The sequence below is a fragment of the Brachyistius frenatus genome, unplaced genomic scaffold (assembly GCF_029030835.1).
Source record: "Brachyistius frenatus isolate BFR_SWC_R1_liver_20210118 unplaced genomic scaffold, ASM2903083v1 Contig_265, whole genome shotgun sequence".
Taxonomy (NCBI): domain Eukaryota; kingdom Metazoa; phylum Chordata; class Actinopteri; family Embiotocidae; genus Brachyistius; species Brachyistius frenatus.
This window is the reverse complement of record NW_027210864.1, coordinates 339,505-477,439: the sequence shown is the minus strand read 5'-3', so window position 1 is coordinate 477,439 and position 137,935 is coordinate 339,505. Positions and strand designations below refer to the sequence as shown.

At 41.1% G+C, this 137,935-nt stretch overlaps 5 protein-coding genes across 9 annotated transcripts; 3 read left to right on the top strand and 2 right to left on the bottom strand.

Annotated features, from left to right (window-relative positions):
• Positions 1-985: 985 nt before the first annotated feature.
• LOC138634506 (alpha-2-macroglobulin-like) lies at positions 986-1,777 on the bottom strand. The gene is made up of 3 exons (XM_069721484.1): positions 1,692-1,777; positions 1,384-1,564; positions 986-1,215 (listed from the first exon to the last, which is right to left on the bottom strand). The coding sequence occupies exons 1-3, from the start codon at positions 1,775-1,777 to the stop codon at positions 991-993; spliced, it is 492 nt and encodes a 163-aa protein (XP_069577585.1). The 3' UTR covers positions 986-990.
• Positions 1,778-10,299: 8,522 nt separating this feature from the next.
• Positions 10,300-41,330, bottom strand: LOC138634493 (alpha-2-macroglobulin-like). Its single transcript, XM_069721459.1, has 35 exons — positions 41,251-41,330; positions 40,418-40,598; positions 40,118-40,274; positions 39,127-39,179; positions 38,597-38,617; positions 37,462-37,627; positions 37,295-37,379; positions 37,084-37,201; positions 33,996-34,056; positions 33,791-33,900; positions 33,552-33,719; positions 33,067-33,270; positions 32,006-32,069; positions 31,587-31,732; positions 29,608-29,757; positions 27,919-27,993; positions 27,720-27,759; positions 27,436-27,541; positions 24,844-25,069; positions 22,852-22,978; positions 22,590-22,711; positions 22,388-22,439; positions 21,889-21,972; positions 21,473-21,649; positions 21,021-21,096; positions 20,443-20,671; positions 20,164-20,326; positions 19,901-20,088; positions 18,939-19,151; positions 17,649-17,773; positions 17,477-17,567; positions 17,302-17,370; positions 17,109-17,214; positions 13,778-13,819; positions 10,300-10,310 (listed from the first exon to the last, which is right to left on the bottom strand). Exons 1-35 carry the CDS (start codon positions 41,328-41,330, stop codon positions 10,300-10,302), a joined length of 4,086 nt encoding a protein of 1,361 aa, XP_069577560.1.
• An 18,837-nt stretch (positions 41,331-60,167) lies between these two features.
• usf1 (upstream transcription factor 1) lies at positions 60,168-67,534 on the top strand. 4 transcript variants are annotated; one of them, XR_011311986.1, is made up of 12 exons: positions 60,168-60,205; positions 60,879-60,940; positions 61,038-61,087; positions 61,308-61,420; positions 62,237-62,350; positions 63,762-63,915; positions 64,049-64,136; positions 64,271-64,329; positions 64,420-64,514; positions 64,698-64,826; positions 66,074-66,181; positions 66,707-66,797. XR_011311986.1 is itself a non-coding variant. In XM_069721480.1 (11 exons), exons 2-11 carry the CDS (start codon positions 60,933-60,935, stop codon positions 66,794-66,796), a joined length of 891 nt encoding a protein of 296 aa, XP_069577581.1. In that variant the 5' UTR covers positions 60,168-60,205; positions 60,879-60,932; the 3' UTR covers positions 66,797-67,534. The 4 variants fall into 4 exon arrangements, 3 of the variants coding, with proteins under 3 accessions (XP_069577581.1, XP_069577578.1, XP_069577579.1); XM_069721480.1 differs by lacking the exon at positions 66,074-66,181 and having other exon boundaries at positions 64,049-64,127; positions 66,707-67,534; XM_069721477.1 differs by lacking the exon at positions 66,074-66,181 and having other exon boundaries at positions 66,707-67,534.
• A 132-nt stretch (positions 67,535-67,666) lies between these two features.
• On the top strand, positions 67,667-87,463 carry gkup (glucuronokinase with putative uridyl pyrophosphorylase). Its single transcript, XM_069721481.1, has 23 exons — positions 67,667-67,790; positions 72,943-73,049; positions 73,145-73,189; positions 73,306-73,459; positions 73,538-73,609; positions 76,768-76,856; positions 76,992-77,148; positions 77,723-77,800; positions 78,951-79,042; positions 79,361-79,466; positions 79,617-79,696; positions 79,778-79,846; positions 81,724-81,784; positions 81,888-81,904; positions 82,003-82,060; positions 82,155-82,247; positions 82,350-82,410; positions 83,273-83,386; positions 84,156-84,213; positions 85,058-85,126; positions 85,204-85,267; positions 85,417-85,488; positions 86,901-87,463. The coding sequence occupies exons 1-23, from the start codon at positions 67,734-67,736 to the stop codon at positions 86,994-86,996; spliced, it is 1,869 nt and encodes a 622-aa protein (XP_069577582.1). The 5' UTR covers positions 67,667-67,733; the 3' UTR covers positions 86,997-87,463.
• A 636-nt stretch (positions 87,464-88,099) lies between these two features.
• Positions 88,100-137,076, top strand: LOC138634496 (ubiquitin-associated and SH3 domain-containing protein B-like). Of its 2 annotated transcripts, none has more exons than XM_069721463.1 (14): positions 88,100-88,358; positions 123,405-123,458; positions 124,902-125,088; positions 126,034-126,232; positions 126,827-126,996; positions 127,405-127,613; positions 129,080-129,224; positions 129,381-129,504; positions 129,641-129,760; positions 130,168-130,260; positions 130,358-130,502; positions 131,533-131,639; positions 131,761-131,870; positions 133,556-137,076. In XM_069721463.1, exons 1-14 carry the CDS (start codon positions 88,231-88,233, stop codon positions 133,691-133,693), a joined length of 1,929 nt encoding a protein of 642 aa, XP_069577564.1. In that variant the 5' UTR covers positions 88,100-88,230; the 3' UTR covers positions 133,694-137,076. The 2 variants fall into 2 exon arrangements, with proteins under 2 accessions (XP_069577564.1, XP_069577563.1); XM_069721462.1 differs by having other exon boundaries at positions 129,378-129,504.
• The last annotated feature ends 859 nt before the right edge of the window (positions 137,077-137,935 follow it).

The following is a 137,935-nucleotide window of genomic DNA, read 5'->3' as shown; positions in this document are numbered from 1 at the left end:
GAGAGGACTTGATTTTACATCTCATCTAATCCATCAGGCTGCTAATGCTAACGTTTTCTGTCTGCTCAGAAATGACATCATTATTATCAAACTTACAAGTTAAAATCATCTCCAGCATTCTCATCAACCTGAGACAGAGCGACACATTCAAACTCAGTCGGTCTCTAGAAGTCTGTATTTATGTGTTCATTACTGTACTCATGTTTTTTTTTAATTTGTTTTTTTACATTCAGCTTTATCAAATTGCCATCGTCTTTACATCCTTTACAATCTGAAATAAACTTCTTTAGGTTCAGTTTATGATGGCCCACCTGCAGACAGCAGCCCTTTAACAAGCACAACAGTTTTACTTTTGCTACACGTCAACACTTTTTTGTTTTATGAAAGCTTTTTCATGTAAATGTTCAATGTCAATATTTTCTATATACACTGAAGGTACTTTATTCATATTTTCCAATGTAACTTTTTCATTTATGCAATTTCTTTTCATTGTATTTGTTGTATATGGCTACATTTTTTCCCATCGATGCTACTTTTACTTTTTTGTATATTCTAATGTTTCTTTTTTCATGTTGTTACTTTTGCCATCTAAAATAGTTTTACTCTTCTTACATAGGCCAGCAATATTTTTTCCATCAAGGCAAATTCAATCAAGGCATACACACTTATTGTACTTTGTTTACAAAAAAGAAATGTTACTTTTTCACGTTAGTGTTACTTGAAGTAATTTGTTCTATCTGCAAATGTCTTCTTTGGTGTTTCTGTTTATGTTCAACCACACACACAATTCATCTCTCACTGCCTGTATTGCAGACTTCAGCACAGCAAAGTTTTCAGAACAAAGGATGAATGCTGCTTGCAAATGAATATACAGCTTAACAGGCTCCTTCTTCCAAGCACAGTGCTTTGTTTTTGAAAACTGATTAATTCGTTATATAAGACATAGTACTGCGAGAATAAATATTCTACACCTTTGCTATGCCACCATCCTTAACTGTTTGCAGAAGGAGAAATACTACACATCAATATCATTCTGTAGATCGTCAGCTCATAGTTACCGGTTTGTCCGGGGAGGTAGATCGGTTTATCTGTCTGGACGAATGTCATCGGTCGATACACTCGGATCATGACTTTTCTGACTTCTTTTGAGTAAAACGTGTCGCCTCGTACCTCCACCTCAAACTTCTGCACCTCCTCATTCTGCACTAAAGGAACCTGTGACGCAAAGATATTCCAATTAGCCAAAAGTCAAGAGACATGAACTCCAAATCAAAAATGTAATCAACCATAGGATGTGTATAAAAGCATTTTATGTGTTATAAAATCCCAGCTGAAAGAAAAGTGTATTTGGATGTTAAATGGAAACCCATCTCGGGAGCTGACCTTAAACTCGGCGCAGGTACGAAACTCTTCACTGGATGAATGTATGAGAAGAGTCGTGTTCTTCTCTTTGGACATCAGAGTGACAGTCATGACCAGAGTCTCGTTGGGCTGCCGGAGACTGGCGCAGAATTTGGTGTCAGCTCCAGCTTCAAGAACGGCAGGAACAGCCACCATGTACTGCCTACAGACGCAGACAGAGTCACACACACAGCAGTCACCTCAGCGGCTCTGACATGGGAGAAAACACTGCATACGTAAACACACCAAACTACTTCTATTATTTCCTCCGACAGTGCAGATGAACTTACGGTCCCGCCACCGCTTGACTCCCACACATCCAACTCAAGAAGACACACAGTGTCCATGTCCACATCTGAATCCCCAGCTGACCCATGACGGACTGCGATGATCCTCAGAGTCAGCATCTGTTAAATAGCTGCTGATACAGAAACCCTTCACCCACACCAGCACACTCCCACTCATCATACAAACCTCCTCCGTTTGATTTCCCGGTATCTCAAGTCAATCATTTACACAAGCTATTTGAGTCCTGTTTAAAGGACAGGGATTGTTTTGTGTCTTTTGGTCCAGCATGTCTAGTTCAGATAACTATGGTTGGACTATAGTCCCATATAAGCGCTGAGTAAGTGCATTGAACAAATTAATGATTTGGTTCAACGAAGCTGAAAGTCTATGTGTTGTCATGGACCTGAATTTTAAAAGGCACAATAAAACAATTACAAAGTGGGCCTACTAATCCCTTAAAGAACATATTGGGGATTTAATGGAACTCTCAGACAGATTTGGGAAACTTGTCCATGTGTCAATTGCTGTAATGATGTGTTTAATGATCTTTCTAAAAAAAATCGATCAGACAGCTGAGGCTGATTCAGTCCTCACAATGATTAAGAAAGTGGATCTTATCACTCCAGTTCTCAGATCTTTAGACTGGTTTCGTGGCTGTCAACAAGAATTGATTTCAAAATACTGCACCACTTTCTGAAGTCTTAGATGGTTTCGGGCTAGAACACATTTCTGATATGCGGCTGGTATTAACCATCCAGACTCCTTAGGTGGTCTGGGACGCGTCTGTTTTCTTTGTCTATGTTTAAAAACTAAACATGGAGAAGCAGCGTTCAGCTTTTAGGTTCCACATATCTGGAACAAGGTCCCACAGACCTGCTGGTCTACTGCAACTCTCAAGTGTTATAAACCAACACAGAAGACTTCTGTCTGCTGCCTTTTATTAAATCAAATAATAACTCATTGTTTATGGCACTGTAACTTTTACTCTTGTTTTTTCTTTTTTTATTACATTTTATTTCACAACACAAATTATTTCAAGGTCCTCAACATAGTAAAGTCCTGACAACAGAACTTTTCAACATTATACAAAGGAAGCCAGCAATCCCTACATGAGCGACGGCTGGGAGGACAAACCCTTCTTTAACAGGAAGAAACCTCAGACAGAGTCAGGCTCAGTGGTGAGTGGCCAGCTGCCTCAACTGGTTTTTTATCATTTTATTTTCTCTGAATGACCTTGTTGAAATGTGCTTATAGTGCATCCGGAAAGTATTCACAGCGCTTCACTTTTTACACATTTTGTTATGTTACAGCTTTATTCCAAAATGGATTAAATTCATTTTTTTCCTCAAAATTCTACACGCAATACCCCATAATGACAATGTGAAAATACTTTGTTTAAATTTTTTTCAAATCTATTAAAAATAATGAACGAAAATATAACGCGTACATAAGTATTCACAGCCTTTGCTCAATACTTTGTTGAAGCACCTTTGGCAGAAATTACAGCCTCAAGTCTTTTTGAGTATGATGCTATAAGCTTGGCACCTATTTTTGGGCAGTTTCTCCCATTCTTCTTTGCAGGACCTCTCAAGCTCCATCAGGTTGGATGGGGAGCGTCGGTGCACAGCCATTTTCAGATCTCTCCAGAGAGGTTCAATCAGGTTCAAGTCTGGGCTCTGCCTGGGCCTCTCAAAGACATTCACAGAGTTGTCCCGAAGCCATTCCTTTGTTATCTTGGCTGTGTGCTTCGGGTCGTTGTCCTGTTGGAAGATGAACCTTCGCCCCAGTCTGAGGTCCAGAGCGCTCTGGAGAAGGTTTTCATCAAAGATGTCTCTGTACATTGCTGCATTCATCTTTCCCTCCATCCTGACTCGTCTCCCAGTTCCTGCCGCTGAAAAACATCCCCACAGCATGATGCTGCCACCACCATGCTTCACCGTAGAGATGGTATTGGCCAGGTGATGAGCGCTGCCTGGTTTCCTCCAGACATGACGCTTGGCATTCAGGCCAAAGAGTTCAATCTTTGTTTCATCAGACCAGAGAATTTTGTTTCTCATGGTCTGACAGTCCTTCAGGTGCCTTTTGGTAAACTCCAGGTGGGCTGTCATGAGCCTTTTACTGAGGAGTGTCTTCCGTCTGGCCACTCTACCATACAGGCCTGCTTGGTGGAGTGCTGCAGAGATGGTTGTCCTTCTGGAAGGTTCTCCTCTCTTCACAGAGCAACGTTGGAGCTCTGTCAGAGTGACCATCGGGTTCTTGGTCACCTCCCTGACTAAGGCCCTTCTCCCCTGATCGCTCAGTTTGGCCGGGCGGCCAACTCCAGGAAGAGTCCTGGTGGTTCCAAACTTCTTCCATTTACAGATGATGGAGGCCACTGTGCTCATTGCGACCTTCAATGCTGCAGACATTTTTCTGTACCCTTCCCCAGATCTGAGCCTAGATACAATCCTGTCTCGGAGGTCTACAGACAATTCCTTGGACTTCATGGCTTGGTTTGTGCTCTGACATGCACTGTCAACTGTGGGACCTTATATAGACGGTGTGTGTCTTTCCAAATCATGTCCAATCAACTGAATTTACCACAGGTGGACTCCAATCAAGTTGTAGAAACATCTCAAGTATGATCAGTGGAAACAGGATCCACCTGAACTAAATTTTGAGTGTAATGGCAAAGGCTGTGAATACTTATGTACATGTGATTTTTTTGTTTTTGATTTTTAATAGATTTGCAAAAATTAAAAACAAATTATTTCACATTGTCATTATGGAGTATTGTGTGTAGAATTTTGAGGGGAAAAATGAATTTAATCCATTTTGGAATAAGGCTGTAATATAACAAAATGTGGAAAAAGTGAAGCGCTGGGAATACTTTCCGGATGCACTGTATACAGATAAACTTGCTTTGCCTCTCTAACAGGAATGCTTCCCACTGATTTAGAAAAATAGCAGTAGTTATAGACTACACCTCTTATTTAAATCCTGCCATTCTCACCATGATGGGAAAGTGCAGAGTATAATCAGTGGAATATCCTTAATGATGTTACAGCATCTCTGACAATGAGATACTGTATAACGTAGAACTGTTTGTGATATAAACCAAATACTTTTACACTTTGTTATAATCTTCTAATGTTCCATTAGAGTTATGACAGTGTTGGAGAGATGCTCACATACTGTATGTGTGTTTTCCGCTGTTAGTAAATGCATCACATGCATTAGTATAGAATAAGCTGAATGAAACCCTGTGTGGAATAAATCCACATCATAAATGATTTACTCACAGCCAGTTTTAGACACTACATTTAACAACAGGAAATGTGTAAGAGAGATACATACAATACCTCCTGTCAAAAAGTGATGGATGGTGACTTTTGACCTGACCTGACAAGTGATTTGTGACCCATAAGCCCCGCCCCTTTGTATTGCCCTGGAAGGAAGTGAGGAATTTAAGGTTGATGACCTTTGACGTGTCAAGGTATTTATGATCCCTTTTAAGGTCCAGCAAATCTCCTGTTGTAGCAGTTCCACTGGAAGGATTTCAATGTGCCCGGGTCTTACCAGGCCTTTAACCTGCCAGGTCGGCAGGTACCATTTTATGCCACAGACACATACTGTAACTGTTGTCCTGCCATGTCACTGTTGGGTTGGAGCATCTTAAGCACCAGGGAGAGCAGTTATCCTTCCAGCACTCAGCCATAAGGGGAAACAGCAGCGTTATTGTTTTACCCCAATGAACTACTGTGAAAATGGGGGCTGCTGCAAGACCAGGCATCCCCTGATGCAAAGTCTAGATGATGAACTAATATTCCTTCAGGGAAAACTGTATGCACAGTGTGTAGTAATGCAGTTATTATCCATATATTAGCATAATTATGGCGACAATACATGTTCCACTGGGAAAAAGCATTTCGACTACTAACGGCTTACTATTATTTTTTTTTTAAAGTAATGAAATGTAATCTTCAAGCCTTTTGTGCAGATCCCTATGAGAGAGGAACGCCCCTCAGCTTGATCAATATGTTCAGGCTGAGAAAGTTTCTTCATAAAATTGATTTCATGTTAAAGAAAATCCAGGCTCTGTGCTTAGCACGGTCACCTCAGAGCAGAAAGCTTCTCTGTGTGGACGTTGTACGGTCTCACGTTGTCTGCTTGGCTTTCTCCAACTGCTGTTTTCCTGCCACAGTTCAGATACTTGCAGGTCAGGTTAACTGGTAAATCTGCCTCGCTGTGAATGTGTTGGCCAGTTAACAGTTTGTCCCGGCTGTATTCTGCATCTCTGCAAAGTTTATAAATTAATGCGTGGTAATTGTAAAAGTCAGATAAAGTACATTGTGGTGTAGTCGCATGCTGCATAAGCTGACATTTATGAACATGTTCAAAGGTATTCTTGAATGAGAATTAATGGGTTGTTTAACTCAAATTTTACCCAAAATCAAACAAACAGATTCTGGCATTTACATCTAGTGGTGTGCAGATATAGTTTGTACTGTTGACCTTGGAAAGAGATTATTTACCCCCAAAACAAAACCCAAGTTAGCTAAAGGTTCGCTTACTTGTTTTTCTATAAGCTTCCATATGCATGTCATGGTCTTTGTCAGCAAACTGTAATGTATAAGCAAACCAAGTCATTCAAGGAGTTTTCCTTAAATTTTGCCTTTTTCCTACACTGTAGAAGACATTTAAAACTAATGTATATTTCCTTTGAAATCTTTTTTTCAGCTGTATGGCTACACACTTATAGAAATAAGTAATGCTCACCAAAAACACATTTAAAAATCCCTTCTACTGGTACTTTTAATACTTTGATACAGCCCGGCCACGCACCATGTGTTTACTTTCCATGTTAGCGGTGACAGAGTTCTGCGCCTGTTACCTGTTTTTCTGCTCTTTTCACTTTCTGCTAAAGAGGTTTACTTCTTTGTGACCGTTGTATACATAGTGGAAGGATGAACAGCTGAATATCAGCAATATTTAAAGATACACTGATACAAAACATAGTGTTCTTCTTCTGGAGTGACAACAAAGTGATAAAAAAAAGGCTTTTTTTTAAAAAAAAAGGAATTTTTTGTTAGTGACATAGAAATTGCTGGATTTGATACTATTTTCTCAGAGCTAATCAACAAGGTCATATGTTATTGTGACATTGCCAAACTGAGCGATCGGGGGAGAAGGGCCTCAGTCAGGGAGGTGACCAAGAACCCGATGGTCACTCTGACAGAGCTCCAACGTTGCTCTGTGAAGAGAGGAGAACCTTCCAGAAGGACAGCCATCTCTGCAGCACTCCACCAAGCAGACCTGTATGGTAGAGTGGCCAGACGGAAGCCACTCCTCAGTAAAAGGCTCATGACAGCCCACCTGGAGTTTACCAAAAGGAACCTGAAGGACTCTCAGACCAAGAGAAACTAAATTCTCTGGTCTGATGAAACAAAGATTGAACTCTTTGGCCTGAATGCCAAGCGTCATGTCTGGAGGAAACCAGGCAGCGCTCATCACCTGGCCAATACCATCTCTACGGTGAAGCATGGTGGTGGCAGCATCATGCTGTGGGGATGTTTTTCAGCGGCAGGAACTGGGAGACGAGTCAGGATGGAGGGAAAGATGAATGCAGCAATGTACAGAGACATCTTTGATGAAAACCTTCTCCAGAGCGCTCTGGACCTCAGACTGGGGCGAAGGTTCATCTTCCAACAGGACAACGACCCGAAGCACACAGCCAAGATAACAAAGGAATGTCTTCGGGACAACTCTGTGAATGTCTTTGAGAGGCCCAGGCAGAGCCCAGACTTGAACCTGATTGAACCTCTCTGGAGAGATCTGAAAATGGCTGTGCACCGACGCTCCCCATCCAACCTGATGGAGCTTGAGAGGTCCTGCAAAGAAGAATGGGAGAAACTGCCCAAAAATAGGTGCCAAGCTTATAGCATCATACTCAAAAAGACTTGAGGCTGTAATTTCTGCCAAAGGTGCTTCAACAAAGTATTGAGCAAAGGCTGTGAATACTTATGTACGCGTTATATTTTCGTTCATTATTTTTAATAGATTTGAAAAAAATTTAAACAAAGTATTTTCACATTGTCATTATGGGGTATTGCGTGTAGAATTTTGAGGAAAAAAATGAATTTAATCCATTTTGGAATAAAGCTGTAACATAACAAAATGTGTAAAAAGTGAAGCGCTGTGAATACTTTCCGGATGCACTATAAGCACATTTCAACAAGGTCATTCAGAGAAAATAAAATGATAAAAAACCAGTTGAGGCAGCTGGCCACTCACCACTGAGCCTGACTCTGTCTGAGGTTTCTTCCTGTTAAAGAAGGGTTTGTCCTCCCAGCCGTCGCTCATGTAGGGATTGCTGGCTTCCTTTGTATAATGTTGAAAAGTTCTGTTGTCAGGACTTTACTATGTTGAGGACCTTGAAATAATTTGTGTTGTGAAATAAAATGTAATAAAAAAAGAAAAAACAAGAGTAAAAGTTACAGTGCCATAAACAATGAGTTATTATTTGATTTAATAAAAGGCAGCAGACAGAAGTCTTCTGTGTTGGTTTATAACACTTGAGAGTTGCAGTAGACCAGCAGGTCTGTGGGACCTTGTTCCAGATATGTGGAACCTAAAAGCTGAACGCTGCTTCTCCATGTTTAGTTTTTAAACATAGACAAAGAAAACAGACGCGTCCCAGACCACCTAAGGAGTCTGGATGGTTAATACCAGCCGCATATCAGAAATGTGTTCTAGCCCGAAACCATCTAAGACTTCAGAAAGTGGTGCAGTATTTTGAAATCAATTCTTGTTGACAGCCACGAAACCAGTCTAAAGATCTGAGAACTGGAGTGATAAGATCCACTTTCTTAATCATTGTGAGGACTGAATCAGCCTCAGCTGTCTGATCGATTTTTTTTAGAAAGATCATTAAACACATCATTACAGCAATTGACACATGGACAAGTTTCCCAAATCTGTCTGAGAGTTCCATTAAATCCCCAATATGTTCTTTAAGGGATTAGTAGGCCCACTTTGTAATTGTTTTATTGTGCCTTTTAAAATTCAGGTCCATGACAACACATAGACTTTTAGCTTCGTTGAATCTTTAACCGCTTATTTCTCCAAAAACAATTACTTCAGTTTTATCTCTGATTGACTGAAGAAATTCTGGTGCATCCAATCATTAATTTGTTCAATGCACTTACTCAGCGCTTATATGGGATTATAGTCCAACCATTATCTGAACTAGACACAAAACAATCCCTGTCCTTTAAGTAGGACTCAAATAGGTTTAGTACTTTACCAGAAAGTCCCACCTGCTTTTTCAGTCAGTCGAGTAATATGTTGTGGTTGACTGTATGAAATGCAACACTGAAATACAGGAATACTGAAATTCGGCTCTCTGTGTGTGTTTCAGCAGATTTCACTGAAGACCTTAACTTCATCATCAGTGCAGTAGTGTGGTAGATGTCCTGTCTGGATGACATCCAAACAGTTGTTGTTGTTTTCAGATGGTGTATAACGTCCTTCCATGTTTCTGTGGTTGATATGATATGATGAAACTGTGTCGCACTATGATTCGATTTTTGAGTGCAACGAGGACAACACATCTTGTTCTGGATATGAAGGTGCTGACCGCTTAATCTCAATTTTGTCAGTGAAGGTCACGCTGTGCTTTTATCAGGCTGGAAAAACTGATTCTGATGATGCCTCGGTGGGTGGTGCAGGCGGAGTTCGCTGGGTGTCATGACTGTGAGGATCTAGTTCAGACTTGTGGTGGCTGTGGGAATTAGGGGGAGAGAAAATGGGAATAGTTGGATGGTAGGTTGGTTCCCAGCAGTGACCAGCTTTTTCAGGGGTCAGTGAACTCCACGAGGATGAAGGAGGGGCAAAGGGTACCTGCTGAGGAAGGTGAATCCCCAAAGGCGGTTGAAGAAGGGGGAGTAGAATCATTTTCTTCTTCGCTGTGATGTCTCACGATCAGTTCTCACTTCAGGCTCTCCTTCAGCGCTTCGTCCTCGTCGTGTGACGTCTTCCTCCCATTTGATTCCTCTTGTCTCTTGTCCTTGGCAGGAGGAACAGATGGGTGACAAAGGAAGAAAACTAAAGTTAAAGGTGAAAAGTTTTCCTCCCAACTTGCTTTTTTTATTTGCTTTAAAAAAGTGTTTGTGATCCCAGAAAAGGTTGAAATTGTCAATAAAGTGCACTGAATGAACATGTGTTCAGTGAATCTCTCAGGTCCTCCTCTGCCCGGTGGCAGAGGGCCACTGATGAACACCTCGACGTTCAGAGAGCCAACTGTGTTCTACAGATCAATTAAGTCTTGTTTCAACATTTCAAACTACTGCTTCACAACATTAATTGTCCCAGTGTTCAACACGATGTGTTTTAAAAGTTGGATTTGCAGCTACAACGCAGGATTCCTCTTGTCATATCAGAGGCAGCGTCTTTGGGTTAAACAGAGCACGTTTTACTGTACACATTTCTCACATCTTTTACATCAGTGTCATCCAGAATTCGAGGCCCACGCGTTTGCTGTCAGCGCAGTTCTGCAACAGTGCCCTTTACTTCGTGTGGGCTGTTCGATTTTGTCATGCAAACAGCTCCTAACCTCACAAGGGCCAAGGGTCAGTGGGAGACTGCAAGACATGCAGGAGGGACAACAAGGAAAAGAGACGTTATTGAATGAGCCGTAATGGAAAGAATAGAGAAGAGAGTCCAGACCAGAGGGAATAAACCTGCTTCAGTCACATTGTTGAACCTCCAAATATAAAAACTTGTGATAAAACCTGCTGTTAAAAGTTTCAACACTTCCCCTTTTTTTTTTTTTTTTTTTAGCTTTTGTCTTGATGATCTGGGAAAAAAAGCTGTGTTGTTCCCTTTTTTGGGGAACACAACAAACTGCACAGACGTAGTCACTACGAAAGAACACCAAGCCAAAAAACTGTTTGTTTGATCAGATCTTAGACTGTAATTGCAACGCGTAGGTGGGGATTAAACAAGACTCTCGTCTTGTTTGATGCTGCATGAACAGGACTCTCCTGTCGGGAGACTTTGTCTGGGAAGCTTTCACTGTTCACCTTCAAGTTAACATCACATTTACCCAGGTGGAGATTTTGGGTCCGTCTTGACCCTGTTTGAAGGCTTTTATGTGGAACTGGTACAATCCAACCACCATTCAGGAAGGCTTTTTGTCTCCAGGGCCTGTTGGCTGCAGGGTTAGCATCACCAATAGGAGTCCGGACGTTGTGATGAAGGAAATCTGGGAATTTTCAGGACTTCCCCCCCCACACACACAGAACATAGATATGATTACATCACTCCTTACAGTATAGAAGAGTTTTGGTACTGTGGATATAATGTTGGCTTTAACCCTCTCCCTTAACTAGGCTACATCAAAATCTAAATCTAAAATACATTTAAATCTAAATCAATGTAATAACTCAGTTACATGTAATGTAATTTAATGTAAGTACTATAAAAAAAAATGTGTGTTGATTTTAGCGTAATTTAAAGGTAGTTGTACTTGACCAACTTTATATTTTTTGCACTCCACTACATTTATCTGACAGCTGAGTTGCTATTTTCCTTAGAGATTAAGATTGTAGATACGAAACAAGAAGTTCAAGCAAGCTTAATTTTCAACCAACTTTGCTGTAGTTGGTTTTTACTTGCTTTGGGATATTTTTCAGTGCTATTTTATGAATCTGAATTCTCCCTCTCAGCTAGCTATCAGCGCACTCCCCTGCTTCCACTGATGTAAAGTACCACTTTACAATAGGGTGCAAAAAATATGAGGAAGGAGGGAAGAACAATAAATCATTCATAAATTCCTGAGTTTCAATCTCAGTCTCAATCAGAAATGATAAACTAGATGAGGAGTTGGCAGAGAGCAGACGGTGGAATATATTAGTGAATCATGACTCAATGATTAGTCCATGAATATATGTCACTGAGTCGGGGGGGGGGGGGTGCACTGTCTCCGTGAAACCATTCATCGCTTTTTAATCAATATTCTTCTTGTGCACTCTCAAGTAAAGTGCTCTACACAGAGTGGTTTCCTAAGTTGCCCCTAATCATCATACTGCATCTGTTCACAGTAAACACCGCAGATTACATGAAACACTGTAACGTGACCGACTGTAGCCTCACTGTGACAGAAGAGATGCATCTGTGGCTATTTTTTGAAATTGTATGGAAAAGCACTGCACAGAGGTGGGTGGACTCATCACTGCACGTCTGATCACTGCTGAACTTTTTCTTGTCCGTCTTTTCCGGAGGGGTGGCAGGTTGTTTGATTTCGGCCATCTTTGTTGAATTTGTAAGCAGGAAATCAGCTTTAAATCGCAGGTCCTGCATTATTATTATTGTCTTTTCAGATGACTTTAAAGACTGGCTTCGAAAATACTTATACTTTATGATATTTTGAAAATAGTTTGATGAGTTGGCCATGATTGAGATGTGTGAAACTGCCTGAAGGAAGAGGTGAATTTTTGTTAATGCAACAAGCCCACTGCAGCAGCAATAAGTGTGTGTGTGTGTACAGACGAGAAACAATAATAGCTCTGGTGTTCAGGGACCTGTCCAGGAAGTGTCCTTCAATTTTCAGGCGCCTCCTCCTCGGAGAGCAGCTCTTCAGGGGGCCACTGGGAGACCGGACCGGACCCTCTGGACCGAACCCCTCAGACCTCACACCTTAGATAACAAGTCCTGAGGCGAGTCCCACTTTATTACATGATATAGCTTTTACTGTGTGACTAATGTTGTGTGATTTTTACTTTTATTATGTAAAAATCACATTTTTGATCATTTTCTCCTGTAAAGCATCTTTGAGTATCCTGAAAAAAAAAAGTGTATTATTATTATTATTATTATTATTATTATTATTATTATCATTATAATAAGGTTTTGTGTTTAAAGAGGACCTATCATGTTCTCCCAAATTATTATGTCATAAAGTTACAATACTCTTTGAATGTGGCCAAAGTTTTAAAGTCCTCTGAACACTGAGATTTCTTTATGTAGTGATCTGCTGCAGGTGCAGCAACACGCACATTCATCTGTCAGTGTTGCTGCGTTGTTTATAATCATCATCATCAAGTTCACTCACACACAGTCACGTTTGTTCATTATTCAACCAGATTATTCCGAGTTGTGTAATGTAATTGTAGAGAGATGGACATATCTGAATGCTACAATGATAATTGTGGTTTTGGTTCGGTCTCACCTGGGTCATTTGCACAACTTTGGTTTGGAATGTGAATGAAATTGATAATAATAAATGAAAGCAAATTGTATTTGATGAATAAACAGTCATGACAAATAATGGATGCTGGTTTTGTAAATTATTGTAATGCAGAAATAAGAGGCAATAAGAACAGAACATGATATTCATTCTGCGTGAACGTTAGCTGTCAGGGCATAAAGGTGAGGCTATGCACACGTACATGTGAACGTTTCAGAGAAAAGTGAATTTAGGGCAGAAGCATTGAGGATCTTCAGTGTTGACCACTCTTCACTCTTCAAGCTGCAAATAAAAGTAAAGAAATACAGTTTATTCCCATCACTTCAAATCTTAAACTATTGTTTAATTTGTTTAAGTTTTGAAATGGAAATAAATATTATAAATAACTCATTATTGGTTCTTTTAATCTCACTGGTAACTGGTTTTATTTATACAGCATATTATCCTGAACACAATTATCAATAGCGTGTTCTTTAAAAGTTTTACCGTTCATGTATTCAATTTGACTTATTGTTTATTTCTGGTTAATTTGTTGTATTTAGTGTGTTTGTGTGTTGATTACTTTCTGTATTGTCATACACGTTTTATCCAACTGCATTAATAGTCTCTCTGCAGATGACAGTGCTTCTCATTCATTTGTAGACAGAGCTGTCGTTTTTCTTTTTGCCCCAGATTTGATGTTTGTTCTTATTGTTTTCATTTTCCGAAAACTCAATAAAATATGAATCGTAAAAAAGGTTATACCGGTCATGACTAGTTTCTTGGAGCAGACTAGCACACGCTATACACTATACATCATCTGTTCTACATCTCACGTTGTTTAAAGGGACAATGTTGCTGTGTTTGAGTCCAGACTGTTACCTGCAGCACACGTGTAGATGTATTCTGTCTCAGCATGGTCGCCTGCCACGAAGGAAAAACAGGTTCAAAGAGTTCAAAGAGAGACACAACGAACAACAGTGAAACCTCGTTCTAACACAGCAATTATATTCGTAGTTATTATAGGTCATCACAAATGGTTGGCTGTTTTACCTGACTCACACACGTGAAATCTTTGGTACTAAATATTTGGCAGTTTGGTGTGTTTATATTAGTAATTGTTAGCATTTGCTCCCATTGAAGAAGCTGAAGATGATTTGATATTCAAGAGTGCATCGATTGTGAAGCAGAGTGACGACACACGTGGACAAAATTGTTGGTACCCTTCTGTTAAAGAAAGAAAAACCCACAATGGTCACTGAAATAACTTGAAACTGACAAAAGTAATAATAAATTAAAAAATGACTGAAATTGAATTAATGAAAATCAGACATTGCTTTTGAATTGTGGTTCAACAGAATCATTTAAAAAAAAAAACTAATGGAAATGGCCTGGACAAAAACGATGGTACCCTTCACTTCATATTTTGTTGCACAACCTTTTGAGGCAATCACTGCAATCAAGCGATTTCTGTAACTCTCAATGAGACTTCTGCACCTGTCAGCAGGTATTTTGGCCCACTCCTCATGAGCAAACTGCTCCAGCTGTCTCAGGTTTGAAGGATGCCTTCTCCAGACTGCATGTTTCAGCTCCTTCCACAGATGTTCAATAGGATTTAGATCAGGGCTCATAGAAGGCCACTTCAGAATAGTCCAACGTTTTGCTCTTAGCCATTCTTGGGTGTTTTTAGCTGTGTGTTTTGGGTCATTATCCTGTTGGAGGACCGATGACCTGCGACTGAGACCAAGCTTTCTGACACTGGGCAGCACATTTCGCTCCAGAATGCCTTGATAGTCTTGAGATTTCATTGTACCCTGCACAGATTCAAGACACCCTGTGCAAGATGCAGCAAAGCAGCCCCAGAACATAACCGAGCCTCCTCCATGTTTCACAGTAGGAACAGTGTTCTTTTCTTTGTGCTTCATTTTTGCATCTGTGAACATAGAGCTGATGTGACTTGCCAAAAAGCTCCAGTTTTGTCTCATCTGTCCAAAGGACATTCTCCCAGAAGCTTTGTGGCTTGTCAATATGCATTTTGGCAAATTCCAGTCTCACTTTTTTATTAATTTGCTTTCAACAGTGGTGTCCTCCTCGGTCGTCTTCCGTGAAGTCCACTTTGGCTCAAACAGCGACGGATGGTGCGATCTGAAGCTGATGTACCTTGCTGGAGTTCACCTCTAATCTCTTTGGAAGTTGTTCTGGGCTCTTTGGTTACCATTCGTATTATCCGTCTCTTCAATTTGTCATCAATTTTCCTCTTGCGCCCACATCCAGGGAGGTTGCTCAGTTGTTCACCTCTTTGAAAGAAATACTAACTTCTGCCAACTACAAGCAAATAAAGAAAACAGTATTCATTTGGTGAGCCTGTCAAATCAAAGTGGGGCCCCATCTGGCATCACATTTGTGACATCTGCTTTCATTGCAGGGCTCTCTCTATAAAATTTAAATATAATTTTTAAACAATCTATAATATAAAAAAAATCATGATAAATAACAGCAGGAGCGAAGAAGTTTTTACATTTCTTTACAACCATAAAATCAGCTTTAACTGATCCCCAAAGTGAGGAGCACCAAAAGGACACGTTTGCATAACCGAGCAGCACATTCCTATTGTTCATTGACTGAAATCAACTGAGCCTGGTTGCTTGGAAGCTTATTTGAATAATAGTTTGAGCCCACATATGATGACATCAAGCCACACCTATTTTTAGCGTGCAGTGGGCAGCAGCAGGATGTCAGATCTCATTTAATGCAGTCCACACAACCAGACTACAAACAGAAAAACTGCATGTCTCTACCAATAAATATAGAGATTACATACAATGTTCAGAAAATTCAACTGTAGACATCAAGCTGCTTGGAGATGGTCTTATAGCCTTTACCTTTAACATGCTTGTCTACCATTTTCTTTCTAATCTCCTGAGACAACTCTCTCCTTAGCTTTCTGTGGTCCATGTTCAGTGTGGTACACACCATGATACCAAACAGCACAGTGACTACGTTTCACCCTTTAAATAGGCAGACCGACTGATTACAAGTTTGAAGACACCTGTGATGATAATTAGAGGACACACCTTAGTTTAACATGTCCCTATGGTCAAATTATTTTCAATCTTTTTTAGGGGTACCATCATTTTTGTCCAGGCCATTTTCATTAGTTTGTTTTTTTAAATGATTCTGTTGAACCACAATTCAAAAGCAATGTCAGATTTTCATTAGTTTAATTTTCAGTAAATGTTTATTTATTATTACTTTTGTCAGTTTCAAGTTATTTCAGTGACCATTGTGTTTTTTTTTTTTTCTTTAACGGAAGGGTACCAACAATTTTGTCCACGAGTGTATATGTTCATGACTCATTTTGATTTTTTTGATTTGATTTTATACACTTTATTAATCCCCGAGGGAAATGTCTTCACTACAGCAGGGGGGCTCTCAGGGGGGAGCTGCTGCAGCAGGCTGCCACTAGCGCGGCGCCAGGTAACCTGACCTGAGGTGCATGTTTTTGGATGATGGGAGGAAGCCGGAGAACCCGGAGAGAACCCAGGCAAGCACAGGGAGAACATGCAAACTCCGCACAGAAAGGCCCAGGACCGGATTCGAACCCAGAACCTTTTTTGCTGTGAGGTGACAGTGCTAACCACTGCACCACCGTGCCACCCAATGATAAAGAGATTTACCTGGTCATGTTTACTCATCTTAATAAACATGCAGATATACACGTATCTTCATAAGAAGGCTGTGAGCATTTAATAAATGGTTTATAACCAACTATAAATGTGACTGTAATATTTTAAGAACATTTCCATTGTTTATGAAAGTACAGTAATCTGTAAACGGTTTCAGCTTCTAATTAGACACATTCCTACACTGTTGTCATTCACGACCTGTTTACACATCAGCCTCAACTTATGGCTGTACACAGGAGAGGTTATAGTTGATTGTATTTGCATTAATAAACATGTGTACCTGCTAATAAGTGCAATACAATGTGTTTATAAAAATATCATAAAGCTGTCTCTAACTCTGTATTTTCCCTTAAACTTCATTTAATGTAGCTTAATTCATTAAATTTGAGTCAAAGTAGGTGTAGTATGTGTAGGATGAAGGTTTTGAAGTTGTCTCATTGAAAGATTAAATACAAATTGAACTTTTGTAACTGTTCTGTTTGTTGTACCGAGGAACAACGTGTGTGCTGTGTGATTGAGGGTGTTACTTGGCTGGTAGTAGTCGTAGATCTTGACCACGGCTGGCTTCAGGTTCTGCACCGGGAGCTCCTGTACGAGCACTAAGCGGTGGGGGATGACGAGGCCCTGCGGTAACTGAACACAACAGCAAAACAGACAACAGAGTCAGTAACACAATCAAAAAGCATCATGTAGCGTTTCTCCACTGTGAATCCCTCTCACCTCCCGTAAGTACACCAGGACGTGATCTTCCTTTTGTTCAACACGATCCACCTGCGGGGCACCTTTGAGCTGCGAGGAGACGATATTCAGGTGGATTATCATCACTGTCACCATGACGACACCAATAACTGACACAAACTTCCCTACTGTGGTTAATATCAGTGTTGTAAGTTACCGTCTTCAAAGACTCTGAGTCTGGGACAAACCCAGAGAGGACTTTGATGTCCAGGATCACCATGTTCGTGCTGTTCTCCTCTCCACTGTACCTGATAGCGCAGACACACTGTCAGTCCTTCGTATTATTTCGTATTGTTTCTGTGACAGAGGACGGCTTGTTGATCACTTACAGGGACCTCAGATTCAGGGTGAGTCTGGGTCTCTCAGAGGTGAAGGAGCAGTTGACCACTGGATCCACCTCCACGCTGAGAGTGGTGACGTCAGCAGGAGTTGGGATGTTGTAGTGGAAAGAAATCTGGAAAACAGGAAACCAGTAAAGGTTTAGTATTCATTAAAAAACAAAACATTATTTTATTCCCCCCCCCCAGGCTGGATTTTGTAAACATTGCTTTATGAATGTGCTGATTGGGATTTAATTTCCACATTAGCCACATTTCTACTGAGACAGATCTCTGTTCCAATCAGCGTTGTCTTACAGGACCACAGAGAGCTTCTTTCAGATTCTCTACCAGTTGTGATGATGATGTATTTGATGATGCACATACAGTAGATTTGTACAGCACAATTGGGACGTCTGAAAGTTAACAGCAGAAAAGAGTGGATTATATTTTATGCAGCAACTGACAAGTGCAGTCGGGTTCGGTCGTCGGGAGAATCAGCTGCACTAGAGAAGTGGGCGTGGCTACAGCTACAAGAGCATGGCCAGCTCTCCACTTACACCTCCACAATGGTAACCACAGCTCTAGTTTAGGTTTGGTTGTATACACTTATACTCATCCAACATGCTTTACACAACTGATGCCTAACACTTTCACACTCCACATTAATTTTAGAGTATTTTAAAATAAACTAATTTGGCATTAAACTTTGTTTCTGTGTGTAGACTCCTTCTTTATCACAACCCTGAGCCAAGTTATTCCTTTCAAAAGTAACTGAATTAGTAATTGATGAACCTCTCATCACCCCTGTTTCCATCTGCAGACGTTGCCGAGGTTGCAGCCCCAACACTTGCAAAAACATCCCTCTAATCGGGGTCTTGGTCCCGACCTCCTCCACCTAACCGACTGTACTGCTCTGAGAGTTTACGGGCTTCACGTCAGCGAGCATTGAGGTGCGGGGTCCCTGCCCGGTGACACCCGGTCCTGGTCCACCACTCAGAAGCTGAACCTCGGCGCGGTGCGGCGGCTTCACCTTGATCGCTCTCCGTGTGTTACCAGGTACCAAAACTCTCCTTTGTCCTCCAGAGCAGGGCAGGCACGACATTAGGCGGAATAATCAACATTTATCCACCATAGTCTGCACCTTCCCATTAATATTTATACATGACAAAGGTAACGGCCCACTTATATTTTAGTAAACGCATAGTGATATCTAAATTGAAAGAGATATTAGTTACATTAGTAGTAACTACCAAATATAGTGGAATTACGGTGTTACTCCCGACACTGATGTTCACTGACCTGCACTGAAGCACACATGGTGCCCGTCACCTCCAGACCGTACTTTCCTGTCACGGCCGGCAGCATCGTCTCTTGGTAGAGCAGCTTGTTGTCCTGATTCACCTCAAACGTCAGCTGTCCACTGGGGGACTGGACCTTCACGGTGCTGGAGCCCGTTGGACTGAACACCAGAGTGGAGTAGAGGGACAGAGCCTGCAGGGCCACCACCGTGTCCTGCAACACCCAGTAGGAAGATCACTGGAATGACATCTTACTGCTGCGTTTTCTGTCCTTTGGTTGTATGAGCGTGTTCCAGATTGGGAAAACCGATGATATTGTAGTGTATAATCCTCTGTCAGTGATCTGTTTAAAGGCGTGATCAAACTTTAAAGATGCAAAATATGATCGAAAATTAAAAAATGTCCCCTTGGGGATTAATAAAGTAACTACCTAACCTAACCTAACCAAAGATCAAAGATAAACTACTTATTCTTTCATCTTAGGCCTCTGAGTACTAAAGAAACTGGTAGATTATTCTCAGCTCTTATGTCTCTGTTATGTCTCTAAGTCTTAAACATAACATTAGATTCAAAATGCCTGTTGTGATCTTATTTTCCATATTGAGTAAAATGTTGGTCAATTAAAGTGTCTAAAAATAAGTTATATGCATTGACATCAATTATCTGAGAGACATCAGCACATGAAGAGCTAGTGTGACAGCAGGTTCAAGAGCAGGTCACGCGTCCCACACGGTATGGAAACCCCATAAAAATGATATATTAAATGAAATGTGGTTATACAATGAAAGACACCCCAAAGCATGGGCATCAGTTGATATCCAATGGGCTGATCTTTTGACATACCATCAGGTGTGGTTAATTGTCAGTGGGCACCTGTGTGGACACAACCAGGAAACAGAAAAGCTGCATCTCTCTACCAATAAATATAGACCAGCAGCATGCAGCTTTAAGGCCGGTCGGTACCTGTGTGGAGGAGAAGCCTCCGTATGAGTTCTGCTGCCCCGTCAGCCACCTGACGATGCCGGTGGTGTAGCCCAGGTCTTCAGCTGTAGGCGAGGCACTGAGTTTGGCCATCAGCACATAAGAGCTGATCTCCACAGACAGAGAGGCTGATGTTTCTTTTGCTGTCTGAGACCAGTGGAGGAAACTCCCTGAAAACAGACACAACACAGGTTACATTCACAGGAATGATGCCTGAGATGATTTCCTTCAGCAGGATGACTCACCTTGTCTGATTGCAATGGTGTCGAGGTGCTGCAGGAGTTGAGCCCGGGTCTCCATGTCTCCTGCCAGGGTGAAGACGTACGCCAGCAGAGCCGTAGTGTAGGTGTTGCTGAAGTTTCCAATGGACTCCTTCAGGCACGACAGGCTTTTGTTCACCACAGGATTCTACAAAATTAAAATGTTACAACAAATAATCTCACCAGTGATCTCAAATTATTTTACTCCACTCTCCTACATAGTCCTTGTTTAATACACAGCTTTTATACATTAAACATCACTACTGCGGTGACTGTTGCTGTTTCTACTGGAGGTGTACACACAGTACTCAGCCCCATCAGGCGCTTCGCTCCTACCTTCATTCTGTTGTGGAAGAGTTTTCCTGACAGCTGAAAACAGCCATTTTGTTGTTGTTTGCCAATCAGCCAAGTCTTTGACTGTTCAATCTTTGTTGGGTCAATATAGACGAAAGACTGCGCTTTGACAAAGGATCTCAGCACAAAAGCAGTTAGCCTGAGGAAACACAAAACAAGATTAGTCATTTCTAACCAGATTTGATTTATTTTTTCTTTAAAGAGCTGCAAATAGAAGCGGTTTGTATTAGGTGAGATCAAAACGTTCTGAGACTGTTTCTGTGATGTGCTGCTCTCTTTCATTCTCTCTCTGTAGCTCTCCTCTGTGTCAGTGTGTTGGAAGAAAAAAAAAAAGAAAAAAAAAATTACACTGAGCCACAGTAAGTGAGCATTCCCAGTACTGTTAACGTTATTACTTCCACATGTGTGTTTCCTTCTTTAACAAGTCAAAAGGTGAAAACATCCCACATACACATCATGTTGTGATTGAGTTTCAGGACCGTCCTCACCAAGTGTTCCCGGGTCCTGATCCGAATGTGCTGTAACCACCGTCACCGTCCTTGTAGTTCAGCTGTCTCTGGTAGCCTGCGTGATCAGGAAACATGCTTTTCATGAAACGAGGTGCATTGTGGAAGGCACACAGAGGATTTCTTTACATTCTCAGTTTTATACTCTAATGTAATCGTTTATGCTGCTTTAATTTTTCTTATGTTTGTGTGCTTTTAGTTCTTCTCGCCTAAACTCTCAGGGCTACTTCTCATCTTTGTTTCCTTTGCATTTGTATACACGGTGTAGAAAAAGTTAATTTAAGAGTAGAAACAAACCTGCACACTGAAAAAAACCTCTTAGGTTAAGTTCCTGGAATCAGAAAGCGACTTTTGTCCCATATTCCGAAGTCTAAATATCTATATAATGTACAAGATTCTTTTTCACTCCAATAATAAAGCAAACAAAGACTTGCCACTGGTCAGGAAGCTGTAAGCCCTTTCCTTGATGGCTGAGGTGAGCTGCTGTGTGTTGTCCAGGAACTGGAGGATGTAGATGTTGGGGGCCAGAAGGGCTATATTCTGCTCCCCACATCCATATGGCATCCTCAAAAGTCCGTCAAAGTTCTTCAGGGCCCGGCCGAGGATTTCGCCTGCATGAGAACATCACGTGACTAAACTGACCAAAAAAAGCCTTCTTTAAGAGACTTCCCTTGTTTTAAGGAAACTTGGAGTGGGTCAGAAACTATGAAAGCTGTCGCCTACAGAATGTCCCCCACAAAAACTCAAGAATTTCTACTCCACGTCTTCCTCCATCAAACACAAGGCAAAGTGCTACAAAAACACTAAGCAGAAAAGAGAACTCTGATGTCAGATCAGTCTATCAGTTTACCCAGCACTGATACTGAAGCTCGGGCAGATCCATTGATCACGTTCTCAGGGAGTTGAAGCTCTGCTTCTTCTGTCAACGCAGCTCCTGAAAACAGAGAAAAACAAAACAGTGTGACAAGTGGGTTTGTCTCTTTGATTGTGGTCCATGATGTGATCAAAAAGCTTTTAAAGTGAAGTCAAAGAAATGAATGTTAGGAGTTCACACTTCTGGCAGTGGAAAAAGACCTAGAACTGGAGCTGGTCCCCTGGTGCCACCTGTGTGTGGCTGCTTCCTGTGTGTGTGTGTGTGTGTGTGTGTGTGTGTGTGTGTGTGTGTGTGTGTGTGTGTGTGTGTGTGTGTGTGTGTGTGTGTGTGTGTGTGTGTGTGTGTGTGTGTGTGTGTGTGTGTGTGTGTGTGTGTGTGTGTGTGTGTGTGTGTGTGCGCACATAGGACGGTTCAAAGTAAAAACAACAAATTTCCCCACGGGGATCTAAAGAGTTCCTCAAAAATAAACAATGACCTTTCGGGCAGAGCAGCCAGTTGTACGTCTTTGTCATCTCGGTTCCCTCGGCCTGCCAGGAGAAGATGCGGGAACTAAACTTTATTACGAGTTACAGTTTCAGCTCTATCAGGGAAAATATATTTTAAAATCCTTTTTAAAAGCCAAACAAAGGTAAAGTAAACTTTGTCTTTGTCATCGTTTTTTTTTTTGTGGCACCAACCTTTACTATGAGAGGTTTTGTGACCACGTCGATGCGACCTCTGTCTGGCACGCTCACGATCTCATTGTCACAGGAAGCGTGTGATGTCACGGCCTCCGCAGTCACAGTGACATTTGGAACCCCTAAAACAGATTTAAGATCCTGTTTTCATCATCAAAACATTTTGCCCCTTAGATGGATCTCACTGATTTTATGAAGGTGTGTTAGGCGGAGAGACAGCGGTTCCTTTTAAGTTTTACACCAGTGTGGATGAAAACCTCACCCAAGGCTGTGGGGGTCATGGTCCAGCTGAGGGTCTTGCGCTCGTTGCCACACAGACAGGATGTGTACTGGTCACCAGAGAGGGGGGTGAGGGTGTAATCTGAGGAGGGGGCTGGAGTCACAGTGACCTGTTCAAGAGACACAACCCTTACTCATTATTTCGATGATGATAGGCCCACGACACCTCCAGAGGGCTCATCGGTGACACCTGACGTCCCTCTCGATATAAGCCTAACCCAGTCTAGTCTTTTCCTAAGCTACTGATACTGCGGGCTTGAAACAGCCTGCTCAGCACTTCTGGACAAGTTGACACGACAACTATCAGGTGATACGCCTCGCCTGAGCGGGGCAGCGAAGAGCACTTACAGTTCGCCTGCAGACCAACCATCTTGAGCTGGTCTCGGCTGCCATGGCTATCTCCCTAGTGGCTTTCTTCAGTTGTTTGGCTTCCAAACCGACCTTCTGTAAGAAATAACGCACTGATGTTGATGGGAAACCACGGTAGCCGAGTTCAATAGTGAATAAGGTTGCGTTGCCATCCTTTGACAAGAGCCTCAACACCAGATCCTGGTACTTGACTTTCTTCAGTTGGTGAGAGATGGCCAGCATGTCCTCTCAGGGCAACTGTGAGTTTGGCTACTAAGATGTGTTTGTGCCCCTGGATAGGAGAACCATGTCTGGTCGGAGTGAGGTTGCTGCCACCTCCTCTGGAAAGACAAGCTTCCTCTTTAGGTCCACTTGCATCTCCCAGTTGGAAGCTCGCTGCAAAATGGAAGGCACGTTCTTGGAAGTTGTTCTTGCCCCTGCAGTCTTATCTCCTTCCAAATTTGGGTGGTGGTGCCTGGTGTCTGTTGGCTTTGACCCTCCGCTGGTCCACCCAATTGGCAATCTCCATAAGGACTTTGTCGTGCCTCCACCTGTATCAGCCTTCCCCCAGTACTTTGGGACATCCGGTCAAGATGTGATACAGCATGGAGTGCAGTTCTCATGCAAGGATGGGGAGCAAAGGTATTAACAGGGCAAGGAGATGATAGATTGTTGTTCACTACTCAGCGGAGCTTTTTGAAGTGATGCTTGTGAACCTAAATGCATTTGTTTGAAACTGTTGCTATTATTGTACCTGAGACCCCGGCTCTTGTGTCACAATAATTTACCTGACACTAGCCGTCCTTGACAGACCACCCCGACGATCTCCTTATGTTTCCAGTGCGCTTCTGCTTCCATCACTGCTTCCTGGGGGCTTCCACTTCCTGCCGCACTTGATGGTCTTTGTTGGTGCGTCGGACGTTCTCATCATCGGACGGATGCAGCGTGCTAACGGTTCTTGCCTTGGTGGCTTTCAACTCTTCCTTCCACCGATGAAACTGGTAAGCGGAGCATGGAGGTCTTTCTGTAAAGGTTGACCGAGCTGAACCGAGCTGGGGGACAGCCAGCCATTTTCGTGCAGTCTCTCCACTGCTTCCACTTGAGTCGTGGGGAAAGTCGTACAGCAGGGATGGCTGTTGCGGTCTGGCTATGATGCTGTACTGGAGGCACCACACCTTAAACCTTCCAAGCAGCTCGCTGATGTGAATTGCCTTGAGCCAGATGTTTAGTTGAGCCGTGATGTCTTTAGGGTTGCCGCTGTCCTTCAGGGTGCTGTCATCATGCTTTCCAGGGCATCGGATCCCTTGTTCTTGAATCGTTGCAATCTCAGAACCTTGAATGCTGAAGATGGTTTGTGTCAGAACACAAACACAGATTTTTGTGGTTGTGTTTATTGTTTTTTTTTCCTCCTTTGTTGTGCTGTATTAGAAGTTATTACAACTGGCCTTGTTTTAGTTGGTAAAAAAAACATTCATCCTAATAATCATTTCATGACTATTTCACATACAGTGCCTGTTGGCATTTCTTCCCCTACTTGGAAGACTTCTTTGAATATTTAGTGAAAAAGAAATCATGTATTTTTTCAACACCTAAATATGTGAGTAGTATTGCGAGTGTAAACTGATACCATGATGCAGCTGGTCAGGTAGTTGAAGGTGGTCGCCTTCAGCTCAAACTGTTCCCCCCGGATGATGGAGTAGGGCAGGGTGAGCTCGAGGAAGAACGGCTGGAAGACGGTGATTTCTTTACGAGGAGCCAAACCGAAACCCTGAGGGGACAAACAGAAAATCTCCGTCTCCCAGGTGGTGATGGTGTCCGGGACGGTGAGGGACACGTCCTTCGTTCCAGACGCTCTGAAACAGCACACACACACACACACACACACACACACACACGTGAGTTAGGAAAATGTTCTGTTATATGATCCAGATCAAATTATTGAATGTGCTTAGAATCTGTGTGAATGCAAAAGTCAGAAGATTGCGGCAATACTTTGAATTCTTAAGTGTTTTCTGTTATAATCTTTGTTTTACAGAACACACTTTATAGAAAGTTAGAAAAATGTTTTCTAACTTTAAGTCGGATCATTGAAGTGAGGCTCCAGTGAGCGAGGATGCATTGTTAATTGCAGGGATCTTGAACTCCTCTCCAGCACTTCTGGATGCGCCAGATTCATGCATGTGATTCATGTGCCTATTTTTATTTATTTATTTATTTATTTATTTTTTTATACACTTTATTAATCCCCGAGGGGAAATGTCTTCACTACAGCAGGGGGGCTCTCAGGGGGGAGATGCTGCAGCAGGCTGCCACGACCGCGGCGCCAGGTAACCTGACCTGAGGTGCATGTTTTTGGATGATGGGAGGAAGCCGGAGAACCCGGAGAGAACCCACGCAAGCACAGGGAGAACATGCAAACTCCGCACAGAAAGGCCCAGGACTGGATTCGAACCCGGAACCTTTTTTGCTGTGAGGTGACGGTGCTAACCACTGCACCACCATGCCGCGTGAATTGTATATTCACGTGATGTAGGCTATGTGTTAATTTTCATAAAGAACAGGGAAGTGAGATCCGATTGGTCGCTGGAGATAATGCAGGTGTGAACTGCTGTGACGGATGTTAACACCAGGTGTGTCCAGACTTGGGGCGCACTGTCTACCTGCCGTGTGCGTTAATTGTGTGTGTATCAACACCTGCTGCTTGTCAGCAGCCTGTCAGCTGCGGTGCTGCAGCTGCAGGTCCTACCATTGACTGGATGAGGTTCTCTTTGATAATGGCCATTAGAATGGCATTTTTGAGGTCTGACAAGAGATGAGTTGTAAACAGACACATGGTTTTTGTTTATCTTCGTACGGAGCGAGACACACAGACACTCACAGACACTCACAGACACACACAGACACACACAGACACACACTCGCAGAGACACACAGACACACAGAGACTCACAGAGACTCACAGCGACTCACAGACATACAGACACACACACACACACACACACACACACACACACACACACACACACACACACACACACACACACACACACACACACACACACACACACACACACACACACACACACACACTTACAGACTCACAGACACTCACAGACACTTACAGACACTCACAGAGACACTCAGTTACTCACAGACACTCAGAGACACAGACACTCACAGACACACACAGGCACTCACAGAGACTCACAGAGACTCACAGACACTTACAGACACACAGACACTCACAGAGACTCAGAGACTCACAGAGACTCACAGACACTTACAGACACTCACAGAGACACTCAGTTACTCACAGACACTCACAGAGACACTCAGTTACTCACAGACACTCACAGACACTCACAGAGACACACAGACACTCACAGACACTTACAGACACTTACAGACACTTACAGACACAGACACTCACACTGTGACAGAAGAGAGATACAGAGAGGGAGAGAGAACAGCGTAGACAACCCCGACCTTCACCTGGTAAAGTGTCTACATGGCATAATCAGAGTCTACACTGTTTTTTTTCTATGATTATACCATAACAATGTGATCAAAGATTGTTTCTCTGTATATTTTAGGTGGAAACTGTTCGCAGCACCGTCCAATCTAAGCATGAGCTGCAGCTGAGACACACGTGTCAGTAGGCAGTGTGGGTGCTCTGATCTGTTAATGTAGATGCCAAAATGAAATGACGCCATGCAGGCAGTGTGTTCCAGGCCGAGTCCTGCTGCAGGTTTGACAGTTTCCAGAGTTCAACTCGTCAGACACACAGTGCACAAACATTTACTCTAAATTTATCTTAAGTGTTGGAAAAAGAGTAATCAACTTTGACTGTAAATAGCTCAAATAAAAGTGGAAATTTGACCACTCATCATTTCGTCTTTGCATTATTGAAGCCAAAGGTATTTCATATTTGAAAGCCAGCCCTGCAATAAAAATAATTTGTTAAATACTTCAAACTTAAATCATTCTAATAATAAAATCAGGCTATGAAGTCAAATTCGTGTATGAAATCAGGCCGCTAAAAAAACATCCCAGGGGGCTTTTTGTTGCCAGTGTGTCCACAAATGTTTGTGGAATTGCTGAACCTGATGCAGGTCTGTCATGGTAGAAAGAAGCACACTCTGTTGATATTAAATGCCTTTTAGAATGAGTGTGTGAGCCTATAAATAACATCATATGAAAGCTTGAGAGAGAAGCTCACCCCGTTTCTACCAGGTCCCAAATCCAAGTCTCAGGGAAAAAAGAGCGGATTGTCTCTATCGGCTTCTCTATTGTGTTCGTCGTCAAGGATTTCGTCATAAGAAAAGCTGGAAAAACACAATGCACTTTAGCTCAAATTATCCTGATTAACAATGGACATGGTTCACTGGACTCAAAAAGTCTCACATTTCCGGGGGTGACTGGACTTTTTTTTCCAGCCATCGGTAGACATTTTTGTCCAGTCATCGATAGACATTTTTCTCCAGTCATCGGTAAACTTTTTACGCGGTAACAACCAATTTGTTGCCATCTTCAGCCCAAAGTTCTATATAAACGAGAAAAATATAAATTGTGACTGCAAAAGAAGGTGGACAGTAACATCAGTGATGCAGTTGATCATGCAGCAAAAGAATTTTGAAAACTGGTGCACGATAAACATGTTTTTAAATGAAAAAATAAATAAGTGGCTCTTTTCTTATCTCACATTAAAGAGAGTTTCAGGATCCTGAACTTCTCTTGGAACACCGGATAATTTCTTGACGGGCAGCACGTCAAATATCTGAAATGACAGATTCCAACATGCATTAATTATGAGTCTTAAGACATAAACTTAATTAAACATGCACATCAGAATGTCCTTTAAACAGTTCCATTATATGAACAATGAACGATGAAAATACAAAGTCTGCTAAAGAGATTAACTTTCTTTGGTGTGTGTGCTGCTGTCTGCAGGTGTGTTTATTGATAATACCAGTAGGATTCACCACAATTAGCACCAGGACAGTAAAACGATCTACAGTTTGATTCATGTTGTTTTCCATCTCTCTCTCTCTACGTTTTCTGTCAGTTCTGATCTTGAAGGCAAGGTGGCGCCGTGCTAGTGGCAGCCTGTTGCACTAGCTCCCGGTGTGTGCTTTCATTTTCAGACCTTTTCCCTTTTTTCTTTTTTTTCCTGTGTTGTATTTTTCTATATTGTATCTTTTTACCTGTATTTTTATTCTGGGATATTTATTGCTTTTACCCTGTATCTTTGCATGCTGCTGTAGCAGAAAAATGTGCCCCTTGTGTGATCAATAAAGTCTGTCTGTCTGTCTGTCTGTCTGTCTGTCTATCTAAAGGTATTATTGATTTACCTTATTATTGTTATAATTATTATTAGGTATTAAAACAAACACCTACACAAATAAAACAATATCTATGTACACAGGCCTTTATGTAGTGTCTCATAAGGTTGAGGCTCCACCTAGTGGTACGCAAAAACCTTCCTGAAGGGCCGAACACTTGCAATCCATACAAATGTCTTTTCATTCCTTTTTAAAACAGATAACTGCTTTTACATACACACATCACAATAACGTGACATAAAAGTAAATTGTTAATCATGGAAATACTTTAGAAAATAAACATAGGACAAATATTTGCCTGTAGGAGGGAGATTCACAAAGTTCAGAGAGTGTTCCTGTTGTGCAGCACAGTGATGTGCACAGAGCAGGGAGAAGATCTAAATATTGGAAGTAAGTATTCCATGTCACGTCACTTGATCAACATCAGCAACTAAGTGACATTCACTTTCGTGACTGCTGGTATGTGCGCTTGTCACCATGGAGTCGAGCAGAGGCCGCACTTGAAATTTCAAGTCAAACTCCTGGAATTGGAAACAAAGATCTACAACAATGAATCAATGAGCCTGGCGAGGTGTTTTGGGAGGTTTTCGCATTTCGAAAGGGGCAGAACATCTCTGTGTAAGAACGAAGAGGATGCGTCAGGTCAGGAGAGCAACCACGTGGGTTTCCTTTGACATTCGTAAGGTTGTGCACCATGAATCCATCCCCCAGCGTCAGACTGTCAACGCTGAGTATTACTGTGATGTTTGGAGGCGCCTGAGGGAAAAGATTCCCTGCAGATTATCTCAGCTGTGGCACGGGGATTAATAAAGTGTATAAAATCAAATAAAAAAAAATAAAAAAAATCAATGGCACCTCATGGGTTAAAATAAACATCAGAAAAAGATCATAGAAAAACACAAGTGTGTTTTCTGATTTGACTTTTAGAATATGACTTTGGACCTGACCTAACCTGACTTGGCTCATTTTTTGACCAAACTTCTTGTATCTTAGCGAGTTTGTCATCTTGTTATTATTATTGCCTGCTTTCTGATATTTCCTGCAGTTACCTTGTCTGCAATCAGAGTATTCTGCGGTTCCTTGATGAGGACACTCTGGTCCACAATGTTCACGCCACACAGAGAGTTCGGCTGGGCCGTCAGCTTCATGGTGGTGTCCTCTCCTGGGACGACTAAGGACGGTGAGAACTCCAGCCCCACCTGACACACACACACACACACACACACACACACACACACACACACACACACACACACACACACACACACACACACACACACACACACACACACACACACACACACACACACACACACACACACAGCGGTAAACTTATGACACTGTAGTTAGTCATCTGACGACATCCCATTTCATCTCAGCAGTCTGTTCATCAAAGTAATCGCATGCATAAGTTCAAATGTTCACGCTAAAAGGTTGTAGGTAGCTAAAACCCCTATTTTTGGATTATAGTTAATCATGTTAAAAAATACAAACAGAGTGATCCAAAACATCTGAGATGACAGTAATGCGCATGTGTTGCAGGGTGAAGCAATAACTTATATTTGCATTTGTCTTGTCATGATGGATCTTGATCAGTAGCCTGGCATTGCTCCACTGAGGATTGTTTCCAGTCGTTGCATCCAAATGGGCGGTGACCTCCAGGTAATGTTGAAACTATTGGAGCAGCCTTCAACCAATCAGCATTGACCACCATATACCATATGTTGTGCACCAAAACTCGACCACCACCACCACCACCACCACCATTGTTGGAACGTGAGCGTCATCACACTGTGCCACCTGCTGATTGGTCCGCCCTTCAGAGAGACTGGGCAAACCGTGATGAACACAGGCTTTTCAGACGATAATCACAGAGAAGACTGACACAGTGAGTGACAGTTGGGCAGACAACGGCTTCATGAGCAGAGGGCGCACATCAAACTTTGTGTCAAAACTCAAGAAATCGGCAACGGAGATTCCTGAAATGCTTCATAAAGCAATAAACTGGGTGAAGTGTTTTCAGTGACATTCACGTTTCAAGATAAGAGACATAAACAGAACATTACTGTCCACAACAGAAGAAGGCAGATCAGATCAGGAGGGCGACTGGGTGTTGTTGTTTTTTTTACATTTTGACATCCCCGGGGTCGGACTGTCAAGTTCTACGTTTGACGTTCTGAAGCGTCAGTGGGAAAACATGCGGTAGAAACGACCTGAATTGTGACGGGATGCCACTTTGGTCCTCCAACATGACAACATGGCTGCTCACAGCACATTGAAAATGAGCATGTTTCAACCAGAGGGCAACCAGCAGTGACGTCGCCCGTGGGTTTGTGAACGGTGGATCTGACTGATCTGATTGGAAACCAGGCGATACTACAACCCGCCCACTGAAAGGCGTAACCTGACTGCTCCACAGGCCTGTCAATCAAACAGACACACCTCCAAAAACACAGCTTTTTGAAATGTATTTAATAATAATTGACAGGATTATTTTCAGATGGACGGCCAGAAAATTAATAAGAAGCAGCGACTTTGGCGAACAACACTGAGATAACTCGTGGAGAAATTTTATTGACTGAGAATTTGATGAGACTAGTTGAATGGAAGTCTATGGAGCCGGAGGCTTTTTGGAACCAACCTCTAGTGGCACTCGGTGGAATTGCAGCTTAACTTAGTTCCGCATCTTTCATAGCCGGAAGCTACGTCCACTTTTATATACAGTCTGTGGTTTCAACACAATCACTGCTCCACACCCACTCTACTCATCAGATTTGTCTCCCTGTGACTTCTTTCTGTTCTCCAAAAATGTAAGACAAAATTTGATGTAAACTCTCAAGTTTCAGGTCTGTGGTGAAGTTGTAAATGTGCTCGACCAGTGATCATAAAAATGTGTGTTTGATCAAAGTGCTGTCACTTGAAATGCTTACACACAAAGTTTATTGCCTTCCTCCTGCTCTATGAGCATCGCTGCGCTGTGCTCTGAACTTTCGAACGACCCTCGTATCGTACATCTTCTCACACTGACCTGGTGACTGAAGCATTTCTCAGTGGTGAAGTCGGCGCTGTGGGAGATCATGTTCTCATTGGGGAGGATGGCGTAAGCCACGACCTGGACTTCTGGTGCCATCTCCGGAGACACCCTCAACTGAAAGGAGACCTCGCCCTTTTTCACTGAAACAGCAAAGCAAACAAACAATAAGGCAGCATCTAAAGTGCCTTTGGCTGGACACACGTGAGATGAAAAATGACTTTTAATTTGACTACATTGTTGTTAAATGCTGAAGTAAGTTGACATTTTGTATCTTTTAACAGACTGAAATTCAGTGTAAAAATTTAGATGTCAAAACTTTCTTGTCCCGAATTCCAAAGACTTCTCAGTCTTTCTTTATTATCTAAAACAACACAAGCTACAGCTAAACTCATTAACGAAGCTAGTTAACGCACCTTCTTGATTCGCCACATCTACCGTTTTGAATCCGTGGAAGATGATGGTTCCTCTGGACAAGACCTGCAGAGGTAAAGATAGAAATAATTCAAACAATCTGCCTATCAACCCTGTTCAGCTAAAACACAGATTTTAGCTGTTGCAGCTGTTGTGATCCAGTGAATAATTCATGATCATAGGTCCCTGTAACCAAAATGCATTTGAGCTACAATAGTGGCTCTGATTAATTTATTGATTATTTATTTTATTTATTTCACCAAACTCTGTTATCTCCACAAATTCAACGAGATAAATAGTTTACCACCATGGAAGAGACTCTGTTTACTACCTTGTTCAGCACATAAATGTATTGTTGGCATGCTAAGGACAGCCTGACCTATAATGAGGTTATTCACTGAATATCAACATATTGACCCGAAACATGCTTATTAAACACTTGTTACCAAGATATGTAATGCTTTCAGGGTATTTCAAGGTTTAAAACTAAACTATTTAAAGTCCAAAATGACTTTAGTGCATTGAAACAGTAAACTTTGCTGAGAATGTAATAATTAAAAATAAGTACACACACACACACACACACACACACACACACACACACACACACACACACACACACACACACACACACACACACACAATATAATACTTAGTATTGGACATAATGATACAGATATCTCTGTTAGGCCAATATCGGCCACTAATGCTAACATTTGCTAATTAGCACTAAACACTGCTGAGGTTAGTTTTACAGGTATTTGGTTCAATATTCAATATCGGACTAATAAAATGTCAGATTTAGTAATGGTGCTGGAAAAGTTCAAGTTCATCGAAGTGATTATATTTCATCCTGAGGGGGACATATGAGTGTGTGTGTGTCTGATTTCATGGCAGTCCATTTAAACAGTTGAGACACTTAAAAGAGAAAATGTCAACCTCATGATGGTGCTAGAGGTAAACAATCATCAAAGTCACGAGAATTCATCCCTTTTGATACGTCAGTCAGCACAGATTGCTGCCGGCTGCCTGACTAAAAGCAGGCGACTTCACCACCACTCACCAAATACATGACGTCCATCGAGCCCCGCCTGTCTCCAATAATGATGTACTGAATGAAGATGGTCTCCTCTGTGTCACAGCGAAGTCGCTCTACCCTCCTCTTCAGCATCAAATAACTGCCCGATTTTTCCCGAGACGACAAGAACAAGTTGTGTTCTGTAGCCTTATAGCGTAATAGGGTTGACCCGTCTTTCACTTCCTGAGCCTGGATCATAGAGATGAATCACTGTTAAGAAACTCCATCTTATTCATTATTATTGCATCACGTCTGTTTTCTATTCAGCGGCGAAGGGAAACATTTTGGAAATGACATTATAAGCACTATCAAGTGTATTCTCAGGGCTGCAAACAAATCCAACAAACAAGCACAGAAAACCTATTCTGCATTTCGACCAATCAGAGGGCAGATATTCTACAGTGCAAGTGACAAATGAAAAAGCACGCATCTTCTTGCGACCGCCAGAGATAACCTTAAGAATATCTTACTCTGAGTCTGACGTCCCCATGAAAGTTTGACGTGCTGAGAGAGAACGCTGCGACGCCGTCTCGGTCAGTTGTGATGGTGTGTGACAGATCTGTTTCCCGCTGTTGCTCGACTAACAGTTGGATCTCCATGTCATGGATCGGTGTGTTGTTGTAGTGAACTGCTTTCACCTGTTGGAGGCACAAAGTTGTATCATACAGAACACACACGGGTTCAGTCATCCTGTGTAAAAGTCACGTACTTTTCCTTCCACGTTGGATCCTGGGTTATAAATCTCCGGTGTCTCAATAAAGGACAACTTTCCAACAAAATGTGAAATCTTTACAGCTTTCTTTTGTGAGCGTGAAATGCCTGCAAGAAAAGCTTCCATATTACAACAATGTGTGGGTTCAAAAAAAGTGGTTTAGTCATTTTGAAAATATAATGGATAGTAATCTACGACTTGCCTGTTCCATGCTCTTTCACTTTGGCCCTGAGGAGAAGTTGATCTTCATGCTCGGGAATACCCTGGAGTTAAACAAAGAGTTGGCTTTTGGGAGTTTAATTTCTAAGTAGACTACAGCTTGTGTTCAGAGAGACTCTTTGGCAGAGTAATATTTCAGTGTTCATTCGCTGAGTGTTGAGGAGCATGATTCAACACCACTCCCGGTGTTTACTGTGCAGCTTTTTTGCCATATTAGCATTTCCCAGCATGCCTTAGTTATGTCTTTGTAACTTTTGAGAATAAACAACCAAATAAAATCTAAGTGATGGGCAGAAATTATGATATTATATTAATTATGATAATTATAATGATAAATAAAATGGGGCTATCATTCAAAACCATAAGTGTACAAGGTAGGAACGTAACGTATATACTAATCAGTCGCATTAATACATTGGTTAGTTTGTAACTTATTACACAAAGTATTAATGCAGCATTACATGTTGCACACTACATATAATCACACTGCATATATTTGTTCAATATGAATTTGTGATGAATATGTTATCATGTAGTCAGTATTACCTAAAACCTTTTTAATGTGATGAAATTTTAACTCCATGAATGTCAAATAATTCACACTTTTAAGTGTTGACTGTCAACATTATGAAAAACTTCACATTCAAACAACTCAAGGTTAAAGTAAAATTGTACTCTTCGTGGGAGTCGAGTTTTAACTTAAGTTCAGGTTCAACTTCAAGAAAAGTGTTAAAAGATTAACTTGTAAAGAGTTACTTTCACTCTGCTCTCCTAGTGAATTTGATGGTCTCACAAGCACAAGCAAATACAGTTGATTTGAACTCACCTGTTCTATCCAAGGATTTGAATTTGCTGTTCGGTAATTCAGTTTTATGAACGTGGACATCTCGAAGGTAAAAGTGGCACAGCCATTGTTGTTCGTCTGGAAAGTAGAGGAGAAATGAATGACATGACATGATTGTGAGCGGGCGTCCTATGAAGTTATTACCATGTTTTACCATGTATGTAACCCAAACATGCTACAAACTAATACTGTAAATTGGAATTTTAAATTCAAGTAACAGCTGTTTTATGCTGTTCTTTTACAAATAAAAGAAAATAAACTGGGGAAACAACTCAAATACTTCATGCACTTTTAAAAATATTTGCAAAGGCAAGGGGAATTCCATCTGTTTTACATCAGTGTGTTTTCAGGTGTTGGTGGAGAGCTGCTGCGTATTAAGGGAGCTTTTAGCAGTCTTTAACAATAAAGAAACCCATTGTTTTAGTTGTGGAGTTTCTTCTGTCTGAATCTGCACCGAGAAGCTGTTTAAATACTGTAGGGTGAAGGAGTCATTCTTTCCTCCTCTCGCTGTCTGGTGACACACCTGGGTGGTGTCTTCTTATATGCTTCATCAGAATGGAAGTATTGCCACTAGCTTAAGCAACATGTACTGCACAGTGCTCGCACAAAGTCTCCGTTTTATCCACCCCTTTTTTTCCGTATTCATCATAAGAAACACTGAACCTGTAATGCTCCCATACAGAAGGCTGAAACGATGGGGACTCTAACTGCACATTGTCATATCCACTTATCATTTCCAAGACTGACCGACAGCTACTCTCCACACTTCATCCGTACCAACTGAGAAGTTGCACAGTTTTATTTTTTTTTAAATCCTGGCTGCATCATTGCCTATTTCACATGGACCGAACCATACAGATATGGCCTGGACTGTGACCGGACAACCCAACGGGACGGACTTTTTACTTGGACCGTTCAACCCCCACTGTGTATGTGAAAAGCCCTTTTGTAGCGCCAGGCGAAGTTGCATAAAGTCTGATAAATGTCCTCAAGGTCTGTCATTTGAGTCCGTGTTGGTTGGGGTTGAAGACGACAAATTTAACAATAAAAATATCTGGGGGTGTGGTGTCAGAAACATGAGCTCCCATACAGAATACTTCTATAGTGATTCATGTTCCGGCTTAAAGCTTCACTAGCCACGACTAGCACAACACACCAGATGTGAGTTTAAACTGAGGCACCCGTTTTTGACAACGAAGCAGAACGCTTGACATAAAAACATTCACATCTCTGGATCTGCTGCACTGATTTTGATGCAGGTTTGCTGTCCATGAACCAGACAATGTTATCAGAGTGCATTGTTTAATCTGTAGAGAACCTTTTCAATAACTTTCAAGTACTGATCTATGGGATGGAACCATGGGTGATGTTTTAGGCAGAGACACAATAGTCCTTTTTAAAACGAGGCAGGCAGGAGCAGATGCATGCCGGTTCCATTTCGGACATCGGGGGATGAAGTCGCGAGATTAAGGCAGCTGCAATTTTGGAGCCAGGCAGCTGCAGTTGCTCTCCACTGACTGTGCGGCCTCAAAGCATGATGGGAAACATCTGGCTCTTAGCTGATTGGTTCAGATGTTGCCGCAACAACACTTGCATTTTTTCCTCTGTATTTTACTATTTGTTTATTTTTGAAGTCTATTTTCTCTCATTTTACAGGGACAGGTTGCTTGGCTGATTTATTTACAGGTGCAAACTGATAGGCTGCAGATTTACATGAGAATTCATGTAAACTGGAGGTTGATCCATAAACACAGATCTCAGATCACCAGTTTAATATTGTAATAAGCTCCTCTGTCATAATTAAAACAATTAGAGACTGCATACAAACGGATATCCGAGTTTGAGAACATTTTATTAGATCGATATCAGCTCCAAAAGAGTTTTTCTCTGACTCCCTGTTCTGGTTCAGACTGCTGAAAACTGTCTGACTATCTGCCCCCGACTGCTGCTGCCTGCCCGCTTTCCAGGGGGAGTTAATCTCGAACGACCCTATTGGGTGAAATCAGTGGGCCTCCCGTTCTCTCTGCATGATACACGTTTTCATTTTTCCATCTAAAGGAGTCCAAGCGGGGAGGAGGCTGGGCTAGACTGATAGATCAACAACAACTATCACAACACTGCTGACTTTTGACTAAACATCTCCAAGTATACATCCACATGAGCCCATGTTAGGGCTGGGTGGGATTGATGACGATCCAGAGATAACACTTGTTAGATGGTCCAGTACCTGCACTGTCTTGATTTTGCACCTGGATGAACTGTTCCTGGATGAACTGGATGCACTATGTCCAACTCGGCAAATCTCCAGTTCAGCGCTGCCGAGAACAGGCTGTCTGTACGTATAACTGAGAGGAAAACGAAAGAAACGGGTTTGGTAAAATGAAGTTTTCAACTCCTACAAGTGTCACGTGCATAAAAATATAAAATGCACTACTTACTTTGCACATACGTTGGCTATTATTTCATCCAGTTCAATACTTATTTCATCAAATGCATCTATTTTGACATCAAACTTTGGCAAAACTGTGGAGAAAATGTGGTTGTTAGTCTTCTTCAGTTATTTAAAAATAAAAACCACTAACAGTAACAGAGGAACACAACTCACCATATTTCTCCACTTTAAAGCTGTGTAGTGTTTTCTTCCCATCGATGCTCACAATAACCGAGTATGTTCCTTCGTGGGCCTCAGAGTTCAAAGGGTAAGAGAGCTGCAGGATTTTACTGCTGGATGTTTCGTTCAGCCACTGTCCAATCCAGTTGTTCTTTGCATCCTGTTAGATCAAATAAACAGGAAGAACAATGGGGGACTTTGGAGACACAAACAGACTGAAAACATATTAAAGTCATGGTAAATTCATCCTGTTTAAGCATTTATAATCAGTCTGCAGTTGTTTATCTCACTCTGCAATGGAGTTGCAAGCAGATGGGAGAACTGCAAGAAGAAGCCTTTAACATGTCACCTTTTAAAGGGTTAGTTAGGGTTAACGTTGGTACCAAACTGTTGCCTAGTTACACATCCACCAGCTACTAAGAAGCATCAGCATTTATTTGGAATCATGTTTTGACCCATTGACACTGTGGTTTTCACTCCATGAATATGTGTCTGTTCACCCTCCATTGGGAATCTTTTGCAGTTGTTTTAATTCTACTGGGCGTAAACCTTCAGGTAATTTGAACCAATCAGGATGCGCCAAAACACTCTGTCACCGCTGCAACAACAAAAAAAAAACACTTTGGTAGTGGGGTTTTTTTCTGAGTACAGCATATTTTTTGGATCGTTTTAATGAACGCCAGCAGCTTGACGAGGTGCTGAGTGTTTATTCTGCACTGAATGTGATTTTTTTTTTCTGGTTGGCGAGAGTTGAAAAATATATTAATGCTGTGCACCAGCCGTCCAATCACAGTGAAGGAGGGGCGGTACAGACGCAGTTAACAACCGACACTGGTCGCTGATTGGTCCGCCCTTCAGAGTGGTTGTGCAAGCACTATTACAAGCTGAATTTCCAGACTGTTATCACAGCAAAGAAAACTGAAGCTGTTGGCGCAGCCAGGCTTGTTTTTTCCGCCTGGTGAACACTGAATTTTATGTTTCTTTCAGGATCTGACAAAAGATGGACTGACAGGCCGAAAAGGAGAGCGGCAGTCATCAGATGGCCAGAAACACAAATAATCTTAGCAATGATAACCTGCCAGACTTCAGCAGATTTAACACATTAGAGACATTAGGGTATAAGTCTTACCTCAATTGCAATGATGTTGTACTGGAAGAGGGAAAAAAAATAAAGAGATTTGTTGTGAGTTGTTATAAGTGGCCCAAATGTTCACACATGAACAAAACTGGTTTGCGAACAACCTTTCACAAACATTTGATTATAAAAATTAAGAGTCCTCTGACTCGTGTGGGTGTAAATGTGCTTCAATCCGGCCGTATGATGACCTGCAAGACTTTCTTTCTGTTTCTTTTGTGTGTGTGTTTTAAAAAAAACACACACACAAAAGAAACAATGTCACCGGTCAGAAGATGCATTGCATCATTCACACAAATATTTGAGGACCTTCAACTCATCACAGGCAGGTTTACGAGAAGGGGTTGGGATTGTACTACAGACCTTCAAGCGTAAACAGGGCGAGCTCTGACTCATTTATACAGACTGACAGGAGACATAGTTCAACTGCACCAGCTGATGTGTACACGGGCTCACTAACTGCGAGTTTTTATTTGTTTTATTTTGTATGGGGTCTGGAAGAAGACGGAGGTTCAGACACTCACCAGCTGATGAGCAGGTCTCAACTTGGAGTCCAGTGTAACGACTCTGAAATGCACTGGCAGAAAAACGATGTTACATGAAGCATTCATGGAAATGTAAAGCAATGCTACGCATCCAAACAGGTAACGTAGCCCCACGACTAATTTACACCAAGTGAGGTTTGACACTGATATCAAACTTTCAAAACTTTTGGGAGGTAAAAACAAAAGTTATATGGTTGAATTTATGAAAACTCAATCAGCATTTGCAAAAAATGTTGTTCAGTAAAGCACAAATTTAACAAAGGACTGTAGCTACATTCCCTCATGGGCACTGCAGAATTAAACACGTTTTGAATTATCTCATGTTGGAATATTGCTATATTTATTTCTTTGAAATAAAATAGCTTGATTTATTACCTTGATTTTTTACCTTCATGACTTGCTGGAGGTGTGCTGGTTCACACTAACTACATTAAGAGCTGACCATCTACAGCTGTGCATCTCAAAGTACATTGGAATATTTAACCCGTTACGTTCTCAAAGCAAAACAACATATCCATTAGGTTTTTGTGTTGCCCTACTTTTAGCCAGCAATAACAATATTATATTTCCTGTCACTGCCTCAAAACAAAAGCCAGACCACAGAGCCTTCTGTCAATTAGATCACATTATGAGCAGTAATGCATGCATCATTTTAGTGTAACTGTCTTGTGCACGTGCAGGTAATTTGAATCCTGTGTGGGAAAGGCAGTAACAATGAGAGGGAGTGCACACTATATAGAGACAATTAGAGTAAATACTGTTTGATATAATTGTATATAATTTAATATAATTGTAAATAATGAGTATTGCAAAAAGAATATGACCATTGACAGTAGAATATATGTAATAACTGATCTCTCTGGTGTCACTACTGAAGCAATATAAGCACACCACTAATTCAACAATAAATGTTAGTAAATAAAATAATGATCAAGGGTTTGTTCCCTGTCTTCCTCGTTCCAATAGTTACCCGTTTGTCCGGGGAGGTAGATCGGTTTATCTGTCTGGATGAATGCCATCGGTCGATACACTCGGATCATGACTTTTCTGACTTCTTTTGAGTAAAACGTGTCGCCTCGTACCTCCACCTCAATCTTCTGCACCTCCTCATCCTGTACTAAAGGAACCTGTGACACAAAAATATTTTAGACATCAGCCAAAGGAGCTACTTATTGGTTCTTTTCAGTGTACATTCATCTACAATCTATTTTGTATCTGTTATAAATTAGTCAAATACAAATGAGTTGTTGTGTTTGTCTGGACAGCGGACCTGAAATTCAGTGCAGGTATGAAACTGTGTGTCAGATGTCTCCTGCAGAAGAATTGTTTTTTTATTTTTGGACACCAGAGAGACAGTCATGACCAGAGCCCTGTTGGTCTGCAGGAGACTCGTACAGAATTTGGTCTGAGCTCCGGCTTCGAGGACGGCAGGTATTGTCACCATATACAACCTGCAGACACAGAAACACAGACACTACTGCTTTCAAAACAACCTCCTCAAATGCACACAACCAGTGTATTCTTTCCCTCAGTGCCCTGCGGTCCACTGTGTGCTGTGTTTCCTTGCCAAGTTAGAGTTTATCCCTGTTCACCCTTAACCCTTGTGTTGTCCTTGGGTCAAAATGACCCGCAGCTGTGTTCAACCAAGTTCTATTTTATTTTCATATTTTTTGGGACCATTGGTGACAAGGAGGCTGTGAGGGTTTCTTTAAAGAATGATGACCAATGATCCCAAAAAATATAAAAATATAGAAATAAAATAGAACTTGGTTGAACACAGCTGCGGGTCATTTTGACCCGAGGACAACAGGAGGGTTAAAAGCTTGCGTTGATTTTCTGACACAATTACAACTGCCTGAGCACTTTGGATGAAGCCACACATTAAAATCAAACAGCTTGCGCCCTTTTTGGAGCGTCATTTATGCAATTTTACAATTATAGATTTCAGAAAAATGTGCTTTCTTGAATTTCCTTAATATTTTTCAATGTACATTGGATATATTTCATGTTTATACTGTCTTAACTAGCACACATCATAAAAATGACTACATGAAAGCTACGTGCTGTTGTTGAATTTCTTTTAGACAGTACAGGTAAACTTACGGTTTTGCCAACAGTCGTCCAACAAGCATCCAGATGAGGCAGAAGACCAGCGTCCATGTTTGACTCCCTGACAGACCCATGACTGACTGAGATGAGCCTCAGAGGCAGCAGTGTCTTTTTACCTTTGCTTTCAGATCCACCTCATTTGACCCAGTATACTTGAAGGCAGATCATCTGTATGTACTTCATCTGTCAATCATTGATAGACAGCTGTCTGTAACTACACCAGCTTTGATAATATATAATCCTTCTGAATATATATATATACAGTGGGTACGGAAAGTATTCAGACCCCTTTAAATTTTTCACTCTTTGTTTCATTGCAGCCATTTGCCAAAATCAAAAAAGTTCATTTTATTTCTCATTAATGTACACTCAGCACCCCATGTTGACAGAAAAAAACAGAAATGTAGAAATTTGTGCAAATTTATTAAAAAAGAAAAACTGAAATATCACATGGTCATAAGTATTCAGACCCTTTGCTCAGTATTGAGTAGAAGCACCCTTTTGAGCTCGTACAGCCATGAGTCTTCTTGGGAATGATGCAACAAGCTTTTCACACCTGGATTTGGGGATCCTCTGCCATTCTTCCTTGCAGATCCTCTCCAGTTCCGTCAGGTTGGATGGTGAACGTTGGTGGACAGCCATTTTCAGGTCTCTCCAGAGATGCTCAATTGGGTTTAGGTCAGGGCTCTGGCTGGGCCAGTCAAGAATGGTCACAGAGTTGTTCCGAAGCCACTCCTTTGTTATTTTAGCTGTGTGCTTCGGGTCATTGTCTTGTTGGAAGGTGAACCTTCGGCCCAGTCTGAGGTCCAGAGCACTCTGGAAGAGGTTTTCTTCCAGGATATCTCTGTACTTGGCCGCATTCATCTTTCCTTCAATTGCAACCGGTCGTCCTGTCCCTGCAGCTGAAAAACACCCCCATAGCATGATGCTGCCACCACCATGTTTCACTGTTGGGATTGTATTGGGCAGGTGATGAGCAGTGCCTGGTTTTCTCCACACATACCGCTTAGAATTAACGCCAAAAAGTTCAATCTTGTTCTCATCAGACCAGAGAATCTTATTTCTCATAGTCTGGGAGTCCTTCATGTGTTTTTTGGCAAACTCTATGCGGGCTTTCATATGTCTTACACTGAGGAGAGGCTTCCGTCGGGCCACTCTGCCATAAAGCCCCGACTGGTGGAGGGCTGCAGTGATAGTTGACTTTGTGGAACTTTCTCCCATCTCCCTACTGCATCTCTGGAGCTCAGCCACAGTGATCTTTGGGTTCTTCTTTACCTCTCTCACCAAGGCTCTTCTCCCACGGTTGCTCAGTTTGGCTGGACGGCCAGGTCTAGGAAGAGTTCTGGTCGTCCCAAACTTCTTCCATTTAAGGATTATGGAGGCCACTGTGCTTATTAATTATTATAATGTAATATTATAATTATTACAAATTATGTTGTAACCTTGGCCAGATCTGTGCCTTACCACAATTCTGTCTCTGAGCTCCTTGGACAGTTCCTTCAACCTCATGATTCTCATTTGCTCTGACATGCACTGTGAGCTGTAAGGTCTTATATAGACAGGTGTGTGCCTTTCCTAACCAAGTCCAATCAGTTTAATTAAACACAGCTGGACTCCAATGAAGGAGTAGAACCATCTCAAGGAGGATCAGAAGAAATGGACAGCATGTGAGTTAAATATGAGTGTCACAGCAAAGGGTCTGAATACTTATGACCATGTGATATTTCAGTTTTTCTTTTTTAATAAATTTGCACAAATGTCTACATTTCTGTTTTTTTCTGTCAAGATGGGGTGCTGAGTGTACATTAATGAGAAATAAAATGAACTTTTTTGATTTTAGCAAATGGCTGCAATGAAACAAAGAGTGAAAAATTTAAAGGGGTCTGAATACTTTCCGTACCCACTGTATATATAGTTTAAATAATTGAAACTGTTAGGAAAAATAGTAACTCATTGTCAGTGTGTAAATTAAGTTACTGCTATGTGTGTAAAGTTTCCATTAGTCTATGCATAAAACTTTAGATGAAATGTCTCGTACTGCATGCACGTTCCACGAGTTCCTCTCTTGCAGTATATGGCCCCTCGGGGGGGGAGGAACTCGTTTATCTAGTTTAGCACACACATAGGTTAAAAGCAAACATACCCATATAGGATGCAAAGAGCATTGAACCCCTACGCACTCACGTTACACAACATGTGACCTTATCTATAGCAATGTAATCACATGCTGTATTATAACCCTATGTATACAATAAAAGGAGCAAAGAGCGAAGTCTGTGTTGGAGTTGGCTGATGCCAGGTGAAGAGCTTACAACTCTAAGACCCTGCACGGACTTCCCTTGCTGCAAGTAAAACTCAAGCCTTGTGTTTGTCTGACTGTGGGTTTGATTCTTATTCTATCAGCGCTATGTAATAGTTCTGAACCCAACAGAAACATTCAGCAAACTAAAATAAAAGTCATATCTGGATATTTGGTAACTATGTCAACATCAGCTTATATTATATTTAACATATAAGTTCAGAAGAAAGGTGTTGGCTAATTTGTGATCACTGGTCAAACATCATTTTAACAACTTTGTTATTTAACTGTGTGAAAATGACCCCAAAATTTCCAGGACATCAGATTTTAGACAAGAACCCACACCTACCCCTCTACAGACTCTACCGTCTGAGACACAGCCTCCCTAAAGGCTGTGGCTCAGACGGTAGAGTGGGTTGAACACTAATCAGAAGGTTGGTGGTTCAATCCCCAGTTCCTCCTGTCCACATGCCTTAGTCTCCTTGAGGAAGACACTGAACCCTAAGTTGCCCCTGATGGTGCACCATCGGTGTGTGAATGTTCTCCTGTTGGCAGCACCTTGCATGGTGATCTGTCTCATTAGTGTGTGAATGGAAAAACCATGTTAAAGCGCTTTGCAAGTACAGAGCATTTAGGCTACAGCTTTACTACATTAATGTTTATTAAAGTAACCTCTTCCAGGGTGGACTATGAGTTTTGTTATTAGTGTGTGGGTCCTTATAACCTGGACAACAGATTGTTTGCGTAACTGTTTGTCCAGCTAACAAACTTGTTAACCCTCCTGTTGTCCTCGGGTCAAAATGACCCGCAGCTGTGTTCAACCAAGTTCTATTTTATTTCTATATTTTTATATTTTTTTGGGATCATTGGTCATCATTCTTTAAAGAAACCCTCACAGCCTCCTTGTCACCAATGATCCCAAAAAATATGAAAATAAAATAGAACTTGGTTGAACACAGCTGCGGGTCATTTTGACCCAAGGACAACATGAGGGTTAAATGTTCAAACATGGCATCACACAAATGGGCCACGCAGTGACATGACGCTGCACAATTCTGCAGGAAGATGCCGCACTGCCGGATTTGGTGTAAATTCAACCTTAAATAGAAAGCAAGACATCAATATTAGGAGTTGCTTTCTTGAATGGCTGGTGGTGAAGAAGACACGGCAAAATAATGACGTTAAAGCCAGTCAACTTCAAACTCTAGAAAACATGATAGCTGTATGACATTTCTGTTTGTTTCATGTCTTACCTTGAGGAAGGATTCAGTGTCTTCATCACTTCAAACACATCGATTGTCTGGTTTTTACTGCTATGTATCTCTTCACTGGGTGTTGTTCGTCTGTTCTTGTTGCACTCCAAATTTGGTCCTGAGCTGAAAGGCAATCAAACTTTTACCAAGTAACAAATCTACAAATCTGTTCACTTTCTGTAAAAACTACAATCCATGAAAACACAAACACTGAAGATATCAAACCAGATCCGACAATATCTCAAAGTACCAACACTGATATAAAAAAAAAGCAGAACTTATTGCTGAGACCAGACCAGTCAGATGTATTCATATTTACATTCATGTTTGTTTGTTCAAACTGTGTTGTTGCTCTGTGGACAAGCTTTTAGAGGCCTGCTGGATGTTTTTGTACTCACAGATCATCGAGTTGGACTTGACAAGCGAGCCATCACTGATTTCTAACCAGTTCCAAAAATGTTGCTCTTCTCTTAGGAAGTACAAGCAAATACCAGTTTAACCAGAAAATTATATTTGTGAAGAAGATGTGTTCCTCCGTGTCCTGCTCCTCCCTACGCTGCAGCAGGGTCAGGAGTCTGCTTAATCTTAAACCAGTCTACAGTGAGCAGCTTATTTAAAGTGTATTGTGTATCAGTATGATGAAGAATCCTCTGAATTATTGTCATATATGAATTATTTTCAGTATGACACTGCTTGAGTAATAGTTATCCATATGATTGGTAATATTTCCAGATCTCTCCACGCTGCTGTGTTTCTGTCAACCACCCTTTGTTTTCCACTGTTTATGTACCTATCGTACCTATTGCTTTAACAGGGACAGTATCTGATCATTTTTTAACCAAGTGATTTGTACATTTCCATTTATGATGATTTTCAGAGAGGCCTTTTCATTGAGTCCAGCGTCAGGATTCACTCTTCAAGGTGTGGCTGTTTTCTAATTACTCTTTGGGGAGGGAGATCCAGGAAATGAAAACATGATATAACCCGTGTCCATTAGTCCTAATGCACTAATGACTACAACATTTCATTTCCATTTCCAAAGTAGAGAAAACCATGCAATTGCACTGGCGAAGGACAGAGCGATAAGATGATTGTTATGTTAGTGTAAGGTAAGCAGCAGGCTTGTTGGCTGACTATTTTCTGTTACTAAAGACAATTGTGGTAATTGTGTGAACAATATTCAGATGTTTCTTAAAAAAATAAATAATTTTCATTCATGCTGGTTTTAGACTCCACACCCAACCAAAAAAATGTAGGGCGCCCCTCCATAGGGAACCGTTTCAATTCGTTGCAACCTACTGGGCGTAGACCTCCGGTTCATGTTGAAACTATTGGAGCGGCCAATCGGCACTGACCATCATGTGTGTCGAAACTATTGTGAACAGATCTCAACAAACCAAACGTGAGACAAAGAGTACGTCTGTGTGGGACTAGCCACATTAACAATGCTGTGAGGTAATCTAACATTTGGATGTCTATACAACAAAGGAGTAAACAAAAGTATTTGAAATGCTTGTACGTAAAGTAAGAATAAAAACAAGCTAAAGATTCATAGTGACCAGTTTCATGTGGTGACCGCTAACCACCACAGTCTGCTGACCTCTTTCATTGGGATGTTGTACAGCGTTGTAAACACAAGTTATTTAAGCTACTGTTATATTTCTGAGAATCATCTTTGGCTTTCAGTGTGAATGCATCCAAAGTCTTGCAAAGTCTTCTTCCCAAAAACAGGTCTGCTGGAAGCTATCCTCAGTGTCCTCCTCTAAACGGCAGACTTTCTCCAACATGGGAATGAGGGCCCAAGACTATCTCGCCATCCTAAGCAGGGCACAACCAAGACAGGTGTGTTTACATGTGTTGTAAAATCTCAGCAAAAGTTAGAATTACATTTTTCCAGGCTGAATCAGTTCTGTGCATTTATGTGTTGTTGGCTCTTGGTTCCTGCTTTTCTGTATAAAAAATGATTTACCATAATTGTAATGCAGCTCAAAATTATGAGCCAATTCATATACAGACTTGATTAACTTTTTTCCTCAGATAAAAAAAATATATATATAACTCATAACTATAGTGTAGAAGCACATGTATTATAACAGATTATGTTAAAGTATCATATAGGTGCAGAATGAATAGTTAGATCTCTCACCTTATGAAAATGTAAATATATGTCTAAGAATACTTTAATTTTATAGTTCATCTAGTGCATCTGCTGTTTCTTTGAGTCCCTGGTGCTGTCCAAGAAACAGCAACAGGCTGTCAGGCCATACTGTCTGCAAAAAAAGAAACTTAAACTGCAAGTCTAGCAGCGAAATCAAAGCCTGTCTGTTTGAATAGACATGCAATCAGAGGAGACTGTAAACAATCCCCGCTAAACAAACATTTTGTAGACTATACTATATCTATCTTTCACCGTGAATTGAAGAGAAATGCACTTCTAGAGATCGCAAAACGCTAACATAACCCATTTTGCTTTCTAACATCATAACTATTTCAGATGAAAAAAACTGTCGTGTAAACTTCCACAACTCCAACATACAGCCGGTCAGAGCTGCTGACATCAGGCTGAACTAACACCGGGGGCCGTGTGCATGCTACAATAATACTGTATCTTGATGTGCCACACCTGTCAGGATGGATCACCTTTGCTCACCAACACAGTTAGACTAATTTTTTTAACAACATTTCAGCGAAATGAACCTTTCCTGTACATTAAAAAAAAGTCTTAAATCGTTTACTTGAACTCATTAAAAATGAACTGATGTGAAAAGTGTTGAGTTTATTTTTGAGTGTAGCCTATATATTATTACATCCTAAAGAGCTCCTCAGCCAGAGAAGGTAAAATGTGAGTGGTTTGAGTCACAGTGGCCACAACAAATGGCACAAAACACTCAAAACACTGTAAATTTCAATGTTTCCGTCAAATCTGAGGCTAACATATGTCAAGTATTCATGCAAAGATTAAAAACGTGTAATTTCTACATCAGCAATCCCCCAAATTAATTCAGACAGACACAATCAGTACTATACAGTACAGTAGCACTTAAGGGTATCTTCCATCCAGCCCTCCTACCCGACTCCACTCCAGAGGATGCTCTCATCAGCCCAGCCCAGCCCATTACACTGATTCTGTCATTTCTGCCATCCACAGCTGCAAGCAACAGAACGGAAGAGAACAACAGGAAGATCAATGGTAAGACATTGAAATACATTTACAATTTACCTTCATATTTAAATATTGCATCCTAATTGTGTATGAGACCTGTTGGAGTAAAGCAAGTCCTGTCTGACTATTTAGTTAAGTTGACAAATGTTTACATGTAACATGTATGACTTTATGGTTTGAAATGAGTGACTTAGCGTACAAGTGAAATGTGGGTCTAATGCTTGAGGTCATTTAATAGTTTGATGGTTTTTACAAGCTTATATTCTTTACATACTGCTACTAGAGCAGGATCAGTTGTAATAGTAAACATGCTGTGTGTTTTAATATTGATTTTCCAAGTTCTTTATATCAAAGCATTCAGTCCCATGTCTTCGACAGTCGGAGCTGTATATGAGAGAATATAAACGTGTTATTTTTGTTTTGATTAAAAGACTTGCAGCATCTGGATCAAGTGTCATTTAAAACTGTGATGTAGTCTGATATCTGAACTTCCTCCTCTCAGTGACATCGCCCTGTTTGCTTTCTGTTTTCTGTCAAATGTCACTTCCAGATGAAGACGATGCACATCTCCGTGCCTCTTCTCTTCCTCTTCATAGGTGAGATCACTTCAAAGAAAAAGGGGGTTTAACTAATATCACAATCAATTATTTGAGTAATCTGTTTAGATGTGTTGTTATATAAAAGGTATGATCATTGTAACTCATCGTGAATATAAGCAGGGCTGTTGAGTTTCTACCTTGAGATTCAGGAAGACGCTAACAGCATTTAAGTGGCGACTGTTGCTTCTGTAACAAACTCATCAATCAGCAGAAGCAGCCTTAATCAGATTTGAGAGATTGGATTACTGTATATCACTGTTTGCCCATGGGTCTGGTCCACCCTCAGTCCATACACTTGTTTTTCTGTCTGTCTGTTTGCTTCCTGTTGTTGTTTTAAATGATTGGTGAGCTTTTGGTCAAAATCAAGATTTTATTAGACATGAAATATTAGAGTTTTTTTTCTGCGTGACACGAATTCCAAATTTTGATAATTACACTTTAAATAAGTAAAATATGTTCATTAATGATTCCATTTTCAAAAATAATGAATATTACCACGTGTGCATTAAGACCTGAGCAGAGCCAGGAAGTGCCCAGCTCTAAGGGAAATCATCAAAGTGTTTCCAGGTCTTGTTCGCATGTAAAACAGTTTTATTGGGTCGTTTGTGGCTCCAGAGGGAGCTGAGTAAAGGCTTGAGTCGGCTTTGGTTAGGGCTGCTATCTCTGTTTCTGCTGCATCAATTTTAATCATTTTTATTCAAATGTCCAGAGTGACTCTTACAGTAGAAGTGCAGTTCTGAATTAGATGACGTCACACAGGGGGAAACTGACAGTGTACAATTGAAACATTCACGAACAACACTGTTAAAGTTTAATAATTAACATTTTTGGTGTGCACCTCCACAGGCAGCTTACCAACATCACTTTGCAACCTGTAACGGCAAAACGTTTAATACACCCACCTGACCACTAGTTGGCAGCGTGTCGGTATCACGGCTTTTCCTCGATAAAACGTCAAAAAAACAAGTGGTTTGGTAAAACAAAACCATGTGATTACAATTAGGCACAAAAACGAATTGTTTTTTTGCATTAAATAAGTTGATGTTGGTTTCTTTTGGACTCGAACTCTGAAGTCTTGGGACGATGTCTGTTGTTTTATTTGTCTGACCGTCCCCACCTACCTCCACCAGTTTCAGCACTTTTGTACCTCAGCAAATGACCTCCGTCACATGATTTTTGGTCACACGACCTGCATGGATCTAACGCTGTACTCTAGTGGACTGGTAGGTGTAGCTGCACTGTGACCACCAGCTTCCAGAAAGTCCGCCTCCTTCTGTTCTTCTCTGAGTAATCCTCACAGCACGGATCCTGCCCTAAAACCACAAATTGTGTTTTTTGTTTTGTTTTGTCTTCCGTTCTTGCGTTTTGGTTTAGAGATGGCCAGGTCAGCTGTTAGTTCTGAACAGGTTTTTAACATGAAAATGTCCATGACATTGCAATCAGTCTTTGCTGTAGACCTTTAGTGACCTGTTGGTTTGAGGTATATAGCACCAGAAGTCATTAAATAACCACCTGTTGTGCATTTAGGTCTAAACAGCATCATGTAATGTTGGCTACAGTTTGACATGGTTGATACAAACAACCTGGCATCTGATTGCAGGCTCAACATCGACTGAAAAACAGGGGAACTTCGGCGTTTTCAACGCTTGTACCACCAAGAACAGCAGCCTCAGGTTCAAGCACTCATTCATGACCCTGTTATTGTGAATGCATTATGTTATAGGTTTGGCAGTAAATGAAGTGTCATAACTGCATCATTCAATCCTTTGGAAGGTTGGAATGCAAGTACGCAAAATGTCCAAACTCTCCATCCTATGACTGTGAGTTCCTGACATCGAATAGGACGTCCCTGGCCAACGCATCCGACGACATGTGCATCCACACTATCCCAGACCACTTTCAGCAGTACAACGATGTGAAAACCAACTACATTTGCATACTGAAGAGACAGAAGCGGATGGAAGAGAAAAACATCACCATAGGCTACAAGGGTAAAGGAAAAGGTTAGTATTGCTTTCCATTTACTGCTAAAAGAACATGCAAATGTGTAAATTCAAGTGTTGGAAACTTTATTCACATAGCAACTCCTCATTGGATACACAGCAGCATATTTCATTTTAAGTTTGGCAGCAACTTACTGTGGCCCTGTTGCCAATTCTGTTTCTCAGTGATATTCACATGAAATGAGGCATCACAGTAAAACGTCCCTGACTACAAATCTGTTAATTTTAATGTGAAAAGTACAGGACAATAGTACAACACACCCACACAACTGAGAAGAGTTGCAAACAATCTTTTCAACACTGTATGTAAGAGAGATGGTGAGGGCCCAGTCCTAGCTAAATATAAATAAATACAGAAAGAGTAATCAGACAACAGAAAACACCTGTGCTAATTCCCTCCACCATTTGCCCTGTTTAAGTTACTGCAATTCAAATTAATACAAAGTCAACACTTCCTGTATCTGTTTTAAATGAATAGCCCTCTACTGTTTCAGTAGACAGAAAGCCTTAATTTCTCAATCAGGCTCTGAGTGTGCAATATTTGCAGAAATGTATTGTGAAATCAGACAACCACATTTCAGATAAGTAATTGAGAACAATCATGAAAAATAGTAGGATTTTCTGGTTGGTTTTATTAAATGAAAGTGATGGAGATATATTGGCTACATTATTAATTATTGTATGTGAATGCTTCACCATAGGAACAGTGGTTATACAACCTTAGAAACAAGACACTACACAACGAGGACATTTCTTTGAAGATGAGTTCATTTTACTATATTGCTGTACAATATTTTACAGGACTGAAGTAAAAATGTGATGTATCAGTAGCATCACTGTGGGACTGGAGCTGATTGGATGAGACTGAACGGGAACTTTGTCTGTGTTTCTCCTCAGATCGCATTAAGCCCTGTCCTGACACCACAGGTCTCCTGCTGCACCAGACTCCAACCGTTCTGTGGCCTGTGCTGGTTCTGCCTCTGTGGAGAGTCCTTGTCACAGACAGACAGATGACATGAGGAATCAGCTGTGGAAACTCAAATGTATTCACTTGGATTCAACTGTTTGAAATGTTAAGAAATTATGATATTTTTTTTAACATTTCCATACAGTCGGATCCCCGAACATATACAATAATGTATCACGTTTTAAACATATTTCCAACTATGTACAGATCATACGACACACAAGCCTGTAAAACAAGAGTGCAAATTCACATCACAAGTTTTGTTTTCAAGCACACACCATATACAAATACACTACCCACATGTGAGTAAACAAAGGTGCAGTATGTGTTTGTATATTTCTTAGTAAGGGGGGGGTCAAAAAATAGTTCAAGGAGCCACTGATTTTCAAGAGATTCTTGTGTGATTTGGAAATGTTTATATACTATATGTGTGAAATAAAAGTGATAAAGAATAAAAGAAATCTCATCACTGATCATGAAAATAGCGTTCATTATAATGCTGAATGTATCGTTCCAGTCATCATTTTCTATTCATGATAATATGGTCCATTACAGTTTCAAAGATCAACATCACATTAAATGGAATTTTTTTTACATTGAGTGTGGCTTAGTCAGAACAGACCTGCTCAAACAGCACCTTCAGGGAGGAATCAGCTCACTGCTCTGCAATGACATCACTGCGAGACAAAGACAGGGAAATCAGACATCGGCAATGAAAATGTATCTGACACCATGCTCTTTTCTGATTTAGAGACAGATTCAGGAACTCAAAATCGCATTCATTATCATCCGATTTCTGACTCACAAGCGGCACCGGGGCAACCAAAGGCGGAGGCACATCAGCCCAGACGCGAGCACCTGCCAGGTTATTACGTAGGATGACAGAAATTCCCTCAATCGGTAACGCCGGGCGCACCGCGAGCTCAGCCTCGCCTTGGAAAAATAGCACCACCACTACTTTATGCAAGGGCACCAACAAAAAATGTAGGCCCATACCATGAACAGGAAAGGAGTTTCCAGTTTCGGAGCTGCTACTTAATGCGAGTACACCGGCCTGAATAATTGAAAGCTCCTGTGTCTGTTCATTTTTTTACCGGAACTTTCTGATCTCTCCCCATCAGGGACAAAAAAACACGTTGAGACGAACGGCAGGTAGGAATCCAGGTCAGCGGAAGTGTGTTTTAGCTGTGAACTAGAGCCAAGGACGTAGGGTACCAGGGGCACCAAGCTCCTCTTTGTATACCAGGGCACCAATGTCTTCTCAGGGTACCAGAGGCACAAAGTTCCTATGAGGGTACCAGGGGCACCATGCTCCTGTTATGGTTCCAGTTATACGCAACTCTGGACATGGAATCTACTTAAGGCCTTTTTGTTTTCATCGCTGTAGCCTGTGGCCATACCAACTTGAAAGAGCCCGATCCCGTCAGCCCTCAGACGGCAAACAGGCTCAGGCCTAGTTAATACTTGGATGGGAGACTACCTGGTAAGGTGCTGTAGGCTCTCCTTGTCTTTACAACATACAAATAAATACCTAGGTCTTTGGTTGAGTAACAGGACACAAAGTTCCTGTTAGGGTACCAGGGACACCAAGCTCCTCTCAGGGTACCACAGGCACAAAGCTCCTACAAGGGGCACCAAACTCCTGTTAGGGTTCCAGCATGAGGAAACTCGTCTTAAGGTACGAAGTGTACGAAACTCCCAATCATGAACACCTGAGTGTGTTTAAATCGACATGAACAAGAAGTGGGCGCCAAGTCTTAACTCAGGGACAAGTTGCATGCAACTGTGGATGTGGAATCTACTTAAGGCCATTTAGCTCTCATGGCTGGAGCCTACAGCCCTACCAACCTGAAAGAGCCCAATCCCGTCAGCTCTCGGAAGTCAAACAGTCTCAGGCCTGGTTATTACTTGGATGGGAGACTGCCTCGGAATACCAAGTGCTGTAGGCCTTCACCTTCCTTGTCTTTACAAAACACACAAAAATAACTGGGTCCTTGGTGGAGTACCAGGGGAACAAAGTTCCTGTTAGGAATGTTCATATTTTTTTCTTTCTTTTAGTGTAAAAATGGTGTTGTATTAGTGTCTCCTCCATGTTATCATCCAGGCACTAGTTTTTCCACTAAATAGGAAAAACATTATTTGCCAGGCAGAAACAACACAGGCTACATGTGAGCACATTGTTCAGCTTTAACATTGAAAACGTTTCAAATCAAGACATGAATATGATGATCGGGAGTCTTTAGGTGATATATAGCCTAAAACACAGCAAAACTCTGCAACATTGGCACACCTATGTAACTACATGTAGTCACTCTCCTGCCTAATTAATTGCACTGGTGTAGCTCAGTGGTTACTTCAGCTGAAATTCAACTCTGAATCCCTGCTTCCATCCCTCCGTGGGATCGAAACCACGGGCGCTGTCCAGTGTTTTTCATCCCCTCTGAGTCCACAACAGCTAACATTTACTGTAATAAAGTAATAGCGTCAGTGCTGTTCTTTAGTTTCTCCCATTTAGTCCCACGTTAACCCCTGCAGACAGCAGACAGCAGCAGCGATACAGCAGTTTTCCTGCTGGTTTGACAGCACTGGTGTATCTCAGTAGTTACTTCAACCATCAATTCTCTCTGCAGAATTCGCTGATCTCCATCCCTCCCTGGGATCAAACCTCAGGTGCTGTCCAGTGTCTTTTACCTGCTGCTTCACACAAACACCTCAGACTAATAAAACAAACTATATTCCACAGATAAACTGATGATGTAAGACTTTATTGATATTTTGCAGGGAGGAAATTCACAACCAACGAGTAAAGTAACGTCACCATGTAACAATCACCATTTAATTAAAATCATCTCCACATTTACCAGCTGCAACATTAATGATGTTACATTCATCAATAATTATAATCCAACATCATGATTTCTGAACAAATACTTTTACTGTTGGTTCTTCTATGTTTATTTGCCTACATGTCTACATTGTGGTATTACTGTGATACTTTTTCCACCACAACACATGAATCAATAACAGTAGAAATATAAATGTACGTTTATTCTTTCAAATGTTGATGAATATTAATCATATTTTTTCTTTCTTTTAGTGTAAATATGGTGTTGTATTAGTGTCTCCTCCATATTATCATCCAGACACTAGTTTTTCCACTAAATAGTAAAAACATTATTTGCCAGGCAGAAACAACACAGGCTACATGTGAGCACATTGTTCAGGTTTAACATTGAAAACGTTTCAAATCAAGGATTGAATATGATGATCAGGAGTCTTTAGGTGATACATAGCCTGCAACACAGAAAACTCTGCAACATTGGCACACCTATGTAACTACATGTAGTCACTCTCCTGCCTAATTAATTGCACTGGTGTAGCTCAGTGGTTACTTCAGCTGAAATTCAACTCTGAATCCCTGCTTCCATCCCTCCGTGGGATCGAAACCACGGGCGCTGTCCAGTGTTTTTCATCCCCTCTGAGTCCACAACAGCTAACATTTACTGTAATAAAGTAATAGCGTCAGTGCTGTTCTTTAGTTTCTCCCATTTAGTCCCACGTTAACCCCTGCAGACAGCAGACAGCAGCAGTGATACAGCAGTTTTCCTGCTGGTTTGACAGCACTGGTGTATCTCAGTAGTTACTTCGACCATCAATTCTCTCTGCAGAATTCGCTGATCTCCATCCCTCCCTGGGATCAAACCTCGGGTGCTGTCCAGTGTCTTTTACCTGCTGCTTCACACAAACACCTCAGTAGGACCATCTGGTAAATTCAGTGATTACAAAGCACTTTTATTTAATTGAAAAGCTCATACGGCTAAGACATGCAGCATTTTTATTGATTACTAACAACATCCTTTATGGACACTTATGCCACTACAGAGCACATTTCACTTTTGGAAAATAGCGGATGCACTTTGATTGCTCTCAATAATATGATTTCATATCAATGATATAAATCACTGTTTGCACTCTAAAATATACAGTAGTGGAAAGTAACTAAATGGCTTCATTAACTCAGTATATACTAAACCCGTCCTCGTATTTTAACGTCGAATTTCCATTTTTTTTCTTCATTTATACTTTTATCTTGACACATTTTATATTTTTACTCCACTTTTTAACCGTTAACTTTTGCCACTCATTTGCAGATTCACAGTAGTTCAGATTCAATATTATTTTTTCCATAAGATGCAATCAGTTGTGCAGAAAGAACGTACACCTACTGACATAACAGGTCAGAGCTAGGGCGACATCATGTCATGGTTTTCACAGTTTGTGCTGTTCAGTGTATTCTCTGTATCACTCCCTTCACCCAGCAGAGGTCCTCAGTCTCTTTCTCTCTCTGCTCAGTCTCCTGCTGTTGCACTCATCTCACCTGCTCCGTGTTCCCACATCAGCTCCACCTGCAGCCGCTCTGTAATCAGCCCTCTCACTATTTCTTCATCATTCTGACCTTTAACCTTTTGTTTTCCTGAAATTTTGCTTATTTGTAAAATGCTTTTGCATCATCATCGTCATCCAGTCCGAATATTTTGAAATATTAAAACTGCGAGGAGGAAAAATGACTTAATGACTGTAATATTTGATGACTGGGAGTCATAGACAGCTGAAGGTGGTGAGACTTTGTATAAAGAGTTCGGTCACAGTCAGGATGGAAGCTGGATTGAGCAACACTATAAAACTCATAATCAGCAGATAAAAAGATGATGTATTATTGTAGTTTAGGATGCTTTATGTCGACTACTCCTGTTTATATGGCCTGTGAAGTAACTAAGGCAAACCAGATAAAAATGATTACAATAAAACTGATTCTACGATAATTATTCAAGTACTTCAGTAAACTTTTGAATGCAGGACTTTTACTTGGAGCAGAGTATTTGTATTCTGAGATATCCAAGTATTTTTTCCACTGCTGAAATGCAACTGTTTATTTTTGCTTCTATTTCCATATAGAGACTGCAGACCTTCTCTGAGCTGCTATGAAATTAGACACTCTCATTCCAATTTCAGCATCTGAGTCCAGAGAAGAGCTGAATCCATCTGATGTGTTTAATCAAATTAATATAAAGTGTAAAACTGCATCCAAGAGTTTGATAAAATCAACTAATGTGTTTTTCATTTATGTAAATAATAAATCTAAATTAAAGTTAATTCAACTTAAACTACCATCTCCCAACATGCATTGTTTGAGAGTTAGAACTCGCAGAGACTCAAGATGGAAACTTGCTGTGTGTCTTCAATAAAAAAAAATCATAGTTGTTTCTTCGCATGATAAAAAAAAAAAAAAAAAAACAGAAACGTGTTTATTACTGGATGCATGAAAATCATGACTTTTGGATGTGACGCTGGTCAGCTGTTCACACAGTGGAGTCATGAGCCTGAATATCAGCACAGATATTACATGAGGATATTACATCAGAGGCAGAAAAGTTCATGTGACACAAGTAGCAAAATGAAGGAAGAACAAGCCAAACTCAGTAAACAGTAATATTAGGGTTTCTACAAGAAGTTTTTTACCAAACTTTATTAAACAGGTAACATTAAGAACATCCAACACAGCCTGGGGTGAAGAGAAAGAAATCATTCATCACAATGACGTAAAAATAGATAAGGTTAATGAGTAAAGATATTAATTAAAGCACATTTTATGAGCTGGCTTTTTCAGTTTCAAACAGGCTGAACTTCCTCGGTTTCTCCATCTTTTGCCACTTTCAAAATAAAAGGGATAAAACAAAATATGACTGCTTATAGTGCATAATTTCAAAATAGACAGACTTTCAATTGATTTAACTTGAAGAAATAGTTACAGAGAGAGAGAGAGAGAGAGAGATCTGGTTCTTGTCAGTACTCCTGTCAACATTTTATTCAAAGATGTTCAAATGCCTGAACTTGTCTTACCTAATATATGTACTCTCATCAAGCACTTTATTACATTTATTTATTATTTATTTATATGCAGATAGAGATCAAGAGATTCAGGTAATGATCACATCAAGCATCAGAACGGAAAACATCATGTGATCTGAGTGACTCTTGACCAGTGATGGTCAGGTCTCTGGACTCTTGTCCTTATAGTTTACTTAAAATGGAGTGAAAGGCGAAAAAGAAAACATCCAGCAGGTGGCAATTGAGAGCGTGAATGTGCAGCTGACAAACCTACAGAAACTTGCGATTCATGTCAACATGGTTGTTCTCTAACATCTTGTGTAATCCGTGACACCGGAAGTCATGCTCTATAGGAGCACGAGATAAACCCTATATGTGCACGAGGAAGGTGTGCCTAATAAAGTGCTACTGAGTGTATATGTCCCTTGGATGACCCAAAAACATGAAGTAAAAACTGCATAGTTAAAAGACTCATGAAATGTGTTTTGGTTTTAACTTTAATAACTTTTTTAAATGAAGGCTTGAATATAATGAGCAAAAGTCTTCAGGGTATATACAGTACAGCCTACAACACAGAAAACGCTGCAGCATTGACACACCTGTACAGGTATATATAGCCACCCTCCCGGTCGTAAGCCTGCGCTGGTTTAGCTCTGTGGTTACGTCAGCTGGTTATTGTTTGAACTCTGCTACGTCCCTCCGCGGGATCGATACCACCACGGGCGATGTCCAGCGTTTTTCCCCTCCGAGTTCACAACACTTATCTTTTACTGTAAAACGTCGTAGCAGCAGTGCTGTAAATTAATTACTCCTATTTATTAACCCCACTTTCAGCCATGCAGACAGCAGCAGTCATAAAGCAGTTTCCCTGCTCTAACCGACGTGCTGGTGTAGCTCAGTGGTTACTTCTGCTGAAATTCAACTCTGAATATCCTGCTTCCATCCCTCCGTGGGATCGAGACCCCGGGCGCTGTCCAGTACTTTTATTTATTTTCTGTTCCGAGCTGCCATCTTTACTTTAGATATGTACTCTAATAAACAGCCAGTTACCAGTTATAAAGAGTGAAGCCGTCACAATTTGCCCAATAAAAGATTTCACACTTATTTCCGGGAGTGACGCGGAACTGTGAAAGAACAAAAAAAGGGCTCATGTAAGCTTTTATTGTGCTATTGTACTGTGATGTACTCTGACGACGGATATAAGTAATACAACTATTAATGTGACCGTGAATATGATAAAGAATTTGCGGAAAGGCGGAAGACGACCAGCGGATACTCGACTCAACAGTGAACCCTCTCGGCTGTAATATAGGCAGGTTTAATTATTATATTATTATTTTGTAGAACTTTATTAACAACCAGGAGATATACTAATACCATACAAACACAAGAACAGAGGAGTGTTTTAAGAGCTCAAATAAGATGTAGTAATTTACATTGTTTTGTTCTTTATATTCGATTGAGACCCGACTGACCGATTGGAGCAGCATTTATATTCAGTGTACTTTGATTTGTAGGTGCGGAATTGAAACTGAATGATCACAAGCTGCACTTCGATATTGTTATCTACTCCATGAAACACAAAATACATTACATCCAATACATTAATCTGCACATTACAGCCAATATATCTGTTTACAAAGTTTTCCATATCTGTCTGAAATAGTGACATTTAATGTTCACAGTGGAAGAAAAAACAAAAACAAGTGAAATATTGTTTCTCTGAGTTGATTAAAAACAACCCACACATAAAGGCCTATATAAATGTTTTCACTTCTTTAACAGGGTAAATTTCATTTAAAATCTTGAAGGACACTTTGTTTACTTTTTACTATTGAAGCGATGTTCCGTCTGAGTTGTTGTTAAGCCGCAAATGAGCTGCAGACACAGTGACCTCCTTTTCTTACGCGAATGAGAGGAGATATTTTCATTGTTTTCCTTTTATCTTTATTTTACGCAGCAAAAAGTTAACTGAAAACACAAAACAATCAACTCTGTCACACGGTAGACAAACTATATGCTCCCGTGCCTGTCTGGCACCTGTTGCCGTCATGACGTCATTATATCACAAAAAAGAGGGCACGTCAATCATTAACATAAATGTCTTTCAATATATTTTACATATGTTAGTTCCTGCACAATGAGCCTAAATCAGAAATTAAATTGCTGATATTCCCGAAACTAGAATGAACTAATAATACACTTGTGGCTCTTACAAATACCAATATCTTATATTCATATAAATATCTTATTAATGCAATATTTATGGAGAATACAAAACCCCTTGTTACCACTTGTAGTTATCCATGATTCAAGGCCATGACTTTGTTGTCACAGCGCAGCCCAAAGCATTTCTGATGTGTTTGCTACTGCCAGGTTTATTCTTATCATCAAAAATGCGTTTGGAGAGGCTACACACAATATAAACGTTTCTGTGTACAGCTGAGAGCATTTTGTTTTTCTTTTAGTTTTCCGAGTAAATAATAATTAAGGCTACAGATGAGCAACAATTTTTTTTTCTTGAAAATCCACCACACAAATGACCGGCTGTTAACGGCCTGCTGAAGAGTTCCTAAACTCTCCATCTCCACTGAAACGTGTCCGTGTCCCCCGCAGACTGCAGGTCAGACATTGTTTATGGCTTTTCAAGCGATATCCATATGTTTGAGTTCAGAACTGATCTGAAACCGAGCGACTGGGTTTCCTGTCGCGCATGCGCGTATCCGACGCTATGTCTGGCTCTGTTGACAAATATCGGGGGAGGGACCACTGCGGCGTAAGTAGATCTTTGTTCAGTCCGGGATATATCCGACGTTATTTAGCACAGTGCGCGTAGTTTAGCCCTTTACATATGTTTTTACACCGTGTTTATTAGCTATTGCGGACGCTGCCTCCACAAAGGCAACGTAAAGGAAAGTGCTTTGTGAAACATCTGTAAAAACCGCTGGGGCCGAGCGGTAACGTAGCAGAACCGGAGGACCCGCGTCGAGTAGCCGAAATCAGCGATTTGATTTCCGGTGAAATTTCAGAATTAAAATGTTTTTTTTTTGTATCGCATTTGGCAACTTGGCTGAGTGACAGGAATAATAGAAAGCTACAAACCGCATGTAAAAATGATCTCAACGCTTAACCAAAACGCGCTTTTTTGAACACCGCTGTTCGTCGCACATGTGAACCGCCACCGACTCTCTCTTTGCCACGCTCTAATTTTCTGCTTTAATTTTGAAGGACAGTCGGCCACTTCCTGTTGTCGCCCATAGTAACGCTGGCTGTGACTCAGCTCTGCGCTCACAGCTAGCTACCGCCAACCCCTTTTCTAACATCGTCTCCGGGTTTTATCTCCTGCTTTCGGCTCGTTGTGGTTAAAAGTCAATCTTACACTCGATATTCTGCGGTTTCGAGCAAAGTTCCTGCCGTCCCTTCGTCACACTTATGAACTTGTTCCACAGTCTGGCTGTGGGAGCGAGTGAAGGCGGTCTCCTGGTCCAAGACCTTCGCTCGAGATGAAGAGGTGAGTCCGCCGACCAGCCAGCAGTCCGTTCATGATTGAGCTTAATTAACCACTTCATGACTTCATGACTTCTCTCCTGCATTTGTTGTGTGTGAAGCCAACAGAAAAGTCCTGAACCAGACGGGAGTGTTCCTGTCAACGAGGAAGGTAAAAGAAAATAACTCACAAACTGAGTGTCACTATCTTTACCTTATTGTGAAAGGGTGTTTAACGTGCACACAAGGGACTGTTGTGATATTTGCTTTAATAGGTGCTCGTCTTTGAGTTCAGACTTTTAATGTTACCGTACAATGAAGCTGCCCTACCTGTGCACTTACTTATGGACATCCGTTGAAGTTGACTTACCACTTGAAATGCCTCCTCTCAGGGTCCGTGGCCACCGCAGAGGACCCGGCAGCCATCGCCACCATTCAGTCTGCCGCCACCTTCGCCGATCAACCCATCAAATATCTCTTCAAGACGGAAGGAGCAGGCGGCCAGGTAGGACGCAGTGTTGAGAAAAAACATCCGGCAGGCAGAACAAATATGTGGGTTAACCTATGAGGTGTGGTTTCTTTTCCCCCCCAAGTCTGGCAAAGTGTTCGAGGCTGAGAGGCATTTGACCCGACATTCACTGATATATTACACCTTAGCGGAAGTACACTGTGGGGGAAAGAAAGTTCAATCTTTTTGAAGACACCGCACAGAGACGGCAGTCGGATGGACGAGCGCACGGCAGGAAAACGATAATCGATATTTGATTCATATTGTAGACAAAGAACTGAAATTGTTTGGGATTCAGTTGTTCGGAAAATTAAGTAGTTTCCCAAATGTCACTACACACACACACACACACACACACACACACACACTAGTGCACAGGATGTTTATAACTCTGGAGGTCAAATGAACACCAATGTAATAAACCATAAGGGATTCCTTCCTCATCTCTCATCAGCCCACACCCCTTTAAAAACAAACAAAACAAAAAGTCGGTGTCAAAAGGAGCTCCTTTGATTCGCCAAGCAGCGATCACATGGTCACCTCTCTGGCTGTCCCAGTGGATCAGGTTCATAAAGCAGCTCCGCTTCACTCAGCAGCCTGAGCGTTTGTCAGTTATGGTGTTAAGGTGTTTTTGGTCGTCATTGCGCACACATAAGCTGATTTTTTTACAATGCAAGTTCAAGTCAGATTCAGATTGTGTGTGTGTGTGCGTGTGCGTGTGCGTGCGTGCGTGCATAAGCTCTCTCGCGGTTTCTGTGTCACCTCACCAGGTAATGAGATAGTGACCACTCGGTGCCATGTGTTGGGTTGCAGGTGACCTACAGAGTGATCCAGGTGTCGGATGGCCAGTTGGAGGGTCAGGCAGATGGAGCTGCAGCCGTCAGCCTCGTCGCCGGTTTCCCTGCAACCACGCAGACTGTCACACAGGTGAGAACGACACCGGCGGACTGAATGGCAATTCAACAAGCACTTGCTTTTTTTTTTCTTTTTTTTTTTTTAAATACTTTACTAAATACAAATGTTTACATTATGCTGCACATGAGAAGTCTTTAAATGTACACCGATCTCCTGTTCACAGCTACTTTATGCAGAATGTGTTTTGTCAGAATTTTCACTTTCATGCTCTGTTGCCAATTTCTGGAGTTTAACACAATTTGATGTTTCTCTGCTTCAAGTCCGGAGTTCAATCGTAAAACACACGTGTGCCACTTCTCCCAAAAACACAACTACCTCAGTGGCTGTTTTTGATCAAGTGATACAACTTGTAATACTTACTGATGACGGGTTTAGTTCCCCTCTGCTCTGTGCATGTGAACCGTGCATGACACCATCGCGCATAATTACATTTACTTTGCAAAAGTAAAATGAAAGCCGTGTCACAGCATTTTTCTGTGTATTTGTCCTTTAATGATTTAGGACACCATCACAAAACACATTTTATTTTAATTATAGGACATTAATCTGCTCTTGCCAGGATGAAAAAAAAACCAACCTTCTTATTCTGTGGCTGTAGACGGGAAACACTGAAAAGGTTCAGTTCCTGCTCTTCATCTCTGCTGTTGTTCATGAACCATTTACAGACTGATGATTCACTTGGATAAGGAGGGCAGAAGTCTCCTTTAATTAGTGACCTTTGATTGACCTCTAGTGGCAGCAAGTAGCTATTACAAGTCACTGATTGTCTTGATTTCCAACTGTAACTCTGATAGACCTTTTTCACTGCTGACATCTGAACATGTCAACGCGGGAAAACACGGGTGTATCAGTGATTGTTGACATACTGACATGGAGCTGATTCCACCTGAGCTTTCCTTACTGTGACAAGTCTGTGAAAAAGGTCCATCAGGCCACTGATATTTGCTGTATCAGCGATTTAATGTGATAACAAGACTGACGTGTTCAAGATCAGGCGTGGACATCGATGGGCTTCATTAAATACACAGTTGCAGATTTCTGTTATTGACCTTTTAGGACAAATCAGATGTGGTCCAGAGACGGGTGTGCTTTTATTTGTTTCTTCATAGAGGAAGGTGCACATTGATTGACACTGACATTTAAAAACATCGATGTACATGTGTCACTGTTAGCTCAACAGCTAATTTACAACCGACACAAACAAAACATGACAAATGATGAGAAAACATTATGAAGTTGTAATGAAAAAAAGAAGACACGAGAAGAAAAGTGGGAAAAAAAACGAGAACTTTGTCTTCATCTTAAACCAACAATGGAGTGAGGTGTATAAAACACCACAAACAAGCTGGTTAAACGTCTTCGCCTGCAATAATGAATCTCGTCCATTCAGTCACCTCTGTTATTGTCTTCGTGTCGGCTTCAGGCTGTCTTTTCCCAGTCGGAGGGGCTGGAGGGAGACGGCAACGCTGAGACGCAGTACACCTACTACCCCGCCACCATCGCAGACGCCACCACGGGAACCATGGTGACCACGGTGCAGGCGTCCGACACCCTGCTGGGCCAGACCACGCCCCCAGGTCAGACCTTTCTGAAATGCCCGTGATTGAAATGATTTCCGCCGTGTGTATTCATGAAGATGTTCTTTGTGAGGTTGCTCCATGCTGAGTTGTCCGTGTTCTCCGCAGCTGACAGTAAGCTTTTCTTTCACAGGGCAGCTTTATGTGATGATGTCACCACAGGAGGTTTTGACCGGTTCCAATCAAAGGACAATCGCACCTCGCACTCAGCCGTACATTGCGTAATTACATTCCGATTTAACCCAATCAGAGCAGTTTGTGTCTAATTGAAAGTAACAAGCTTCCTCTGAATGAAAGCCCTCCACATCCAGCGAGTGTAGCTCAACAACATCTTTGTCCTGCTCGTGTTTTCCAGAAAGCAGGAAGCTCCCCGGGGCTCCAGGGATGAGAAACGGCGAGCTCAGCATAACGAAGGTCAGTGCACACATCCGATGTGACGGTTCGTCTTACGATGAACTTCTACGTGAAGGCGCGAGCGTCAAATTCGAAATGTTGTTCCCACAGTTGAGCGCAGGCGCAGGGACAAGATCAACAACTGGATAGTGCAGCTGTCAAAGACCATCCCGGACTGCAACGTCGACTACACCAAGACGGGACAGGTGAGTGTTGGTTCTCCGTCCGTCCGTCCGTCCGTCCGTGAGCGGGTGTTTTACCCGTTTGTTCCCACGAATTTCATCCTCCAGATGCTTTGAGGAAGATATAGAAACATTCTGACATTAAAGGTAATACAGCTCATTGTATTTGTCAGTGTACCTGTTTTGAGTGTGTGTGTTGTGTTTCAGAGTAAAGGAGGGATCTTGTCCAAAGCCTGCGAGTACATCAAGGAGCTCCGACAGAGCAACCTGAAGCTGGGAGAAGATATCAGTGTTCTGGATCGCCTCAGGATCGACAACCAGCTCCTCAGACAGGAGGTACGTCAGCGAGCGCTTCGTGGTGCACATCGACCCCGACGCCGTCGGGTGTCCTTACTCGTTGACCCTTTTTTGACATCGACCCTTCACAGCGGAGTAGAAAGAAATGGCAGCGACAGTGTTTTCCCCTGAACTTTCTTCTTTTTGCAAACCAGCGTGAAAAGCCAATCGAACTGCTGTTAGCTTCAGTTCAATTTAAATCCAGGATCAGACATAATGCAACATTAGAAAAAATATCTAAAACACGTGAAATAAGTGGAAACTCATCCAGGAGAGTGCTCTCTCATGATAATCGACCTCACTTTCATTTCACTATTGAGTGATCTGACAGTTAGAATACATAAAACCACCACCACCACCCAGTATTTGATTGAAACCAGACAGCTTGTATGTAGGCTGCATCTCCAGTGTGGTTTTCCACTCCTGGATGAAAACCAACTGCAGCTCTTCATGGGGCCGGTTGGAGCCTCCATGATGTTATCAGACGCATCCGAGTGACACATGAAGCAGCACATCAGGAGCCGTATTCACAAAGATTTCTTCTAATCCTCTCACAGAGAGATTTAGGAAACTTCCCAGAGCAACTCTGAGCAAGGAACGGACTGAAACTCTGAAAGAGATGTGATTGGTTGATTCAATCGAAATTCATTCTCTGTGACAACATGCGCAGACTGAACAGTGACATCCAGTGGAAATAAAATGAACTGCGTGCCAATACGAGGCTGTGAAAGTGTGTTTGTGTGTGAAGGTTGAAACAGACTTCAGTCATTTTCACAGTCAACAAATATCTTCGCGCTGCGATCACTGTCATTTTTGCCGGGTTTTTTTGTGTTGCGTGGGAGAAGTGAGCGTCTGACCACAAACATCATCCCTGCACGATGCGATTCGTTTCCTTAACGTCATTCAGTGTTTGAAGAATATTTCTCTGAACCTCATTGCACTTCTGCACTTTTGTCCTCTGCCGAAGAAATTCTTTGGCCTCTTAAGAGTCTCCGGACAGGAGGTGTCTTGAGGGTTAAGATGCTTCGTGAAGAACTTTTATCGTTACTTTTTATCTTTAAGGGGAAATTCTTATGAAACGTCACAATTCTGAGAATTTTCTTCGTCAGTAAGTATCGTTAGTACTAAACTTGCAAAGCAACATAGTGACCTCAGCATAGAGTTGATAACGGTAAATAGATATCTATGTCATCATTCAAATCATCAGTGAGTAAATCAGGTCTTTTCTCTCCTTTCATGTCTCACAGAAAAACTCTTTCCCCTCGACGTCTCGACGTCTGACTGTCATGACATCACTCTGATGTCTTGTCTTGTCTCACAAGTCAAAAACCCAAAGATACTCAGCTCCCTGTAATGTAAGAATACGCAGAGGCTGCTTACTTATATTTCAGACGAAAAGTTTTTTTCTTGAAATTTGACCTAAAAGATGAATTGTGAAAATAGTTGCTGCTACATTGTCTCTTAATTGACTAATCAATTAATCGATTCATCATTTCAGCTGTAACTTAATTACAGGAACTGGGCCTATTTTTTTTTGTGTGTTTCATTGACAGTCACTGCGTAGAATTTTATACAAATCTACAGCACGTCCAAAACATGTTTGATGGCAAAATCAGTTAGAAAGTTTAATTGTTGTGTTCTGGTCTGGTGGTTTGTTTACCTACGCTTTCAACCCAGATTAATCTCTTCACAAGTGCTTAGAAAAGCTCATGGATCGCTACATTCTCATTAAACACCAATTAGAAATGTAAACTTCCTGTTTCCAGACTTTACATATCTCACCTAGTCATTGTTGTTCCTCATTCAAAAGCTCCAGTTCGCCGTTTTATTTCTATTCATGTTTACTGACTTTCCTCCGTGTCGTCTGTGTTGTTGCTCAGGTGGAAGACTGGAAGTCCAAGAATCAGATCCTGAGGAACCTCTTGCGACAAAACGGCATTGTGGGATCATCCAGCACAGACCCTCAGTGAGACGCCTGGTGCCAACGAGTATTTCGAGACAAACCACATTCGGGCCAAACGAGTACTTGAAACGATTTGAGATACTTTATTTGTGATTGAGTGTGCATGAAATAGGGAAACAGAATTGGACATTGTCATTAATATTCCAATATTTGCTAAATGACACATTACATTGTCTTTTTAAACCCTTTGCCTGGTGAATAGAGTGCAGTCATGAAAACATGATACGTCTGAAAAGAGAACACAAAAAAAAAACCACATTTCAGAAGTCGGATGGATTTTTAGCAGAGCCCTCATTGAATGCCTTCCTCTACAAACATTATGATTGTTCATTAGCCTCCAGTACATTAAGCTCTTAAACATGACCAGCTTCTCATGTCCGTTTCTTTTTGCTTACCCTCTGCAGCACTGTGCTTCTGTGTCAAATGCACTCATCTTAATGTCTCCAAACATTGTATTCACGCATTGACATCTTTTTTTTTTTTATCAGTAGCACTTCGTCATACCAAGTTTGTCATCCAGTTCAGAGTCCAACTCTATTCGCTTTGTATTTTCTATGTTTCATGAAGCCTCACTGGGGACAACAATTACATTGCAACAATGTAACTAACTAAACTACACGGGTTGGTAAGCATTGCATCGTTGGTAGGCTATGTATGTCTTTATAAGGAAAATATCTAATAATATACTGTATGTCATAAACCACGTTCAGCTGTGTTTATTAAAGTTGATAAATTGGTTAAAAGATGTAGAACTTTTTTTTTTTTAAATTTCAGTATCTCCGTGTCCGTGACGTCAAGAACGTGCGCCTGAGTTTTATTTTGAAAAGTTTCACCGGAAATCAGATGTTTTCGTTGACGCTGGGAGAGTTGAGCTGCAGCGGCTCGACGTTCCGCAAACACTGTTTTCATAGAGCGAGAATAAGCAACATACGTGCGGTTCAGCGATGATCTGCATACTGCTGGTGGCCGGTCACGGCACCGTGTTGGAGGCACAAATTAAGGTCAGTGTCTTGAATTTCGCAACTCAGCTTGACGCAGGGCAAAGTTTAATGTTAGTTGTGGGGCGGTCACTGTTCGCCGAACTGCCTTTAATAATTTGGCCCTTTGCCGCTTTCATACTTGTCGGTCAGCGTTTGTACTGGTTAGGTCTTCTGTTTGGACATTTACGTAATCACAACGATACACCGGAGCATTCGGCTTACATCTGACTGAAAAACAACTTTGTAATTTGTGTCTAATTATATCTATTTAATTATTGGTCCATGCTGGTCGCCACCGTTTCCAACAGAGCTTTGTCGTGTAAAATTGAAGGATTTTCTTTAAAGTTGAGTTTTTGATAATGCTATTGCCGTTCACTGATTTATACATATGCCGAATCATGCATATTTATAGTTATAGATGTATATATTTATACATATGCCGAACTATTATATCACGGTTGACACGGCAAGTTTAAACATCTTAATAAGTAAGCGGTGTTACGGAGAGAGTAGAATAGCCTACCTGAGCGAGCTTCTTTCATTGACTTTGTTATGACGGTGTTTACTACAAAAGAAGTGGAACCTGTTGTACCTTCTGAGAGTCCTCTGAGGTTACTGAAGTGTGTGTAAAAGAAATGCAAAACATTATAAATATCAGAAAATAGCTGTAATTGTAATAAGTAACATTTAATTACCTATTCAGACTAATATAGCTTATTACGTGTGATTACGTTTTAAACTTTTCTAACAAACTGGGTTTTAAACCGGGCAAAAAAGCTGAAGAGTTGTAAAAACTAAGTATAAAGTTGTCAGGCTTTAAATATAGCCTAACGTCAATGTTTTGGTTTTAAAGTACAACCACCAAAAGAAAGCACAAGTAAGTAGGCCTACATCACAACTGACTGCAGTAAAGGAAAAGTATTACAATACGTTTAAACCAAGTCATCATTCAGGTCGACTCCAGGCTGATTGATAGATATCCGTGATGATAGAACTATCAGCTACACTGCAGTTTTTTGAAAGTGGTTTCTGAATGACACTTTTGAAACTCTTCATCTCATCTGACGATCATCGATTTGATTGGCAAATGAGAGGCAGCTTGAATTCAAACAAGAGAACCAATAAAAAAAAAAAAACAAGCATCAGAATTTGAGCACATACTGAAAAATGAGTAGAGCCTGTCTGGACATTGACAAACACCATTTCTGGTTGGCTGGTTTTTGGGTGGTCCTGAAATCAAGGTACGTTGACGCACAGGGGCCCTCCCCTAGCACTACGGTGGCATAAAATACTACACAAAGCGCCAACTAAATGTTTCTCCAAGTGACAGAGCTTTTCAGGGCAGTCAGCTGTTTGACATAACCAGAGATAAAGAAATTGCTGTCAAGTTTTTCTGATGTAATGTTTCCAAGAATTGGACAAATGTGAAGTCAAGTCAATTTTATTTATATATCGCAAAATCACAACAAAGGTTATGTCATGGCACTTATCACGGTAAAGTTCTTACAACAGAACTTTATGACATTGTACATAGAAACCCAACAATTCAACGATTCCCACGTGAGCTAGGAGGGAAAAACTCCCCTTTAGGGGAGAAAAGGCTCCAACTGAGGGGAGGAAAAACTGCCATTTAACAGGAAGAAACCTCCGACAGAACCAGGCTCAGAGGTGGGCGGCCATCTGCTGCTCTCCTCTGGTTGAGAGGAGAGCAGAGAAAGAAAAAGACAGCATAGAGATCCAAAACATGAACTGTTGGTGGGGCCAGCAAATGTGGAGCAGAGACATGCAGCTCCATGGCCTGGGACATCTGTGAAGTCAAACAGATCTTGACTTAAGGCCATCAAGATTCTTTTCAATCTCTCTAAGTGTGAACATAGTTTGTTTGTTATGCTTTAAACCAGAGCCTGAACCTAAACTAGGGCGTCCAGGTAGTCTACCAGTCACCCACATAGATGCCGAGAATTATTCTGCCTCATTGGACATCTATGCACTAATTAAAACGTTCTACAGTTCACCAAACCTTTCAGGTTGTTCAGCTTTTTAACCAATATTCCAGTTGAAGTGGTGTCAGCAGCTGGTTATTGCATATTCGTTCATCAAGGACTTTTTTTTCTTGTTTAAAACGATTACCTGAACCTAAACTAGGGCTTCCCGGTAGACTACTGGTTACACACTTAGATGCCGAGGATTATTCTGCCTCATTGAACATCTATGATCTAACTCAAACATTCTCCAAGTTACACATGATTTTCAAGGCGGTCAGCTGTTTGACCACCCTTTCTCTCGATGAGGTAATAGCCGCTGGTTCCTGCTGTTTTTTTCACCAAAAAGCTCATTCTAGAGTCCAAGTGAACATTTGTATTAAATATACAGAAATTCCTTACAAGTGTTCCTGATATCATGTTTCCAAGAATTGGAAAGATGTGAAGTCACAGTGATCTTGACATTTGGCTGCTAAAATCCCTTTCAAGGTTTCCAAGTGTGAACATAGTTAGTCTTTTCGACTTTAAACCAGAGCCTGAACCTAAACTAGGGCTTCCAGGTAGACTACCAGTTACCCACATAGATGCCGAGGATTATTCTGCCTCATTGGACGTCTATGATCTAACTAAAACGTTCTACAGTTCACCAAACCTTTCAGGTTGATCAGCTTTTTTACCAATCCTCCACTTCACATGATGTCAACAGCTGGTTATTGTACATTTGTTCATCAATGACTGATTTGTTGTTGTTAAAACCAATTACCTGAACCTAAACTAGGGCTTCTGGGTAGACTGCCAGTTACCCACATAGATGCCGAGGATTATTCTGCCTCATTGGACATCTATGATCTAACTGACACATTTTCCAGTCTACCAATCTTTTCAGGTTGGTAAGCTGTTTGACCATTCTTCTTCTGCCTTTTTGCTCATCAATAATTTCATCCTTGAGTGAGGTATTTTCAGTTCCCCTAAAGAGACTGTGACTTGTGTGAATGAGGCAGGAACTTGCGTTATTACTTCTGTGCAAAACAGGAGCATTTTTAGGTCATCCTTTCTGGTTGTCAAGTTTGACGGCAACAGCGTGGCCTATCTTTAGCAGAGGCAGCAGGCGGCTGTAGTGTGACGTCCGTCGTAATGGTGTTTTCATCCATATTTGACCAGACTCATCCTCAGTCCTTGTGTTTTTTCTTGGGATGGTGCATACAATGGGGTCCACGTCCCAAGGCCTTCCGCTGTCCTGACATTTAGTATAACATGGATTACACTTACATGTTACAACAGAAAGAAATACCATCAAATAACATAAAATAAAATGGATGAAATAAACTAAAAAAACAAAGCTAATTTTTGGACATCTGCCACCTTTGCAAAAGGAAAATCTCCAAAAGAAATCTTTTCGGTAAGGTAGTATTGGAGGGATTCATTATGTATTTACATAAGAGGGACTATCCTCTAAGATTTGCAGTTGCTGTAAAAGTAACGTAAATTAAAATTACATGTTACAAAAGGAGACATTTTTTTTCAATAAAAACAAAATAGGAAATTTATCTCTCATGAAATGTTCCACCTGTGAACAAGGAAACCCTCCAAAAGATTCATTTTCGTGAGACAGTAATTGAGAATTTTAAAATAATTTTTTGTTTTTATCAAAAGGGACTGTTATACTACGATGGCCCCGAGGGAAAAACGCAAAAACATTTCACAGAAAACAAACATTTCACAAAACACAAAAACATGAGATAAAATGAAAAAACATTTTAATAGAACACAAAAACATTTCAGAAAACTAGGTTAGGGCTAGGTTAACAAGCTACCTTAGAAATGTTTTTGCATTTTGCAAAATGTTTTAGGGTTTAATAAAATGTTTTTGGGTTTAGTAAAATGTTTTTGGGTTTAGTCAAATGTTTTTGCATTTAATGAAATGTTTTCGCATTTAGTGAAATCTTTTCACGTGTAGCGAAATGTTTTTGAGTTTGGTGAAATGTTTTTTGTTTTTTTCTGAAATGTTTTTTGTTTTTTTCTGAAATGTTTGTGTGTTTCTTTTGACCCTCAGGGCCAGCGTAGTTTTCCATTGATTGTGTCCAGTACCAATAATATCAATGAAAAGTACATGTTACCAAAGAGAATAAATACAACATAACAATATGAATTAAAATGAAATGAAATAATATCCAATTTGATATTAAAATAATATGAAAATAAGTCAGACAGTTCGCTTTTAGCATGTCTTGTGTAAAACTACTGGGATGGGAAATGACCCAGTATAACTCCCTTCAGTAAGCAAACAAGTCCTCCAGAAGCTCTGTCCTTAAATTCACACAAACCACTAAACATTACATTAATCCAAAAACATGACAGTTTAACACCGCGTCTACCTGCTGCAAGTCCTCAACAATCTCATGTTTCCAAACCCAAACACTCAACAAACTGACAGCCAGAAATGGAAAAATATAATCCTTGTTCTTTTTCCACTAACGGTGGAAATATTCCCATGTGTCTTCAGACACCAGGAGTCAGTCAAATTTAGAGAAGTCTTGGAAAATGAGGAAAAACTCACCATCAACTCCAGCCAGATCCACCGCGCGCCTGTCAGGTCCCGAGGACACGTTCCAAAGTGATGTTTTGGTAGTTCGCGTCACAATTACAATCCACAATGACGTAATACGGGTCAAATCCAAAATTCTGGAACGTCTGCAAACGAATGCCCGGAAGGCATGCGCACAACTAGGTCTGTAATTCACACTGCCTCTCACCTGCCAATCAAATCTACGTGTGTTGCTCCAAGCAACCACACTAATTAAAACAAAGATATTTAAAAATAGTCCTTTAGGAACCAGTGTGCTGCTGATGGTTGGATCATCACTCAGCCTGAAGTTGACCTGAATGTAGAAATGAAAACTTTTCCATCTTTATTCAAGTTATAATGAATTTTTAATCAAAGTTTGACAGTAATTAGTATCGTGACATTTACATTTTTCTTTGTACTTTTCAGCTTTATTGCCCAGTTTAAAACATTCATTACATAAGTAATCAAATGTAATAAGTTACATAACTTTATGAATTAATTATAATAGTTACATTACTTACTATTAATCTGTAACATTACATTCTGTGTTATATTACATTTCAAAAGTAACCTGTTTGTAAGCATTAGGATTTGCAGCCTGATTGTTTCCCTTCCCCCCCCCCAGAATGATGACACAGGTTTATACAGCCACCTGACCAGGGTACCCAAGGCTTTGCTTCCCGGCATCGGAGGAAAGAAGATCCTTGACTTCTGGTGGGAAACCGTCAACATGTACGTATCAGCGATCCAAACATGAGCAGGTCTAATTTCTGATGATCTTTTGTGTCCCTCTGAAACTCACTGCTTCTTGTCTGATCCGTGTCCAGGAGGCAGCTCTTCACAGAGGTGTATCTGGTCACCAACGCAGACAAGTGAGTCCGAACTGTCGCACGACCCCGGACGGTGTTGATTTGGCATTCATGGCACCGTTTGCTGTCAAAGCTGCTTTTGTTTTCCCTTTCCTTTCCCATCTTGCCACACCGACCAGGTACAAGCACTACGAGCGCTGGGCCACAGCCAACGACTTCCCGGTGGAAAATGTGGTAAACGACGGCAGCACCACGCTGGAGGATCGCCTCGGGGCCGTGGCCGACCTGGAGCTGGCCATACGCAGCCGCAAGCTGCAGGACGACATCATGGTGGTATGGAGGCAATCTGTTTAATATTTGGTGCTTCACACAACTGTCTCTACGATCGTCCTTTCTCCTCTGTGTGAGCAGATCGCTGGAGACATGCTGTGTGCAGACCAGAACTTTGACATCGCTCAAGTTATTCGCTTCTTCAGGTCAAAGGTGAGATTTTCCCCTTAGAGATAGAAGTCATTCATCTCAGTCCAAATATTATATATTTATCTGTTCTGACATCCAGATCATCATTTGAGTGGACATAGACTCCTACAATCTAATGTGTCTTCAGGATATTCATCATGAAATATTAATACGGACTGTCGGAGCAGCAGCAGACTTTTCAGGATGAAGTCATAAACCCTTTAATTAATTTATGGATTATTCATTTGTCCATAAATGTATGGGTCATTTTTCTATTCCAGCAATTATATAAAGCAGATTAACCATACTGTATATTAAAATTATATTGTTTCTAAGTCTTTCTGTGCATAGTATTAATAATAACTAACACAGACTGTTATTGTCCACATCAACATGAATTTTAAAATCATATCACTTTATCTTTACTCAGCAAAAAAAACAACTTTTTTTGTGTTTTCCAGTTCCCGTGTGAGAGACTGATAGTCAGACTTTCAAATGAGTTATTGTGACTAAGTTTAGGTGTCGGGTTTTAATTGATAAGCTTGAGTGGAAGATTGCTGCCACTCGTCCTCGGCCAGAATCTCCAGGAATGTGTTAACTAATATGACTGACAGGAGTTGATTCATTAATACTGACATATTCTTCCTGCTGCAGCCAGTCAGTCAATTAGATGATCGGTTATCAAATCATTCACTAACAGAGATTCAGACGAGAGAGATCTGATATTTAATAGTCTGCATTTAATTGTCATATTTTTGATCTGTTTAATTTGTAGTGTTTTGTGGACTTTTTAACAGCAGCTGAAGGCTGACGTTTATTTCATGTTTCTCCTGTATTACCTTGCACGCAGCCCGCTGTAACATCAGCAGAGATCCAGGTCAGGTCAGCGGTGTAATCCCTAATCACAGCCACATGCTTATGGTTATTGCAGAGGGGTTATTGCCCAAGGCGTGCGCCCCTCCTCTGTTTTGCAGTTGAGCGAGGACGGACTAATGGAGGCGTCTCCTGGGTTTTCGTGTGTCTGGAGTTTTCAGCTGAATCCATTCTGAATCCGAACCTGCCGAAGAGATTTAGTGCATCCATCAGCTTTTAGAAGTCTTTTTTCCTTTTCTTCAGGCCGACGTTTGACAGAAGAAGACATGTTTGTGGGCTCCACTAGTTCGATATTTGTCCTAAATAGTTCCTGTGTATTTATAGGAGCAGGCTGGAGGGTCAAAGTTCACAGTGATCTTTATTATCCCTAAGTGGTGATTTTTTTTGCACAGCCAGCAGTAAATTAATACAATCCACAACACTCACCAACTTGCACACTAAAAGTTACACAAAAAAGACACAAAATGACATAACACTGTTCAAAAATTATGTTTTAATGCTGCTCATCCTGCATCAAAGCAGAATATATCTGATGGAAGACACTTGTACTCAGTGAACAAGGCGTGACTACAGTCAACCAGGACTGACCGGGTTTTCTTTGTGGCTCTGACTCTGTATAAAAGACAGTGTTCCTCAAGATTAGTGCCACCAGCAGCCAGAAGTAGCTGCTCAGGGAACTACGTCAGATTCTTGGGCATACAGTACCAGTCAAAAGTTTGGACACACCTCCTCATTCAATGGTTTTTCTTTATTTTTTATTTTTTTCTACATTGCAGATTAATATTGAAGACATCAAAACTATGAAGGAACACATGGAATTATGTGGTAAACAAAAAAAGTGTTAAACAAACCAGAATATGTTTTATATTTTAGATTCTTCAAAGTAGCCAGCGTTTGCTTCGATGACAGCTTTGCACACTCTTGGCATTCTTTCAATCAGCTTCACGAGGTCGTCACCTGGAATGGTTTTCAATTAACAGAGGAGCCTTGTCAAGAGTTAATTTGTGGAATTTCTTGCCTTCTTAATGTGTTTGAGAGCATCAGTTGTGTTGTGCAGAGGCAGGGTTGGTGCACAGTTCTATACAGTGAATAGATTCACGTTCAGATTCAACTTTATTGTCATTGCAGAGTTAAGGGTGTTGACAGCTGAGGGAAAGAAACTGTTCCTGAGCCTGCTGGTCCTGGAACGGAGATTCCTATAGCGCCTCCCAGAAGGAAGGAGGGTAAACAGTCTGGCTGGGGTGTGTGGTGTCCCTGACGATGCTGCACGCCGTCTGCAGGCAGCGCTTGAGGCGGATGGTCTCGATGGCAGGGAGTGGAGTACCGGTGATGCGTTGGGCAGGTTTTACCACCCTCTGCAGTGCTTTGCGGTCTGAGACAGAGCAGTTGCCATACCAAACTGTGATGCAGTTTGTAAGGATGCTCTCGATGGTGCAGCGGTAGAAGTTTACCAGGATCAGAGGCGACATGTGGATTTTCTTCAGTCTCCTCAGGCAGAAGAGATGCTGGTGTGCCTTCTCGACCAGGGTTGATGTGTTGAGGGTCCAAGAGAGGTCCTCTGAGATGTGGACACCCAGAAACCTAAAGCTGGTGACACGCTCAACCTCCGTTCCATTGATATGGATGGAGGTGTGTGTGCAGCGGTTGGTCTTTATGAAGTCCACAATAAGCTCCTTGATCTTTTCGGTGTTGAGGGCAAGGTTGTTGTTGGCGCACCACACCGCCAGGTGCCGGACCTCCTCCCTGTAGGCCGACTCATCGTTGTTGTTGTTGATGAGGCCCACCACATGATGATGCCTTGCCACATGCGTCAGGGGTCGGAGTTCTTGTTAAAGTATTCCTCAGTCCTTAGCTTGTGGCTGTGCTGGTGACACTGTTGGTGATTTATTCAAAATTCAAGGCATACTTAACAGCATGGCTACCACAGCATTCTGCAGCGACATGCCATCCCATCTGGTTTGAGCTTAGTGGGACCAGCATTTGTATTTCAACAGGACAATGAGCCCAAACACACCTCCAGGCTATGGAAGGGCTGTTTGACCAAGAAGGAGAGTGATGGAGGGCCGCGTCAGATGACATAGATATAGAAGAGGTTTAGTAATGACTTAAATGATGCAGTTAAAGGTGACTGAAGTAGGAATCCACTCCACAACAGTGATGTGAGAGTAAACAAAGCAACTTTTTGTTGGTTGAAGTGCTGAGTGTAGCTGCACTAACCCGCCCTCTGGTGTGTGTGTGTGTGTGTGTGTGTGTGTGTGTGTGTGTGTGTGTGTGTGTGTGTGTGTGTGTGTGTGTGCGCGCGCGCACAGCCTGGAGAGCTCATCATCTACTACGAGCTGGAGGAGAGTGAGAAGAGCAGCTCCAGGGGCATCGTGGAGGTCTGCCCCGACACCAATAGGTGAGGTTTGCCTCCTCAGTGCAGGATACATGTCATTCCAGCAGAAACGTTCCAGTTTGTTTCTCGGAGTTCCCTGAAACGCGGTATTATGCGGCAAATTTTGGTTTTTAATCTGTTGCCGTTTTAATGAATCAGGATAACTCGCTTCTCGGAGAAGCCGAAGGAAGGGCTGACAGAATCGCGGCTGGCCAGCGTGGTGTTTTACTGCATCCAGAGAGACACGCTGTCCTACCTGTCGGACTTCCTCAGACTGCAGCCGCAAGCCGCACACAGGACCTTCGGACGATTCTGGGTTCGTAAGTGACGCTGCAGCAGCCTGTTGTTCATTTTATATGTAACATCAAACAGGAAAGATTTGTTTCTTCCTCTTTTCTCAGCAAAAAACAATTGCCTTGTTACATCATACAAGACTTCATTACGAGTGAATTTACTCCACAAATTCAACCAACCATAAGCTTTGGCAACGTTCCTCTGATACCATGTCCAAACCCCCAAAACCTTCTCACGCAATTCAGCTGAATTTCACCGTACAAACAAATCAGTGAGCTGAAGTCCAGGCTGTGTTCCACACACTTTCACTAACTCTGCTGTTTCTCTTTCAACTTTTCTCTCATTAGTCTGTGGAGAAAAATGTAGTATTTTCTGAAAACAACAGACAAAATCTACGTACATCCACTCTAACATTTACTATAAGCAATAGAAACATCAGCTATTTTAACAAAGCTGAACAACACTGATGTGATTTGATTTTGATTGAGGAATTGTAGTTTTGCCTCCCTTAGATTATACATAATCCTACTCGACCGAATCCAAACAACATATCAGGAAGTAGTAACCAGAAACTTCTGTTGGTCCATTCTGCTCAGGAGTGGCTCATCAACGAGAAGCAGCTCGATGTGTTTGGGATGAAGCTTCCTACTGGCTTCCAGCTCATTGGACAAGTGGTTTGTATTCTCACCTCACTTCATCAGTTGTGTTTTTAAGTTGTTTTCCTCACGTAGTCTTATGTAAATGCATAAATGATAGGGGACCCAATCAGAGATGAAGGTCTCATTTATTTGACAATACTCAAAAAAATAATGATAATCTTTTTAAAGGAGCAGTGCGTAGACTTTAGTGGCACAAAGTGGTGACGTTGCAGAATGCAGCCAACTGAACAACCCTCGTCTCATCCTCCACGACAGTAGGAGAACCTCCGCAAAGCTCATAAAAAAACGTGAAAGTCCTCACAATTTCAATTGATTTTACACCAAATAGAAAACAGAATTATGAATATTGTGTTGCATTCCTGTCGATAAATCATCCTAAATCCCACACACTGGGCCTTCAACAGAGAAAAAAAAAACATTTTGCAAGCTGCACTGGGCCATTTTGCAAGAGTTTTATACTTCTGATCAGTGTGCGCTTTCACTGAGAGTACCTACAGTTTGTTACTGATCGTTCCTTATAGATCAGCTCATGAGCATTTACAGGGAAGTTTCCTCTCCATCCAAAGAATACAGTTTATTAAAGACACTGAATCATTCAGAAATCGTGTAAAGCTGCCTCATAAAAATGATTTTCCGTTTGGGTGAAGGTGGTAAAGATGTTCAGCCTTTAAATCTAATAAATGAGGAAGACGATACAATTGGAACTAACGAAAATTCAATTCTCTTTGAAAAAATAAAATAAATGCCAAATTTAAAAAAAAAATTGGGAACCCTTTATACATGTACACGTAAATGAAGGAAAAATAGTACAATAAGAGTTGGAGGCATCCACCATCCTTTCTAACCCCTCTTTTTTTGTTTATTTGTTATTTTTTAGTTTGTTCTTGTTCCTTCTTTCTTTTTATGGCTTATGTTACCTGCTCAAACGTGAAAATGTGTATATGTAAAAGTTTGTGTTATGTTTAAAAAAAAAGAAAAGATGTTTAGCCTTCAGAACGTTACGCCAACATTAATACTCCTGCTAGCATTTAGGGTCTATATGTTGATCTAAACGGGCCCTGAATAGCTTTCTTTTATTGCTGATTTGTTTACAAAGATAATTTACAATCTTTCCTTCTTCTGATTAAATCTAATCTTAATACCATGTTTCCTCCTGACGCCTCAGGGCCTGTCAGACTACACCAAGTGGCTCACCCACTACTCCACCAAGCAGCAAAACAACGCTGCTAAATCCATCACCTGCCGCTCGTATGCCAGGTAAGAAAACACAGTTCCTCACACTCCACTTCAGTTTAGTTCAGTGCAGTTTTCCAAATGACATACTGCAGCTTCCTCTACGGAGCCAAGATGGCGACCGTTTAGGGTGGAAAGTGTCCTGCGTTTCACATTTCTTTTTTTGTACTGCATGTTTCTGTACTTGACAGTGTGAACGCACTTATGCACTGAAAAGAGTGAGTGTTATTACAACATCTGGAACACAGCACAGGTTTCTTTTTAGCCTCTTTCTGCTCCCGGATTCATGATTAGAACATAATCTGACAGAGACCCGTAATTCAAATCGTTGATGATTTACAGGGTTGGATTAATGGGAAATCCCTCAGATGGCTTCAATGGGAAAACCATCGCCATGTCCATCTCAAACTTCTGGGCTGAGGTCACTCTGGTGGAGAGCCAGACTTTGGTAACACACACACACACACACACACACACACACACACACACACACACACACACACACACACACACACACACACACACACACACACGTAAGCTTTAAACACCTCGTCAAGGACGTACTCTGCTAAAGTTAGGTACATCTCTCTCCGTGTAGGTCCTCGTCCCTCATCCGCTCAACGACCCCACGGAGTTCGGCAGCCTGCAGGATCTGTTCTGTATCAGCAGGAAGGAAGGGTGTGTATGCAGCGCGTTTAATGAGCTACAGGACAGACTTCATCACATGCAGCATTTGTGAACCTTCACCGTTCCCTGCAGGTACCTGGGAGGTCTGCGGCTGCTGCAGGCCACGTGTAAGAAGTTCTACCAGTTCTGCTCCAAACAAGGGTGAGAACAGTCTGTAAATCTGTACATCTTAAATCCAAGGCGATGTGTGTCTGAAGAGAAGAATCAACTCGCGTAGGAAGATGAGCTTTAACGTATCCTCTCTACGTCCCGCTGGTATTTTTTTAAGAGCTGAAACATCTTGTACGAAAGGCTCCGTTCACTTTAAACAGCTGCGTGTCTTTTCAAAGTGAAAATGGTTACAAAATCCACCAAAAAAAATGGAAAATTTACTTTAGAAAGCCTTTAAAACAAATGTATTTATATCAGAAAACGAGTTTAGATTTTTGTCACTTGTTTGGGTCAATTATAGACAATATTTGATTGGAAGGACATTTTTGTATTAAACAAATACATGTTTTAGGAGACACCTTAAATAACAGTAGTGGATGAAGGAGTTGATGAGATGTACTTGGATATATTCCACCACTGTAAATAGCCTCATGTACTGCCTATACAGATGACGAGTTTATGAGATGCATCCATTAGGTCTATTGAACCACTGTGACAGTACATGAAGAAGTATTTGGGACTTTTAATTTGAAGTCTTGAGTATTGACGACCCAAAACACAAGTAACTAAAAGAAAAACTCTTTTAATGATTTTGGTGCAAAAACAAAACCTATTTCCATGTGAGGGAGAATCCACATGTTCCGTCCAACACAGTTCAGGGTCCAAAAGCGAGGACACGTGCTGAGGTACCAGAGGGGACGACTATAACGGAGTCCACAAGGCAAAAGAAGGTCAAAACGGATAACGGGCTCGACGGGCTTAGACACCACGGTGACACAACAACGATCTGACAAAGAAGGTAGGGAGGACGCAGACTTTATACACAGGAGGTCAGCGGATAATTACACCCAGATGGAAACAATCAGGGGCCCAATCCCGATGTCCACCTTCACAGACGGGGTTTAGGGTTGTCCCACTGTCAAATCGTCAAGTCTGAGGGCACCTATGCGGACTTTCTGGCCCCCTCATATGTGTCCTTTCTGTGAGTCTGCATATCTGCAGACATTCCTGAGGACCTTTCCCATAGTTCATATAGGAATTGTTAACGTAGCCTCTAAAACGTGGTTAGGAGGTTGTCCTGTCAACCAAAAATGTAAAAGAAACAAAAACAAGCATGGATGGTAGAGCAGAAACCCACTCAGAAGTAGGAATATCATCTTGCTACACGCTGCTGTGATTATTGTATTTACTGCACGTTTGTAAAGTTGTTTATATTTAAATTCAAATGTAAGCATTTGGGTTTGCTGGTGTTAATTCCTTTCCCAAGTTTAGGTAATTTCAACATTTATGTATAAAATATATACCGTCAACTCCAATATATAAAAAGCGGTGATTGTCAGATACTTCTTGGAGGTGTGGCATTCTTTCTTTTTCAGTTGCGTAGTTGCGTTGTTTCCCAGCAGGGTGTGATGTCACGATAATGCGTCCCATTTTGCTTTTTCATACCATTTTGAGCCCTCACAGACTCAAACACTCGCGCGCTACAGCTGCAGCACGCATGTGACATCAGGGAAGTTCATGAAGGTTTAGTCCTCAGGCTTTATGCTGCCGTTTGGGATCGGGCCAATCAGACACAGGTGGGAAGACAAAGAGGACAAGAAGGTGAAAATAAAACAGGAAGTGAACATGAAAGACTTTGGACAGAGAGACAGAGGACCAAATGATGAGGAAAAGACAGACTGACAAAACTAAACAACGAGAACCGAAGAAAATGGACAGGAAGAAACTGACACGACAAAAAGACTAAACAACGATGAACTGTGACAAAAGCTATTTTTCTTTTCTTTTAGATTTTCAGTTTCTGGGGCAGCAGACTCTTTCATTACTTAAACTCCACCGTTCACGCAGCTGTTCATTCTTTTCTACAGTATCGCTTTGACGAAGCAGAACTTCACACTGAAGTACGACACCAACATCCCTCGGCAGGTGGTGAGGATCCATTCACGTTTTTCTAAGAATAAAAACATTTCAAATGGAAAAGCACACATGTCCTCTTCTAATTATGAACTTATCTATCTCTGTTTAAATGAAGGGCCTTGCTGGAAGCAGGTAAACACTCCTGTTCGATTATTTATTTTTCTGCATATTTAAAGAGAACTTTTCACACTTTGGATTTAATAATTGACCTGTTTACAATCTCTTCACAGTGCCATCGTCTCGGCAACCCTGAAGTGTCTCATGAAATTCTACAACATCACAGACAATGTGAGGATGTGAGACACTCGACCCACCTCGTGGTGTTTACCAAAGCCGTCGGAGCTGCCTCTGGATTTTACAGCTGTTTGCTTATTTACTGTAGGATCTCCCGAATCCAATCCGAGCCAACTTCATCCTCAACGTGGAGACCGATGAGCTGTTCATCACGGCCGGCCTGCAGGACCGAGTCGTGCAGGTCAGGAACACGATCAACGCCACGTCGTCCCGCCTCCGTCAGCACTGCACCAGAGCTTCCACCCGCAGTAACAGGACCTCCGTGTCCCTCTGTCTGTTGCAGGTCTACGAAGGATTAGTCTACATGGATTTCAGCAAGACGCTGATGGAGGAGCAGGGATACGGTACTGACGTCACCGTCTGTCAGCAGATAATCAAACACAGGAGGCAAATACAGTATTGTGCGAAAGAAAAGTTAAAGGCGCTAAAAGTGAAGTGAAGAGGCCATTAATCGATTTTATTCATCATTCTATTTCATAGAATGTGCAGATGGATTTGACTTTATTTGTACAGCATCAGAATAAAGTGTGTCGCTGTAATCCAGTCAAGAAATGACAATGGCTGAAAGGCGTGAGTAATCTGTTTGGCGTCTTCCAATGTTCGGTAGGTTCCAACTCTGGCAATATTTTTTTTAAGGTGATAGAAGGTGTTTTTTGGAACATAGTTAATGTGTAAATTAAAATCTAATTCTGAATCGAGGGTAGTTTTTTTTTTTAAACTTTTGATCTGTGCTGTGGAGCCAAACTTCCAAGCCTGACTCCTCGACCCTGTGCACACCTGCCATTCAAATCCGATCCGATCTGTCCCGGTGTGGTCAGCTAAATGTTCAGGTGTTAAAGCACCCGGGACGCCCTGAGATCTGATCCGCTCACACCACATTCAGAGATTGCTTTGGCCACACTGGAAGACCGCCGACTGAGCTGACGTCCTCCGAATAAGCAATAAAAATAAACAGATAAGCTCCCGGCGCCACGTTCCTGCTCCTCAGGTGTTAGAGCTGGTGATCGGATCACCCGGGACGGACTGTTAATGCCGGGTGCGCCTTCCCTCCGTCCTTCCTTCACACCATCTGTTGCAGGACTCCTTGTTCTCCCGGTTGTATGTTCCAGCTCGTTGACTGAATTTGGGTCCCATCAGACGTGGTGATGAATAATTGCACAAACCTTTTGCACAGACCTGTATATTTCTTTTGTTTCCCATTCTCAGGTAACTATGTGTCCATGGACATGAGTGACCTCCCACCCTTCTGGCTGGCCTACCTCAGCGACCCCAGTGACTCCGGACGCATCCACAGCAACATCCGACAGCGCTGGCTCAACGGTGGGCCGTCACATCAAACGTCACATCAGCTACTTTTGAAAGGAGAGGATGATATCAAGCATATTTCTGATACAACTGATATTACTGGTCCAGATGGAAATATCTCATCAACTGTCGGATGGATTGCTGTGAAATGTGGTGCAGACATTAATGTTTCCTTGAGGACGAATCCCACTGACTTCGATGATCCCTTCACTTTTGCTCTACTGCCTCTGCGGTGAAGTGAAGTCGCAGCATGATTATGTATTTCACCAGGATAATTCACTCACTATTAATATCCCCCTCCACCCACATCACTTTGGTTTAAAATCAAAACTAATGAATAATTCCCATCAGGCTCAGCTGTACATAGTGCTAACTAGCTGCTGATCAACAAATGCTGATATTCAAAAGAAAGACGGCAAACACTCAAAACACAGCCTCATAGTTTTACTACTTTTGCTTGAGACTCGTAGGCGCTACGATTGTGCTCAGATTATCTGCCTTTAAATTTAGCAAAAAAAAAACCTATTCTGACACTTTACTTTAAACTGTGATCAGTGTGATTTTTGGTATCACAAAGGGTTCTTCACTGGGCTGCAAAACTCCTGATAAAAATTCTCAGTTTTAATGACAGAGACATTTTTTTAAAGTCCTTTATTTTTTTTTTAATTTAATCACCTGCACGTTTGTGCATACTGACATCTTTTTGTTCCTTTAAATACTTTTAAAAATGAAAACAGACGGGTTCGTTTGTTGAACTACTTTCATGACTCTCGTCTTTCCACAGGGGAGACGATGGTCGTTGAGACCATGAAGACTTTCGCTGAGCTCACTGATCAGGCGAGGTTGGTTTCAGGAGGAGATTGTTTCTGTGTCTGCAGTAAATACCAGTAAAGCTTTTCTCAAACAAATAACAGTAAAGATTTGACATAATTAATCATTGCTGCGTTTCAAATGTTGTACTTGTGTACTAACTCTCACTATTTTGAGTGCATAAGTGCATTCACACTGTCAAGTACAGAAACATACAAGTTACAGTATGATGCCCTCGCAAAGGTCCAAAAAAAGAAGTGTGAAACGCTGGACTCTTTCCACCCTAAATGGTCGCCATTTTGGCTCTGTAGAGGAAGGGGGCGGGGCCACACGCTTCAATTAAGGCGTCTGAGGAAGCTGCAGTTGGTCCTGAACACAAAAGTGTTTATTTTTCACTGCTGCTGCTGAACAGAAGAATCAGTGTGTTTATTGAGTGTTTTAAACAGAGGACCCAGAAACACGTTGATTTCAGGGTAAAATTATTAAAGCTGCAGATATTTTGGAGGGTGATGTGTTCACATGCTGACGTTATTTCCTGCAGTGTGTGATTTGAAACAACCCGACTGTCAAAATTCCTGCACTGCACAAGAGTCCTAACATGTAAGGGTACTCTCTGTTGGTGTCCTAAGGGAAGTATGTCATTTAAAACACAGCACATCAAATGAATTATTTCTAAACTTTGCACAATGGTCTTCAAGTAGCTTTAGGCTCTCTGACATGTTGTGTAAAATTTTTGCACTGTGAGCTGCAACATGCAAACATGTATATTTGCTTCCGTGCAGGTAAAAGTGTGCTCGGTTTGTGTCTTTTCATTGGAGCATTCGAGGTGAATCTTGTGTTCCCTTCACAACTGACTGAGAATGTTTCTCCCCTCAGGGCGGCTCTCCAGGACCGAGACTGGAGCTGTCTGGCGCGACTAATGGATGAGAACTTTGAGCTGCGCAGGTCAACAATTCTGTTTTGATTTGAGGCATTCATATTACATTTAGACTCAGAGCTAACCATAACAATATATCCCTCAGGTCTGTCTACAGGGATGACTGTCTGGGTCCCGGGAATCTCAAGATGGTCCAGCTGGCGAGGCAGGTGGGTGTTCACAGGTTGCACCACCTGCTCGGAGCGGGGCGTGTTTTATTTAACAGCGTTCCCTCTTTCTCTCCACCTCCGATTCTATGTGTGCCTGCAGGAGTGTTTTTCTATTACTGTATTCATAAAGTTTCTGCTGCTTGTTGCAGTTTGGCTCGGCGGTGAAGTTGCCAGGCAGTGGAGGGGCCGTGGTGGGTCTGTGTCTGGACCAGGCCCGACTGGTAAGACAAGGAGCTTCATATTCATGTTCACATTCCTGTGTTTTGATCACTCGGCTCATTACATGGAAAATGTGTTAGTTTGTGTCCTGATTACAGTCTGGAAACCCTGTAAGCATGACGGTTGGCTCGGGACCAATCAGGAACCAGCAGGCTTACCTAAGTGTTGATGTTGAAGTCAGGCGTTTGTTTGACTGTGATAATAGTGGCTGAGGTGGTGGAGCTCGATGAAGCGAGATAAACAGTTGTAGCAACGCTAGCAAATATTGAGGAAGTGAAGCCGAAACAACCACAATGTTTGGGTGCACAACGTTGTCATATGGCGGTCGATGCTACTTGGGTAAAAGCTGCTCCAGTAGCTTCGAAAATGAACCCGAAGTCTACGACCAGTAGGATGGAACGGCTGGAAACCATCATCTACAGAGCTCTGTCAGACCCATATATTCACTAAGGGAATTTGGGTCTAGTAATACAACAGAGCCTACAATAAAACATGCACATGAATCTACAAAGCTATATTATATTTTTGTTGTAAACACCAATCAGTCGCATTGATCAGAACTGAGCTGTAGTCAGAGAAGAAATGTCCTCTTTTAAAACTGAGTCGAGTTTCTGATGTAATCAAGAGAAATCCTCTTCAGTTTTTCTGCTAAATTAAAGATCAAATCTTTCATTTTGGTGTTTTTCTTGCAAGATCATCCAATATTTGGTTTATTACCCAGAAACTCTAATGTATTGATTGTTTCTTGGACACTTTTGGTTTTGGTAAATCTTTACGTTTCGCTTAATATTACTGTTTCATCCCTCAAACCTTTTACCCTCACAAATGAGTTTTTATTGAAACTGAAGGCACAGCAAACCCAACAGCTGCAAAGTTTGCAAACTGTTCCATGAATCTTTCACTCATACGAGCATTTAGATGAATTTAAAACAAAAAGAACAAGTTGTTTTGTGACCATAGCTGTAATATTTTGGCCAAAAATGAAAACAGTTGGATGAAAAATAAGGGGGAAAAAAATGACAGGATGATTCTCACTGCTATTTGACACTAGAATTGAACTTTTCATTGAAATGGGAGATATTATGAGTCCAGTAGTTAGTTTAAGAATTTGTTTTTAACAAATTTAAACAAATGGAAAAATGTCATCACCCAACTATCGGTGCCACAGCTGTACAGTGAAAAAAATGCACCGACAACCCCTTTGATGTGACCTTCAGCTTCTTAAAGTGTCATTTAACAGAACTGCTGTCCTCTGTGCTCACTCCTTTCTGGCTTGGTGGGAAACAGTTTTAAGATCTTGGTAACATTAGTCATTAACCTGCTCTGAGGAGTCAGCGTTGTGATCGGATGATGTGAGGGGAGGATCTGAAAGCGGCATGTCTCTGTCTGATGCAGCTTGTGTTTGGCCCACCAGGTGGAGATGAGGCAAGCTTTCCAGGAGGCCGGCTGTGTCTTCTGTGTCATCGCACCATACAACCCATCTGCCAGCGCTGTCGGCGGCCAACACTAACCTCATACATCTCCACACGAATCAGTCGGGCCGCCCGAGGCCAACACACAGCCGTCGGATCAACATGGCACAGTGTGGCCCTCCACACAGAGTCCCAACGTCATTTCATAGGATAGATTGATGGGATCTATTACAAGCTCTTGATCAGTTACATGAAATCACATGAAAGCCATAAAAAAAAAAATAATCCAGGTTACCATCAGGATCTTCATTCTTTGATGATAGTTTGTGTAATAATTTACCAGATGGTCCAAATAATGTTGCAAGTAGTGCATCAATTTATTCTCCGAAAAGTAATCTGTGAAATTTAAGACTGTTATGGTATTTGAGGTCATATCATCAGCAACAATGTAAGAACTATGAAATTATTTCTCTACGCATGATGCATTAATTGTATATCGTCTATGAAGAATCTCAATATTTTTGTATAATGAATGTAATTTTTGTACATAAATTAAAAACAAATTGAAAAGCTGGTGGTGTTTTGTTATATAAAGTGTAGCTCAACCAATACTGTATTTTGGGGGCCAATAGCAATATGGATTAAAATGGCCAATATATGTTTTTTTTTTCTATATATATATACATATACACACACACAAACATATTTTAGCTGACATCAGTGCACTGAAAAACTGGGAATTTAATTATTAGAAATAATTATATACATAAAAATATAACTACTTCTACTTTGCCCCAAGCATTTTTTTCTGCAGTATTTTATGTAAAATGTATTTTTTTATATATTTTTTTATATGGGAACATAGCAGTCAGCATTATATGTGGATATGAATGTATGTGTCCATCGGTGGGGCTCCAGCAGACAGGGTTGCCTGTATCTAACTGTCATGTGTCTCTGTTCAAGAGAAGGATAAATGAACGTGTCCCTTCTGTTTAACCCAACATAGAGTTAAAGATAAACTCACCAGTTGAAGTAAACCACACAGCGTAACCTTTGTGCTCCCTCAAACAATGTATTTTCAGCTGTGTATTTCTGTGTATTGCGCCTCTGTGCCGCACAGATCCAGCCAGCAGATCTAATTTGCTGCTTCCTCCAGTGGGCGGAGCAGCGCGGCTCAGCCTGGCCGCGCAGCGCCGCTCGCAGCTCCGCTCCGCGTTCGTTGCCTTCCGCCTCTCCACTCATGCGGACGCAGCTGCAGCTCATGGACTAGCCGGAGGTCTGGTGGCGGGACTGTATCGGACACGTAGCGGACTCGGGTGACGCCGGCGGACCATGGCTGCCAAAGAGGACCTCTACAGTAAAATACTCCCTCGGAGGCTCCGGCAGAACCGACCGAGCTCGATGAAATGTGGCTCCAGCCTGGACGTGCTGTTATCCATGGGCTTCCCCAGACCAAGGGCGTAAGTAGCTGGATCTAAACAACACCGCGTGTATGTGTGTGTGTGTGTGTGTGTGTGTGTGTGTGTGTGTGTGTGTGTGTGTGTGTGTGTGTGTGTGTGTGTGTGTGTGTGTGTGAGCTGGAGGCTTTACATACAAGTCAGAGGTCGTCCGGAGCCCCGGCGGCGGACCCGGCCGGTGTGTGAGCAGTGAGTGACGGCTTGTCTGTGGCAGTTAGCGGACGGGGGTCAAACGCAGCATCACTCCGGGCGCCGCAGCGGGTTTCTCTGAGAGCAGCGAGCTGGTACTACTTTATATCTAACTTCTCACTAAGGAAGAGTCAAATAGAGTCAATAAAAGAACTATCCAGCCGAAATAAATTCACCAACACCGCAGAAAAAAAAGAAGTCCTGTGTAAGAGAATGAGGCTTCAAAGCGAAGAGCAGACTGGAGACAACACAAGTTAAGAAAAACGTTACGTTAAAATCCGATTATATTTCCCCTAATTTATTTTTCCTTAATTTAAATTGTAGCTCTCAGTGTACATGTATGTGTTTATTAAAAACACTGTTTATTTAAAAACATAAAAATGTCCTGTTTTGCTTCAGTTGTATTTAGTTAATGTCATGTTTCAGTCATGTTGATGAGAAGCTGTCATATGTAAACTATTCAGAAAACTGGAGTCAGGAGTCATGAAGTCATGACACTGTGTGTGTGTGTGTGTGTGTGTGTGTGTGTGTGTGTGTGTGTGTGTGTGTGTGTGTGTGTGCGCTGTTTTCCTCATGTTGTAGGGACATACATTTGACAGACACATTTTGGGGACCTGCTTCCCCTCAGGTGACCCAAACACAAATCCCTATAATCATTAGATGTGACCTGGTTTCAGGTTCGGGCTGTGGGAAGAGTTAAGCTATGTCTCCAGGAAATGAATGTACGTCAATGTAATGCCCTTTGAAGTGGTGGGATTTCAGAAGTGTGTGTGTGTGTGTGTGTGTGTGTGTGTGTGTGTGTGTGTGTGTGTGTGTGTGTGTGTGTGTGTGAGGGTCATATGGATCACCCTGTGTCCTCTGCTGTTACTGAATGGAGGGACTGTCTTCCACTTGGCCAGATCGGTGAGCTCACATCTGTCCTGTCGGCTGCAGGCACTCACTGTAAACACAACACGGCTGTATACTGAGTGCCAGCAGCCACAAACGCACCACTTTACACAAAAGTTACTCAAATACTAAAATACAAGTGGGAGAATTTATCTTTTTTTTCCGTCAGGCGATTTCTGGTGATTTGTTCAATTTTATAAAAATCACATCTTTTAAAGAGCTTCGTTAGCACAGTTACGACCGGCCCGGAGGTCTCTGCTGTCAGACCTGAGTAAAAGGAGTCACGTAGATTACATTGAATGGACACTTTGGGGTAGTATATATCCATAAGCATGTATGTTTGAATGATGTCTGTTGTTGGACGTTTATTTTAAATCATAAAAATTGAATAGTAGTAATGTGTGACTACAGCTAGAAGGTGACGGTAATGTTCCCAAAACCTGTTTGCTATCTGTCATTTAGCATTGAAAGGAGGAGATAAAGAACATGTTAATATGGACAAATATCTGGAGGTGTGTGTGCATGTGGCGTGAGGTGGAGTCTTCGACTAATAGTTCCCAGGAAATATGGAAAAGTATTTTTGCTGAAAATCGTTATTTTAGAGCTGAATTAACTGTTCTGCTGAACAAGCAGAAAACAACACACTGCCCGTGTAGAGTTGAGCTGAGCTGCAGAGCGGGGTTACGATTCTCTGACATCATTACTACTAGCGACTATATTCACATTACACAAAGTCAATTGATCCACTGAATCAAAATAATTAGAATAATGAAGCTGCACTAATATTGTATACAATGTAGTCATACATTTTCCTATGAAAAGGGCACCAACAGATTCATAATTTTATTATCAAATAATCTGCTGATTAGAATCATGATTGATTTTGTCTACAACCATGTTTCCAAAAAAGTTGGCACGCTGTGTAAAATGTAAACGGAATGATTTGTAAATCATGTAAACCCATATTTAGTTGGAAAAAAGTTTTTTAACATTTGATATGCTGTCTTTGGTGTATATTTAATTAAAGATTTGAAAATCAATGCATTCTGTTTTTATTTATATTTTACACAGTGTCCCAACTTGTTTGAAAATGTCTTTATAGAAAATATAGAAAATTAGTGAAAGATTCCCATTAATATTTCCCACAACACAAGATGTCTTGTTTTGTCCGACCAGCGATCCAAAAGTAGAAAAATATTCAGTTTACTATCAAGAAAGGCAAAAGAAAGCATCAAATCTTTGGCATTTATGAAGATGGAGCCAGTTCATTTTTGGCAATATTTTTTGACTGGATATTTTTGATTCTGAAGCCGTGTTCAGACTAAATGTTATTCCTGCGCAAGTTCAATATTTTCAACTTGCGCGGATGTGAATTTGCGTCCTTTGGCTTCGCCCACCGCGAATTTGCGGACATTCGTGTCTTTTCATTGGCTTTGTATGTAATCGCTCTGCGTTTGTAATTCGCTTCATTTGTTTGTTGTATATATGGTTTTTACTGTGACATACAAACTTCCCATGTCTGTCACTGACCACCCAGAACTGTTTCTATTCCAAACACACCTTAAATGTCAAAAACATCACTTCCTGTGTCACTCCAGATTTTCCAAAGAGGGACCTCGGAGATCAGCTGGTCCGAACAGCAGATGGGAAAAAGCTTTTATTTACTGTCTGCGGCAGATTAGGTGTTGTGTCATTAATTAGTGAAAATATCTAAACTGATATTTGTCCACGTTATCAAAAGACAGTGCTTCTCTTTTCTTTTCTTTTTCATACACTCAACGTTGGGAGTCTTTACACCCCTTTCACCCAGACAGATGTCACACATCAAGAGTGTGAGTGTGAGTGTGTGTGTGTGTGTGTGTGTGTGTGTGTGTGTGTGTGTGTGTGTGTGTGTGTGTGTGTGTGTGTGTGTGTGTGTGTGTGTGTGTGTGTGTGTCAGAGGAAGTGTGCTGTTGTTTGCTGAATGGACACAGAAAATGATGGTAGGCCCCCAGGCAGGCCAGCGCTGGCCTGTAACACGCTCCCTCAGGGAAGCCACAACCTCTTTTATATCAGCCCGTGATATAAAACAGCCACTTATTAAGTCCCTCTCTCTGTCTGTCTCTTTCTTCTGTCTGAAGAGGTTGACCCACTAAACATCCTGACCAACTTCAGGTGTCCCGGTTCTGCTGTAAAAGGATTTTTTTTCTGTGTAGAAATATTAATATTGATCTGCTTGCTGTTAGTCGGGCCATTGTTTTGGTTTGGCGGCCCTGCGCCGCGACCAGTGTTCACACAATAGAGGGTAAATACCCACCGGCTTTGCGTGATAGAGTTCAGTGATATCAGTACAGAAGGATACAGCTAGATAAGTTAAATAAGCTCGAGGCAAACAGATGAAAAGCAGTTTTTAATTGGGCCGATTTAGACCATGAAAATTGTAACACTAATACTGAATATATGAAGCATGTATACTTTTTTTTTGTATTCACCAAAGTATTTATCCCCACACAGTTTCTCTAAAACACACGCATGTAATTCAGGGCAAAGCAAATTTGATAGAACATAACACGTCACATATCACAATAGTTGTGGTTTAATTGTATTTTTCTGGTTATTTTAAGCTACTATTATAGTATAAGAAGAAGACGAGCCAGTTATTAGCAGTGAATATCAGAAAACATAAATAAAAATTTCTGTTATGTAGAAAATATGACAAACAACAAATAAAGCCCATCACTGAAATATACAAAGAAATTACTGACAATGGCAGGCATCCTTTTCAAAATAAACAATGCACTTTTTTAAGATCTTAACTTCAGAGGAACTGTCTCTCCAGTCAGTAGTAATACTGATGATAATAATAATAATGAAAAAGAAATGTATCTTGCCATTATTAACAACTGATATTTCCATCATCTTGGACCAAGGAAGGAAGCACGGCTGCGCCGACTGTCGCTCGCAGCTCTGACAACTCGTATTAGAGTTCGCGCAGCTCCTCCAGAAGGGCGGACCAATCAGTGACCGGTGTCGGCGGTTAACCGCACTTGCCCCGCCCCTCCTTCGCTGTGATTGGACGGCTGGTGACGCTGACGTTAACATTTTTCAACTCTCGCTGAACGGGAAAAGAATCACAGAGCGTTCAGCGGAGAATAAACGCTCAGCACCTCGTCACGCTGCCGATGTTCATTACAACGATTTTAAAATCATGCCGTACTCAGGAAAAAACAATTTGGTGGGCCGTGTAGTTGCTGCGGTGGCAGTGTGTCGGCCGGTTTCGGCGCATGCAAACGGATAATGGAGGGTAGCCAGACTCATATTCACGCAGTGAAACTGGGTCTGGTTCGCACCAGGCTACCAGGAAGTGGCTGTAAGGGTGCTGCCCACGATCTAAGAACAAAATCGATCGTGCACATTGTTCTTTGTCTCTGGAGAGAAAAAAGACTTCCAGGAAGTCACGAGGTGCATCTCTTTCAGCTTGTAAATTACAGTCTTGTGCATGTCAGCTAAATCTTAATGTAATGATCAATTATACATGAAACAAGCAGAGTCATGCTTGATTTTTACAGGAATAGCTGCTCCAGCGTCGCTGCGTGTCGGAATGGAGCGGAGAGAGAGAGTATCAGCGGGAAGAGGAGAGAGAGCACAGTTGGTATCAGGTCCAAGGTCAAAGTACTCGCTCAGGAAGACAACAGATACTGTATGTCATCATGAGTAATCAGATCTTACTTTAAAAATAAATCCCATCTAAGGGATCAGCAGTCCTCTCTTCGGAGACATAAATCCTTGTGTGTTTTTGCAGCCTCTTCCAGCGAGTGATGGATCGCTGACCAGCAGCACCATTTTCCAGCACACTTAACAACTGTTTTTGTTAATTCCAGTTCAGTCCAAGACGTATTTGCACTCCGATCCTCGACGAGAGTCGCGTAATTTGTAGATGGAAACTACTTCAGCCGTCGTCGAAAGATGTTAAACACGGTGTGCTCCGACTTGCGTACTAACACTCACTGCTTTGATTACACAAGTCGGTAAACGGTCAGCATCTCGGCTGCGTCAGAGGAAGGACCACCGGCGTGGAGAATTTTCAAATGAAGGTGTCTTGAGGAAGCTGCAGCCTTTTGCAGGAACAATGCACAGAAGCAGCACTATTATAATGCTGCTGGACAGAAGCCACTAGTGTGTTTTGCTGGGTGAAACAGAGGGAACAAAAACACACACAAACATTTCTGGATTAAAAAACGAAAGCTGCAGATATGTTGGCAGGTGATGCATTCACATGCTGCGCTTGTTTCCTGTCAGTGCAAAACGGCAGGGTGTGATTTCAGACACTCCAAAGTCAAAGTTGAAGAGTTACAAAAGTAAGAGTCCTAACATGTAAAGGGACTATTTTTTTTTGTGTGCTAAGAGAAGCATATCATTTGGAACACTGATGTTAAAACAGGAGACGGTTCATTGTTATCTATCAGTATCTTGAAGGGAAGCTAGAAATCCATGCAGCTCTCCCTAATGCTCCACCAATGTGACACACACACATATACAGTGGGTACGGAAAGTATTCAGACCCCTTTAAATGTTTCACTCTTTGTTTCATTGCAGCCATTTGCTAAAATCAAAAAAGTTCATTTTATTTCTCATTAATGTACACTCAGCACCCCATCTTGACAGAAAAAAACAGAAATGTAGAAATTTGTGCAAATGTATTAAAGAAGAAAAACTGAAATATCACATGGTCATAAGTATTCAGACCCTTTGCTCAGTATTGAGTAGAAGCACCCTTTTGAGCTCGTACAGCCATGAGTCTTCTTGGGAATGATGCAACAAGCTTTCCACACCTGGATTTGGGGATCCTCTGCCATTCTTCCTTGCAGATCCTCTCCAGTTCCGTCAGGTTGGATGGTGAACGTTGGTGGACAGCCATTTTCAGGTCTCTCCAGAGATGCTCCATTGGGTTTAGGTCAGGGCTCTGGCTGGGCCAGTCAAGAATGGTCACAGAGTTGTTCCGAAGCCACTCCTTTGTTATTTTAGCTGTGTGCTTAGGGTCATTGTCTTGTTGGAAGGTGAACCTTCGGCCCAGTCTGAGGTCCAGAGCACTCTGGAAGAGGTTTTCTTCCAGGATATCTCTGTACTTGGCCGCTTTCATCTTTCCTTCAATTGCAACCGGTCGTCCTGTCCCTGCAGCTGAAAAACACCCCCATAGCATGATGCTGCCACCACCATGTTTCACTGTTGGGATTGTATTGGGCAGGTGATGAGCAGTGCCTGGTTTTCTCCACACATACCGCTTAGAATTAACGCCAAAAAGTTCAATCTTGGTCTCATCAGACCAGAGAATCTTATTTCTCATAGTCTGGGAGTCCTTCATGTGTTTTTTGTCAAACTCTATGCGGGCTTTCATATGTCTTGCACTGAGGAGAGGCTTCCGTCGGGCCACTCTGCCATAAAGCCCCGACTGGTGGAGGGCTGCAGTGATAGTTGACTTTGTGGAACTTTCTCCCATCTCCCTACTGCATCTCTGGAGCTCAGCCACAGTGATCTTTGGGTTCTTCTTTACCTCTCTCACCAAGGCTCTTCTCCCACGATTGCTCAGTTTGGCTGGACGGCCAGGTCTAGGAAGAGTTCTGGTCGTCCCAAACTTCTTCCATTTAAGGATTATGGAGGCCACTGTGCTTATTAATTATTATAATGTAATATTATAATTATTACAAATTATTTTGTAACCTTGGCCAGATCTGTGCCTTGCCACAACTCTGTCTCTGAGCTCCTTGGACAGTTCCTTCGACCTCATGATTCTCATTTGCTCTGACATGCACTGTGAGCTGTAAGGTCTTATATAGACAGGTGTGTGCCTTTCCTAATCAAGTCCAATCAGTTTAATTAAACACAGCTGGACTCCAATGAAGGAGTAGAACCATCTCAAGGAGGATCAGAAGAAATGGACAGCATGTGAGTTAAATATGAGTGTCACAGCAAAGGGTCTGAATACTTATGACCATGTGATATTTCAGTTTTTCTTTTTTAATAAATTTTCACAAATTTCTACATTTGTTTTTTTCTGTCAAGATGGGGTGCTGAGTGTACATTAATGAGAAATAAAATGAACTTTTTTGATTTTAGCAAATGGCTGCAATGAAACAAAGAGTGAAAAATTTAAAGGGGTCTGAATACTTTCCGTACCCACTGTATATGTCACTGTCATGTAAACAAAAACAGCCAATACGTGATTTTACAAAAAAATGTACTTCAATAAAGAAGTAAACTAATAAAAACAAAATTATCAGTAGAGAAAAGATAAAAAGCTTCTTTTTTTATCAGCTGACTGAAGGTTAAAGGAAAAGTATAAAGCTTTATATTTTTAGAGTAATTTGCAAATGATTTAACAGTATGAGTCATGTATTTAGTTCTGTTTACTGACTCGTCTGATAGTTGAACATCCTCGTTCTCATCCCAAACATTACATTTTTATCTGCAAGTCAGAAATGAATCGATGATTAAACGATCAGGTTCTTCGGTCTTGTTTTTTTTAAATTTGTGGGTTCCAGTGGCAGCTGATGGGTTCACGTGAAGAGAAGAGAAACAGACAGATGAAGAAGTGAAAGCTTTTTCAGTGCTTTTTTCCCCTTTTTAACCACAGCCGTCTCATTACAATGGGATCAGTAGCTTGATATAGTTAAGTCTGAGCTTAATAATTCAAGTGAGATCTTCATGTGTTTGAAGCTGTCATCTTTTCTTTCACCCCTATCAAAAGATGTTTCATAACACTTAACAAAGTGTTAAACTTTAAAAGCAGCTAAAATAGGTCTGATTTCAGTGTGCAGTGTTTTGCGTTGATGTGCCAGTGTAGTACTTACTCTTCGAGGTAAACTTGTAACCTATACGATGTTGTACTAAAGCCTTATCTTAGGTCGACTTCCATCTGTTGTCAGTTCATAAAGTATGATTTGAGTTCTGTCAAATGGACGCCCACTCACTTCCTGGGTAGATAATGTTTTTATTTTGGTGGTCATAAAAGTTCAGACTTTCACACTGAAGACTGCAGTGCACAACTGTGTGTCTTCTGGGTCCCAGACGTGCAGTCCAAAGCAGGGTGACGGCTCAACACCCAACACATTTGCATGTACAGTGCTGTATTTGCGCCACACTATCGCCGTGCTGCCCGGTATGTTTTTCTCCCCTTTTCGAAACAGCTGTCAGCATAGGAAGTGTGTTTTTCTGTGCAGCTCAGCTCAGGGGTTGCATATTGGCTGATTTGAAGGAGGAAAGGAAAAAAAATGTCTACATACAGTCCGTTGGTTCAAGTGTGCTACATCTGTGAGAGCTGCGTACAGCCCATCCCTGCCATGGGAACTGTAAAGTACTGTGGAGTTGGTAACTCATGAATTATTGAGTCCCTGCCTTGTTTTTTAGCCAAGCATCTTTGAAGTGCAAAAAGAATATGAGCTTATTCGTAAGGTTCGCCTCACTCTGCTTTCACAAATTGGTTTCAGCTCCGTGGGACTATTTGAAGATTATTGTAAAATCTAAACGAAATACCTGCTATTACATTTGATGTGTCATCATTATATGTCTGCCTCCGCAGGGAGCATCTAACAAGGTCATAGAAATGTCATTAGTCTCCTTCCTGAAATTGGAGAGGTGCATCACTGTCTGGATATAGCTGCCATCGCTCAATGGTGCACTTCTACTTCAGCTGGGTGATCATATCATGGTTCATTTGAAGCTCTGTCCGGAAGCTGCGAGACAGACAGCGCTATCAGATTATGGAGCCATTGTCTCCACTCGGATATCTCACTGTGGTTGTGTGAAATTCAAGGTAGTGCAGCTGGCAGGGTGGAGAACAGTTTGCATTACAAATCACTCACAAACAAATGTCTTTTTCCAAAGCAAAGGGTGTTTGTTTTTCTATAAGAAGACAGTCCGCTAATTATAGTTTATTTACCTTCTACCTGTTGTACTGGCAGGTTGCTGTGTGTTGTATTTTGTGCGCAGCAGTCTTGAGTGCTTCACAGGCTGTTGTGCCCAAATTATTTTTCTGTCTTTAAATATTTGACTGCTGGAAACAGAAGCTCTGCGTCAATATCAGCTGGCAGCCTCAGACACAGATGGAGAGATACTACCGGAGGCTGCCAGTCAGTCAGCTTTTCTGACGTCTGTCAGCGGGTTGCGACTGGATTGAAGCTGGTAATCACCGATGTTTAGTATTCGGAAATTTCTTTTCCTGAAATTCCTTAATATAAAAGCACTCAGTCATTTTTTTCGTATCCCCTAAAATACTTAAGAATCATTATTTACATTCAGAGTCATGTAAGGGTAGAAAAACATCATGAAACAATTTACTGCAAAAGTTACTGTTACTGTAGAAATATTAGGAGCTATACATAATGGTATCAAAATACTTCCCAGGAGATTGTAGTGTGTGTGTGTGCGTGTGTGTGATACTGCATTTTGACTGTAGTTTAATTTAACATGTATGTGATTGTATTGTGTGTATTCAGAAGGTGTGGTCTTTTGAATGCCTAAAAAAAAAAAAAATAGCTAATCTGGTCTTATCTACATCTTATCTTTTCCACCGCTCGTACCTCTCTCGTTTGTTTATCTATCGGGCAAAAGTTCTGGATAGTACCGGAATAACTCGATCTGACTGGAAACCCGGCGAAACTACGTCCCGCCCACCGATAGCCGTAACCTGACCGCACCACAGCCACGTCAATCTAACAGAAAGGCCCCTCCCAACAACAACATTTTTTTAAAGCTAATTTTATAATTAATGACGGGACTGTTTTCGGATGGACGTCCAGAAAACTAATAAGAAGGAGAGACTTTAGCGAACAACACCGAGATAACTTGTGGAGAAACGTTGTTGACTGAGCATTTTATGAGAGAAGTTGAATGGGGGTCTTTTTGGAACCAACCTCTAGTGGCACCCGGTGGTATCGCAGCTTAGGGCACTTCTGCATCAGCCTCATTTTTCAGAGCTGGAAGCTACGAACACTTTTATATACAGTCTGTGGTTTCTACTCAGGTTAGTCATAAATGCACATGTTGTTGGATGGAAAGCCAGTAAGGGTTCCCTCTCAGTTAGTGGTTAGACTCACACACTGAAACTCATAAATGTCAAGACATGTCAACGTGAAGCCTGCTCAGTTTTTTGTTCAAACGGTGAGAAAAAGGTTTCTCTCTAATTGCGCAGACACACTGAAGTCTGCTGACGTCTGTCTGACACAGTCATCTTTATCCTGTTCTTTTTATAATGGTGACACATGTCATCTGGTCAGATGTGATCTTTAACTAGCTTGTATTTTTTCAAATTAGGTGAGGAAAACACACTGAATAAACACAGCTCCACTTATTTAGAGCTTTTTCTCACTTTATTATGATACTTTTATGCTGTAGCTTTTTTAAAAAAAAATTATTATGACATTTTACAGCAGTGGTATTTCTTATAACTAGAATTCCACATATGGAAACAGCCGGTAAAGATCTGATCTAAGTGATCATCGTAGCACTTTGTCAAGCTAATAATCAGCTGAAATTAAGTTAATTCTACATCTGCTGTTACTCTTTAATTCTAACATGACCTCCAATATCGAGCATTATTATTCTTGCTATGACCTTCATTTCATATTTTCAGTGCCAAATTAAACTTGCTGGGATTTCCCCAAATCTCATAACTGCATACACACAGCCTCGGGTTTCCTTCCAGCCAATCGATGACAAATAGCTCAACCTCTGAAGTTCTTTCTTGTGCAAGTTTCAAACCTGATAAGACAATACAGTGTTCTGTGCTCAGTAATAGCAGAATCTCATTTTGTCTCAGATCAAGCATGAAATCAAACCTCATTTGTGTAAATGAGTCATTGTCAATTTGACTGATCCAGGCTACTGGGTCTCTCCTCTTCTTACAGTTGAATAAGTCTATAAATGCAAAGATCAAACTCATTACGCTTAATACAAAGCCAACAGTATCAGTTCAGTGTTTACCATACAAAGGCTCTGCTTGAGCGGTAGATAAAAATCACTTCATTTTTAACTTAAGGACATCTTACGTTAGAAATCTTTATTTCACTCTTTTAAAACAAGTAATGTTTACCCACACACCTAGCGAGCATCTCCCAATAGCCTTCGTATGAGTCGTTTAGAGAATATGGGTAAATTGTAGCATTAACTGTAACCCAGTATCACAGCAGAGCGTGAAATAAACACGCCTGTTTCACGACAGCTGGGCCGTCTAGGCGGGAACGTTACACGTCTTTAAAGCGTGAAACTTACACGCCAGTAAATGTCATGGGTATGCGGGATCATGTGACCAAGGTACGGCAACAGAGGCAACAAAAGACATTTTTGGCAATGTGAGGCGATAGGTGGGATGGCCTGGTGATATTAGTCACCGACTGCAATGTGGGAAGATGAGGTTCAGATCCAGGAGGTGACTACATGTTTGTTGAGTTGAACCCCAACCACAAGTTTTAGCTTTAAGTTTCATTTTCCTGTAAATCACATGGCAGCATCGCATGCCGTATGTTTCATTTTCGTCCACTACAGGAAAATGTTTAACATTCACGTTTTGCTGTCGTGGACCGGCGTGTCTATTTCACATTTTACCACAATACCAGGTTGTCTACTCAAAGTCTGCATGTGTGGCTTTCAGGGGACATCTGGAAATCTTAGATACAGATGATAACCGAAGTTACACTCTCCCCCTCCAAACTGCATGAGTGTCTTCTTGAACATTGATCACAAGCTGCACCACCTGTCGCCACACGTAAATACTCAACCGGTGGAAACACTTGTTGTTGTTCTTTTAACCACGGTATTCTTTGCAGCTGCTGTCTAATTTTTGTGAACGTCTTTTTAAGCCCATAGAATTATTATTTACATGTTTACTATAAATTCGGTAGTTAGTCTTTTTGTCCTAGAGAGAGATTTGTTTTCATAAGTACATGTACGTGTTCCACACAAAACACACAGATGATTGTTAAAATAGAAATGGTAACGGCTGCTGTTCTTTTATTTCTGTTGAGCTGAATGGGTCCCGTATCGTATCTGCTCCTGCTTCTTTTCAGGAACGTTATAGGCGCGATCATGTCACGATCTCATCGCGACGCCGAGATACAGTTTTTTCTCTCATCTCGTCCACATTAAAACGTAACACTTGTTTTGTAATTTATGTGTTTACTTGAGCACACTTTAGCTTGAAATGGGGGTGTTTTTGAGAGCTTTCGGCCGACTATCATTAAAAATTGCAGGGCCTGCAAAAAGATGATGAGAAGTGAATTTGGGAATTCTTCCCAATTGGGGGCTTTTGTGAGGCTGGCTGTCTGGGTGTTCAGGTCATCTTTGCCAGCAGGTTATGAAACAGCATTTGGCATCAACCCACTTTGGGTAAATGAATAACCAATTCTAAACATTTGCTGACTGTGACAGCAGTCGCTGCCTTTGATTTCATACGTTTAATACAGAAACTTGCCGTTTGACTTCATGTATAAATCCAAAATGTTTGAATACTGAAGATGATGCAGTGACATTGTTCAAAGAATCGTACCACACATTACGCTTTATTCATTGTAGAATTGTTGTATAATGATTGCTTATAGGAAGATATTACAAAATCATATGTGCAGTTTTAGTTTGAAATATCAGTATTGAACAGCATCTCTCTGCAGCTGCTGTCCAGTTCTCTTCCAAAATATCAATATCAGCCTTCCAACCATCATTATTCAGACCGAGCTTCGCTGCCCCTGCTCACGAACCAACTGTTCATGCTCCTCAGCACATTTTAAACATTTATTTTCTCTTTCTCAGATTTTTAAGCTCCAAATTCATAAACCATGCAAGTGCCTGGTGGGCAGAGAGCAGACTCTGCCTCTGCCTCTGCACTGCGAGTGTATAATAAGAGGGAAATCAGACTGCTTTGTGCCGCCTTGTACAGCCCTGCTTTGTCCAGGTGGGTACATAGTGGGGAAAGAGGAACATGTTCTTGTCCCGTGGTCCTTCTCTCACAGTCGGAGCCTCTCTTCCTCCCTCTCTCTGTTACACACATACACAAGCACACACAACTACTAATCTGTGAACACAGTTGCTGTTTTTATTTTGGTTTTGTAAAGGAGGGCACTACGGGGTTGAAAGGATCAGGAACTAAAGCAGATTTGATGTGGCATTTAATCTCATACCCAATTTGATGTGGACTGTGTGTGTGTGTGTGTGTGTGTGTGTGTGTGTGTGTGTGTGTGTGTGTGTGTGTGTGTGTGTGTGTGTGTGTGTGTGTGTGTGTGTGTGTGTGTGTGTGTGTGTGTGTGTGTGTGTGTGTGTGTGTGTGTGTGTTCATTCACACATTTCAGTCTGTGGGTGCCTGTGCATTAATGTGCTTGGTACTTGTCTGCTGCTGCGTGCGTGTCCGGGGCTTTTACGTGTGTGTGTGTGTGTGTGTGTGTGTGTGTGTGTGTGTGTGTGTGTGTGTGTGTGTGTGTGTGTGTGTGTGTGTGTGTGTGTGTGTGTGTGTGTGTGTGTGTATGTACAGTGATGGCCGAGCCATCTGTGCCTGTAGTACGTTTGCCAATACAGCGACTGGAGTGGCTCCAGCAGCCAGCGTCCTCCAGCTCCTGCCGTCTGCCCTCACATTCACTTCACCGAGACACGGCAGGAAGCTGCTCCATCTTGGACCGACTTCCTGCTCCGTTCCTCCCTCTGCACCGTGAAATGATTGGAGAGGAAAATAGATCTGACGAGACATTTAATTACAGCCTTGATTGGATGTGGATATCGCCGTTAACGAGGGTCTCAAATAACCAGACAGTAAATGTCGGTTGCATTTTCTCGTTTTAGTGAATCTTCGTTCGTTCTTCCTCCTCCCTCCTGTACTTTATAGCTTCTAACTCATTGTTGCAACATGGCCAAACACACAGTAAGAAAGCGTCAGAGTGTGAAGAATACCTGCTTTTTCCTGAGACTCAGGGTGAACACGCAGATTTGGAGATAAAACGCAGCTTCTGCATGACTGCACTTTAATTCTAATGTTACATCATATCTAATCTAAAGCGACATGCAAAGTAAAGTGACGCTTCTTGACAGGAACAGCGACCCGACCTTTCATGCATTGTACTCATACAATCTGGATCCGAATGTCAGAGGTTGTGAGTAAGACCATTAGATAGAATATTTATAATGAGACGGTGTATCATGCCAGAGAGGAAGTTATCCCTTACAGTTAGTTACACAAGATCATTTTAAACTCCAGTCCTTTTGAACCTTTAAAGAGGAACAGAAGGGGCAGAAACAAAACAGATCCTGCTCAATGTCCTTGCTTTTTATATTAAGAACTTTTCACCTTGAGACAAATACAAATTTCCACAGAAATAGACAAATATGGAGGCCCCACCAGGAAGTATCAATAGTTACAATTAATTTGAACATTAAATATTTTTCTGTCTACAAAGACTTTTCTGTACTTGTTTTGAATATAAATAATTTTATGAATGCGTGTCATTTAAGATCAAAACAGCATCTATTTTTATCAAGAGAACATTTTCTTTTACATAAATACAACCCTGTTTTCATCTTTGATTTGTAAATTGTGGATTCTGACTTCAAATGAAACATGAAGAGTACATTTGTGAAATATTGAATAACTAAATGTTAAATGAGTAGCGATTTAAATAAAATGTATAATGAAAACTAAAAATTGAAATTAAATAGTTGTCAGAAATTATTAAATGTCAAGGCACTGCAGTTTTGTCATTTCTTTGATAACTGCAATGTATTGAACCTTTAAAAAAAAAAAAAAAAGTTTTTTCAAAATTTTGTAGATGTCCATTTTAGTTTATAGTGGCATTTTTCCCAGTAAAACCTTGTTTTCATTGCTTATTTATTATTTTATATGTTTTGTCACCACATAATTATAACATTGGCCAGTTTATTTGCCCCTTTTATGAAGATATAGTGGGGTCGTGGAAGATAATTGATTTTAATCCATACTGATTTATAAATAAAATAGTTTTTTTGAAAGTTCCATTAAACATTCAGACTTGATTTGAACTGAGGAATTAACAGGATATTTTAGACTGTGTTTTAGCTTATTTACAAATATTTCAAAAGCTGGTAACAGGAACAGGATCAGAAAAATAACCAATAGATGTATTTAATCATATTATAGACTGTAAATTATTAATTTACTGAAGGAAATGGTGCATCATCAACACGACGGCAAAGTCTTCAAAGGTCACTGTTAGATGCTTTTGCATATGCACTACAGAATGCATGATATGTGTTGAATAATGTATGTCAATAATCCCTCAAAGGAGGGGTTGTTTCAATGATCAGAAGCAAACCTGAAGTTATTCATTCATTCATTTTGTAGCTGATGCAGAACATTTGCAGTTATACAATAACAAACACACCCACATCCAACACCTTTATTTTCAGATGGCATTTATTTAACACGTCCTGCAAAACTCTTGTTTTTTGTTTCTGAACTGTGGAGGATCTTGTAAGGGACTGTAATATTTCTATTTCATTGCAATAACCAAATACTGTACACGTATTCCTAAATGAAAAGGTTTTAAAAGGTTTTAACATTTTGAAGTGTCATCCTTTCAATTGCACGTTGCATAAATGTCCTGTAAATATTACGCTGTTCTGAGGCGACCTTAATGTCTCTCACTGAGCACATTTGGCATGTAACAGTTCATGCGTGTGCTTTCAGCTGAGTGAGATGAGAACAATTGTGTTCATCGCTCCATTAAGTAGGAATATGGTTTACTCTTTTAGAGTGAGATGGAATTCATAATAGGTCGGACAGCGAAAATATTTAACAAGGGGAAGAACTGATGTACAAACACAGCAAATAATCCTTTTTTTTTTTTTTTTTTTTTCATTCAATGGATGTTTTGCTTAAAAGATGTCCCATCTATAGTTTAAATACTATCTAAAGTTTTCCAAAGCAACTTTTAATCTGTTTGTCTAAAACATATAGTCAATAAAAAATATGTTCCAAAAAATGTGACAACTCACTCGGTCTCTGCTACACAGAAATACTGTACTTATATATATAACAGTTTATTTTTATGATGAAGTCTTGTTTTATTTCCATCGTCTTTTAGGCACTGTATATGAACTCTTGCATGCTTGAGCAGTCTTGTTAAACTGTGGCGGTGCTCTGTCACACAACCACAACCGGGCTCACGGTCTGAATTACTAAACCATGTTAACCCTTCAGCTCATTTACCCACGATTGGATTGGATATGATGAGAAGCTAAGAAAAGGTTGCAAAATTGTTATATTGATACTGAACAGAATTATTATCCAATTTAAACTCTAGTTTATTGCTCAGTTATATGGTTCTGGAGTTGACATCATCATCTAGCACACTCAGAGTGAATGGGATCCTTGATGCACTTTGCCAGAGTGGAACCTGATTGGTTGAATTGGTCGGTATTGTGAAGAATGCAAGTATGTTTGATTGTGGCTGATTGTAAAGTATTACTTGTTGCAGTGATGTTTCACAATGTGGTGGCATTAAGAACATAAATCCAAATACAGTAGAACCAGTGGCCAAAAAACAGGATGCAACTTTAATCAAAGCAATTCAGATTTTAACTTGTTGTTGTTGTTGTTAAACTGTGACTGTCCTTGCAATTGTAATTATGATATGTAGATTATATTTCCAGACAAAAATGTAAGTACACGTTGATATATTTTTTATAATGGCAATATTGAGACTGTTGTCTAGAATTTTTTATTTTTTTTGCTCTCCATTAGTGCCTGTATGTGTGTGGACTCATTTATCAGCGTATGAATATGTGTGCATAATTGGAGTGAATAAGCTGTCTGAACACTGAACAGCGTCTTTCTCCAGAAAGGACCAATTAAGATTAATGAGTTTGGAGGACAAACAACTCAGAAATGAGTTGTGGAGAATGATTCTTATTGTCTCCCTGTAGACGCCGACAAAAGGCTCTAAACCCACAGTTCATTTCCACCATGAATAACAAACAGGCTGAATCGCCCCTTATTGCTGAGCATAATTAGAGTTACAAACCTTTCCTGGAGGCAGAGCTGGCCCAGAAGCACGAGTCATATCACCGCAAAACCAAAAGCTTCGCTCTATCTCTCTCAATCAGGAGAAAGCGATGGTTAAAACACTTGTACAATGTAACATATAACAATAAAACAGCCCTACAATGAATACAACTTTAGTGAAGCTTATGATGTTGTGTTTTTCCTTGGAATATGTCGGGTTTCAACTCTGGGTAATTAACATGTTTAGTGGTTTGAGTCTTGCTGCCAGTTTTGTTTGGAGCATGAAAGTGATTCATATTTAGTTAATTGTCAAATTGATAAATTATGTAAAAGTGAGAAGCCAGTGTTGGCTTTTAAACGGAATTCATTTATTGTACTAATGACTCTCCTGGTCGAGAAATGTTTGTTCTATGGTACAGTATTTTGTGTATTGTTATCTCTTTTTCAAAGTTATTTTCCAAAAACAGATACAGAACAACGGCTAGCTGCAAACAAAGACAGGAACTCATCCCGTTTCATTTAACATGTTTGTGAAATACGCCGAGTAATCAAAGGGAGATGCAGCCCATCTCGTTAACGCTGCCCAACAGCCGGCTACTAAACCAGCTGGCTGGCCAGTGTTATACTGCCTTCAAATGGCGCTCGTGAGCTTGTGGTTCTAACATGGGAAGTTGTGTGCATGGTTCGCTCGCCAATCAAGTGGTGAAAACACCTCTGCTGGGCAAGAGTGATATGGGTGTTGTGCAGTAGCATAATGACTGAGGGAGAAGACGAGGCCGTTGGGATCGTCAACATTTATCATTGACCATTCGTAGTTTTCTGCTATAAAGTTGGAGGTTTGGAGAAGCCTTCTTTGTATCCTCGTCACACTGCAACAGAGCAACTTCAACAGCATGAGCCATCACAGTCTTTGCTGGATCTGCCTCACGTTTCCTTTTCAAGGCTGCTGCAGGACAAACGCCGTCTGAGTGGCGACTTAAAGTTGATGTTTTGGTGTAAAGCGCAGCACCGTACATTTTACAACTTGAGATGCTCATTCCACCGTTGTTCAGTTCGAGCATCGGATATACTTTAAGCCAGTTAGCCTGAAACTTTATCTTTGGACTGCTGCTTCTTAGTGACCTGACAGTTTTCTGTAATATATAATGTTCTGTAAGTATCCGGAGGTTTAACGTTAACTGTTCTTCCGGGTTCCACTTCAGATGGTTTTAGCGACAGTACGTTTTAGCCAGCGGTCCGTGTTGGCATGTTTATAAGTTCACATTGTTGAAACGTGTGTGTGGAAGACAAAAAATACTGCAACAGCAGAGGGTGCTCGTAGCCTTGTAGGCAGAGACACGCAGCCTGCCGAGTCCAGGTCGTAAGTCGGTCCGTCTGATACAGCGCCCCCTGCTGTTGACCCTCATTCTGCACTTTGCATTTGACGTAGCTGCAGATGTCAGCGGGGAATTTCCCGCATTATAAATGCTGACTTTGCGGGTATCAATGAAACGATGCGCTACAGCAGCAACCCCGCAGTGAGATTCAGGCCCTGATTAGTAATGATCCCCACAGAGCTCGGTAACACTGCCAGCTAGTTTACTGACAGCGTTACCTTACTGGACTGAATCGCCTCTTTTTACTGAGCTTCTTAGACTTTACAGACACAAACAACTCAGCCAGCTGCAACAGTAGCATGTGCAACATTTTTAAGTGAAATGAATGGAGACTAGTTAGAATAACTGTCTCAATTTGCATACCTCTGGACTTACAGTACACCTGCTATTTTAAGTGCTAAAATGACACTGATATGTACAGCAACATGCAGTCCACCATAAGTACTCAGAGTCTTCTTGTTTGGTTTATAAGCAAGTGTCCCATCATGTAGAGGGAGAAACATCCATATCCCTGCATGCTAAACTCAGTCATCCATGCAGAAACACACACTACTTGGAATGCAGCCATGATTGCATTTGTTCATAATGCCTTGTGGTCTGAGTGTGTCAGCCAACATCCCAGTCGGAAAGTGTGTTTTCATGAAGCTTTAATAGCTGCTGTCAAAGGGGGGAAGAACAAAACCCTGCATATTTAAAATGGTCACAAGTTGGCTCAAAATATAAGGTATCAGCAGCTTAAATAAGAAAAAAAATCTTCATGGGGATTTGCACTGTGCTTAAGTTACCAGCTTGAGCTGAAGTGTACATGTGTGTACTTTTGTCTGGCTGCAGGAGACTCCCTGGAACAATGTACAGTAACACAGGAAAAAAGATTTATCAGTTCTATTATTGTGAGGGCGGAAGTTTGTATCCCCATCCGCCACACACATCACAATGCTGGCTCGGTATAGCAACAAAGTCTCAGAGAACAAACACACACTTCTGCCAATTTCAACCAGAGCTACTTAAGCAGCTTAGGAGCAACCTTGGAAAAAAAAAAACGCCCATTCGCTGCACACACTGCAAACACGCTGCCAACACAAAGCACAGACATCTTTCTGCTGGTATTTTCAGAAGCATGTTGGCCTGAAAGTTGGGGTGGATTGAAGCGGATGGTTCATTTTTTTTCAAGTCGGTTTATCCTTCGTAGAGTAGAGCCATACCTATACGGTATGTCTTTATAATCTAAGTTCATGGTTGTATGTGAATATTTGAACAATTTAATTGACGCATTTAGAGGTTCCTCACATGTTGTATTTTTGTTTTGTATCTCACACGTCATAGTAAAATGTTGGCCCAGTTGCCTGTAACATTTCTACGAATTTGTATCTCTTTTTATAATTAGGACGTAACTGGCTATTTGAGTTTTTGGGTTGAGATTGGGTTCAATTGTATTAATAGATTTAGTTCATTGTAAGTCATTCTAGTTTTGTTGTAGTGCACACGTACAGCAGCCTGCTGATGGTGTGACCTGTGATCATTTTCAGACCGGCAAGAAAAAGTTGAAACGTTTGCTATAGTAGGGGTATCGTTTATGATGATATCATTATCAAATGTAACATGATAAAAATAATTCATCTCATGATAAGAAATATTCCATCTTGTTGATGTAACGACGTCAGATGCTGCGAATGGCTGAAAGCATCTATTTTATTCAGAATCTGGAACTCACTCCGAGTTGTTGTTGTTCACAAACTAATGAACCAACACACAATTGTTTCAGTTTTTACTGAATTTTTGAAGGCAAACTGTTACGTTCATGTTGGCATGTTAAACCGTAACACTTGACATTTGAATACGTCATTTTACGTAATATTTGTCAGTATGTCATCATATAATGGAAAGTATTATGGTTGCAGAAATACCCTAAGATATTGTAACATTATTTTAAGGCCATATCACCTCCATGTATTCTATGGTTGATCTTGTATCAAGGAATCTAATTTTTCTTGGATGCAGGATTTTCCTGCGACTGCCAGTGACCTCAATAACGTAACATATTGATTTTAGTTGAAATTTAACAAGGAAAAATAAATATGCTTAGAATTTCTTTTTCCTAGATATAAATTTTATCTAAAGATTTGTTTTTCTTTGGTATGCTGTCAGCTTTGGTCCACTTTTTTTTAATGAGGATTTGTTTTTTGACATTTAACTTGTCATTTATTTGTTATTTAATCATTAATAAATCACTGTTAAAAGGTTGCAGTTTTTTCTCAAAATTAGTAAATCATCTGGAATTATTAATGTTACTAAATCATTAATAAGAAGTTTTCGTAATAATCCATTAAGTCTTCAGCCGTGAGTGCTGGTTGGCTGTCAGTAATGGATAATAGATGTTAGTCGTCTGTGAATAATAATCAGAGAGTGCAAAGCTTTAAGAGATGTTTTGCTGCCTGACTGATTTATAAAGCTGTGAAATTAATACCAATCAGTAGTAAAACCATTCATTACAATCTATAAATCCTATAAAAGGATAGTGTGTGTGTGTGTGTGTGTGTGTGTGTGTGTGTGTGTGTGTGTGTGTGTGTGTGTGTGTGTGTGTGTGTGTGTGTGTGTGTGTGTGTGGTACTGGTAGGAAACAAGAAATACCATCAGTGTGCTTCACAACATCCTGTTTATTTACAGGATTATTTTAAAACCTTTAGATTTAATCTGAGCGGGAATCTCTCAGGTTTAACTGCTTACAGATTATACACACATGCAGCCTTGCAGTGTGTTAAGGCCAAAAACCTTTTGGCATTAATGTTACAGTTTTAGATATGTTTCTCTGTTCTTGTAGTGTGTGTGTGTGTGTGTGTGTGTGTGTGTGTGTGTGTGTGTGTGTGTGTGTGTGTGTGTGTGTGTGTGTGTGTGTGTGTGTGTGTGTGTGTGTGTGTGTGTGTGTGTGTGTGTGTGTGTGTGTGTGTGTGTGTGTGTGTGATACTGTGGTGAGCTGCCTCAGCAATCTGTTTCTGTTCATATACCCCTGCTTGTATGTTCATGTCTCTGGTGTGTGTGTGTGTGTGTGTGTGTGTGTGTGTGTGTGTGTGTGTGTGTGTGTGTGTGTGTGTGTGTGTGTGTGTGTGTGTGTGTGGCCGTTTCCATGTGTGCCTCTTTTGCGAATGTGTGTATTGTGAGATTTGTAAACAGGAAGTGTGAGGATGCACGCAGTCGGAAGACACACAGAGCCACGTGATTTCCCACAATGACAGGACTGCTCAGCTGAATGAGGCTTGTCGAGAATGGATGGTGCGGTGTGGTGTGTGTGTGTGTGTGTGTGTGTGTGTGTGTGTGTGTGTGTGTGTGTGTGTGTGTGTGTGTGTGTGTGTGTGTGTGTGTGTGTGTGTGTGTGTGTGTGTGTGTTTCCTTTTACATGGTTGGGTTCATTTGTGGTGTATGTAAATTCTGGACAGCTGATAAACAGCGTCTGAGTTTTAATTATAACAGCGAAACATATTCATGGCTTTTAATCCCATTGGTGCACAGAGATGAGGTTAAATGCTTCAGGCAGATGGTCCGACATGATCACTTTTTGTATTCAAAATATAATCAATCAAAACTGCATCACGTCCATCAAAGTAGAAACAACTCTGCATTTTAACATTGGCCCGGTGTGTTTGCTGGAGTGTGGGGGTGGGTGGGTGGAGGAGGGGTGGGCGGGGGACATGTGTCAGTGCAGTTGGTGTTTCCACATCTGTTACTCTAGCCTGTGGAAGCACGCCAAACAAATGAAGGTTCAGCAGTTGTCAGGCAATACAGGAAGGGGCTCAGAGCATCCTGAATTAGCCGCCATCCACACTAAGACAACTGGGCCCCTTGGCAACTGGTTACCAGCTCCATTAAACCACCAGTTTACTTCTTTGTCTCTCTTCAGAGTAAAAAAAAAAAAACACAACATAAAGTTTGATTGCACTCTTTAAAAGACACAATGCATTTAACACTTAGGTTTTTACACAGATTATCAGCCTCATTTAAACTTTAAATACACTCACGTGGATAAAGATAACTCAACCATCGCTGTGGCAAAACCTAATTCATCAAGATTTGTACATGTCATTTATGTTTTTTTGTGTGAATCCTACAATTTAATGGCTTTCCAGAAAGTTTTTGTGTTTTCTTTTGAGGTCCTTTTTATGGTTAGGATGATTATGATGTAATCGTTTTTTTTAGGAAATGTCATGAATGTCAGATGTTCAGGCCAAAAACAGCAGGAATGTGTTTGTCTTCTTAAACAGAGCTTTAAAAATCATTTCCATAGATTTTTGTTTGCTGCTGCTGACAGTGTCGGATTCAAAAAAACGTGTCAAAAATCCCCGCAGCATTTGTCTTTTTATTTACACATGCCTGTTGTCTGTACAACACAACCCACCTCCGGTCAGCTCAAGAGATTGGGCGGTTTTATCCGTGCAGCGGCTAACGTAGCCTCCAGCCAAAATGAGAGGCGGGCTGAAGAGTTCTGGTAAACTCACTTCTTCCTAACTCCACACCCCCAGATTTTCTTTTTTCTTTTCCAAACTCGCAGCCCCACATCGCTGGAGATCACTTGACATTAATCCGACGGCACGCAGCATTCCTCCCCGACACGCTTTGATGTGTAACATCCTGAAAGCCCTCTTGAAGATTTTGTCTCTGTGGTCATTCTGGACATTAACCTTCGTTAACGGAGGTCTGTATGACCCGTAAACAGCTTTAGTTTGAAATGAAGATCACCAAAGTACAGCACTATGAATCATTTATAGCTGGGTTTTTTAGCCTTATTAGAATACCTTTATGACACATCTCTGATTCACAAACTGACACCAAACATCAGTCATGGTTTATTTAGATGTGGAACATTTTGGGGATTACAACTGAGTGGTGCGGAAAATAAAAGATAAAAAAATATAAGTATATGAAAGCCCAGGTTTTCTTGTGTTGAAGGAAAAGCGATTTATATTCTCAGCATGAGTCATGTCATGAATGAATCATGAATGATGACAACAAAGCTCCATTACACAGGAAATAATTTTTTTTCTTTTTGTGGTGGATTCATAATTTAATCTTGTAAAATATTGAATACCTATCCAACGTTCTCAGTGCTCAAAGTGTGTCTTCACAAAAAATATTTAAAAAGTACAATTTGCAAACTTCATTAAACAACAAGAAATTGCAGTTTTTGCGTTGTTTGCTTGAAATAGTATGATGCCGTAGGGAAGACATAAACCAGCGTGCTAGGGACTCCTTTTTCATAATTATTCTCTTAAAATAATTATGTTTTTGACGTACATTTAGCATGTAACATGAGATAAATGAATGAGATGCAGGCTTCTAATTTGTATATATTTAAACTTTACTGTTTCTTAAATGCAGAAGAAATTCAATTTGTAAGTGAACGCGTCACTGATATTTATTGTATTGCATTGTTTTCTACACTTTAGCTAAACCCAGTGGTCAGCTGATGGTACAGCTCAGTGTTTTCTCCTTAAATACACCATTCACATACAGTACAGCCACTACAAGCCTGAGGTGTTTACACCTACATACATTTATAGCCTACACAGAGATAGATAGATAGATAGATAGATAGATAGATAGATAGATAGATAGATAGATAGATAGATAGATAGATAGATAGATAGATAGATAGATAGATAGATAGATAGATAGATAGATAGATAGATAGATAGATAGATAGATAGATAGATAGATAGATAGATAGATAGATAGATAGATAGATAGATAGATAGATAGATAGATAGATAGATAGATTTTAGTGTTCATGTTTAGAAAAGGTTCTTTTAATCCGTAAACCTGCTAAACCAGGATACACACACTCTTTTTTCTCTATTGTTCATCATTACCTGTCTAGTATTGTTCAATATGTTGCTTTGTTAATTACCATTATCTATTGTGCATTGTGGTATTCCTCTAACGTGCTGGTTTTTCTAGTTCAACATGATGTGGTGCACGATGTATAGGCCTGAGCGGTGTTGCGTGGGCGCGTTGCTCGCTGCCTTGTCTGTTTCTCTTCCTGTCTCTGTGACTCAAGCAGTCAACAGAGGATCTCTCTACGGTTGGAAAACTTACTTTCTGTGGGCGAGAACGAGAGAGTAGTTTTCTCACAATAAAAGGCATTTCACATGATTGATTGACTCTGGACTTGTTAATTAGGTGACAAGTAATGTTTCAGAGCTTTCTGAACCTGAAGCAGAAGTGAGTTTTCAGTCAGAATTTGGTTATTGATAATGATAACGTGTGAATGTCATGTGGTGCTTTTGACCAAAGAACAGCTATAACAGCTGGAGGTGGAACGTCTGCCCTCTTTGATATTTTAAGCTTGAGAAACTCCGGTGCAGCTCTCGCAGGCTGTATTGAGTTACATCTTTTTCTCGTCTTTTTTTATTGGTGATGGGGAAAATCGTCATCAAGGGACATTTTGCTACAAAGAGCTGTTATACAGTCGACTCTCAGCCCACACTGTTCTGCACACTCACAGGTGGAGAGCCTCCAAGAGTTTTTGTTGGGACTGTGAGGCGGTGAAACAGCTGTGGAGCAGTCGGTGTGTCATGCAGGGAGTGGTAACCACCGGAGCTCAGCAAATGCACCGGGCCGATGTTGGCCTGAAGAATTCAGTGATTTTTAAGGGCTGCAACTAAGATTCATTTTTATTGATTGATGATACATAATGTGAACATTTTTTGAAAAATGGGTTCAATGTTTTTTTATAGCCTAAATTGACAAATTCAGAAGCTTTTATTTCTCCAGCCATTACTATAAAACCTAAAAGTATTAAGTTTGCTAAAATTGAAGGCCTGAAAACAAGAAAATATTCAAACTTGAGAAGCTGGAACTACTAAAATGTTGACTTTTTTTTAACTTAAAACGCGCCTTTTGGGATTCATTAATTAACTAAATTGTTGATGAATAATTTCCTGTCTGTCAGTGGTCGTGCTGCCGCAGCATTTCTCCATGTGAGAAAATAAAATATTTATAGTCCTCTTGATCCCGTTGAAATTCATTTACATTTTTTAAGTGCTTGAAGATCCAATGATCTCTAAAATATGTTTCATGCAAGAGAGCCAAAAAAAAATCAAATGCAATTGTCAAAGTTGTCATTTTGACATTATGTGTATTGACTGATTCACAATGTCAGGTTGAAACCTCTTTTGATCCGCTACCATTTGCCCTGTTAAACTCACTACATTAATACAAACCCAGCCTTCACTTTATTTGTATCAAATTAAAAGCTCTCTAGTTTGTCAGTAAATAGAAACCCTTTTATTATGAAACATTTCCAGGAACCTGATGTGACTGAATTTGGAGAATAACACTTCAGATGATTAAACCAGAACAAGCGATGAAAATATCATTATATTATAGATTTTATTAAATGACACTGTTGAAAATGTATATTTTACTAACTGTATGTGAACTTGTCGCAAAAGGTTACACAACCACAGAAACAGCAACAAATTATTTGTGCATGCGCCCATTCAAGTGCTCCTGCAAATGGGTCACAGGTGCACTCTTGTACTTCAACAAATAGTACTTCACTGCTGCTGTATCAATTAATGTATGCAGCTGTACCTAATATTGTGTGATCCACCTTCAAGACTGTTATTACAATATGATAAATGTAAAAAAAAAATTGGTAACTACTATGACACGAGCGGGGCTTAAATTTCAGAGTTTATAGCCCACTGTGCAATTTAACAGTTTGCACACGGTGGATATTTAATCAGTAAATTCCAGCATTCTAGTTTGAATGGGTATAAATAATCAATACATAATATCTGATATAATAATACACATATGAAAGCGCAATTATCTATCATCTAATACATTCTTTGTGGTGTCAGACGAGGGGTAGCGTTTCTAAAATCTTGCCTGCACTGAGTAAACTAGTGTCAACAAGAGTTGTAGTTTTTTTTGATCGCTTGTACTCAGCAAAGATATACTGCAAACATCCTACACTGAACACACACGTACAATTTATACTGTTCTCACCATTTAACTGTGGGCTTATCAGCACATGAGCATAAACCCCAAAACGACTGCCTGCACAGTCGATTACAGGTGTTCACCAGATTATTGGCTCCAACAGTGTCAGTCAAGTCACTGTGGAAACCCGAGTGACGTTTTATTATTGCCCGTTTTGGTGCAGCAACCAGTTGCAGTTAGCGTCAAAGCCAATCCTGTTTATCTTTAATGCTTTTGTATGTTCGTCACTGCGGTTGCTCTGTCATTTGCTCGTCCATTAATATGTAGCTTTATTGCTAAAGTAGTGTTGTCTTTGGTTACCAGGATTTCACCAGCAGACCTCTAACCAACTAAAAAAAAGTCACAATCACAACTAATAAGTGAAGACGCTTAATAATCAGCCGAACTTGTGGCTTTTCTAAACCGTACCATTGAAATATGTCCGACCTTCACGTGTCCCTGCAGTTTTAGTACAAAGCAGGGCTTGTCCGATAAATAAATGACGGTTATATCTGTGGTTGAAGTTGACAGCTTGATTTTATGCTGCGACTGCTGGTCCTTGAAGCCACCGACTTCTGCTCAGCAGCCTTAAACCGAGCAGCGTCGAGGGGGCTGAAAGCATGTGCGCGGAGTTGCACCGTCATCATGAAGGCGTAGGGAGCGGTGGGTACAGCCGGCCTTTGAGGCTTCGGCGAAGCAGCTCCTCCGTTCCCAGCAGACCGAACCGATCACTCCCCGCTTTGATCAGAAAACCTCAGGCCAGCCTCGTCTACCGTCAGCTTTCTCAACACATTAAGTTTGATTCCTTTCATGATTCAAACTAAAAATGAGTTTGCTCCCACAAAAAGCTCCACGCTCTGTTTACATAGGATCCTCCTCGAGTCCCCGCCAGCCTCTAATCGACGTGTTTGACTCAGCTAAGGGCTCGCCTTTTGAAATAACAAACCCACAGCAGCTATGGTAACCCTGAGGGGCAGCTCTGGAACAGGAAGTGAAGTTTGTAAAGGGGAATCCAAATACACAAGCTTTTTCTTTTCTTTTCTTTCTTTGTGTCTCCAAAGGGGTACAAAAAATATGACTCATATTTTATGACCTTTGTTTCTTTGCATTTTCAGTTCTCATATATTACACATTTCTGAAACAACCCTGCAGGTAAAAAATGAAATCTTATAAAGGCAAAAAAAAAACACCAAAAACTGACATCATGAACAATTTTGTTTCAAACGCAGGAACTTAACTGTAAAATCACGTGGGAAAGTATAAATACATTTATAGATTAATAAATGTAATGACACAATTGTTTTAACTGTCCTCTCAGAACAATGTCAGCTGCTCAAAACATCACGATTTAGATCTATGAACTAACTCCAAAACATTTAATGGGCACCACGCTTTCATAAGTCAGAGAAAAAAATGATCACAGCTGTCTTAAATCAGGCTTAATCCTGAGTTTAAACACAAATATTATCCCATTGAAAGAGCCTGGTACAATAATTGATGGTTTAAACCTGCGTCATGTACCATTGTGCCATTGAAAGAACTGATGCCGCCTCCTGATGTTCTGACAAGTAGACCGAACATGGTGAAGCAAAAGATTAACGATACATCTCGGCAAAAATATTTACGAGTCTCTTATTACCTGACACCATCTTATCAGACTCACAAATATCTAAACCCTGCTTAAGACTCAATATTTGACAGGAAACCAATCACACAAGCTCTTGGCATAGAGTTGCATTATAGGAATTGTAGAACCCAGGTTTTTGGAGATTGGCCCATAAAAAGGAGTGAACATCAGAATATCTCTGCTTCAGCTGCTTTCATGTTCATCAGAGTTTAATTTTTAAAACCCATCTACCCGAGCCTCCTAACTTTATTAAACTGAAATAGTCACAGGAATGCTCCTTTAATCCATCACATGATAACCATTTTACTACTTGCTAAAAATTGCCCATCCTGCTTTTCCGTATTTACATTATAACCACCAGTAGAGAAGATTGATTCACTTTTATTTAAACATGGAATACAATATACTAAAAAGCCTTGCGTGAGAAGGCCTTATTTAGGTTCACTAACCGGTTACACCACATTTAGCGCAGTAACGGGGACACTTGCTCAGCGCTGTGGAGGAATTTTGGCTCGTTGTAAATCCACTTCAGCTCGGGGACGTTTGTTTACTTTTAGTTTTGAGTTTGGATCTGGATTCTTCCGCCATTCCGATGCAGAGGTTCTCTGGCGGTCATGTTGCACACTCGGACTCTGAAGGTCATATGACGCAGAGCAGCCTCCTCAAACCGAGACACCCTGCCACCACATGCAAAGGGTCTTAACGTGGAATGCGGTGTTTTTATCTTCCCCAGACATAACAGCAGCCTCGCCAGCCACCCAGCGATGACTCATCTGTTCATTGAGCAGAAGTCCCAAGAATTTGTTGGAGTGTTAGAGAACAACTGTTCCTCTCGCCCAGCGATACTTTTTGGCCGCGCTGCTCGTGTTTCTCAAAGTGGAGTCATACTGACGCAGGTCTGCAGGAAAGTCGTGCTATTGACTTCCTGGATGACTGCACACGTTTGTCTTGTAAATACAGCCACTTGTGCACAGACCAAATTACAAAAATATTGTACAGAAGCCAAAAGTACTGCATTGTACTTTCGGCTTCTGTACAATATTTTTGTAATTTGGTGAAGCCCCTGAGCTTTAGGATGACAGTTGGTGCAATTTGTTGGCATATTTATTCCTAAGAATATCTTCCGATGGTGTTATGAGTTGACTCAACAGCCTTTGTGGTAATAGCCTCAAATTTGCATGTTGTGAATGTGGGTGGCGACAGTCTTACAGCGTATCATTATGAGATTAAATACTCAAAATGATCATTATTCCAGCAATTGTGTAATTATTTGTTGATTCAAAGGGCTCGTAGCTGTTTTGTTGCCTGTCTGTCTCCACCTTTTTTTTTTTTCTAAACTTTTGCAGCTAAGTGCTCATTTGATCCATCTGGGCTCCAGTTGATCAATATAAATGAAGTAGACATGGAGACAAAGAAACAAAAGCTCGTTATACGCTATAATTATACTGGAAACGGTGATACAAATTTAAGATTAGATTTATTGTCTGTATTTTTTACTTATATTTTGCAAGAATATTTGCTTTAAGAAAGGAGCATTATTTTAATTACCAGAATGTTACGTACAGTAGGTTTCACACACAGGAACACTGCCTCTGCATTTTAACCCATCCGTGAGCAGTGAACACACACACACACACACACACACACACACACACACACACACACACACACACACACACACACACACAGAGCAGCGGGCAGCTGAGACGCTCAACCTGCAGCTACAGCCTGGTAAACCCGAGGCCGCCCAACCTCCCCCCTCGAGGAGGAGGAAGAGGACTCAATGGACGCAAAACCAAATTGACTGAGGTTGCTGGAGTGCAAACATCCCCGAACACAATAGAGCTGCCAACGTTAGCCGAAAACTCAGGACCGGCTTCTACTCATTAGAGAAATACTGCACAGTGAAAGCTTTATGTTTACATAACCCCATATTTGAAACGAAGGCTTTTCGTGTCATTCGGCTGGAAGAAGCGGTAGCAGTGTTGCAGTCATGAAGAAAGAACTTCGCCATAACGCAACACCCTCTGTTTACCTCTCAGTTCACATAACGGCGTTCACAGTTAGATCGTAGACACAGGAGGCTGAAACACGTTTGTTTTCGTCGACAGACTGGCGAGCTTTTAAATTTGAATCAGACAGGAAGTTGTGGTGTTTGTCCGACCAACGGTGTCATTTTGATCTCAGATCCAGTGTTTCCATTCAAACAGAAGCCACCTTCAATAATGCTGAGAATTGCTCCGACTACCGAAGTCTCATTTAGGGGTTTGAGTCATCTGTTGGGATATCAAAATCAGATTCACATTGAACGTTTAGTCAAATTAAAATGTGGCAGATTTATGCTCATCAGTGTCTCAAAGTCATCAGTTCTTGAAGTCACTTCTGATGCAGCAGCTCTGAGCTGCGTATTCGTCATAACAAACAAGGAAGCGGAAAAACCGACTTATAAAGGCAGGACTGTGGTCATAGGTCAGAGGTCATTTTCACTGACGTCAATGTGGGTGACTTTATTTCATAATTTCTAACATACACAGAGTTTAATTTGAGTTTCTACAAGAAGTGAGACTCACACAGTTGAACACGGGGACAAATTAAATGTCAAACGTCTCACAGGATTCACTTCTTCTTTCCACATCGTTGTGAAAGCCCGATATGTTTTGGTCAGATATCGTGTCATCATTAAACACCAATTGAAACCCAGGTGGCCATCACCATGTGGCAACGCTTACTTTTTACGTCCTCCCTGATTGACTGTTGGTGTGTGGAGGTATACGGTGAAGTAGTCGAAGGCCCTTTCTCAAACCGCTTCCTTCAGACACTGCTCTCTCCTCCCTCTCGGTGATTCACACACACACACACACATGTGCAGTTGCTTCATAGGTCTGCACCTGTGGCACACAGGAGCTCCATAAAACCACAGAGAGCCTGACTCCGATGCATCTGACTGTCCCTGCTGTGGTCAGAGCTGCTGCTTTACTGACTGCACTGCCTGAAAATAGCTTAGTGCTTTTTATTTCTCTCTGGTAGAGTGTTGGTTCGACTTCCGACTGTACATATGGCGTCAAAAAAAAAAGCATGCGATGCATACAGTACGATCACTTTCAACAGACTGACTCAACTCAAAGTGGTAAAAAGCCCTGTTAAGCAGAACACTGTGAAAGGAGTCATTGCAGTGTCCCGTGATGCTCTTCGTCAAGTTTCCAAGTCTGATTCAACCTGACAAGAATAAAGTTCACAAGATTTGAATCAACAACAGCTTAAGTTCAACAATGTCATAACTGGTTTAAAATACCCATATTGGAGAGACACTGTTAATAACACGTTAAAATGTATTTTTAAGATTAAAAATACAAGTTCAAAGCTATTATTTGCCATGACCTATATATTGCAAACACAAATCCGCCAGTTCTACACATTCTATTAAATGTTCCAAATAACAACATCTGTAAAAACAGCTGCCATAAAGACCTATATTCTAAATTAAAATGTTTATTTTGCTATATAGAGTGTGATTATTATATTATTTATTTTTGCATTTCAAAGTTATTTCAAATGTACTGATTTGACCTTTAAAGCTGCAGTCATAGTTAACAATTAATAGTGTTTTTTGCCAAAAGGGGGCAAAATATCTCAAGAACAAGCTGAAAACACACCACTGTCCCAGTTCTTAAATAAGGTTTCAAACATTTTCGCTAAAATCAGCAGAGAAAATTAGCATGATTTTGGAGTCATATATTTGGCCACCTGACAATATAAACTTTTGTCCTGGATAGTTGCTGCGGAAAAAAAATGTCCAATGATGTTTAAAATAGTCACTGGTTAAAATGATAAATTCATAATACTGGAACATAACAGAAGCAAATCTTCCGATTTTTTTCATTCAACAATATTGTCAGCCACCTCTGCAGACCCGTAATAATGAAACACAGTGTCAGTATACAGTCACAAAATGTGTGCCAACACACCTCCGCCCGGGCCGGGGGGGGACATCCCACAGGAGTAACATGTCATGCTGTGCTGAGGAAGCTGCTCGCTCTCCAGAGACGAAAACCACGTTTGCATGTACAAGTTCTTATCTCCTGAGTGCTGCTTAATTAGATTGTGCGGCTCTGATGTGAATAATCTCATCTGCTGCTCGTCCTGCTTATCAGGCAAACCTCCAGGTGCTGCTGAGACGAGGGAGGCGTGAGCGGGCCAATCCCCTGTTCTCTCTGTTTCTTTCATTTAAACGCGTCTTTAATCTCCGATAATGCCTCACACATCCCAGCGAATGACAACTTGTTGAACTGCCTTGGAGAGACAAAAGCTAAGACATCTGTCCTCACCATCAGCTGGAACCTGGTTTTCTTTCTTTGCTTCTGACTGTAAAACGTAGAAGTTATTCAGCCAGGAAAACACAGAATAAACACGCAGGAAACACAGTGATGCCATAAGAGCCTCTAAATGGATGAATAACTCTTACGAGTGACGTGGAGTTCCTCGTTATGGTTGAGAGGAGTTACCCCTCTGTGGTTTGTTCACACTTAATGTGAAAGAAGCTGATGTGAATGTCGGGCCTACACAAACATGCTGCTTTGAAGGGTCTTACGAGGAACTGACGCTTCCTCTCACTTGTAATCCAAATTGTTCTGCCCCCCTCCCACACACACACACACACACACACACACACACACACACACACACACACACACACACACACACACACACTTAGTATGTCTTGTGTGTGCTTTGCTCACATTTTGTCTTTATGTCCTGGCGTGACATAAAATGCACAATTACTCACTGGTACGCGTCAACCTTTCAGGGCAAACAGTGGGAGTGGAAAGAATTATCAAAAAAGTATCCCGTTTAAATGCGTTGTGGGTTTTTATTGGAAAATAAAACTGAGTGACAAAAAATATATATTATTATCACCGCACTGTAAATGTAACAAATGTAAATGTCCACTGAACAAAAATGACATCATCATCCCTCAAGTCATTCAACCGCTCCGAATGTTGAATCATTGAGTTGCCTTTCCCAGTTACTCAGTGGTATTACAGCATTCATTAATGATTGTACACTTAGGTGTGTCAGGTGGAGTAGAATCAAATTTAATATTAGTAATTACATCTGAACCATTCACACTCTGACAAGCCTAAATATTTTAAGACAAAGTCAGTTCGAAGCCGGCCAAAATTATCCAAGCTAGTACGCAGGTTAAACTCACCAAATAATGACAGAATTAAGTGAATTGTTCAAGAGTTATTTCTGAGATTAAAGCTGCTCTCACCTATGTTTTTATTTAAAAAATGAATCATATGAATATATACAGTTTGAAAGGTGCCTTTTGTAGTGACAAACCTGCAGACAGTGATCTCTCAGCTCAGCTCCATTGACAGTTTAAATACTGCATCTTTAAGCTAATTGTTTTGTAGGCTACAACTTTGAAGGTTTAAACCACAGACTGTGTTTTAAAATGGACTTAGTCTACGAGTCCGAAAAGGGAAACCATTTGGAAACCCCCTAAAGTGCAATACCACTGAGGGCCATTAGGGTCTGGTTCCAAACATCCCCGTGGCTTCAACAGACTTCCATTCAAAAAGCTCCAACTTCTCTCATGAAATATACAGTCAATTAATTTCTTCCACAAGTCACTATGGTGCCATTCACTAAAGTCGCTCCTTCTGATCAGTGTTGTGATGGTCCTTCTGAAAATAATTCCATCATTAATTAGATATTAGGCCTCAAAGAAAGGGATGTTTGGGGGCATGCCGGGTTTGATTGACAGGGGTGGGGTGCAGTCAGGATGCTGGTATAGTTGTTATAGGCACGTATGGTCTTCTCATGTTCTCCGCCCCTCACTCCTCCACATTTCATCTAAATATGGTCAACAAAAACACCAACATGGCGTCGACCAAAAATTCCAGAGAGGAGGCTTCAAAACAGCAGTTCAAAAACCAGAGGATGATCTCACAGTGCATAGCCACTTGGTTTAAACTCAGAGTCTTATCAACCTTATCTTTACGATAAATCCATGCTTCGCTACCTGCCCAACACCAAACATCAGGTAGATAAAGTTAGCAGCTGGCTGGTGAAGAGAGAGAACTTATAGCACCACTCATTAGTAGCTAATGTTCTGCTGAAAGTTTAAATAAGAAACATGCGAACACTTTCAGCCGACCAGCTTTACCAGGTGGTGATGTGAATGTAATCGCTGTTTTTTAAAATCAGTTAATGCACCTTTTGAGATCACATATATTTCCTAAATATTCTTACAAAAGGAAAAAAGTAATTCTCTAATCATCGGTGCCTGATGTGTTGGTTGTACTCATACAAATGTGAAAAAAAAGAAATTCAAATTAAGTGATGTTAAACAAATCAGTTTGAACATATTTAAGTAAAAATGTCTGACAACAAAAGTTGGTTGTTTTTGTTGATAATTTTTTTTCGTGAAATAATGGAAATTTTAATTCCCTACATTTACAAACTAGCAAGGGGGAAAAACTATATTTCCATCCGACATGTTGACGTTTCTGAGTCGACAGTTGCTGAATTGCTGTTTATTTATATTTATATTTTCACTTCAGCCATCAAACCAGGAAAAGTTGAATAATTCCCCCCGTTTTCTTTTTCCACTGACATTGTTTGTACCCAGCTCCAGTGGCATTTCTGTTCTGTTAACAACTCTCAACTTTTCCATATTATTTCCTTTCTCTTTCAAAGCGCTCTCGTGCATCTGTTTGCAGAGTCAGAGTTTCCACAAAGGTGTGTGGATGCCGAGCTCTTTCACTTCCAACATTAACCATCTGCAGCCACAAAGTTCTTCAGCACACTAACGAGAGTTCGTTTAACTTGCTCACAGGCAGAAGTCCAAGAGAAGATGTTTCTCCGGGTTTTACCGTCTTCACTCGTCACAAACTCTGACTGCACACTTTTCCGAGTACACATGACTAACTTGTTGAAGATGTAATTAGATTGTTGTTGCTTTTTTAAACTGTCTGTCTTGTGCTGTTTTACAGAATCAAAGCTGTGGTGTCAACTGGAGGTCGGAGCGTTCAAGCAGCATGTGACTGGTAAGTTTTCAACAAATGTGTACACTGTACATTCACATACACACATCACAAGTCAGGGAAGGAAATGTGTCACACTGCCCTCTGCTGTACAACGGGATGACAGTATGTAAAAAGATGCAGGTTTCAGGACTTCTTGATCTTGATTTTGATTTAGTCAAACACTGAATGTAACTGAAGTTCGGATGTTAGTGATTTTCTCTCTCGTGAAGAACAATGCAACTGTAATGCCAAAACCTTAAATAATATTCTATTAATTAATATATATTATTGTTGTTCTTGTTTTTTTCCTCTATTTAGCCAGATAAGCCCCCGTAATGTTGATGTTGGAAACCTCATTTGATAGATGGACTTGTTCAAAATGTCGACATATAAAACAAAACAATACCAAATCAGATAACAGATGAAACTACAAACAATGATAATTATACAAAATGAAGGCTAAAAGTGTCGGACTAGTACACAAGTAAATACTGAGTAGTTTACACTAGTGTCATAATAATTCTGCCAGAGATATTATATTCATCCATTTGAACTGGTTTGAGTTGACAGACTATTCCAAGTGATTCGAGCAGAAAAGTCTTTCTTTTCCATCTCGGCCTATGGAGGCTTTTTGGAGCCAACCTCTAGTGGCACTCGGTGGTATTGCAGTTTAAGGCACTTCCAGCCTCATTTTTCAGACCTGGAAGTTACGTCCACTTTTATATGCAGTCAGTGGTAATAACTAAGAATATGCATCCATGAGCCTCCTTGAAAAAAAATTGAAAATATATCTTTCTGCATTTACCATTAGTTTGAGTTCAGCGAGCTTTGACTAAAAATGATAAAAAAGCAGCAGTAGTTTATGAAGTGCAACTTTAAAGAAACAAAAATCTACTGCTATACAAAACATCTGCAGAACAGTGAGTATTAATTCCAAACACATTAGCTGCTAAATTGTTTATGTAAATATGATATAAAACAGGCCAAGCACAGAACCTTAAGGTACTCCATGAAGTACAGTGTTTGGCGCTGTAGTGCCCCGTATGAATGAAAAAGTCTTTATGTGAAGGTATTTGGCAACACCGACTCCCACAAACGATTGAAGCACAAATAACATCCCTCGAAATGTTGAATGAAGGCCAAGGATTTTATTCATTAAAAATCTGTGCTGCAGGCAAGAGCAACGGTACAGCAGGCGGGGAGGAAAGTTTTCTGTCCCAGAATCTCAGCTCAAAACAGGAAATGTTCCAGTTAGAAAAGAAGCTGTAGGGCTCCCACAGTGAGCCGTTCGTACCGCCGGAGTCATTTGCATTCAGAACTGTGTACTTACCCACTTCTTCTTCTAGGGTTTTGTTTGTGCCACCAGTTATTTCTTAAAAAACGGTGCCACATAACCTAAACACAAACGTAAAAACAAAGGTTATCCCGACAGCGCGGCGTGAGACTCTTCCATCTGTCACGCAGGCTGTTTTCCCATGTGGACGATCCGTTTCTGGATGACCCGCTGCCCAGGGAGTTCGTCCTCTACCTGCGGCCCAGCGGGCCCCTACAGAACCAGCTCTCCCACTTCTGGCAGCAGAGCCGGGTCACTTGTGGCAAAAACAAAGCCCACAACATTTTCCCCCATATCACTCTCTGCCAGTTCTTTATGGTGAGTTAAACTGAACTCCAAATGAACCTTTATGGAGGAGGATGGCTTAAATTAAGAATTCCTCTGAGGTTGTACGGTCGTGCGCCACACAGAGTAAATATCAGTTGAATTCTTGATGTATGAATCTCTTTTTTTTTCATTCTTGTGTGTAAGGACTCTTTCTGACATGCAGCTCATTATATAAATGTGATGTGCGGTCTGATGTCTGTATACCAACCAGAGACAATTTATGGAAAAGACACAACAGCAACTGTCCCAAGTCGGATCCAGCACATTAAACACATGTTCATATGCAGTCTCCTTTATGCTAAACTTAAATCGCATATCTCATTATAAAAATGTTGCCGATGCCGAGATATTTTAAATGACATTATATCAATGATAATCCATTTAATATTCTATCTTAAATCCACGCAGTTGGCATGAATACAGTTATTTCTAGCTGAACCTGCAGCATTTAAGCAACCAGGAGTCGATGTGAGTCGATCTTTAAAGATGCTTTGTGGAGGTTTGTTGTTTTGTTCGCTTTGTGTGTGCATCCTTGATGAAGAGATGTGCTGAAATGACATCCTTTCTCATAAATCATTTGGCCATTTCTAAAATACTGCTGAAATCTTCTTCATTCTTGTATTTATTGACATATTGCCACATTTCAGTGCACGTTACTGCCACTAACTCTCAGTGTGGAAAACAGGACTGTGCATCACATCGCCCAGATACCTGCACGCATGCATGTGCCACTTTGTGCGCAACACTTTACAAACAAAACAGCCCATTTCCAATCCTCAATCTTCCGCAAGGTACCTTAAATACAATTTAGAATACATTTGTCTGTGTGAGGAAGCAAGTGGAGCGCTATGAACTGTCTAAAAATGTGTGTCGCTCTCATCATATTTAAACAACAATCCAACGTCATGACAACCGACTCTTATCTCTTGAACTTAGTGTGCGGACCACAAAGTGGAAGCCCTCTGTGAGGCCCTGCAGGCCTCTGTGCAGCAGTGGCGGGGTCGGTTTCCCAGCCCGCTGCCTCTGGAGCTCTACACATCCTCCAACTTCATCGGCCTCTTCGTGGAGGAGCAGGTGGCCGATGTGCTCAAGCAGTTTGCGGCCGACTTTGCCACCGAGGCCACCAGGAAGGCAGGTAGGAAGGCCAAGCGTGAGGGATAAGTGTCGCACATCGTACCCACAATGGCCCGGGCGTGGATCATGTTGAAAGATCCTGGCTTGCTCGTCTCCCATCTTTCACCATCAGTCTTCATCAAGTGGTGTTTTTGCAGCATGTCAGTGTCGGCTCAGGATGTTCGCCGTGTAACGCATCGTGACCGGCATTGTTTTTCCAGCAGTGACAGTCGTTTCATTGGTGCAGATGGCGTTCATGTTGGGTTATTAAAGTGCTCGCTCAATCTGTCGCTGTCACTGTGTTTTTAAACACAGGCAAAAAATTAGAGCGACTGCCAAACAGTATTTCAGGCAGCGAAGTGCCAAGTCAGATTAGAGGCCTGGTGTCAGCGCTAATGCTCTGTCATATTCCTGCTTCGTGGTCGAGGCACAGATTTAGAGCATGTCCACAGCCAGTGTGAGTGATGTAGGTTTCTCTCTGATGCTTTGTGCAGTGTGACCTCACTGCGCAGGCTCGATTTGAAATCATTTTTACTTTGGTAACAACCAGTGCAGATTGTCTGCTTTCTAAAAAAAACAGTCCCTGCCTGATTTTTACATCTTCTCTCCCATCCAGAGGTCCACGTGGAGCCTCACAAGAAGCAGCTCCATGTCACACTGGCCTACAACTTCCCCACCGACCACCTCCCCTCGCTGGAGAAACTGGCCAAGGGCATTGAAGTCAAGCTTGGCTGTGATTGGCTGGCCGTTCTGTTCTCCCGGGACATTCGTTTCGCTAACCATGAGGTGAGCTCATATTCAAAGTCAAGTCAGGTCCAAATATATTTGTATAGCACATTTAAAACACAACAAAGGTTGACCAAAGTGCTGCACATAGACAAACAATCGTGCATTCGAACAGACTTGATCAATAAAAACAAGTAACATCAAAATCAAGACGAGCTAATACAAATCACACAAAAGTACCAAGTAGAGGTCAAAGTGTATAGGCCAGTGAAAATAAATAGGTTTTTAAACGGCTTCTGAAGATTGGTGAAGTGGTTGACGACCTAATATTCATATTCAGTAAATATTCATACTAACAATGGATGTTTCAAGATCACATGTCGCTATCAACCAACAGCATGTAAACACGCTGACATGTGACAGTCTGTTCTACATCCTAGCCGCTAACCGTGTGCGTGACATGTGCAGACCCTGCGGGTCATGTACCCCTACATCCCCCAGAACGACGACGAGCTGGAGCTGGTTCCGGGGGATTTTGTCTTCATGTCCCCGGTGGATCAGAGCAGCACCAGTGAGGGCTGGGTGTACGGGACCTCGCTGGCCACGGGGCTGTCCGGCCTGCTGCCTGAGAACTACGTCAGCCTGGCGGATGAGTCGGACACCTGGGTCTTCCATGGGTGAGTGCAGAACCTCGCACAGGCACAACATATGGCTTTAATTACCCAAACAAATTAAATGGATGAAAACTTTTTTTTAAATGGCAGTAAAAATACAAGCAAAACATGTAATTTGCACTGAAAGAGTATTACGTGGCATTCGGTCTATATCTGAAACACTATTTTCTGTTATTTCCTAATGTGTCCAACACCTTTTGTTCTATAGCTGTACTAATGCTGCACACATTACCATTATATTACGAAGGATGTTCCCAGTGTGACCCATTAACCTTTTGTAAAGTACCAGCTCAGCATGGTGGGACTAATGTTGGACCCCAACTGACGCCCATTATACATGAAGCATCCAGAAACCACACACAGCACAGCTGAAATGTTGAGAGGATTAATGAAGTAGTTGTCTGAAATTTTTTTGAATTGGCAACAATTTTGATGTGTGACTTAATGTTTGAGTCATTTTTAAAGCCAAAATATTAAACAAATCTTGTGTTACCAGCTTCTCATATATATATATATATTTGCTAGTTTCCCTGGTTTAATATAATAATAAACTCATTATCTTTGGGCTTTTGGCCTGACAACAAAATCAATTTAAATGTGCTAATATGTTGTTGTCTAACATTTCATACGCTAAATAACCAATTATTATTATCATTAATATTAAAGAAAATAATAATGAAAACAGTAGTTGATTGTTGTAGGTTTCATATGATAAGTTAATAATTCCATGCGGTCAGTTTTCCATATGTTCGTTACCTGAAACATAAAGAAATTGAAGTAATTAAGTAAAACATAACTTTGTATGAACTTAAACAGTTCAGGTCAGTTCAGTTTTGACAGAGGATGGCGGTTCTGACGTAGTTGATATTCACTGGTGGAAATTTATGACACTTTCAGTTAATCAGATTATGTAAACCCAACAAATATGAAGTCCATCTGGCATTTGGGTCCCCCTGGGATCATCCCGCATTTACCACCACGTCAGTATTTGCTCTTGTAAACAAGAAATATCCAAATGTACTCAGTAGATGATGAGCGGAGGAAGCCTATGGATTATGAGGAATCTTTTTATATTCAGTCAACATACAACGAATTATGTCATTCACCATCACACACTGTATTTAAATTACATTTTTCACACAGTTTACCGTACACAAGCCCACTTTTCATCTCTTTCATGGTTCTGTATACCATTATTTTTTAATTGAATTATGCAAGCGAAGGATTTCCAACATCAAACAACATAATAGTGACATTTTTCCCAGACAAGTTAACTTCTCAGAATGTATTTTTTTTGAGTTGATAGAGTTGATATTAAAGCTCTCCCATATTAACTTTCAGTGATAACTCCTTCAGGATGAACATGAACTTTTTTGGTCGATGCCAAAATACTTCATAGAGCAGCTGTAGACAAATAAGACTGTGATTTGTAGTGCCTGTCTGACATGTGTCCTCCTGATTCACAACAGCTCCCACTCGTTCTTCAGCTGCGGGCCCAGCGACAAGACCAGTAAGGACCGAGGGATGTTTGACGGACTGCTGGACAGCCGACGCCCCGACAACACGAGTCCTGGAGACACGCCCACCCTCAGTCTCATCTGTCACCCCATGCAGGTACGTTGGTTTTTAGGACTGTAACGGTCTGCAGAATTTTGCATATGACTGTATCATTAAAAAAATATATATATATATATATATATATATATATATAAACCCTATAAGAATCTCACGCGTGTTCAGAAAGCGCTGTAATTCCCTGATGTGCAGCAGGTCCTGCGGATCAGCGGCGGTCACTCTCGACAGCCCAAGCGGACGCTTTTTGTGTGCCGGCACGGTGAGAGGATGGACGTGGTCTTTGGAAAACACTGGCTCTCCCTCTGCTCAGATAGTAAAGGTGAGCACGTGCACATGTTAACTGGACAAAGACAGACAAAACTGTAGGCTCAGACTGAAATCAAATTCACCAATATATACATTTATATACACCAAGAACTTTCCATACATTTCAGCGTGCGTTTGTTGTGCTGCAGGTAGATACGTACGCTCCAACCTGAACATGCCTCCCAGTCTGCCTCTGTGGGGGGGGCAGAGGGACTACGACATGGACGCCCCTATCACTGTGTTTGGATCCACTCAGGCTCGACTCATAGGTACGTCCGCAGCGGAGACCCGAGTGATGGACAACACCGCTGCTGCGCTCCGAATCACATGCTAACACGCTGACGCTCACTTTTCTGAGTGCCTGTTCACACTGTCGAGAAGCCGTCAGTACGTTTGTCGCAGGCGTTAAACAGAGGGCACGAAAACACGTTAACTTCTGGGTAAAATAATGAAAACCACCAGATATGTTGGCAGGTGATGCATTCAAATGTCACGGTTATTTCCAGTGAGTGTAGACAACACTACCCTGTCAAAATTCAAGTAGTACACAAAGTAAGTGTACTAATGTAATGTGAGTGTCCTGAGGGACGTGCACCATGTGGAACAGCAGCAGTGTTACAGGACTGGCGGTGTGTTTGTGACGTGACGGCGTGTTAAAGATGTGCTGCTTTTCCAGGGGAGGCCCTCTTAGAGAGCAACACGGTGATGGACTTTGTGTACTGCTCTCCCTCCCTGCGATGTGTTCAGACGGCACAGAACATCCTGAAAGGTGAGCAGGCCGTCGTCACACCGAGACGTTCTCAGTGACACGAAGTGGGTCGTAGTGATTTTTGTAGTTGTCTGATCAGCGGTGTCGGTGTGAACAGGTCTGCAGCAGGACGCTAAGCTGAAGGTGCGAGTGGAACCGGGCCTTTTCGAATGGACCAAGTGGGTGTGTGGGAGCTCCATGCCTGCGTGGATTCCTCCCACCGACCTGGCTGCAGCCCACTTCAGCGTGGACACAACTTACAGGTGACGCAAAACGCACATTGTGCCGTCAGCTGCACAGCATTTGAGGGATTACTAACATAAACGTGTTCGTCATCTGCTGCTAAACATCTCGGCTACTTTAACAAAATCATCCCTAAATGTTTTTGTACAAAATCAAAACGATGCATTTGAGACGGTTTGAGTGAAATGTGTCGTGGTTTCAATTTGTTAAGTGCTAATGGAAGTAAAACCTGTGGTCGCCTTTCCATTATTCATGATTTATGTGTTCTGATTCCACCTATTGTAAATGTTATTTGTATTATTGGCTCAAGAATACTGAGTGTTAAATACTATCTTGTAAAATACGTAAACCTGCTGGAACGTTTGTCTCCCCCTTCTGTCAGTGAGAGTAATTACGCAAACCAAGCTCATGTCCTCGCCTCCTCCCTTACCTGCTCTGTCGCTACTGTTGTGGCTGCAAATCAGTGAATAAATGAAATACAAGGCATCACAACCCCTTCAAAATGACTTGTTTCAACCCAATTTTATCCATCTGGTCACAATTAGAAAGTTGTCGGTACTCTGCTCTTTGAGCGTGCTCAGTATGAAATCATCTAGCCAGAGTGTCTCACCAGACACCAGATTTAACAGCTGTGAAATACATCAGGCAGTGACCGGTTTAATCATAATTATGTGAACTCATTCTGTAACATACTTTGATTTATTTGTAAAATTCCCTCTGTAGGTTTAACATTTTCGTAGTTGAAACGTCACCTGGCTTCACTGAACGTAACTTTGTTAACTGCTTACTGATTAACCAGGAAACCGATTCACTGACTCATGTCTTCCAGGTCCTTTTTCTTTTGTATGCATCTCCTCTTTGCCATCTTTAGTGTAAGTGTCGTGTATGTGTTGATGTGTATTTGCATATGTGTATACACGCGCTCGATGCACCACAGTGCGCTCCGAACAAATGCCTCCCCTCAAAGGCACTCTGCAAACTTCCTAATCTCACTGCAACACAGATTTTACTGTACTGTTTGTTTAATGATTGACATTTGTGTGGATCCAGACCTCTGATCCCAGTCAGCAAGCTCACTGTGTCTGAGTCCTACGAGAACTACATGAGTCGGAGCTATCAAGTGACCAAAGACATCCTGGCAGACTGCAAAAACACTGGTAAGAGAGACGAAAGCTGTTGGGCTTTTCTTCTTTTTAACTTTTACCTCATTGTTTTACATGGTGGTTTGTTTGTCCACTGCTGATGTTGCATCCTGCCTCGGGTTCACACCCTCTGTAGGAAACAACGTGCTGATTGTAGCCCACGCGTCTTCCTTAGAGGCCTGCACACGCCAGCTGCAGGGCCGCGGCCCGCAGAGCGCCAAGGACTTCATCCAAGTCGTCCGAAAGGTCCGTTCACTGCGTATCATTTCAGATCTCATCCATCTGTTTATTATTTTTTTTTCTTCTATCCCATCCTTCATTGATTTCATCTGGTTTTCCTTTTTCCATGTTGAATGTGTGAAAACATGGGAGTGTACACGTAAAACTCCAGAGGTGTGAGGAATCCAAACCAGTGGAGTGACGCACTCAAAGCAGTGGAAACTTTTCCGTAGGGAATCAGCAGAGGCCCCTCGATGCGATATCATCACGATACTCAAATTGATGATACGAGGGCCAATTAAACACAAACGGCATATATATACAGTATATACTTATATACTTCACTCTATGGAAAAGTTGCCGCCCTCATGGGTGCTCATGTAAATCAGGAACACTTTACACGTCTGCATGTTCTCAAGCAAAACTAAATTTTTCATTCATGTAAGCCTTGTGATGTGAAACACGGTTCTCCCTCATCCGGGAAATATGGATTAGAAAAGTTTGTAGAAATGAAGAATACATCAGGTTAGAGTTGAGCGGCTGAATGCAGGATGAGACCTGAGAGCCGTAGAGTTGAATACAGAGTGCTCTCAGTAACAAGCTGAGAGGCTCCGAGGACGGCTGCTTCTTCATTAGCCGGTCTTCCGTCTAGTTTTGATGCATTGAGATCAATAACCCTCAATAAGGCGGCTGCTGTTAAGTGGCTTTCAGCTTCAGCACCATCCACAGGCAGACGCACCCCAACACATTCAACCAAAAGGAACATTTGCTCTTTGTGACATTGTTTTTAACGTGTGGTTTTATCGGTCCCTTTGCCTTCGTGGTTCACTTTTAAAAAATCATGCATTCAAAATAGTATTAGCTAAAATGGCCCCTTTAAATCTGTTATTGGTATTGTAGTATTGTTTTTGATATATATTAATATATCAAAAACAATACTACAATACCAATTGTATTATTGTTGTGTTGTGCTGGAAGGGCTGATTTGAATCAATGATAAGTTTTGGGCAGCTTGATGGGAAAAAAAAGAAGCTCTTTCTTACAGGGATCTGTGTTTAAGTCTACATTTCTTTACTTTGCAGTGCAGTCGGAATATTTTGAAATATTTTCAAGTTAAATCAGCTTGTTAAAAAAATTTGACTGAAATTAGATGCTGTAAAACAGGAAAAACTATGGGACAACAGAGGTATAATTATTATGAGTTAGTATAAAGTCGATTTTAAGTGAGTTTGCTTTGAAAACAGTGTCAAATATTATTTTTCTTTTCTTTTCTTTTTTCACCTTTACTGAGAAAAATAATTATGAAAGGACTCAATTCTGCCTAAAATGACTCGATAAGAGAATATTTTTTAATTGAATGATACATCAGATCATATTTTAACATTTACAGTAGAATTTCCTTTAACATGATAACTTCTGTACTTCCACAGTGTGAGGCCTTAATATATTCCCATCGTGACTGCATCCAGCATAAGTGCATATGCATGTTTTATCATTACTACAGAAGTTTTGTATTAATGAACTAATGTTATTGTCTGTACCGCAAGATGATTGCAAAGAGCACAATATCCACTGAGCTCCCAGCATGCAGTGCTGCATCGTGCAGATAATTACAGCAGAGTTAAATAGAGAAAACATCCACAAAGCATTTTGTCATTTCCGTGAATTTCATTTCCAAACTCACACTTGTGGTTCCTCTGCTCTGTCCTCAGATCCCCTACCTGGGCTTCTGCTCCTGCGAGGAGCAGGGAGATACGGGGGTGTGGCAGTTAGTGGACCCTCCCATCCTCCCCCTAACACATGGACCAAACCACACTTTCGACTGGAGGGAGACACTTATGCAAGAATGACATCGGCCTGGTCTCAACCCCTCCCCCCCCCCCGACCTGATCATACTGTACTCCCACAGACACCCCACCCCCCACACCCACCCTCACCCCTCCTCAGTGGCCGCTGTGTCAGCAGGGACGGCTTCAGCTTCCCGCCTGAAGATGAGGAGCCGAGTCGCAGCCGGTGAACGGACTGCATCCCTCCGTGACCGGTTCAACAGTGACTTATCAAAACATCCACTCAGATGTCTTCATATTCTTATTTTGTGTGGGGAGAAGTTGGTTTGGGCAGCGTGGCCGGGCGTCAGCTGACTGTGTGCGGGAGCTCTCTGCCTCACGTTTGATCAGTCTCAGGAAATTTTGTAAAATGAGCATGAAGATTGTAAGACGCAGTATTTTTTTCCAACATGAATGTATTATTATGAAGTAAGAAGGACTGAATTGGTGAAGTAATGCTACGGGAAGCACATTGGTGGAAGTAGAGTTTAAATAGCGTCGCTTTCAGCTGAACAGACTCAGGTTCTATTTTTAACGCGTCAGTAAAGCTCATTTAAGTTTTTTCACTGAACTGAATAGTTTACGTTCCCTAAATGTTTAAACTAGAACGTTAAAGGCAGCAAAAGCTAGTTTACTAGCTAATGTTTGCTGATCTTAACATTAACACCCTCCTACCCCTCGTTACTGGTTCACTTTAATAACCAGTAAATTCTAGTTTTGTTAAATCACTGGTGTCACCTGTAAAAAAAAAAAAAAAAAAAAAAAAATGTGACACTGAAACTAGTGCGCCAGATAGCGAGCAAAGATTTTAGAGTTTGAGCATGAAAAGTACGTTAAAATGTTTTTTGTGTTAAAACTGTACATTTGAACATGTTCAAACGTATAAGTTGATACAGTAAAATTAGCATTAGCATGTGACCAACCATTTGGTTTGTCATGTGTCATTTGGCATGTTTGAATTTTAACACGCAAAATATTTCATGTTAAAAATGCCAACATTAACATGTACTCTGAGCTTATTTCCAATAGCATGTGAACCTGATGACGTGCTACATGAACTTGTGCCTTTAGGAGAGGATAAACAGTTTTGATTTGACGACATGGCTGTTTGTGCCTCACTAAGTTTAAGGTGCTAATGGAAAAGTTGTCTCAGCCGTTAATTCATCCACCAGTTTTATGTGATAGAAGTTACTTTATTACTTTCACTGTGTGATTTGCGTTGGACTTTATGCACGTTTCACAAACTTTCATGAGACTGTGGAGGATTTGTCATTACCAGAACTGCTTTCCTGAACAGGTCTGAGCAGCACTGAACCACAGGGCCCCTGTTTACAATGACAACAGACTGGAATGACTGTTTAAAAACAAAAAAATGGCATCCTTTGTCCTGCTCTTCAGTAGCTGAGGAAAAACATGTCAGCAGTGGCTTCAGCTCTTCTTCAGGGACTGTCCTGATGCTCACCACACAACGTGGCCCTGCAATGCAGCACAGCCGGTAACAGCCAGTTTCTCCTCCAATTCATCTCGCGTGTGTTAAATTGAAGCAGCCGCAACTATAACAGCACAACCTGTACTCTTGACAATCATACAGAAGCTTCTTGATTCTGGTCCAGCAGCAGTTTTAGTGTGCGTTTGTCATAATGTTGTTCAAAGGTTCAGAGTAGCTGTAAATAATCATATTTTGAAAAGAAAAAAAGAAGTCTTCCAGTTTTCTTTCTATTTATTTGTTGGCCTTTCTTTCAAATGTTACAAAGCAAAAAAGATCGTCATTCTTAACAGCATGCAAGACTTTCCGCTCCGTACCTCAGGTGTTGACTGCATTTAACATACACGTATAACTGTATGTGCAGCTTTTGAAAACTGTCCCGTCCATCGAGCGACTGTGATGTTGTGCCTCTTGGAGCTGAGGCGACGTCTCCTGATGGGCCGACTGCCCGCTCACAGCTGCAGCATCACACACACGTACTGTACTTTATGAAGAAGTTGCATGTTTCCACCTCTTCATCAGGCCGATCTCATCAGAGCATTTATAAAATCCCTGTTTGAACCGAGTGCTTGGTCAACATCTGATCTAACATCTAACAGTTACCGAACAGAAACAAACTATCAGTCATTCCCAAGGGTTTTCAAACAATAATGTTTCACCACCAGAGCAGCTTTAAAATCAAATTCTGACCCGCAGAATGAGGAACGAGGTTTGATCTGAAACACGATGCTCGTTTTCAAACTTGCAAAGCATCTCCTCACCTCCTCCCACCAAATCCTCAGTAGTTTCAGGTCAAGGCTGCGTTCACAAGCAGCATTGTTCTGTTCTGTCAACACTGCTCGGTTCAGCGCTGCAGCAGCGCTTCTCTCCCAAAGCTTTTTTTTTACCCTGCAGCAGTCGTTGTGGGGAACATGAAGTCTTCGTGTGTCCTGTGTAACAATTTGTTGTAAATGGCATCAGGCCATTTTGGAAATCTGTCCCTGGGTAGCGTCTACCTTTTAGGATCCTCATTTTCAGATTCATTGATGAGACAACGATCTTCTTGGAAAACACAGTGCTTGATTTAATGCTTCAGTCAGCAGAAAAACATCAGACAAACTAATCTTGAGTGTTTCTTTGACCTGCAAACCGTCACTAGTGATTCTGTTGGGTCCAGTACAAATGTCTTACTGTTCAGCAGCTGGAGATCCTTTGTTGACACAGGGAGGTGGACATTACCAGTGTGGGAAACAAAAGAAAGAGATCTAAAGAAACACTCGGCTCCCACTGAAATGTGAGTGGGTTGTTTGTCTTGGATTAAATATAATTTTCCTCACATCAACGTATTGGTGGAACATGCAGTATTTTTGATTAGAGAGAAACGAATTGTGTTCTGTTGAAAGAGAGACATTCATTTGTATCGTCAAACTCCAGAAGAGGAGAGCCATGTGATGGAAATGCAGAGGAAGAATCCATGGTGTTCTTGTTTTTATTATTTATTGTCTGAACATATCACCAAATGTGTACAGCAATTAATTTAAACTTACTTCTCTTGAAATGAAAATATGTTGGTTGACTTGTAATTTAAGACAGAGTGTGAGTGAAATGTATTTCAGTTTTGAATTTACTTTGTTTATCTGTTAAGTACGGAGTTTATAAAGAAAAAGCTGTCCTTTAAAAGCAGCTGTAATATTTTCATATTTTTGGAGTACTCTGTGGGCACGGGGGAGGAAGTGAGATCTGTCTATGATTTGTGGTGACAGTGTTCATTTGTTGTTTTGTTGTGTTGTTGAAACATGTTGGAACGTGAAATAAAAAGCATACTTTTTTTTTTCCCATAGCAATAACATTACAAAACAACGGGTGCACAAAGTTCCTGTTTATCCGTTTTGGTTTGCACCGACTGTAAGAGTTCAAATCAAATAAAGTTCTACATCCTAAATGAAGGGTTTTTTTTTTTTATCCTGCATTACATTTTCAGTAAAGCATGTTTAACCGATGATCCAAAGACATCTGAAGTTTTTCAGAGTTTTCTCACCAACATTTGGACTTATAGAATGTCGTTTTAAATGTCGACAACCAAAAGTTCTCCAGTTTTGAAGTTTCTTCAAACATCATCAACCCGTTATCGTCAGCCAGAATCAAGCTGAGGTTCTTATTGAGCACCACGTGGGACACAAACCCTGAGTGTTCCTGCTGAGAGCTGACTGTTAACCACTGCACTGCATTTGCTAGGAGCTATATCCCAATTTTAATATCCAGCCATTTCACAGTCCACAGGTCATAAAATTACAATGAATCACAGCGATGGGTGACAGAGCTGAATTTTTTCAGGACATCCACTGCATGGTGACAAAACTTTGGGTCACTGCAACCTATAACTCCACAAATATTCATTCACTACTAAAATTGACACAGACATTGTTTGGATACTAGATATCACGTGTTTTAAAAGGGGTTGTGGTTGGTATAATGAGTCTGTAGTGATATTCAATATCTTCCTGTAGTTTGTACTGTAAGAAAAACATTTTGAATTTCCCCAAACTCCATCCACCCATTATCTATGGGCAATTTAAAATCAATGGCATCCTCCCCGGTTGAGATTCGATCTGAGCCTCAGGCAGGGCTCAAACCTTCGCTGTTCTTACTGTGGAACGACAGTGCAAACAGATGCACCACCAATTGGCCTGTGCCTAACTCCTCTAACTCCTTCGATTTCAATACGATTAAGAGGACTTTAATCATTTTATTTCCTCACTTGAAGAAAAAAAAGCATCTGAGCGTCTGAATCTTTCCAGGGA

Excerpts from the sequence above, each read along its gene's own strand:
- LOC138634493 (XM_069721459.1), bottom strand. The coding sequence starts at position 41,330 with ATGGGTCTGTCAGGGAGTCAAACATGGACGCTGGTCTTCTGCCTCATC. Across the intron at positions 32,070-33,066 it reads CGATGGACGTCATGTATTTG|GTCTTGTCCAGAGGAACCAT; the intron begins GTGAGTGGTGGT and ends TTACCTCTGCAG. Across the intron at positions 21,973-22,387 it reads CTGGCTGCTCTGCCCGAAAG|GAGCTGCGTTGACAGAAGAA; the intron begins GTCATTGTTTAT and ends CTCTGTTTTCAG.
- LOC138634506 (XM_069721484.1), bottom strand. The coding sequence starts at position 1,777 with ATGGGTCAGCTGGGGATTCAGATGTGGACATGGACACTGTGTGTCTTC. Across the intron at positions 1,565-1,691 it reads AGTCAAGCGGTGGCGGGACC|GCAGTACATGGTGGCTGTTC; the intron begins GTAAGTTCATCT and ends CTGCGTCTGTAG. Across the intron at positions 1,216-1,383 it reads GTACCTGCGCCGAGTTTAAG|GTTCCTTTAGTGCAGAATGA; the intron begins GTCAGCTCCCGA and ends TTTGCGTCACAG.
- usf1 (XM_069721477.1), top strand. Across the intron at positions 61,088-61,307 it reads TGTTCCTGTCAACGAGGAAG|GGTCCGTGGCCACCGCAGAG; the intron begins GTAAAAGAAAAT and ends GCCTCCTCTCAG. Across the intron at positions 61,421-62,236 it reads CGGAAGGAGCAGGCGGCCAG|GTGACCTACAGAGTGATCCA; the intron begins GTAGGACGCAGT and ends GTTGGGTTGCAG.
- LOC138634496 (XM_069721462.1), top strand. The coding sequence starts at position 88,231 with ATGGCTGCCAAAGAGGACCTCTACAGTAAAATACTCCCTCGGAGGCTC. Across the intron at positions 126,233-126,826 it reads CGAGGCCACCAGGAAGGCAG|AGGTCCACGTGGAGCCTCAC; the intron begins GTAGGAAGGCCA and ends TCTCCCATCCAG. Across the intron at positions 130,261-130,357 it reads GGCACAGAACATCCTGAAAG|GTCTGCAGCAGGACGCTAAG; the intron begins GTGAGCAGGCCG and ends CGGTGTGAACAG.
- gkup (XM_069721481.1), top strand. The coding sequence starts at position 67,734 with ATGATCTGCATACTGCTGGTGGCCGGTCACGGCACCGTGTTGGAGGCA. Across the intron at positions 82,411-83,272 it reads GATGGAGGAGCAGGGATACG|GTAACTATGTGTCCATGGAC; the intron begins GTACTGACGTCA and ends TCCCATTCTCAG. Across the intron at positions 83,387-84,155 it reads CCGACAGCGCTGGCTCAACG|GGGAGACGATGGTCGTTGAG; the intron begins GTGGGCCGTCAC and ends GTCTTTCCACAG.